This window comes from Panthera pardus, unplaced genomic scaffold, assembly GCF_024362965.1.
Source record: "Panthera pardus isolate Hobbes unplaced genomic scaffold, ASM2436296v1 HiC_scaffold_15, whole genome shotgun sequence".
NCBI classification, from domain to species: domain Eukaryota; kingdom Metazoa; phylum Chordata; class Mammalia; order Carnivora; family Felidae; genus Panthera; species Panthera pardus.
The window spans coordinates 6,388,604-6,530,661 of NW_026526710.1; the positions used below are offsets into that span (position 1 = coordinate 6,388,604).

Consider the following 142,058-nt stretch of genomic DNA (forward strand, 5'->3'; position numbering starts at 1 on the left):
AACAGACCCTCTGCGTTTAAATTTTTTTTAGGTTTATTTATTTATTTTGAGAGAGACAGAGACAGCGCGAGTGGTGGAGGGGCAGAGAGGGGTAGGGAGAGAGAATCCCAAGCAGGTTCCCCACTGTCAGCGCAGAGCCTGACGCGGGGCTCGAACTCACGAACCGTGAGATCATGACCTGAGCCGAAACCAAGTGTCAGACGCTCAACCATCAGAGTCACCCAGGTGCCCCGACTCTCTGGGTTTAAATCCCGCATCCTTGGGGCACCTGGGTGGCTCGGTCGGTGAAGCATCCGACTTGGGCTCAGGTAGTGATCTCAGTTTGTGAGCTCGAGCCCCACATCGGGCTCTGTGCTGACAGCTCAGAGCCTGGATCCTGTTTGGGATTCTGTGTCTCCTTCTCTCTCTGCCCCTCCTTCGCTCACCCTCTGTCTCTCTGTCTCTCAGAAATGAATAAATGTTAAAAAAAATTTTAGGGGTGCCTGGGTGGCTCAGTCGGTTGAACATCCGACTTCGGCTCAGGTCATGATCTCGCGGTTCGTGGGTTCGGGCCCCACGTCGGGCTCTGTGCTGACAGCTCAGAGCCTGGAACCTGTTTCAGATTCTGTGTCTCCCTCTCTCTCTGCCCGTCCCCCGCTCATGCTCTGTCTCACTCTGTCCCTCCAAAGTACATAAATGTAAAAAAAAAAAAAAACTTTTTTAATTTTTAATATAAATTTAAAAAAACCTCGTCCTCGTGTGTGATTTCAGACAATTCACTTGTGTCCTCTGAACCTCAGCTTCCTCATCAGTAAACATGAATTATAACAGAACTTTCTTCATAGAACAGTGCGAGGATTAAATGAGACAGCTGTGCCTGGTCTAGGCAAAGCCTGACAATTATAATACGAATTATTATTACCGCCAAACGTTTTAACATCTTAAATGTATTATCACTAAGTGTCTTAATATGTACAAAGATTATGCAAATGCTTTAAATATATTATTTGGAAACGTTTGAATGTTCTAGATGTATTATTCTTACAGTTAAGTATTTTAATGCTTTAAAGATATTGTCGTGGATGGCTTTCGTGTTGAAAACGTATGGCTGGGAACTTTCAATTTTAAACGTATTGTTCTCAAAGATTTGCTGAATAAATACATCGTTCAAAATGGACGCTTTTCTCTCTGTCTGTCTCGTTCTCACCGCTCCCCATCTACCCCTGAAGACGGAGGACTTGAACTCTGGAACTTGAACTCTAGTGGCTCTATTTCTGTTTCTATTCTCAAACACGCTCCTTTCCTTGTAGGCGGGTCTACAGTGAGCATCCATACGACAGGGCAGCACCGACAAGCCCTTTGAAGTCAGACAGACCGGGGTTCGAATCCTGACCCCCCGCTACCTGCCTCTCTAAGTCTCTGTTTGCAAAACGAGACCCGGCCAACCCAGCCCCCTCACAGGTCCATGAGGAGAGCTAAACGCGAGAGGGTATAGGAGGTTTATCAAGGAGGCATCTATTTCTTTGCCTGTTTTAAAAAGGAAGAATTCTTTGTTTGGTAACTTTGTTTTTAATTCCAGTGTAACGGGCATACGGTGTGACATCAGTTTCAGGAAGGCAGCACATATTTCTTGAGCACCTACTATGTGCCAGGGACCAGGGACAGCTCAGTGAGCCGAGGAACAGAGTCTTGCCCTCGTGGGGCCTCTCCGCGGCCAGCTGTACCTTTTCCTGCCTGAGAACTTGACTCCATTCCCCCCGCAAGCCCTCTGCCTTCTCCCACGTGCTTCGACTCCCAGCGGCAGACATTTACAGAGCGTGCGAAGCCGAGGGTGCCGGGCACGTCCCCTGAGAAAGGCACAACCTGGGATGCTGAGTGGTTGACAGTGGAGTCTGTGTTCCAGTGGATGCTGTGCTGGTATGTCCAGACTCCCCCTTAGGACAGAAGGCTACGTGCCCTCGCCTGCCGGGAGCGCGGCCGGCTGACGGCCCGTAGCTGCCAGCCTCGTCGGGACGGCCCCTGTCGCGACCCCCTGGAATTCTCTCCTGGACCGTTCCAGAAGATCACTTTTGGATCACTCACTTCAAGGTTACCTCAGCCTTGCCCCCCCCCGCCAGGTGTCCTTATCACACTATGTTTTCCTCTCTTGGTTTAGTTAAATGTCTCCCCCGCTGACCTATGAAGATCTACACGATGGAGCTTTCCGGAAGAATGTCCTTCAGACAGCAGAAACTGCCTACGAATGTATTCAGCCTCGTTCTCCGACTGGCTGAAAGAAGCTTGGCCAAGGCTTGCGAAATCGGCTAAAGGAAGCATGACAGAGGTCGGAGGGGATTCCAGAACTCTCCTTGACAGGACTGGGCAGGGTTACCCGGTGGGTAATCAATGGTAACAATGGCTGATGTTTGTAAACACTTTCTCGTGCATGCTTTCTATCCGTCCTCAATATTATTACGGTCAGTAGTCATTGTTGGGCATCTCGCTTGTGGGTTCATGCTGTGCACCAGCCCCCCAGGCTGGCAGTTGACCTACAGGATCACAGGGATCGCCCATGACATTGGGAGGCAGCCGTTGTTTATTTTATTTCATAGGTGAGCGCCCTGAGTCTCTCTCCGAGAGTGACTGGCTTAAGGTTCCACGGCCAGCAGGGGTGGGGCCGGGACTCCAACCCACTGGGGTTTAGAGTCCGCTTGGCTCGAAAACCCTCGATCGGAAGCATCAGAGTAGAATTACGCTTGCATTCTGACAAGCCCGGCCAAGAAAGGAGACCAACTTATGCCCACTTCACGGCGTGGAAGCCGGAGGTGCAGACGGTACATAGACTAGTAGCAGGAAGTCACTAGGATGTCCACACGGAGGGCACAAAGACCCGCTGAGCTCCCGAAAGAGGGGGGTTCCTGCTAACGCAGAAAAAGGGAGCGAGGTTCCGAAAGCAGCAGGCCCGAGGGACGCTCGCTCTCCCCGCGATGTCTGGCTGTGTCCGGGCGAAGCGCTTGGCACTGAGCAGGCGCCGGATGGCCGGGAGCCGAAGCAGACTCCACGGACGCCCGCAAGGAGGGCTGCTGACTCGTGTGATGTTTCACGCGGGACCCCTCGTCCGCGCGATGGACGTGAGGCAGCGAGGCTGAGCCCTGGGTCCCAGCGAAACCGGCACCCCTGGGAGACGCACCCCGCGTCCCACAGCCCCCTCCGCGCCCGGATTTTGGAGCCAGCTCTCCCGAGCCCCCCAACCCCGTCCGTCTGGCCCTTCCCCCCTCCTCCCCCAGCAACTGAGCTGTAAGTACCTCTAACACCGCCTGCACTCACCCTGCCCGCCCGCCCCCCGGCCCCGTGCACCTTGGCTACAATATCTCCTCCTCATAAATCACACAGCCATATTAACTGTCTCTCAATCAATCTCTTCCAGGTGTTGGCTTAGACAGTCTCTCAAGGAGAAAACGTCTCTCCCCTCGAGGCTTAGGCGCTAAGAGCCCCGTCGTCTGGGAACGGTTTAAAGCCAGATAGCTTCCCTTCCTTCTCAGGGTCTCCAGGCTCAGGCTGGAGACCCCCAGGATGCACAGACTGCAGACGGCTTCAAGAAACCCAGGAGAGGGTCAGATGTACCCCGGAGCGTGAGGCTGGTCTTTCTCAACGCGCGAAGGCTGGGTAAATCTGGACCATTTGAGGTTTTTCCGCCAGCAAATATTCCCCGTGGGGGATCTGAACCCCGAAGCCCCGGGCTCGAAGCCGAAAGCGTGGTCTTCCCAGGACAGTTGTTAATATTGGCGGGGCGCCTGGGCGGCTCAGCCGGTTGAGCGTCGGCCTTCGGCTCGGGTCATGATCTCGCGGTCGGTGGGTTCGAGCCCCGCGTCGGGCTCTGTGCTGACGGCTCGGAGCCCGGAGCCTGGTTCGGATGCCGTGTCTCCCTCTCTCTCTCTGCCCCCCTCTCACTCGTGCTCTGTCTCTCAAAAATAAACATTAAAAAACCCACAACTGTTAACATCGGTTCGTTTTAGAGACTTGTCATCCCACACTGCCTGCCCACCCCCCCACCCTTGGGCACACTGGTGGGCGTGGCAGAGATAATGCTGGATGTTCGTAAGATTCCCCGTCGACCCCATTATAAACCCTGGTTATTTCGGCTGTCGAAGACATACGGCCCGATCCTGGCCCGGGAGAGATGGACAGAAATATACCCACAATTTCCAGGTTCAGCCATGAGACTCCCTGTACATCTAGAATCTTCTGCTCTTTCCACGATGATCTAGGGTGCCCCGTGCATAAGACGGAAGGAGCCCGGAGCCCTGAGTCACCACCTGGAGAACGGTCCAAACAGCTGCCCAGCGCACACGAGCCTGTGATGACAGCAAATGTGACAAGTGACTGAGTTTCAAGGATGTGTCACTCCAGCAGCGCCTGGCCTACCCTGACTAATGCAACTAGGTTCCAAAAAGTCTACCGGCTTGCGAGATACGACGGCGGCCTGCTTACGTGTCACCTTCTGTGACCGACTTCGCTTGTAAATGCCGCAGAGGCCGTGCTGAACAGCAAATCTGGTGGCAGGGACCATCCGCCGTGGGGATCATACCTAGGGCCTCATACAGCCACGATGAAGCACGTGGCTGCCGAAGTCAGGCCAACGGGGGTCGGACTTTGGCTTAATCCCGTCCTGCTGTGTGGACTTGGTCGAGGTTAAACGTCACCGCCTCATCTGTAAATAGGGATAAGATTTGTAGCAGACGCTGGTGGCCGCGTTGCGGTCACTGTGGCTCCTCGGCCGCCAGATGTGGCCTCGTCAATAGAGAGCCGTCTCACCCAAGGTCACAACCCGCATCCAATGATGGGTGGATGACGAGGCGTAAAGACCTGATGCCCGTGACACGGCTCGAGACAACTCCGAAGGGTCATCCCGGCTTCGGATGTTGTGGGGGGGGCAGAGACTCCTAGGTGACCCCCCGATGACCCCCGCCTCTTGTGTCTTGCACCCTTGTATAGTGCCGTCCCCGGGAACGTGGGTAGAAGCCGTAACTCGCCTCTAACAAATGAACACGGCAAAGGTGAGGGAGCGTCGCTTCTGCGGCTCTGTCGTGTAAGACTTCACTGTCGGTCTTGCCGTCAGACTCTGTCCCTTGCTGACTGTGATGAAGCCAGGGGCCAGCCGCGGGGCCAAGAACCAGAGTGGCTTCCTGCCAACAGCCAACAAGAAACCACTGTCATCCGTCCCACAACCTGTAAGAAACGGAATTCTGCCAACAGCCATACGGGCTTAGAAATAGACCCTTTGGGGCGGCACCTGGGTGGCTCAGTGAGTTCAACATCTGACTCTTGGTGTCGGCTCAGGTCATGATCTCGCAGCTCATGGGCTCAAGCCCCATGGTGGGCTGTGTGCTGACAGGTCAGAGCCTGGAGCCCCCTTCAGATCCTGTGTCTCCCCCTCTCTCTGCCCCTCCCCCACTCGTGCACTGTCTCTCTCTCTCTCTCTCTCTCTCTCTCTCTGCCAAAAATAAATAAACATATAAAAACATTTTTATTTTAAGAGGCTTCATCTCTGCCCATTTTGCTGCCTTTCCTTCCCTTCCGCAAGTGTCGATCCCAAGAGCACTCCCTAAAAAACCCCCAGCCCCCTAAATTCCGTCCCAGGATCTGCTTCTCGGAGAACCCAACCTGGGACGCTCATCGGATACTCATTGCTCTTCTCCACTTTGCTGGCAAAGCTCTGATCCTGCTGACTCGATCCCCCCTCGAAGTGACTCTGTGCTTCGACAGAGGCAGGCGTCAGCCCCTTGGCTGGCTGAGTCCTACTTAGACTAAGCCTGCCGGGAAAATCCCATTCTTCTTGCGTGGAGCTTTTTAGGAAGAAGCCCCTGGGCCAGTTGTGACCAAGGAGCTTCGAGAAGGGGAGTCTGTCAGGGGCTTCGAGGAAATAGACCCGGGAGGGGCAGTCCCTCCACTGCCCCTGAGCGCTGCTAGACCTGATCGTAGGAGCTGGGAACGCGGAAGTCAGCTGACACCCACGGCCAGAAGGCTCGGGACCGGGACGGCAGCGCGAGAAGTTGGAAGGGGGCTGCGTCTTTCATTAGATTGGCGTCATGGAAGTAATCGGCCCTGCTGTTGCGCTGCCTGGAGACTCTACCACGGGACACAACTTCTGTCTAGGGCAGCTGAATGCATTTTGATGGAATCAGTTTAGGTGGCCGCTTACAAAGGGTGGACTGGAGAACCGAATCCAACGATGCTGTCGTCGCCATAAAGCACACCTTGCGGGACCCCCCCCCCCCCCAGCCACGGGAGGGGTAATTGACCGAGAGCTCCAGTGGCTGGTCCATCACCAAGTTTCGGCCACACTTCCCTTGGGCCGCTTCTAGCTAAGGACTCGGCACAGCAGGGATACTAAGATGGGCGTGTTCCCGGGAGACCTGGGATTTCTCTGATGGATGACCTTGGCACAAGGACTTGCCATTGGCCTTGCTGAACCTTCCTTAGAACTGCACTGCAGTCTGGGACTCTTCCTACCAAACCAAGTAGCCTCCCTCCCTTCCTTTCTTCCTTCCTTCCCTCCCTCCCTCCTTCCTCCCTCCATTCTCCTCCCTTGCTCCATTCCCTTCTTCCTTCCTTCCCTCCCTCCTTCCTTCCTGCTTCCTTCCCTCCCTCCCTCCTTCTTTCCTTCCTTCCTTCCTTCCTGCTTCCTTCCTTCCTTCCCTCTTCCCTCCTTCCTCCCCTCCCTCCCTTCCTCCCTTCTTTCCTCCCTCCCTCCTTTCTGTCCCTCCCTTCCCCCCTCCCTTCCTCCCTCCCCTCCTTCCCTCCCTCCCCCTACTCCCTCACAGGGGACAGACCTGAATCAGATCCATTGACCCTTCAGCTCCTCCATCTCCCTCCCCATTTGCCCTCCAAGATGTTTCCCTCAATAAGCCTCTCGAAGGTTCTGTCTCATCTTAGTGTCTTCCCAAAGGATCCAGACAAGTACAGATGAGCTTAGTGTAGAATTTGCATTCAACAAATAGTGGTCATAGCAGTTGCTGTTGTGTCCCACTCAACATTTACTCTTCGTGTCTAGCACAGTGCCTGGCACAAAGTAATACTTCATAAATATTTTTTAATGAATGACTGGATGGATGGATGGATGGATGGATGGATGGATGGATGGATAAGTGGATGGATATGTGGATGGATGAATGTGTGGATGGATAGGTGGATAGATGGATAGATGGTTGGGTGGATGGATGGATGGGTGGATGGATGGATGGGTGGATGGATGGATGGGTGGATGGATGGATGATGGATGGATGGATGATGATGGATGGATGGATGGATGTGTGGATGGATAGGTGGATGGATAGGTGGATAGATGGATAGATGGATGGGTGGATGATGGATGGTTGGGTGGATGGATGGATGGATGGATGATGGATGAATGGATGGATGGATGGATAGATGATGTGTGGATGGATAGGTGGATGGATAGGTGGATGGATGGATGGGTGGGTGGATGATGGATGGATGGATGGATGGATGGATAAGTGGATGGATATGTGGATGGATGAATGTGTGGATGGATAGGTGGATAGATGGATAGATGGATGGGTGGATGATGGATGGATGGGTGGGTGGATGGATGATGGATGGATGGATGGATGGATGATGATGATGGATGGATGGATGGATGTGTGGATGGATAGGTGGATGGATAGGTGGATGGATAGGTGGATGAATGGATGGATGGATGGATAGATGATGTGTGGATGGATAGGTGGATGGATAGGTGGATGGATGGATGGGTGGGTGGATGATGGATGGATGGATGGATGGATGGATGGATGGATAAGTGGATGGATATGTGGATGGATGAATGTGTGGATGGATAGGTGGATAGATGGATGGGTGGATGATGGATAGATGGGTGGGTGGATGGATGATGGATGGATGGATGGATGGATGATGATGATGGATGGATGGATGTGTGGATGGATAGGTGGATGGATAGGTGGATGGATAGGTGGATGGATGGATGGATGGATGGATAGATGGATGCATGGATGGATTGATGGGTAGATGAATGGATAGATAGGTGGATGGATGGATGGATGACAGAAGGATTGGTGGACAGGTAGGTGGATGGACAGACGGACGGATGAATCAATGTATGACAACACTTCTTTCTTTGCCAACTTATGCCTTTAAAGCCAGGTCTGAAGTTTCTCAAACCGTAGCCCACAGGCCTAAGCTAATATACTTGCTTGTTTTAGGACTTTTTATTTCCTTTATGTCCATAGCAACAAGAAATCTGAGGCCTCCCTGACTTCTTCCCTAACGTGCCTGACATCTCTGTAAATGGGAAGTGGAGTGAAAACGTCCATTTCATGAATGTTCCTGCCATCCACTGAGACCTCCCTATGGAATCACACACAGGAGTGCCAGACTGGGAGATTCTAGGTTCCCATTTGGACCAGTGAGGCAGAAACTCCTGCCTTCAGCTCTGCCAGTGACTTGCTGTGTGACCTTGCACCAGCCCCTTCCCTCTCTGAGCTTCAGTTTCATCATCTGTCCAAGACGGGGATTGAATGAGATGGTCTCTGGACCTCCCATCCTCCTTGTCATGTTCTGTCATTTAGGATGTGCTCAGTTACAAGTGAGAGTCAAGTGAACCATAACAATATTGAAAAATATCCTACATTAATATGTCACTTAACCAAAGGGATGCTTTGTACAGCTGCTCAACCAGTTTATCCATGTGCAGACTTTTTCAATCCTTTCTCCTCACTATATTTAACAGGCTGGCTTCCAATCTTGTCCTTGTTGTCTCATGGTCCCCTTAGAGCTGCCAGAGCACTGAATATTGCACTTCATTCCAGTGTCCAAACCCAGGAGAAAGGGGCCGACAGAAAGGTATTCCCTTTTCACAAAAAGGAGAACTTTTCCTAGAAACCGCCCCCCTCCAACGTGATTCCTCCTGATTTTCTGGCCATGAATCACAGGGACCCTTCTGGCTGCAAGCAAGTACTTGACCCAAAAAAAAAAAAAAAAAGAACACGATCGCCATGGGCATATTGCTGCCTTGATCAGGTCAAGGCGGAAAGGATACGTCTTTGAGGGAAGGGACTGATGAGATCTGTCCCAGAGGCCTCAAAGGTGGGCACCCGATCTCAGAGAGACACGACAGCCGTGCATGAAACAATTCGTGGCCACCTGTCTTTGCACGTATCAAAAACAACAACAACAACAACAACAGGGCAAAAACAGAGCTCCCGAGCGCTGACGGGGTCCGGATATTTGGGCTGCAGCTAGAGGAGTGCAGAGGCCAGAGGAATCAGAGGTGGGAAGGGAACGAGCATGAAGAGAAAGGAGATCCTGACCCCTTGCTTTCTCCGGCTGGGGCTGCGTGCCCTCTGTCTGTGCCCACCTTCGCATGTACCCTACCGAAACCCCCCACGTCCCTCCTCGCTGCAGCCGGAGTGAGCTTGTCACCGCTCGACACAGGACCTGGCGTGTGATAGGTGTGCAACAAATGGGAAATAACGGAGAGTGTGCAGGTAGGAGGGCTCCCCGGGGAGTCCCCCGCCCGCCCGGCCCTCCTGCTCCAAGCCCTTCCCCTCTCCCTGCTCCAGTGCAGGTGGGGACCTCCAGCCCCTCGTGGTGGGACAGCCTCCAGGGCCGGCCCCTTCATTCTCCCCCAGGCCGCCCGGAGACACGGAATGGCTTTGATCACTAACAGGAGACTTCTGGGAAGAAAGAGAGAGGGAGCGAGAAATCTGGCGCTTTAAGCTCCCTGGACAGGACCCTTATTAATGAAACGAGCGGCTGTCAGCCTCCCCTCCAATCAGCTGTCCATTGCTGGGGGGGCACACGTGGAGGCTCGGGGCAGCCCCAAAGCTGGGGGGGTGGGTAGCTGTGGCAGGGGAGGGCGCAAGAAGCCGCTGCCTCCAGATATTAAATGCATAAAAAAGCCCAAGCCTCGGCTGAGAAAGGTCTGGTGCCCCGAGCCATGTCCGACCCCACTGATTTTCACTGACTGTATTCCCAGTGTTCTCCTGTTTGCCTACAGCAGTTAGGGTTTACTTATAAAATCATGAATAAGTTCCCCTTGCTCAAAAAAAATTAACCTTGCAGATAAAGGCACAAGGACCCCCTTCCCCTGTCTTGGCCCCTTCAGCGTCTCCCAGGAACTAACCACTGACAGCATTGTGGGGGGGTGGGTGTATCTTTCCAGAACCCGTTTCATGCTTGACACGCACATGTACCTCCCGCATTAGGTAGTCGTATTTTGCGTAGCTATTGGTACGTAGACTTTTCCCGGGGGGAAGGGGGGGGGGTGGTTGGTTTTGTTTCCAAATGGCATCTCCTCGAATCTCTGATTCGGCAAGTGGCTTCTTCCATTCGATGATGTGTCTGGGGGGTCTTGCCGTGTAGGTGCACACAGATCAACCTGGTTTTTTTCATAACGACATAGCATTCCTAAAAGTAGATACAACCGAGTTTATTCCGCTCTGGCTGCATATTAAAACGCCAAAGTGGGGGGCACCTGGGTGGCTCAGTCGGTTAAGCGTCCGACTTCGGCTCAGGTCATGATCTCGCGGTCCGTGGGTTCGAGCCCCGCGTCGGGCTCTGTGCTGACACATCAGAGCCTGGAGCCTGCTTCCGATTCTGTGTCTCCCTCTCTGCTCCTCCCCTACTCGCACTCTCTCTCTCTCTCAAAAATAAAATAATAAACACTAAAAAAAATAAAAAACAAACAAACAAAACACCAAAGTATAGGTGTGTAGGAAGGTCCCTTTTAAAATAGCGATGCCTGGGTCCCCCCCCACCAAACAAACCTAGTGAGAACTCTGAGGGCAGGGTCTAGGCAGCAGATGTTACAACTCTGAATGATTATAGCTTGCAGCCAGGGTCAAGCCTTATTCATGGAGTCAGTCTCCTATTAATGCATATTGTTTCCAAGTCTGTTCTGTTAAAGAAAAAAAAAAAACAAAAAAAGGTTGCCAAGCACTCCTTTGTACATTTCTTCTTTGTGCCTCTGCCCTGATATTTCTCTAGGGTGGGGGTCTACCTCCGACATTTGGGGCTTCATAATTCCTTTTTTGTGGAGGGCTGTCCTGGGCACTATAGGATGTCCAGCAACATACACACACACACACACACACACACACACACACACACACGTCAGGACAACCAGAAATGTCTCCAGAGGCAGGTAAAGGGGATTAAGTGATACAAACTTCCGAGTGTAAAGTAACTAAATCCTGGGGCTGTAGCTTACAGCACAGGGGATACAGTCCACGATAATGTAACGACTGACTCCGCGCGGTGACAGATGGTTCCTACGCTTCCCGTGGGGGTCGCTCTGAGATGTATAAAAATATTGAGTCACTACGTTGCATGCCTCAAACTGATAGGATATTGTGTATCAGCTACACTTCAATTAAAAAAAAATGTCTCCGGACACGGCTGAATTCTGGGGAGCAAAATCACCCCAGGTTAAGAACAACTGCTTTGGGATAGGAACCCAGAAGGAGAGTGGTTGGATTATAGGGGGCACACCCTTTGGGGACTGATCCACAACCTCTAATTTTCTGGGACTATCCTTCCGGCAAACATTCTACCCCTTTGTCCCTGTGTCTGGATCCAGAAGTGGGGCCACAGCCCTGAGCACCTCCAATTTTCACGCTGCCACCTGTAGCCCCAAAGCTCAGGAACGCTGTCATGCCTGGGAATGCAATTCGAGCTTCTAGAATCTAGACTCGAGAGCCTAAAGGTCCGGAGTAGAAATAAGGGTGAGGACGAACAAGAGTTTTGTTGTTTTTTCGTTTGGGGGTTTTATTTCTTTTTTTTTTTTTTTTTTTTTCTTTCCTTTCCTTTTAGTTAATTCTGCTGAGGGGAGGGGAGGATACTCCATCCTGCCCCCCCCCACCTCAAATTTCCAGAGTCCTCTCGGTCTCCTTAAGGGCACAACCGGCGTCCTGGTGGCTGCCTGAGTTTCACAAGCAATGAGCGCAGTGAACAAGAGGGAGAAAGACCAGGTTAGCTGAAGAAGCTTCCCCGGGTCTGGGTGCAGGCGTGCTTGCGGATGTGCCTCTGAAAGAAAATTAAATTCACAGGCTGGGAAGGAAGAGAAGGGGTGGGGGGGGAGGCCACAGGCCCAGCCAGTCATGTCTCTTTAAGCGAGATAAGCTGCCTGTCTCATCCATCTCATTGACACTATCAGCCTGTTGTCTAAAGTACTTACAGTTCCCTCCTCGAGAGAGGAGAAGCTTGACGTGGGGGTGTAGGGGGGAGGGGAACGGGAGGCACTTAGGACGGGGCGCCCTGGCTGGCCTGCTTCCCCAGAGAGCAGGGAGGGTGCGCAGAGGGAGGAGGTCTTCCCTCCCCTGGCCTGTTTTTAGATCGGCCCTGAGTGCCGGGGGGGATGGTCCTGCCCCGGCCCCCGACCTGGGGCCCCATTCCCAGGGGAGCCACTTGAAACCCAAGCTTGTTCTTCTCAAGTGGCTGGGGGAGAGTGTGAAGCTCAGGAAAGAGAGAGTGAGAGGAAAAGGGAAAGGTCTGCGGCTCCAACTGGCCTCAGCCCTGCCCCGGGATCCTTTCAAAATCACCGTGGTTCTCGCTGCACCGTGAAAACGCCGCGGGGAGTCTCCCTGTCTCCGGAGAGCAGGCAAGCAGACCCAGAGACGTTGACTAACTCACCTAGGGTCACACAGCCAGTCAGAGGCATCGATGGGACTTGAACCTAGATGTCTCTCAAGTTCCCAAGCTGACTTGTTACCTCTTTAAACCAGGGTGTTCCTTCTTTTGTTACGAGAGAGCCTGTTGATGGAGGACCTGTTGGAATGACTGTACAGCCATTTATTCTTTATTCATTCAACACTTAAAAATTTTTTTTTAATGTTTCTTTATTTTTGAAAGAGAGAGAGAGAGAGAGCGTGAGCAGGGGAGGGGCAGAGAGAGAGGGAGACACCGACTCCGAAGCTGGCTCCGGGCTCTGAGCCGTCAGCAAAGAGCCCGACGCTTGGCTCGAACTCACAAACCCTGAGATCGTGACCTGAGCCGAAGTCGGACGCTTCACCGACTGAGCCACCGAGGCGCCCCCACTACGTCCTCTTTCCAGGAACCCAAGAGAAAACTCTCTCCCGGTCTTTAGCAAACATGGCGATTTGTTGGTCTCTTACAACCTCTCGGACTATTGTCACAAACTATTCATTCTCTCCTCGTTTGGGCAGCTGGGAAGTTCAGAGCCAAGTACGTTTCTACCAACTACACAGGCTGTTCCAGCTCTGAGGGCTGAGATGCAAACCATCCCCAAAGGTGGTGGTGCAGGACGACGCTTCCTTACGTGATCCAGACGGTGCGTGGCCGGAACCCTGAGCCTCTGCACCTACCGGGTCAAGGGCAGGGTGGGAGGGGGTTGGGAGGGGGGTAAGGGGGTTGCAGGATGAACTGAAGGCTCTTCATTCACGTGTCTGGGGGTAGTGCTGGCAGGCTGGGGCTTCTACGTCTCTCCACGCGGACCTCCCCTTGGGGGCTCTCCCGGCAGGCGGCTGTCCCTTCACAGAAGGCCGGCTGGGTTTCGAGAGTGAGTCTCCCGGGGGCAGGGGCAAGTAAGACAGAAACGGCACCCGCTTTTCATGACCTCGCCTTGGGAGGTTTTCCGACTGAGGAGGTCACTCCCCGTCCCCCACCCTTGGCCTGACCCGCTTTCAACTCGGCCCTTGGTGCTGGGGACCGTCACCCCCTCTCACACGGCGTTTGCCAGAAGGAAGCCACCACGAGGTCCAGCTCGCACCCAAGGGGGAGAATCAGACTCCACCTCTTGATGGGAGAAGCGCGAAGGTTCTAGAAGCCACCGGGGGACGCAGTTACTGCCGTGGCCACTTTGGGAAAACACAGCCTGCACACACGGGACCAGATAGAGCTCACTGATGTGTGCTTGGGATTCCAGCCTCTGTCCCCTCATTGATCGTCCTCCGCGGACCACGCGGAGGTTTGCAGTCCCAGATTCTTTGCACGACGGTAGCTGAAACGGCTCTGCTCTCTGAGTGTTTTTCACATGCCTGGCACCATGCACATAGGTCCTTCCTTCCCGCCCCCCCCCCCCCGGTTTTCACTCACAGACAATCCTCCCATCTTTCTTTACTGCAGGAGTAAAGACACAGGAAGCGGACGAAGGTCACCAGACCCGGCATCTTGGAGAAGTGGCAAAGGTGGGACTCCATCCTGGGCCGTCGGATTCAGCTCTGCCCCCGGTGGAGACCCACGCCCCTGCCCCCCACCCCGCCACCCCGCACCTTCGTTCCCGGCCTTTGAGCCCCACTCAGCACCAAGCTCCTGCCCTTGAGGTTGTAACCTACAGGCTACGCCAGATTTAGCCCTCCCTTCCCCCCGAATGTCTCCCCTGACCCCCCGAGCGTTCTTACGCACAACTCTCTCTGAGAAATAAGAAAGTACTCCCTGACCCCTGCGTATACATCAAGATTAACATTCCCTCCAACTTAGATCAGCCAGCCTGTGGGAAGTCGGGGGATTTGGCAGAAAGTTTCTGAGCACCCACTTCCTGCCGGGCCCTGAGCTGACGCTCAGGAATCCAGACGCAAGGCCTGGAACGTCACACCGGACTGAGATCCGTTCGAGGGCGGGGACCACGCCGCCGCGGCTGTGTCGCTGGGCACCCTGCGAGCGCCTAGCGCCCCGAAGGGAGAAGGGGGAAGCGCTTGTCTGGCTGCGGTAGCAACGGAGCCTGGGGCGAGTGACCCCCTCTCTGAGCCTCCATTCGCTCACCTGTAAAATGGGGATGAGACTGGTCCCGGCACTCCCCACAGGGCTGTGTCAGAAACCTCGTAACAAAGTAGGTTCTCCGTTTTTTTGTGGGTTTTTTTGCTGGCTTCTAAGGGGCTCAAAGGCGAGTCTGGGGCCTGTGCCCCGTCATCCCATAGAAATGCCCAGCAGACAACCAGCCCTCAGTACCCAGGGCTGGGGGTCGGGGGATGCTCTCTGGAGCTTGATCTAACCTCAACCTCAGGGTGATGGCAAGCGGGAGGAGGAGCGTGGGTAAAAGTCATCGGGCCTCTGGTTCTCCCACCTCTGGAAACGGCAGCCTTGAGAGAATGGGATGCAAGCCGGGGACCTGATGCTTCGGGAATGAACAGAAATCTCCCACATTCTTTTCTTTTTTCTTTTTCTTTTTTTCCCCCTAAACCCCTGATCCTTTAAGCCAAGCTCTTTGGCCAGTGCCTGCGTCAATGGATCTGAACAGATGCAGCCAATGACCTTCTGAGGCTGCAGCCTCGCGGGCGGGTGCCTGCCTGGTCAGGGGGCGCCGGGTGGGAAGGAGGGCTGGCGGCCTTTTCGGCTCCGCAGACCCGGTTGCTGCCCTCTCTCTGTCGGCCCGATCAGCGCCCACCTCCACTTTTCTCTTCCGCGGAGAATGTGGCTGGGGCGTCAGGAAGAAAGGAGAGCTTCACCATTCACTTCTTTTGCTAGCTCTTGGAAATATCAAGAATGCCTGGCCCTCAAGACAAACCCCAGCTCCCGGCCTAAAAAGCTAAGTCCAGATATGTTATATATTTATTCAAGGCAGCAATTGGCCAGGAAACGACTATAAAACACACATTTTGAATAAAAGAGGGAGATTTATGGTGCATTTGTGAATCTGAGTCATATCTCTCTGCCTCCCCCAGGCCAGGATCCCTTAATCACTAACATACCCCCAGCTTGTATACTCGGTGGGCACAGAATTGCTTCCTTCTGGTCCCGTCCCAGTTAAAGATGTGGTGGGGATTGTGCTACTTGGACTGACAGTCAGTAAATGAATTGCCAATTCATTCTGAGCTGGGATGGGGGCTGGTTTCTGCGTTGGGAAGAAAAAAAGTGGGGTCCTTTCATACGTATCTTTGATCAGTCGGGACTTGACAAATTATTTTCATAGGAATTTCTCTGTCCTTAATGCCACAGGGAAAAAATGGATTTACTCTAAAAGAATAGCTTTTATGTTTCAGAAATTAGAGCAATGTAAAAGCTTTCCTGGGGTTTCTCTCTCTCTCCTTCTCTCTCTCTCTCTCTCTCCCTCCTCCTTTTTTCCCTTCCACTGCATTTTTCTCCAGGGAAAGAAGGCAGGTAGCAGAGAGAGCTGGGCAAGGCCACTGCCAATGGCTAGACTTCCAGCTTACGTGACTTCAAGCAGGTAAACAGAACAGGAAAATAAGACTCACCTCCTACACACAACTGATATTGAGAAAGCCAAGTCAGCTTTTCTACCTCAAGCGTCCCTTGCGACGGCTGATTTCTTTTCTCCTCTGGATTTTTGTCGTAGGGACAAAATTCAACCCGCAGAATACCTGAATTGGGTTTGAGCAGGATTCAACCCTACGGCAACTATCTTATGCCCGTGGTTTTTAGACGTTGACGTCTCCGGAGGCAGAGGGCTGGGACAGAAGATCTCTACGCGATTTCCACATCAAGATTTTTATCAGCTAGGGTACAACCTTAAAGAAAAGAATGTAACGACAGGATTCGTGGTGCAGAGCTGCCAGGGACAGCTGGGCAGGCTGTGCACTGCACCACTCCAAGAGGCACCACTCAGGTAGACTACCCCTGTGAAAGCTGCCTTCCGAGGGTTGTGCCACGTTCAACCCATACAAGTGTGGGTGACAGCTCTGAAAGGGAACTCACAGAGGTGAAGGGAAGATTGGAGAACCACAATTATAAGAAAGGGACAATCTTGGGGATCTAGGTGGAAGGAACTCGAAGAGAGTTTGGTTAGGGACCAGAGTGAGCGAGTGAGTACGAGCAGCGTCAGTCCGTTCATTTCTCTACTCCAGATTCCGACGCTGGGAGAGACAGAGGCAGAGACCGGGAGCCTTTCTCGGGTCAAGCACTCCTACCCCCTGTCTGAGGGGCTGGGGAGCTGTTGAATGAGCAGCTTTACTCTCTTACTCTAGGGCTCCCTCAAAGCAGCCCCTGACACCAGCATTTGGGAGCAGCGGTCTGTGTGGGCGAGACCAGGAAGGCAAGGAGGCTTGCTCAAGGCCACGGGGCTATGTAGTGGGATGAACACTTGGGCAAATCCGTATTTGTGCCGGATTCCTCGTGTGATGGGTATTCGGCTTTTTTCGACCTCCTTGCCTCCATTTCTCCTTTTCTGGAGGGTGCACCCCAGTCTTTTGATGGGGTTCCTCTCTCCTTCATCAACAGGCAGAAGAATGCAGTTGTGAGGTCAGAAGAGAGAAGGCATGGGGTTGTCGGCCTTCTGGGGCGTAGAGAGTTCTGGTCACTCGTGGTTGCCGCAGGGGACCCGGGGTTGAGGTGGGGCCTGGGTGGAAGACCTGTGTTTGAATTCTCGTCCTAAGTGACGACAGTGGCGATGGCGAGGATAGTATCGTTTTCCCAACCCTCACCGAGCTGAGGTGCCCTGTAAAACTCCTAGCGCATTGCAAGGGGCGAATTTCCCAACCAGCGAAGGAGGGGGAGGGGGCGGGGGGGGGGGGAGGACGGGGAGGAGAGGGGCTAATAGCAATGAGGATAATCAATACTAATTCATCTATTTATCAGCTGACAGCCATTGCCTTACACGGGGCTCTTTGCCCAGCACCCTCGATACCCACTGTCCCACCGAATGCTGGCTCGAACGTGCCGGGTGGGGCGGGGGGGACGTACCCTTATCCTCATGCCGCAGATGATTAAATGGAGAGTCAAAGAGGTTGAGTGACTTGCGCAAGGTCACGGAAGCAGTAAGTGGCAAGGTGACTTTTACGAGCCAGGTCAGGTAGGGAACAAAGGTGAGATTCTCACAACGGCCTGCATGTGTTCGTATGTATATGTTGCACACGTGTTTGTGTATGTGTATATTGTGTGCGTGTGTGTGCGCGTGTGCGTGTGTGTGCTGTATTTGTTAAGCGAATAATAATTCGGGCCAGGACAACATCCTACCCCACCAAGAGGAACAAGCCAGCAAGGGCCAACCCCAGAAAGTGGCAACAGAGAAGCACCCAGGTGTCTCCTTGTTTCGGAAGTAGAATGTCCCGTGATTAGCAGTCGGCCGACTGGGACCAGCGTCCAGCTCTGTCACCGACCGGGCCAAGGGCACTCCTCGACGGGTCTCCAGCCCCTTCGCCCTCGAAGCACACAGACACCAGGTGCCCCGCCTTCCTCACAAACTCGATTGGACAATGCGCCTCCAAAGAAACTAGATTTTATTTCACTAGTTCTGTTCCCAGTTGCAAAGATAATTCGTCTTCGTCACACAGGAGAATGGAGACGTATCCGAAAACACAAAGAAAACGTAAGCACTCACAATCCTGCCGCTGTTATTGTTGTGTCGTGCACACGAACAGTGGTTGTCGTGCCCCTCTATGCTCGAATGAAGGCCGTTGCATTCAAGACGACCGAGAAGCTGCTGGGCACGGCGGTTGTCATCAGCGTCTTTGACTTACAATGTATCTTAAATACCCCTTGGGGCAGAGAGAGGGAGACACAGAATCCGAAGCAGGCTCCTGGCTCTGAGCTGTGAGCACAGAGCCTGATGCAGGGCTCGAACTCACAAACCGTGAGATCATGACCTGAACCGAAGTCAGACCTCAACCTACTGAGCCACCCAGATGCCCCTCCAGTTTTGCAGAATTTTAAAAAATCATGACGAATGTCCCAGAAAATAAGTACGATGCACATTCCCAATTACTTCCTTAGGACCAAATTCCTCAAAGTCGAATCATCAGATTAACTGATTGGCACAATTTTAGGGCTTCTGATATAGTTTGCCAAGTTCCCCTCTTAAAAGGTGTATCTATTTTTTTTGGGGGGGGGGGTGCCTGGGTGGCTCAGTTAAGCATCCGACTTCGGCTCAGGTCATGATCTCATGGTTTGTGAGTTCGAGCCCCGCGTCCGGCTCTGTGCTGTCAGCTCTGAGCCTGCTTCAGCTCCTCGGTCTCCCCGTCTCTCTCTGCCCCTTCCCCACTGGTTCTTTCTCTCTCTAAATAAATAAATTAATTAATTAACTTAAAAAAAAAGATGTATCCATGTTCATTCCAGCCAACAGTTTCTGGGATTTCTTATCTTCTCATTAGAAAATCGGTATCATTATTCGTTAAATATACATTTGCTAACTCAATGAATAAAAGTTACGTCTCACTTGCATTTCATTGAGGGAAGTCTGTCTTTCCAGGCATTTATTTAGCATCTACTACAGTAAGCACTTTACTGGACATTTCCATAGATCCCACCCACTTAAAGTTCACAACAGTCCTTTGAGGCAGGTGCCCTTATCCCCTTTCAGTGAACGAGGAAGCTGAGGCTCGGGTAAACTGAGGGTCCCTGCTGAGCTCGGCCACACACCAGCAGTGAGGCTGGGGGGTGTTCCCAACCTCTCTGAGCTCAAGAACACTAACGATCTGAATCTCTGCGAGTCCTGGCGATCCTTCCGGTGATCCCAGAACTTTTGAGTCTCACGCTCACATACCCCGTGTTGGACCAGAAAGCCAGGAGGACGCTGTCCCACTCCTCTCTCAAGTGCAAGGAAGCCCCACCAGCTCACAGATCGAGACTGTCCTCTGGGAACTAGCTGGAAAAGAGCCTAACACCATGAGTAGGCGCTCAACGAGGAAGGGTGTTTACCACATAGGGTGGGACCTTAGCAAATGCTCGTTGAATTAATGAATATAAAGAAGGTCATCACTACCCACTCATGAACCCACGGCTCCTTCCTTCATCGCCATTTCTGCCTCAGGACCTTTGCACAGGCCGGAAGTCCCCTCTGCCTGAAATGCTCCTCCTCCCAACTTTTTACCTGGTTAATTCCTACTCAGCGTTCAGGGCTCTGCTCAGAAGTCACCTCCTCCAGACCGAGTTAGGACCCCTCATCGTACCGTTTTGTGACCTCACGCATGCTGCCTTCATCGGTCTTCCTGCCTCTGCAATCCACTGATTTTGCAGATGATCACCTAAGGGCTGTTTCTCTCACTAGACCGGAAGTTCCAGAAGGATACAACCTCCATCGTCTTGTTCACTACTGGGAACATATTGCACATGTCCAGTCCAGAGCAAGTATCCACCAAATACATTATGGGAACAGAGCAATTTACATCGTGTCTCCTGACATCTACATAATGATAAAACTACACGAATATTTAGATAGGACGACCTTAACCCTACCAATTCGGTGAGAAGATCCTCGGTAACCATTGTTTGGAACCCAAAGCAGTTCACTTGCATCCGTTACGGAATGAGATGTCCCTTCTCTGATTTATGAAACTTGCCCCGAACATGTTTTTAGTGATTTTCCAACGCCAGCAACTATTTGAGTGCTGTGCCCAGAGAGGGGGCTGGTGGTGTGAATTCAGTACTCTTGTGACGTTCTTGGGAAGAAGTAAGACTGACTGCCTGCCTTGTACAGTTGGGGAATTCGTTTGGGAGGCTAATTTTTCCAAAGGCAACCTTTTTTTTTCTTTCTTTCTTTCTTTCTTCAGAAGAAATACCTATTTAGAGCACAATCAGAATTTATTCGGCGAAACTTCACTAATTCATTCTCTGCAGGGACACGAAGGCCACGGACCTAGTTTGTCCACTGTACCTAAAAGAAGCTGAATTGTCATTTCTGTACAATTAATTCACGCTTCTTGGGAGTTCTCTGCCTAGGAAAGGTTGGGGGGGGGTATGATTAAATGAATAATTTGTAATCAACAACCTAATCGTTCCTGTTTCAAGGGGATGTGATCTCTTTGATGGTTCTTGATCATTTGAAAGGCGCAGGCACGGAAATTATAAACGTTTTTAAACATTGCGCCGTGAATTCACTCGTGAGTCTGTAGCTCTGTTCTGCCTTATAGGTATTCTACAGGAAGAACTCACAAATCCTCAATGTGTGCGTTTTAAATAAATATCCGTGGAAGCCCCACAAGGTCGCTTGCATCAGGACCTCCGGAACACTCGCTTCCAACAATTAAGGTCAAAGAAAGGGATCCTTCCGAAAACTCCAGCACGGGGTGTTCTATGCGGTACGACCGATACTTTTGATCAGCTGGGATTCCTGACGATTTTTCTTGTCCGACGTCGGCACGAATTCAGTGCAAATCAATTAACTCCATTCCAGGGACACAGGCCAGTGGATAAATATATTCACAGCTCCACCACACTCACGTACGAGATCCCACACAGTTCCTGAGAGCAGGAGGACAAAGAAAACGGGACGAAAAACACACCTGCAAGAGAATTTCTTCCTATTTCCTCCACCTAACTTCCCCTCTATTCAATCAGCAGAGAGAACAAGGAAAATAAAAGGGGGGATCCAAGTCCCTTATACTTTTTTAAGCACATGGTATTTATTAGGCATTAATTGGCGCACAAATACACGAAATGGTTACTTAATTCTCACCCCACCCCCGTAGCAACATGAAAAGACGTAATCGCATGAAGACACTCACGTACAAACATACACACTCGCTCATACTTGGACATACTTAGCCTCACATATTACCCTGTTCTCTTTATTAGGGTCAGTTTAAAAAAAAAAAAAAACTTTTTTTTTTTAATCAAGAAAGCAAAGCACATTCGAAAGAGAAAAAAAAACGCAAACTTGGTTTTGAGTATTCATAAAATTAAAAGCTCTTGGCCAGCTCCCATGCTGGATTTCATTTCATGTTATTACTTAATTAGAATTCCTATTTATAAATAAATAGTACCAGTAAAATATTACATCTGAAGAACCCTGCAATAACATTTTACTTACACGCTTATTTTTTTTTTTTAATACTGTTTTCTGCTTTCAATAACCACAGTTTGGTGTCGGCATCTGGCGTTGGTATGATCGCTTTGGAGAAAACCAATCGGCGAGCACGTCTCGCCCTTTCTCTAGGAACGGCGGGCCTCGCGTGGCGTCCGGGCCGGGTCGACGGTGACGGACATTTGGAAGCTTGGGGCTGGCTTTGTGTTTTATCAGGACGAATATTTGCTTTGGCCTTTTTGCAACGCTTGTCGGCACAGAGCTTGCTCCTGGCTTATCACAGTTCTGCCCGCGTGTAACCCAAGGCTTTTTAAGTTTTTCAAAGCAAGCTTTCCGGTCGGGAAGCTATAGGCCACGTCTTAGCGACAGACGGCTGGAAAGACAGAGCTGGGACGACGGGAGGGCTGAGTAAGATAGGAGGCCAGACGGAGTGCCACGCTATGCTGACCCCGCTGGTAAAGAAGAAGGGCCAAGCGGGGCTCCGCGAGGCCCGGCAAGGTGGGAAAAGTCGGACAAAGGCCAGGACGTAGGGAACTTTCTCGAGAACATCACGTGGCAGAGGTAGGTAATTTCTTAGTCAAGGGCAGGGTGGCGAATCTCCGGTTCCGGCCGTGGTGTACGTGAGGGGAACCCCCACAAGTACATATAGGAAACACACTTGCCTCAGACCTCCCCCCCTCCCCCCCCCATAAGGGACTGGGTCCCATTAAGAAAATTGAAAGAAAAAATATATTATTATTTATTATATAACAACGTCAACATTAACACTGAGACAGGAAAGACTCCAGCCACACCTTTAGGCTAAAACCCTCGATAAGGCAAAGGCCTTTTGGAGGCCAAAAGAAGGAATCACGGAGGACTCCCAGAGGTGGCGTGAACATGGCCGGTCGACGAGTGGAGTGGTCGTGGCAGGTGGGGCGCATCTTGGTTTTGTTTTTTTGTTTTTTTTTTTTTTGTCTTTTTTTTTTTTTTAAGTGTTGAAACAACAAAGTCACCTTTTCTGAATTGTGGTTTCGAGCTACTGATTAGATCAGCGTCCAGGGCTCTCGAGGGCAGACGTGAACACTGCAGAGGAGAAACGCCTCCCGCGGGGGTCCTCTCTGCTTCCGTCTGTCTCCCGCTCTCTCGCTCGCTCTCTCTCTCTCTCTCTCTCCCCGGCCAACGTCCGTGACGAAGCAGCCCTCCCTTTAGCTGTTCTCGCTCCACTCTGGCACCATGCCGACCCCGTGCACAGGGTGGTACTGATGTGGGGACAGGGTCCTCGGCACGCCGTGAGGATACAGGAACTCGGACGGCTGAAGGCCGCCGGGGGACTGGAGGCCGGTCTGAGGCCCGCACTGCCTGACCGCGGGCTGGTGGGCCGCGGAGGGCTGGTGCTGGAACATTCCCTCTCCGAGCTGCGGGGAGCCGTGGTTGGCCACGCCAGCCAGCCGGGGGACCAGGGGCCCCGAGGTGAAGTGAGCGGAGAAGGGCTGGTAGGGTAGCCGGTCCATGGGCTGCACCGTGGTGACCGTGCAGCTGCTGTAGGAAGGCATGCCGGACCACGTGTTGCAGCTGATGTCCTCCAGGCTGGGCACCGGCTCGCTGGGGGGCACGGAACTCGCGTACATGCAGGCGTGCCGCTGGGCCGACTCTGTCCTGTAGGAGGCACTCAGGGCCTGCTGCTGGGGGTAGCCGGAGCGGTAGAAAGGGTCCTCGGGGCTGGGCGACGTCTCCATGTAGGGCTTCTTGTACGGGTGGTCCGTGGTAGAACATTCGTCATCTGCTAAGACAGGAGGAGAGAGACCAGTGAGGCCCCGGGACCAGCCACCCCTCATTCTGAAGGCGGAGGGGGAACCTCGGGCCCAAGGAGCGAAGAATCAAGTCCGGGAGAGTCAGCGCCAACCTCCTCTCTGATTAAAAAAAAAAAAGAAGAAAGGAGGCGCCCGGGTGGCTCAGTCGGTTAAGCGTCCGACTTCGGCTCGGGTCACGATCTCGTGGTATGGGAGTTCGAGCCCCGCGTCGGGCTCTGGGCTGATGGCTCAGAGCCTGGAGCCTGCTTCAGATTCTGTGTCTCCCTGTCTCTCTGACCCTTCCCCGTTCATGCTCTATCTCTCTCTGTCTCAAAAATAAATAAACGTTAAAAAAAAAATTTTTTTTAAAAAAGAAAGAAAGAAAAGAAAAGAAAAGAAAAGGAAAGGAAAGGAAAGGAAAGGAAAGGAAAGGAAAGAAAAGAAAAAAGAAAAGAGGGAGGGGAGGCGCCTGGGTGGCTCAGTCGGTTAAGCGTCCGACTTCGGCTCGGGTCACGATCTCACGGTCTGTGAGTTCGAGCCCCGCGTCGGGCTCTGGGCTGACAGCTCGGAGCCTGGAGCCTGCTTCGGAGTCCGTCTCTCTCTCTCTCTCTCCCTCTCAAAAATAAATAAACATTAAATAATTTGTTTTAAGTAAATAAGAATGATAAAATAAAATAAAATAAAATAAAATGAAACAAAATAAAACAAAACAAAACAAAACAAAACAAAACAAAACAAAATAAAGAGGGTAGAGACCTCGAGCAAACAGGCTGACCTTTCTGAGCTCAGTTTCATCTATAACATGGAAAGGACAGTAACGACATGCTTCTACTTTTCCACTTTTCATGGTGAAGGGAGGTGTTGAGAAGGAGACGGAAAAATACAGATTAAGCAACTTAGTCCAGAGCTTGGTACAAGAAAGAAAAAAGAAAAAAAAACACCGAATAAGTAACAACTATCACTATTTCCTTCCCTCCGCTCCGGCGTGTATGTTCCATGAAGGCGGGACAGTGTCCTACCCATCGCGATATTCCCAGATTCCGGGACATTCTGCGTGCGCAAAGAAGTAATAACACCGTCAACAACAACAGTAAAAACAAACGCCAGCAGCGTTTCCCCTGCCTGGTGCTGTTCCAAGCTGTCTCCGGAAGGTACCCCGTGACGTGGGTTCTGGGATTATCCTCACGCTGCAGATGGCAAAAAGGAAGCACACAGAGGTTCGGAAACTCGCCCGAGGCCTCACGCGCGTGGCTGATCAACAGGGGAGCGAGGGTTGCAATTCAAGGGAGCGAATTGCAAGTATCTGCCCTGCGGTACTACGCTACCCAAAAAGCCACGCGCTAAAATACCCGTGCGACAGATGGGAAGGACAGACGGACACGTCGTGCACACACAAGGCTGGGCGCTCGGACGCCTCCCCAGCTCCTCTCCCGATGCCTCCGTGAGCAAGGCTCAGTTAACATCTGCAGAGCTGGTACAACGTAATGTCAGTCCACTCCCTTCCCCAGACACCAGTCCCCGGCGTAGGGCAGTGGAGGTACTTCGGTCCCTGGAAGAGGGTCTCCCTTCGTGACTCTGGGGTCACTGCCTCGTTTGGGAACAAAAGTGCGGGGCTGTGTCCCGGAAAAATCCACTGAAATACAAAGTTTGGAAAATGGCACGTGCCTGGCACAGCTTCGCGTGCAGTTTGCAGAGCTCCCGGATCCCCTAAAATCCAGACCCCGAGTTAAGGAGCGGAGACGTATCTGAGTTTCGATCTCGTTCTTCTGCTTAATGCCTGTGTGACACCAGCAGGGCGTCTGCCCTCTCGGAGACTCGTTTTTAGCGTCTCTGAATCCGAGTTAATGCTACTTACCTCACCAGGCAGCTAAGAATTAAATAAAATCAAGCATGTAAATCTCCCGATAGCTTTCGTCAAGAGCAGCTCTTGTTGCAACGGTAACACCACCAGTTGGTCCCTCGGCAGACCTGAGGTAGATTAACACGCCTCCAGGTGTTTCCTTTAGGGAGGCAATATTTGAGAATTTCTACCAAGGTGTAAACCCCAACACAGATTCATTCATTCCTTAGCTGGAATTTCAGCCCCCAGCCCGGAGATTTTCCGTCCTCATCTTCCAATCTTTTTCAAATCAGTAAATGTTAAGAAATCTGTCTGTCGTGGGGCGCCTGGGCGGCTCAGTCGGTTGAGCGTCCGACTTCGGCTCAGGTCGTGACCTCACGGTTCGTGGGTTCGAGCCCCGCGTCGGGCTCTGTGCTGACAGCTCAGAGCCTGGAGCCTGTTTTGGATTCTGTGTCTCCCTCTCTCTCTCTGTCCTTCCTTGCTCGTGTTCTGTCTCTCTCTCTCTCTCAAAAATAAATGTTAAAAAAAGAAAGAAAGAAAGAAAGAAAGAAAGAAAGAAAGAAAGAAAGGGAAAGGAAGGAAGGAAGGAAGGAAGGAAGGAAGGAAGGAAGAAATATGTCTGTCGTTGGGGGGTGTGAAGAAGAAAGAAATACTGGAACATTCCTCCCCCTCACTGTGATGGCCGACGGCCTGGCGGGGAGGGCGAAGAACAAAATGGGAGGAGATACGAGTTATTATTTATGTAGCACGTCCTAAGTGACCTTACCCTAATCTCCCAGTAATTCTTCAGGGTGGCTGCTCTCCAGCCTGTCTCAGCGGCAGAAACCGAAGCTTGGTGAAGCGACCTTCCCGAGGTCACGCAGGGAAGGGGCAGAGGCTGGACTCGAGGTCAGGTCTGGCTTCCTTGGCCAACCACACCTTGCTTCCAGTGCTCCAGATTTCTCATATCCAAGGCCACTCACCCAGTCATCCAACAGAGATGTACTGAGCCCCTACCAAGTGCCAGGCGGTGGGTGGATAGAGAGGTCCATAAACAGTCATGGTCCTGCTCAGTGCACAGGGCGGGGGTCGGGGGGGGGGGCCCTCTCCAGCCCACCCTGAACAGTGAAGGTGGGAGGCTAACAGCCTGTGAGCCCGTGCACGGGGGGTGGTCCTTGCTAGAAAGCTCCAAGTGACTCATTCACCCCACAGGGAGTCCTTTGGTTTTCCACTGGATTTTAAAACAGCTCCCCAACTCGGAAGGATGGCCTGAGTTTAGGTTCCACCAAACACTTGCCCTGGTATCAAGCTGGGGAGTGACCCTCACAGGTAAGTAAAAAAAAAAAAAAAAAAAAATCTCCCCAATCAAAACACATCTACGCTGGGATCGTACCCGCCTCACAGCAAGCGCGTTAATTGTTAGCTAGACTCTTTCTGGGACACATCTGGGCCCCAGAGGACGCCCACGCCTGTGTCCAAAAGAAAGGGAAAAAATGCGGCCGCTCTTCCAGGTGCTTTATCTACATCATGCCAACCGTCCGAATGTTCGAAGCCATCCGGATGAGCCGGTGGCCCCATTTCTCACCTTTCCACGGGGCATCTCTCTGGCATCTTGAAGACATTATTAACACGCAACCTTTTCTGTCCTCCCCACCTCCTCCCTTGGTCCCATCGTGCCTCCATGCTTCCTTCCAACCCCACCCCCACCCCCGCCGCCGGATCCATAAATCTGAATGTTTCCATTGTTGCTAGAATCATAACCTTTGGGTTTTCCATTTAACCAGGGCGTTCCCGTTTTCAATAATAAAAAGTACAGCTGCAGGGTACCCTTGGCAAGAGAAAAAAAAACAAGGCAAACTAACCATTCCCGAGTTTCTGATCCCCTTCCAGATTTGTTACAAGTAAAAAAAAGGAAGAATAATATGAAAAAGGCCGAGGCGCATTTTGGAAAATCGTAAAATTACACATTCCAGTCTTTAATAACCCAAAGATCTGATGCAGAGTCCTAAGGAAAAGCAAAACGCTGGCTTGTTCATGAAAGCGGGTCCTGAACATTCTCACATTCCTCTCGGACCTCATCACATTGTCGAGAAATTCCGAAGCACGGATCCAGATTTCAAGTGGGTCGCGACAAATGGTTTGGATGTGATCCCTGTGTCCTTTTGGGTTACGGCTCGATTTCCTTCTCTTTCTTGGGAGCCTGATAACCAACCGGTCAACTGCAAAGACCTCTTTCCCAGCCAAGCCTACTTTCCACGGCCCGGGAACGCGCTGTAGGCAGGCATCAAGTCTTCCGTGAGACGGGTCCTACAGCTCAGGTTCAGGAAGTTGAAGAACAAGAATGCTCAGTTGTAGTCCACCTGTCCTGAGCCCCGCTGTGTCTCCTGAATTACGGGAAAGCTCTTACGGGATGCTGAGCACCCGTCACCTCACTGCCCCGTGAAAATCCCCGGCCCCTTGCGTCTTTCTAGCGGCTTTTGATGCTGGACCACGTGGCTTTGATGATAAATCCAGACCACAGATTTTAGGGCGCGGTCACATCTCTGACTCTCCCTCAGCTATGTGACCTTGGGCAAACCACTTTACCATCCCAATCTCAGTTTTTGACTATATAGGAGGCTGATACTTAACTTTCTTGTAGGAATGCACGTAAGAAGCGTGCTTTAGTTTCTATCCTCCTTGCCCATCATGTGTTCAAATCTTAGCTGTCCAGGGACGACGGGTCTACTCTCCTTTCCCTCTGGAAGATGGGACAGATGGCCCTGGGAAGGCTGTCCCATGCTGCAGGGTGTCTGGGTGGATTCGAGCCGGAAAACCCACAAGCCTGCTTTGAAATCGCTATTCCCGTTAAGGACATTTGTCACTGTTCCCAAACAGGTCACTTCCCTCGCTGACTGGGTTCACTCGGATGAAAGACCATGGTGACCAGCCACTCCTCGGCGGAGTGACCTTTAGCAAGTCAGAAGTGGAACTATAGTTCAGTCCCTCCGGGTCACAAAACCGTGCTCTTTCAGACAGAGGGCCTAGCCTTTCAGCTTTCACGAAACCCACTGTGTTCAGAAAATACGAAAGGGTGGTAACCTTGACCTGGATGGATGGGTGGGTGGATGGATGGGTATAGATGGGTGGGTGGTTGGACGGATGGATGGACAGATGGATGGATGAAGAATGGTGTGTGTACCCATAATGTTAGCTCTTAGCCCAACGTGGAAAGGACTGGAATGGTACTGTAGGGAGATCCTCAACTGGGAACCAAAAGACCCCAGTCTGCCCCTCACTTAACCACCACCTGAAAATCATAAGTTCATCCACTTGATTACTATCTGTCTCCCCAATGAGAGTACAGGTTTCGGGAGAGCAGGGACCCCGGTCACCTTGCCCCCCCCCACCGGCTTATCCCCCATATTCAGCACAGTGCCCCGGACAAGTAAGTGCTCAACCGATATTTCTTTCACGAATGCGTCCCCGATCTGCCACTCGCCAGCCCCGTGACCTTGGGAAGCGAACCCAACCTCTTGGTCCCCTGTTGACCCTGCAAAATGTTGAGCCCCCTCCCCGCTCAGGGGCGACAGCGCGGGTCCAAGGAAGGAAGCGATGTGAAATTCCTCGAAAAAGCACACAGCACCGACAAAATGCACCCTGCAGAACTATATTCCCCGCCCTTCCTCCCACCTCTGACTTGCCTTTGAACAGCCAAGGCAGTATATGGCTTTGCTTTAAATCTTTATTTGGGTTGCCTCTGATATCTAAATGTGGGAAGGCGGGGGGTGGGGGGGGGCTGTCAGGGTGGGAGGAGGAACAAGAGACAGACAAGTGTTCTCCCAGGCCCCGGGGTCCTGGATTTGATTGAGTGGCATTGATAAAAGACCTTCCCAGCTCTTTTGGTTCCATCCATCGGGAGAGATAGTTGGGAGACAGCTGGGTCCAAACACAAGAAGCCCTCTGGCCGGCCTGGCCCTTTGACATTTCATTGGGCCTGCCTCCTGGGCTCCTTGGAAAGGAGACAGACAATGAAGGGAAGTCAGATAGTGGGGCAGGCAGGGGGCCGGGGGGGGGGGGGGGGGGGCGGGGAAAGCCACCCATGGAGTCACCACTTCGCGGGACTCCCAAACTGGAAGGAAACCTGGCTGATTCCTTATCACCTTACAATGGAGGCTGATGATGAATTGCTTTTTGTCGTCTCCGAGGCACGCAGGACAGACAGAGCTTGGCTGGAATGCTGTCCCTGGGAGCTCCCCTTTGGGGGGGGGGTGGCGGGGGGTGAGAAGGGCAGAGGTTTCCCGCCCCCCCCCCGCCCCCCCACCCCCGCGTCACAGGCACCAGCACTTTGCACATCTCCTCTGCAGCATTAGCCCACCGTGGTCATCAGTTATGTCACCACGCGGGACGACATCCGACCCCCTCGCCACCGTGAGCTTCAGAAGCACAGAGCGGCGGCCAGCTAACAGGCACTGCGCCCTTAGACCATCTCGTTCCATCTCACCGCAACCCTACGGGGGAGGTGCTGTTATCACACTTGTCGTTTTGCAGAAGAGGGAGTTAGGGCTGAGAAAGCGGGGGGCTTGCCCGCAGCCGGAAAGCGTCAGCTGCTGTGACCTCCTACCACAGACTGGTCGCCACCCCACTGGCTTCGCCCGTGGCCATCTCAAGCTGACCCTGGGCTCACCCGAGGGCCCCACCGAGTGCCCTGTGCGGGTCACCTGCTCCCATCACGGGAGGGGGTCCATTCCCCCCCGCATTCAAAGCCTTCCGACTCCCCCCGCCGCCTCCAGGCGAAAAAGCATTGACACGGATGCTGCTGTAAATATCGAGCCTTAAAAAAGTGCCTTGATTCTTTTTCACTTCTTCCTCCCCTTCTTCTGGTCTGGCATTAATTTAATCGACCGAACTCCCTAATTCAAACCCAGTGAGCTCTTCATCCGTGTGTCTGACCCAGTCTCGGTCTCGAGACGGGTCTCTAGCGGAGGATGGCGTTTTGAGATCGTCGCTGATACTGCTGACCAGGCATGGGTTCAACTTCTGCCCCCCGGGAGCCTTCGGCACGTGCGTTTACCTTTCTGGGCCTCAGTTTCCCCACCTGTAAAGCGGGTGAATAACCGCACCTACCTAGCAGCGTTGTTGAAAGGTCGCGGTGGAGAGCCTGGGCGGGGCACCCTTACACAGAACAGAGAACAGGATCTCCGTGCAGGGTCCTGCGCCCCAGGTGACATCCTCAACCCCTGCTGGGGCCTGAAGAGGCAGACATTTTTGCACGCATCTGGTCTCCAGGCCACGCAACAGCGGACACGCTGGGAGCCGGGCCAGGGGGTCTGTTGGGGTGATATCATTGTCCCACCCTTTGGGATCCAAGGAGCGTGGATGGGCTTCAGGTTCAGCCTGGAAAACAGCCTCACCCGGATCAGCACCCCAGCCCCGGGCTTGAACCAACGACGGCCTTTCTCTCCGTCAAACTGCGAGATCGGTACACGTCGCATAGTCAAACCGTGCGACTTTCCGCAAGTAACCTCAGCTCAGAGAACACTGCCAAAGCATCTGTTTCCATCAGTTCTCGTTAGTGAGTTGATACATTTTTGTTTTTAAAGATGTTCCAGACACTGGGCTCTGGAATTCCAAAGGCATTGAGTTGGCTACAGAGTCTGGGAGACACATCAGGCCACACTGGGCCCGCCGGAGCAAACCAGTGACTGCTTATTGGGTCCACCTTGTGCTAAATATGACAAGCACGAGGGGCGCCCGGGTGTCTCAGTCGGTTGAGCGTCCGACTTCGGCTCGGGTCACGATCTCGAAGTCCGTGAGTTCGAGCCCCGCGTCGGGCTCTGTGCTGACAGCCCGGAGCCTGGAGCCTGCTTCCGATTCTGTGTCTCCCTCTCTCTCTGCCCCACCTCCACTTGCACGGTCTCTGTCTCTCTCAAATAAATAAAATAAAACTTAAACAATATATATATATACAACAAGCCCAATTTCATGACATCTTCACACCAAGCCTAAGGGACAGGTCTAATCGTGAGCCCAAATCTATAGATTAGAAAAAATAAGGCTCAGAACAGTTAAGTAACTTGCCCCTAATCATAAAAATTTGCAACTGGCAAAGGCAGGATTCATCCCAATTGTATGCAGTCCCCTCCGTCCCGTATCTTTCTCGAAGCTTCACTGGGACGGGAGCCTTACCACCTCCCCCTCCACAGACACACTTCCTAGAGCGACAGCCGTAACCAGAGCCAACACCTGCCGGGTGCTCACCGAGTATCAGGTGCTCTCGGGAACTCGGCACCATTTACAAAGCGAGAAACTGAGGCACAGAGACGCCAGGACACCTGGCTAAGGCCACACAAGAAGCTGGCGGCAGAGCTGAGACTCGAGCCTGGGTCCTCCAGCCCCATTGCCCACGCTGTCCCCACCGTGCCTGTCTGCCACTCACATAAGCAACGGTTCCAGTAAAGCTGAACTCAGCCGCACACCCCCCACCCCATGTCAACCACTTTGATTCTGGCTCGAAAAATATGCCACCAGAAATTCCCTTCAGTATGATAGCCCTAGACTCAGATGACTCAGGAAAAGTCCCCATTTCTCATTCGGCCAAGAACACTACGCAGCGTCTCAGACAGAGTTCAAACCAGATTTAAAGACAAAACGCAAAGGAGAGAAAAACACCCCGTTGTGATTTTTCTTTTCTTTCTTTCTTTTTTCGGTGTTGGTTTTGATCTAGAAAGGCAAGAAGACGAGCTCAGAATCCACCCACCCAAGAGAAACCGTAGCACATAAACCAAAGCACATCCAACTGTAAGAAAGCTCCCTGCAGCATGGCTCGCGGGAGACAACGAAAATGCTGGAAACAACCACCGTGTCTGCCAGTGGGGGGTGGAAAAGCAGACGCGGCTTCACCCGTTGGGGGCAACGCTCTCCCTTCGGCAACTAAAAAGCACGAGGCAGCTGTAGGCTCGTGAAAAGATCCTCCGCGGCACAGCCTCAAGTTTAAGAAATGCACGTTGCGATATTCAGACGGCATAACATCAGCCGTTAAAAGCAAAAACAAAACCGTTTTCGTGTGCTTGCGCGTGCGGGTGCAAACGAATCAAATAAGGCTGGACGTTTCAAACACGTTTTCCCCAAGGAAAGGGGCCAGAACTGGAGGAGACATGTCAAGTTCTACAGATAATGGTTTGAGTTTCTTACAACCTCTGTTGAGTTTTTATATTGCTTACGTTTTTTAAATAAACAAATGCAGTTGTGTGTACTTTTCTTCCCCCAAGGAAAGGAAGGGAGAAACAGAAAGGCAAGGTGGGCAGGCAGGGAGTATCACACTCACCTTTCCTCTTGGTGCAGTGATAAATCTGGCTGTGCTCCTGGGGCAGTGGGTATGGGTTGGGCGGGGGCAGGAGATCCTGGGAGGGGCCGGATACACCATTCTCGCACTGGTACTGGGACCCCAAGTTGGACGAGGAGGACAGAGCTCGAGGCTCACTGCTGAAAGGACTGTGGTTGGAGGCTACTTTCTGTCTTACTGTGCTCCTGGGAACCACGGGATACTCTTTACTGAAAGAGAGAAGGTGAGAAATACTGTGGATCAGTGCCCCCGATGCAGATCCCCCCCCCCCCCCCCCGCTGGCTGAGCCACGGGATCCAAGAATCCACCAGAAATGTGTCACAGCATAAGAAACAAAGGCGTCTTTGATGAGTGAAGCGGTCCACTTGTACTCAAGTGCATCAAATAAACAGACCTATATATTTAGGCACTAACTTTTCATGCCTTATACGTTAGGCAAGTGGGTTTACGTACAGTTCTGTATGTATACCGAAAGTTACATGAGCTCCACCGCTGAGGAACCCTCTTCATGATCAATGAACACACAGCGTCTTGAAATACTTCAATCTGCTGCGTATGTCTTTGAATTCCCTAATTCAAAAGCTAAAAGAGCTGAGTAGTCGGGGTCACTTAGGCTTAACTCCTGGGTTTCCATCTTTAAAACGGCGCTCAGGTCTTTGGTCAACATTAGGAAAAAGGTAGTTGACCCTCTAGAATAGTCAGGAACGATCCCCGGCTACCCTAATCTGAGCCTTACAATTTCCTTTTGAGCTGTTCTACTGGTCACCACTGACATCATATTTAACTTCTCCTCCGTGCCTGGGTTGTCCCATCTGTGAAACAAGGAGAGTAAAAATCCCCAGTTCAAAGGGTCGTTGAGGGAAAAAAAAGAAATTCATACGTGTGAAAGAGGGAACAGTAGCTGGCACAGAGCGAGCGTTCAACAAACGACGGCCGTCATCATTACTGTGGTCGTTTTGAGAGAGTAAGGAGAGAGAAAGAGAGGAGGGAAGGCAGAACAGGGCCAAAGGAAACAGAGAACAGAGCACAGGATCTAGGACTGGGCAGGCTCAGGTTCAGGCCCCCCCTCCAACACTTATAGACCGTGTGCCCCTCTGAGCCTCAGGCGTCACATGGGGAAACCGAGCAGAAGAAAATCCAGTGACATCCTACGAAGAGCATCCTCCCAGGTGCTCAGAATCTGGTTTCTCACACTCGTCTGGCTCACACGCGCCACATTCCCTTGCCTTCAGCTTTCACACCAGGAATTCCCACTCCTTTCCTCATAAGAGCTTGGGAATTTCACCAGGAACCTCCCCCCCGGGAAGGAGGGAGCCCCACAGGAAGCTGGGTGGGTGAGGAGGGTCCGAAGAAGAGTCTGCAGAGGAGTCGGGAGGTGGGGTGGCTCTACGATAAAAGCGAGAATTGAGGGGCACCTGGGCGGCTCAGTCGGTTAAGCGTCCGACCCTTGATTTCAGCTCAGCTCACGATCTCAAGGTCCGTGAGTTCGAGCCCCACCCCGGGGTCCATGCTGACCGCACCGAGCCTGCTTGGGATTCTCTCTCTCCCTCTCTCTGCCCCTCCCGTGCTCATGCTCTCTCTGTCTCTCAAAATGAATAAATAAAACTGTTTTTTTTAATTTTAATAAATAAATAATTTTAATTTTTTAATGTTGATTTATTTTTGAGAGAGAGAGAGAGACAAAGCATGAGCAAGGGAGGGGCAGAGAGAGGGGGAAACACAAAATTCAAAGCAGGCTCCAGGCTCCGAGCTGTCAGCACAGAGCCGGACGCGGGGCTCGAACTCACCAACTGCGAGATCGTGACCCGAGCCGAAGTCGGACGTTTAACCGACTGAGCCACCCAGGCGCCCCGATAATTACTTTCAAAACAGGGAGAACTGAGAGGAGCATCCGTGCTCATAAGAAGATTATAGTCTGACCCCCAACGTGTGCTCATCCATGCAGGGAAGGGGGCTGCTGACATCTGGAGTGGGGAGAGGAAATCGGGGACAGGAAAACCACAATCAGTGTGCAGGCTGATGGAGGGGTGACCCATCCCATCCTTACTGGAAGGCGACTGGATGGCATCCCTTTTTTTTCTTTTTTTTTTAATATACAATAATGCAGATCCCGCAATCCAATTACGACGAATTTCCCTAAGAAGTTGACCAGGTCAGTGCGCAAAGACATAAGCCTGAGGCTTTTCCCTGCAGCCCAGGGAAAAACTAGAAATGGCTGAAATGCCCTCATTAATGGCTAAGTAAACTTTGACAGAGCCAAGCAATGGAATATTACACAGAATTGAAAAAGAATGAGGAGGGGCACCTGGGTGGCTCGGTCGGTTAAGCGTCCGGCTTTGGCTTTCGGCTCAGGTCATGATCTGTCGGTCCGTGAGTTTGGGCCCTGCTTCAGCTGAGCTCAAGCCCCACTTCGGGATTCTCTCTCTCTCTCCCCCCCCCCCCGCCCCTCGCTCACTCACGCTCTCTCTTAAAGAATTAATAAATAATAAAAATACTTCCATCACTGTATTTTAACACAACTGGTTTTCTTCTGCAATCCACACAACTGCTACGATGCATCGAATCGTGTTACTCTGAGAAGTGACACGTCAGTTTCACGAGGCCACCAGAGAGGCCCATGCCACCAAACAGGCTACGACCGCCTCCCGAGAAGAAATACGTATCAGTAAATCCCAAACTCAGCTGTGATTTTTGCCATAAACCAAAACTCTTCTTTTACGAATCAGGTTTTTCAATCCGTTTTTCGCCGAGTGCGTTTAGCCTCACTCTGAGCGACGAGATCTGCAAAGCGACGGCAACTGTAGAGGAACTGAAATAAGTACTCATTGAACTCAAAGAGGGGCGCCTGGGTGGCTCAGTCGGTTAAGAGGCCGACTTCGGCCGACTTCTGTGCTGACAGCTCGGAGCCTGGAGCCTGCTTCCGACTCTGCGTCTCCCGCTCTCTCTCCCCCTCCCCCACTGACACTGTCTCTCTGAAATATGGACAAACATTTAAAACAAATTAAAGGGGCGCCTGGGTGGCTCAGTCGGTTGAGCGTCCGACTTTGGCTCAGGTCACGATCTCACAGTCTGTGAGTTCGAGCCCCGCATCAGGCTCTGTGCTGATGGCTCAGAGCCTGGAGCCTGCTTCCGGTTCTGCGTCTCCCTCTCTCTCTGCCCCTTCCCTGCTCATGCTCTGTCTCTCTCTGTCTCAAAAATAAATAAAAACATTAAGAAAAAAAATTTTTTTTAATAAAATAAAAACAAATTAAAAAAATTTTTTTTAGAACTTAAAAAAAAAATAAATCTACGTTTGAAAAGAGCGCACGTGAAATCATGTCATGTCCAAAGAGTGCTGCATCTAGCACATTCTGAAGGGTGGGCTGCATTGGCCCTCTCCATCCTTTCTGTGACCCTTAGGAAGTAGGGACTGGTTTTGTCCCCACTTTACAGATTAGGAAACCAAGGCCCTGGGAGAAGAAGCAACTTGCCGCCCCTGGTCACAGAGCTAGAAAGACCCACCACCAGGACTCTACCCCAGGCGTCCCCTAACGACTTCTCCGCAGGCTCCTGATGGTGTCTTTCCATTCTCAGAACACAGTATACTTTTAGGAGAGCAGGGACCGGGGCCCAAGATTCCTCTCCCGCTTCTCCCACCCTTCGGGCGCTGGAATGATCTCCACCCTGGCCCCGGACTTTGTTTGTCACGCGAAAGCACGTCAGAGTAGCCAGGCAGGGGACGCAGAGCATCCGCCAAGTTTCCATGAGGGCACAGAACCCTCACGACACCCGGGGGTCCCCTGGCAGAGCTTTCCCGTGCTATGGGCCATCTCAGAACCCAAGCTGGAGCCGTCCTGAGCAGCCACAACACTCAGAACTCCCCCCTGGGGCCAGAGGCCTGAAAGGAATAAAATTAGCTTTACGGTCCTCTCTTTGAGGTTCCAGCTACGTAATGGAAAAAAAAAAAAAAAGAAGAAGAAGAAGAAGAAGAAGAAGAAAAATTAGAATAATAATAAAACATTATAAAAGTTGTCAACTCTTGCTGGCAATTCTGTTCGGGTCTGCTTAGTTCCAGAGCTGGGCTGCCAGAGCTCCGACAGGAAGGGGGAAATCTCTTTGGGTCGTATGTTCTTAATGGGGAAGGTTATTTTTTTTTTAATTAAAGAAAACAACTCCCAAAAAATGTTGGCCGCGGGATTTTACAAGAGAATGTATCAATGGACTCCATGGAATTCTCCCCTCCAGTGCTGCCAACTTGCAAAACAACTCTCTGCAAAGGCCAAACCCTGCTTTTGATTACTAACACTCCCAGAAGTGGGAGAGCCACATTATCCCAACAGCCGCTTGTCCCTCACAGCTTGTTTCTCTGCAAGGCGCTTGAGACATCATCCCCACCGTCAGTCAGGAACACCTCCCTCCAAGTCCATCTGACAGGTGTCAAAACAGGAGCGTGCAACGGCGAAGCGTCCCCTCCATCGGTACGGGGTCGACACAAAGGGGGGAAAGCGCCGGCAATCGACCAACACGGGGGGGATTTTCCCCGGGCTCCCCAATGCACCAAAGGAACGCCGTCAGTAGCCACAAGACAGCGTCTAACGTCCTTGCAGTGGGGAAGACAAACTGTCTTCCTCTACAGCTCGAGAGCGGCAGTGAGGAATCCAGCGCGCTTGGGGCGCCTGGGTTAGCCTCCGACTGCGGCTCAGGTCACGATCTCGCCGTTCGTGGGTTCGAGCCCCGCGTCGGGCTCTGGGCCGACAGCTCGGAGCCTGGAGCCCGCTTTGGATTCTGCGTCTCCCTCTCTCCCCGCCCCACCCCCACTTGTGCTCTGTCTCTCTCTCTCTCTGTATGTCAAAAATAAATAAAATATCAAAAAAAAATTAGAAAAAAAATCAGGATCAGGAGGGGCGCCTGGGCGGCTCAGTCCATTGAGTGTCTGACTTCAGCTCAGGTCACGATCCCATGGGTTCGAGCCCCGCGTCGGGCTCTGGGCCGACAGCTCGGAGCCTGGAGCCCGCTTCGGATTCCGCGTCTCCCTCTCTCCCCGCCCCACCCCCGCTCACGCTCTGTCTCTGTCTCTCAAAAACCGAATAAACGTTAAAAAAACAAAAAGAAAGAATCCAGGGCACAAAGGGGGTAAAAGTAAAACGGTGAAAAGCCCTTGTGCATCTAGGAAGAGGGCAGCAACACAGTGCTGGGGGTTTTGTTTTGTTTTGTTTTGTTTTGTTTTTTTCCAGCCTTACCCTCATCTTCTGGGCGATGAACTGAAGCTTTACCCTCATTTGATCCGGGCGATATGCCCACCTCACTGGTAGGATTACATGCACTTCAGAGGTGAAGAAGCTGAGGCTCAGAGAGGTCAAGCAACTTTCCCCAGATGGCACAGCACAGGATAAAGCCGAGCTTCGTCCCGGCTCAGTGCTATTCCAAAGCACTTGCCAGCTCACTTACACTCGATCGCAGGGAACTGTTGCCTTCACAACAACAGCCTGGGCAACACAGCCGCCCTGTTGCATAAGGCATCCTGGTGGCAGCAGCTGGAGATGGGCTGCATCGGGCAACATCAAGTTCTACTGGTCAACCTGTCAATCCTACCATTTGAGCGGCCTTGAGTTTACCGAAGGGCACCCCCCGCCCCCACCCCTGCTCTCTGCCGGCCGCGGCCACATCCTCAAGGACGGGCTGTGCTCAGTCCGGGCTCGCCCGACACAAGCCGGGGTCCTCAGCCCCTCCGCTCGCCCTGGGTGCCGGCGCCCCGCAGAGCAGCTTCTCCCCGGCTCGGGCCCCCGCTCACATTCTGTTCCACGTGAGCGAGTGCAGTGAATGACGCCATTGTCGCCGGGTCTGGGCTGTAAAACGTTACAAGGGAATACTGCGATCCGCGGCCAAACTGCCCGCCGCCAGCTAATGAACGCCCCCGAGAAGGTCTTCCACTGCAGCCAACTGAATCGGCCTTTTCACGGGAGCAGGTGGCAGGGGTGCTGGGTGCTGGGGGGGAGGGGTGTTGTCGCTCCCCCCCGCCCCCCGCCCCCAACCCCCACCAAGCCCGGCGAGCCCTTCTCAAACAACCGAAGCGGCTTGCTGGGGCAAGACTGGGATTGCAAAATCCCTGTCCCCGAGGAGCAAATCCCTCCTCTGCTGGTACCTTAATCTGTGATTAAAATTCCCACCATCCCACAAGGGCCTTGGCGATTTATTCACTCTCTAGTACGCTCAGGGACGCTCTTCTGATCTCACGTGCGTGGACGCTTGGGGGGACCAGGGACAGCTCAGCCCAGGCAGGACGGAGCTCAGCGCACAGAGGGCTTTGCCATTATTCTTATGACTCAGTTCATGCCGCACCAGCACGCTGCAGGAGGCGCGGTGAGAACCGGGCGCGCTAAGAAGTTGGACACCCTCTCCCACCGCTGGTTCGACAACCAGGGCTGCAGGATTCGAGGGGGCACCAAGAAGTTCAAAGGCGCCTCTCCCTCTGTGGCTGTGAGCCCCCACCTTACGGCCCTTCGGTTTGAAAACTCGGGGCTCCCCGGCTGAATCTCTGGGTAACTGAATATCAGGGTGGTCGTGTGGAGTCGGGGCTCTCAAGTCAGGCCTCGCGGATGTGCCTCACCAGCCACAAACGTGGCCACGGTGGAGCTGGCTAGCTTCCACCTTTCTCTGAGCCTCAGTTTTCTGTCTGTAAAACGGGAACAGTAAAATCCACTGCCTCGTGGGATTGTAAAACAATACGATGCGTGGAAAGGCTGAGCCCGTCGGCGGGACACACAGCTCGATGAGCACCAGCTTACAAATCGCCCGTTACTCGATTCTGAAGCAGAGATACCTCCCTTGCCCGGGCTCTGATTGGTCTAGGAATCCCCCCTACTCTGCCCAAACATCAGATATTTAGAATTTGTCAATGTTTCCAGGGAGAGGGTCATTCTTGTTATCACCTCCTCAAAAGCGGTCCAGAGACAGCTCTGGGATCACAGAGAAAGCGCGAATAGTTTCATGGACCGCTGAGGACATCAATCTTCGCCTCAGTTTCTCCACTCGCAGAATGGGACTACCAAGGCCCACGTCGCATAGCATAGCTGTGAGCCCCCAAAGTAAGGGCTAGGATGTGAGGCTACAGACAGGAAAGGTCAGTGCAAACGAAACTTTCGATGGGGCTCACGGTAAGGGTACAATCCGCCTCGGTTCAGTCTCCTAAAACTATCAGTTTCAACAAGTTTAACCATGTCTTTGCTTTACTAGCTTTTTTTTTTTTTAATGATTTTAGACGGAGGATGGGAAGGTGGAGGGGACTTTCTGAGGTCCGGCCGTGGTCTTTCTGGAAGCCGGAAGACTGGGAGGGCCCGGACTAACAGATCTTCCTCAAACTGCTTCCTCTACCAGAGGGGATTGTTTTGAGGCTTTTGTTCCGAGGGGACGCACGCGGGGGCCCCTCGGTCATGCAGAAAGAAGTAAGTCAAGGAGCTGCTGGTGACCTTCAGTTCGAACAACGACCTTGGCAAAGCCACCCCAAAGCAACCACTTCTGCAAGAATGCTAAATGGCCTGTGTACTAATATAAAAATCTGTCTCTCCCCCTAAAAACAGACACAAACACCTAGGAGGGAACGGGTCTCCAGGGAGACAAACTTCTAATGTGAGAACATGACTGGGATGGGGCAGCTGAGATACAGGGCTTAGAGTGAGGATGGCTAGAGATTGGAGTGGGTTTCAAGCTTGGCTGCATAGTACTACCACCTGGGAGAATTAAAGGGAAACAAATGTTCACTCCGGGTGAAATAGTTAAAGGAGATTAAGAATGCATTCATTGTGGGGGCGCCTGGGTGGCTCAGTCGGTTGAGCGTCCGACTTCGGCTCAGGTCATGATCTCGCAGCTCGTGGGTTCGAGCCCCGCATCGGGCTCTGTGCTGACAGCTCAGAGCCCGGAGCCTGCTTTGGATTCTGTGTCTCCCTCTCTCTCTGCCCCTCACCCACTCGCATTCTGTCTCTGTCTCTCTCAAACATAAAAATAAACATTAAAAAAAAATGAATGCACTTATTTTGATGAGCACTGAACAATATATCGAATTGTTGAATCACTATCCTGTACACCTGAAACTAATAGAACACCATGTATTAATTATGCTTCAATTTAAAAAAAAATATTTCAGCGAAGAAAAGAAATATTGACTCCTGAGTCCACCCCACCCCCCACCCCCGCAAGAGTCTGATGTCATTGTTCCGTGGTGCAGCCTGGACTTGGCGATCTTAAAAAGCTCCCCAGGAGAAAGAAGCCTTATGCAAAAAGAGTGCACGCTGTAAGCATCCATTTATACCAAATTCTGTAACAGAAAAAACCCACAGTAGAAAGGAAATAAAAGTCGAATTGCTTCTGGTGGGGACGTGGGGGCAGGAATTAATTGGGATGGGGCATGAGGGAAGTTTCTGGGGTGGGGGAATGTTCTATATTACGACGGGGGCTTGGGTTTCACAGGAATGTGCGTTTGTCAAAAAGCGAACGGTGCCCTTATGGTTTGTGCGTTTCACTGTATGTAACTTTACCTAAAATAGAGATTTGTGAGCAAAAACGGAGTCTTAGTTAATGATATGCATAAAATATAGAGGAGTGGAATATACTCGTGTCTGCCACTGCCACTCAGTACGAAATGCATAAAAAAATAAAATGGATGGATGGATGGGGTGGTGGATTGATGGACAGATAGATTGGTGGGTGGATGGATGGATGGATGGATGGATGAAAAGACGGACTGGTCAATGAATGGATGGGTGGATGGATGGATGGATGGATGGATAGATGGACTGGTGGATGGTGGGTGGATGGATGGATGGATGGATGGAAGACGGACTGGTCAATGAATGGATGAGTGGATGGATGGATGGATGGATGGATAGATGGACTGGTGGATGGTGGATGGATGGATGGATGGATGGATGGATGGATGGAAAGACGGACTGGTCAATGAATGGATGGGTGGATGGATGGATGGATGGATGGATAGATGGACTGGTGGATGGTAGATGGATGGATGAGTGGATGGATGGATGGATGGATGGATAGATGGACTGGTGGATGGTGGATGGATGGATGGATGGATGGATGGATGGATGGAAAGATGGACTGGTCAATGGATTGATGGGAGGATGGGTGGATGGATGGATGGATGGGTGGTCAGATGGCTGATAGGGCAAATATGTAACAAAATATTAACTGTAGAATGTAAGCAGTAGATTTGTGGGTGCTCACTGTACCCTTCTTCCACGTTTTCTGTATGTTTTACAGTTTTCATAACAAAACACTGGGGAAGCACTGCGGGTACTTCTCACGTTCAGCCAAAGTTGAGCACTTACAGCAAAGGGTTAGGTTTTACACAACAGCCCAGCACACGGGATCTATTTCCAGATCTATTTCACACATTTACCTGAACACCCTTGCCCGTTCTGTAGAGCCAGGGGATTACCCAGGTGCGAGCAGGGCACCCCTCCATCAGAAAACGTGCCAAAGGGCCGTTTCTGAGCCCTCCCTAGAGCCACCGATTCAGAACCTCCGAGGAGGAAACCCAGAAATCTGCTTTTCTTAACAAGCCCCCCACCCCCAGGTAATTTTGATGTCTGCCAAAAGTCTGAGAAGCGCTACTCGCACGTGAATGAGTGATGTGCCCACAGACACTGTCCCTGAAGAGAAGGTATGCCGGAGGGGGGGGGTGGGGACAGTGCTGCAGATGAGCAAGAAAAGGTCGGGGGGGGGGGGGTGTTCTCAGCATCCATATCCCTGCCGGTCAACCAGGAGCCAACATGGGACCCCCTTGGGACAAACCTCAATTTCACAACTTAGGCCGGCTTGGCTTCCCAAACACAACCCCCTCTTATTTTCCGTAAGTTCACACTTCTCTGGGGGAAGCCGTGTCCAAAAGTACAGCAAGGAGTGGGGAGTTCATGCCGTCTCTGGAATGTTGTCTTGCAAATCATTCCTCATTAACCGGGCATTCCGATTACCTTTAACCACGAGCATGGGGTTCCAAGAGCACTAAGCCGTTTGAAAGTGACCATTTGAGGTTAAGGGCTCAACATTCATTTAAAATCAGGAAGCCGGGGCTGGAGAAGGAGGGAAGGTGCCAACGGAAGGGCTTTAGCCTTTTAGGGCGGCGGTGGGGGGGGGGGTGGACCCCTGAATCCTTCGAAATCGTTTGCAAATGTTTTTTGTTTTTTTTTTCTATTTGTATCTTGTGAGTTGTTCAGAGAGTCCCTGGCTTTCATCGGATTTTCAAAAGGGACCCTGATTAAGAAGCCCAGCCCTGGAGAAAAAGATGAAGGGGACTCTAAGGAGCGCAGAGGCCGGTGACAAGGGTTTCCAGCGTGGGTGGGCGGAGACGGCCTGGGAGAGACAACAGGAACCTACTGGGTGGAGCTGGGACATCCTGGGCCCTAAGCTTTCCTAGCCGCTGGCTGGCTGGGGGGCGGGGGGCTCCAAATCCAGGCCAGCAAAGCAGAGCCTCAGGGTGTCCCGGCTCCAGACCGGCTCGGAAGCCACCACCGTCCATCGAGTGTGACAGACCCCAATGACGCTGCATAAATGGCCCTCTGTGCAAGGTGACCCAAGAAGCGTGGGGGAAGCGGTGGGGAGCAAGGGGGAGTCTCTCCACCCTCAAGGGGCCGAGCTCACAGCCAGGCCTCTGCGCCCTGACTCGCCGTGGGGCCCTGGGCTGGTCAAGCCGGCGTCTGGCTTCACGAGGGCACGGACCCCGTCGCAACGTCGGCCTGACATCAATCCAGCCTCAGTCTGGGCCCCATCCCCTGCCAGATGCCTCCGTGCATGTTGGGGTGGGCTTAAAACACGCGGACACCCTCTTCGACTCTCCTCCCTAGAGGGGGGATCCCTGCGCCTCAGATCGGGCCCCACCCCAGTGAGTCCCGTGCAAGCCACAGAATGCGGCAGGAGTAACACTACGTGTTTTCAAGACCCGGTAAGCAAGAGTCTCACGGCTCCCTCCTGGTCCTCTTGGGAGCAGCCGGCAGCCCCGGGAGGAGTCTGACTCCGCGGAGTCTGCCACGCGGGGCGGGCCGCACGCACCGGCTGAGGTCCCAGCCGAAAGGCAGCACCAGCTGGCGATCACAGCTGCGTGCCATCCCGGACGCCCGGACGCGTGACTTCAGCTACCTGCCGCCCCAGCCAACACCTGGCTGCAGGCGAGAAGTGCCCAGACGAGCCCTTTCCAAGTTCCCGACCCGCAAATCACGAACGAGATGAGCGGGGTGACTTCCTGCTTCGCCTGGCACACGTGGCCGCCAGCAACGCCTGGTCTTTTCAGCATCAGTGCTACTGACGAGCAACACCGAGCGGGGGCCAGCAGATGGGCACTCTGAGGTCGCCTACACTTCCTTGGCCGTTTAGCGGGCCGTGGTGGCACAGAGCAAGCGGTGTCTAGCGCTCCAGCTGTCCCAGATTTAGTCACACACACGGAACAGAAGGCATAGCCTTCCAGCCCGTCCCAGCGAAGCCTGGGCGTCACCTGTTACCTTGCAATAGCAATCAGGATGCGCCCATTATCTCATTCACCCAGGCAACAGCCCCGGAGGTGGGTTCTACAGTCACCCCTCATTTCACAGAGGAGGCGGCCAAGGCTCAGTGGAGTTGGGGAGCCCTGGAGCCACTCCATGCGGTGGCCCCGATCCCACCTCCAGAACTTTCCCCCAGTGGACCCCGTCCCCCGGGAGATTCACCTTTGCATCCTCAGGACCCGGCGTCGAGCGAGCCCTTCACAAATGTGTGTTCGCTGAATAACGGATCGACAGATCAGAAACTGCATGGATTAATGAGTCTCTGGTCCTCAGTTTCCCCTTCTGCAAAAGGGAGAACACTGGGGGACAGGCTGTCTCCTGTGGTCCCTTCTGTGTGGAGCATCCTATGCTTCTTGGAGCAGCTGTGCCCCCTAATGCCACCATGTCACCGGGCCACCCCGGCTGGCTTTCAGAGAGCTTCAGAATGTGACCCCTACTCTAGACCCCAAGACTTGTAGATCACTGCCCACTTCTACCCTGATCCAACCCAGAAAACCCTTGTTCCCAACAGGGCAAACGCCACTCTTCCCACAAAGCCTGACTCCCACCCGCTCCTTCCCCCATCTCCCCTCCCCCCAGGGCCCCCACCTCCTGCCCCAGCGGCCTTGGCCTTGGTCCCCAGCACCTGCTGACTCTTAGGAAGTTCACAACTTGCCTGAACACATCTTAAAGACTGGAGCAAAGTTCAAAGAAAGCCATGTTCTATGGGAAACCAGGCTCTAGATCATTTCAAACAGCAGTGAAGCTCCCACACCTTTCTTGTTAGGATGCGCATTTAGGGGTATTTCCCAAATTTCGGCCATTTGCATAGGACCTTGACAAGTTCGACAAACGTTTACTCCAGCTCTACTGCTATGTAGTTAATACTTTCCCTTAAATAGGGGCGCCTGGGTGGCTCAGTCGGTTAAGCGTCCGACTTCAGCTCGGGTCACGATCTCGCGGTCTGTGAGTTCGAGCCCGGCATCAGGCTCTGGGCTGATGGCTCAGAGCCTGGAACCTGCTTCCGATTCTGTGTCTCCCTCTCTCTCTGCCCCTCCCCCGTTCATGCTCTGTCTCTCTCTGTCTCAAAAATGAATAAACGTTAAAAAAAAAAATTAAAAAAAAAATACTTTCCCTTAAATAATCAGCCTTCGCCATCCCCCTTCCCTCCCCCCTTCCTCCTTCTTTAGAAGCAGCCTCATTCTAAGCAACAGCAACTATAAAATCAGCCTGATGTGCTTGCGTCCGTAGACCTTCTAAAATTTAGACCTTCTAAAATCATCCATCTGTCACCAGGGGAGGGGTCCTGCAATTGGGGAAATATTGGTTTTTAGGGGAAGATGTTGTTTAAGCCGCAGATTAACCTTGCAGAATAACCTTGGCATTATTTTAATCAGCCTGCTAAAAGGCAGGATTTTAAAATAATTGTATCGTCCTCTTTGTGCTTTTCCCACAGCTCTCCCATTTTTTTTATAGTAAGCGGTCTTCTTTCTGGAATTAGAAATCGTACACGGACGTCGCAAAACAACTAAGACCATCTGCGTTTTCAAAAAACACCGAGAGCTGGGTGAGAAGAGACAGCGGGGTGAGTGCCCAGACATTTGCCAAGCGGACGCGGACAATATTTATGCGGGCTAACTGTGAGTCAAGGTCCGGCCCTCTCCCTTCTTCCAACTGCTGGAATTAGAGGAAATGTCATTCCTCCTGCTTCCCCCCCCCCCCCACCCCAAGCCAGCTGTCACCGGGTGTGCAGGGGACAGGAAACAGGATTACAAGACGAACAGGGAGCCTGCCGTTCCGGCCTGGCTATTATCACAGCCGACTCCGGACAGCCATCTTCCCCACTTGTCACTGGGAGATGGGACCACAGCCCAGAATAACTGCTTAACGAGGGCAAAACTGGGAGTAACGGAGAGTCTTCCCCCAAATCAGATACGTTATATCGAGCGTGGACTAAGAACCAAGTACCCTGTTGACAGCCTCTCATATGGCACTTACAAGAACCCTGGAAAATGGAAGCTGTATTTATTTACACCCATTTTACAGATGAAGACACTGAGGCTCTGCGAGGTTAAGTCACTTGCCTGAGGTCACATGCTGATAAATGCAGAGCGAGGATCGAACCCGGGTTCGTCCGACTCCCAAAGCCTTCTGTTGGACCCGCCCTGCCCTACTCTGTCTCCTTCTCAGGGACCACGTCCACAGTACTGGGCCCATGACCGTGTCCACTCTCCCAGCCTGGTTCCCCGGTGCGGCTCCTAACACGCCCACAAAGACGCACGCGGTTCTTGGGCTGAGAGTTCCGATCCAACATGTCAGTTACTGAGTGCCTACTGACTACGGGCCACCCTTTCCCACCTCTTCTGCAAGTGCTTCCCCAAAAAGGACCCTGGGACGACCCCTCGGCGAATCTGCAGTACCCGGGGGATGAAAGGGACAGCCAACCCAGACCAAAGTAGAGTCATCTGCCTAAATATCTAACCAGCTGTGTTTAGAACTTCAGGACAGAGTCCCCTGGGGTCACTGACAGTGAAGCTCTCAGACACCTGTGCTTCCCCACCTGTCTCTCCTTTCACGTCTATCATCCAGCCCATCAGCTTCCAAAGCGCAGGGCCCTGGCCCGACGCAGGAAAGCGGTGAGGGGTCCTGGGGACAGACATACACGGTCTGTGGCCAGGGGACACCTCTTGGAGGAAGGGGCAGCTCCAAGGAGACCTAGTGATGGGCGGGAGAGGGTCAAGTGGGGAGGAAGGGAGAAAGCCTGAGGCAGACCAGACGTGCTGTTCGAGGGGCCAAAAATAATGGGAAGAATACAGGTGTCGAGCATCCCCTTCCGCATGACTGAGACAGAGCGAGGGCACTGGAGGGGGACAGAGCTAGGGAGGAGTGGCCAGGTCGGACAGGAAGGGCGTGGCCCTCCACGAGGAGTCTGGACGACCTCATCCTGAGGGCATCAGGAAGCCTGGGAGTGTTCTAGGCTGTGGAGTAACCTCGTCTGATTCGCGTTTTACACAGATGTCTTTGGCAGCTGCCTGGAGAATGTCCTAGAAGGGTCTAAACAACTCAGGAGGCTGTGGCTGCTGGAACCGACAGCCTGGCAGGAGAAAGGGGGGGTGAATTCGGACACATGTTAAGAAGGCTGCATCGACGGGACCCGGTGACTGGGTGCGTGTGAGGGGGTGATTTGCAACACCTTCAGTCCATCATCCCGTCTGCTCTTGACTTTGTGGGAAGGAGGGAAGATGTGAGGGAAAAACCCCTGGTGTGCAGGCCGGAGCGGGGTGGCTCGCATCCAGTCCCTACCTGCACGGCCTAGAGCCTCACCCGCAGGCCTGAGGTGAGACTCCATCAAAGGCTACAACGCCGTAAAGGAAGCCAACAGGGTGGCGAGGGCGTGTGGTCGCCGTGTAAACGACAGCTTGGTGCTGTGAGCCCAGGGCCACAAACAGGTTGACCCCTCCCGGCCTTATGCGGTGCTTACTGTCAACTTTTCCGCTGACCGTGGACTTGACCCAACTCCAATTTCCAAAATGCAGACACTCGACGCCAACGTTTTCTAACAATTTAAGAACTGGGTTCTCTTAGCCACAACCACAAAAAAAATCTCACTACCCCCCGCGATCGTGAAGGACCCCAATGATAAAGCGGGGTGGACGTGTGCGCATCTGAAGGTATCGGTGTTATTCACTTTCTAAAAGCGTGCAAAATCACAGCAGGCGACCCCACCAGCTAAACACGGTTTCCGTGGCACATATTTCCAAACGCATGTGAAAACCCCAGCGCTGCGGGTTCTCCCTCTCCCTTTCTTAGATCCCTTCTGTGTCTTTGAATGGGTTTGTCTGTCCATCTGCCTGACTCACCCTTCTCGTGTCTTCCAGAAAGAATAAGGAAAAACTTCCTAAATGACCTCATTTTATTTTGAAACACTAAACCCACCAGAAGGGGTGCGGCGGGTGGGGGGGGGGGGCGGGGACAGAAACCCCTTCCTGGTCAAAGGAATCAAGATGTATTTCTAATTCTCTCGCCATATGGTAAGTTATTTTGGAAGCGTATCATGAGGTAAGAGAACGTTTGAGAAACTTGGCAAGGCTTGTACAACCCTTTCAAATCAGACCAAATTCCCACTATGTACATTTGCTATAGCCCCTTCTATTCATCATATCAGCGACCGTGACCACAGGATATGTAAAAATACCGAGCAATTTTTATCACCAGCTTCCAATCCCCCCAGTGCCCCGGACCACCACATGGTGTCAGGTTTGTCTGTATTTCACCCCCAGGAAATCAAGTCATTAACTTCCCTTTCATTTACGGAGAGCTGTTGCCAAAAAGAAAATCATTCATCGGCTGTGACTTATGGGAAGAAAGAGAAAGGACTGACTTCATGGGAAGGTGGGCGACAGCAAAGAAAGAGGGGAGAGAAAGTTCTTGCTTTTGTCCCCCCCCCCCCCCAGGGCAGATGGAGAACATCAAGTTCCCTCGTGCCTCCTCCCCGTCCTGCCCCCCCGAGGGGGCACACGCCCCTCCCCCCAGGCTGTCCCATCCTTTAAGGTTTAAGCCGTGGGTGGCCGCTTCTCCCTTTTCTGGGTGGGGACAAAGGAGCCCAGAATTCCAGCTTCTTACCTTTGCATTCTTGACATTCTGTGTAGGTCCATGTCGTCACTGCCCCGGAATCCTTTGGCGAAGGGATTATTCTCAATCTTTAATTGGGTGATCTGAAGGAAGGAGAGAGAGAGAGGGAGGGAGAAACTTGGGTTTTCACTTGATGGCTGGAAACGCAGCCTCTGGCAACCAAAGGCGGCAAATTAAGCCAGTCACGTCAACGGAACCCACCGCTTCATTCGAGAGGAGGCTTTGAAAAATGTCCTAGATCAGACCGCTTGGAAAAGGGGAAAAAACCTGGTTTCGGTTTGCCCATTAAGTGGAGTCATACCCCGCATCACTCCAGCTGTGTTTGTTTTTTAATCCTGCCATGTTGTGCCCCAAACACGATCTAGGCCCCCGACACTCGGTGCGCCGACCCCCCCCCCCGACCCCGCCTGGAAAGTTGTGCGCGTTGACACGGTGTCGCTCCCCCCGCAGCGTGGCGGCGATCGCCGTTTGGAAAAAGTCGGCTGCTTCCAAAATTCTGCTCTGCCTCATGCCGGGTTCATTCAGCTTCACAGACAAGGGTTATAGCCAGCCCAGGTAGAAGACGGTGTCTAATTAAATCAATACCAAAATACAGAACGGTAACATACATGATACCTGTCAGACCGCTCCAAACCCCTTCAATCTTCTAGACAAAGAAGCACGATCCCTGTTCTTGGAAATTTCGGTTGTAACGTACAATACTCAGTAACAGAACAGGGGAAACAGTCCCACCGTATGGACTTTGCTAGAAGTACTTCTTAAAAGCTGTGTATGAATCGCATGTTTATGCATCAAATCCCTTTTTTTTTTAAAGGAGACTTTTTTTATGTTTATGTGTTTACTTTTTAAAAAATGTTTTGATTTGTTTTTGAGATAGAGAGACAGAGTGCGAGCGGGAGAGGGAGACACAGAATCCGAAGCAGGCTCCGGGCTCTGAGCTGTCAGCGCAGAGCCCAAAGCGGGGTTCGAACCCAAGAACCGCGAGATCATGACCTGAGCCAAAATCAGATGCTTAACTGAGGCACCCATGCGCCCCTATGTTTATCTTTGAGAGAGAGAGCGAGCAGGAGCGGGGAGGGGCAGAGAGAGAGGGAGACACAGAATCTGAAACAGGCTCCAGGCTCCGAGCTGTCAGCACAGAGCCCGACGCGGGGCTCGAACTCAGGAACTGCGAGATCATGACCTGAGCTGAAGTCGGCCGCTCAACCGACTGAGCCACCCAGGCGCCCTCATCAAATCACCGTTACAGCCAGCAGGGCAGATTCAGGGACACTAGCTTCACCTTCGTTATCATGATTGTACCCTATCTATACGGCACGCGGGTCTGCTTAGTATCGTGATCTCAGTCAAAGCACTTCTTGTTTACGTTTATTTTATACATGTAACCTCTACGCGTCAAACCGGAATCACCAGCTATTCAATAAAAGGAAAACTATTGTATCAAATTCTCTCTGCTGGCACCCACAGAAAGTTCTAAATCCAAGGCCCGCCCTCACTTTGTTGCGAGGGGAGACGAGGCACTTTTCGAGACGAACTTACACAAATTGGTTCTGTACTCTCTCCCTGATAGATGAACGGAAAGATCATCAAAGCGAGAACACTTTTCTCTTTGTGGTCACATCATATGCCAAGTGCACACGAAAAACACCTCATCTACCCCTCCGTAGCAGAGCTGCAGAGAAACTGAGAAACTGTTTGAGAAACTGAGCAAGTTTCTTTGAGAAACCAGAAGTAATTAGTGAATGCACCCATAATTCATCCGTGGCACATCCGGGGGGGGGGGGGCGGGCAGGCATTCTGGTATGTTCTGTTTTCCAGAAGAGATGGCTTTATAAGGTTTCCTTCCCACCCCAAGACTCTATAATGAGCGTGAAATCACTATATTGTGTATGTGTACATGTGTGTGCGTTTGCGATGAAAAAACAAACATATAAAATTAACGTTTTTAAGATCTGGTATATGAATCCAACCATAGGACATTTTAGAAAGGCAAAGGTCAATGGTGGCCAGAAGTTGTGTGGGGAGGGACGGATGAAAAGGCAGAGCCCAGAGGACATTTAGTGAAACTATTCTGTGTGATACTTAACGGTGGACACACGTCCTCACATGTTTGTCCAAACCCACAGGATGTACGACACCACAAGTGAACCCTAAATTAGACTCCGGGTGATTACGATGTGTCAATGTGCATTCATCGATTGTAATAATGTCTCACTCTGGTGGGGGATGTTGATGGTGAGGGAGCCTTTGGGAAGGGTCGGGGGCAAGGGGTCTATGGGAACTCTCTGTACTTTCCACTTAACTTTGCTGTAAACCTAAAACTTCTCTTATAAAAACAAAATCTATTTTAAAACTTTTAAAGTAGGTGTGGGTATTTATGTGTATACACATTCCTTCTCCCCTCATTTTTTTTTTTTAAACCATGCCCATTCCTACAACTTCCTGATCTTGACTTGACTCTTCAGAACGAGTAGAAAAGTCTATAAAATCTCTTAGGAAAACAGTCTTTAACATGTGCACTCCCGAAGCCACTTCTGTTTTGGAGTCCAAAGACCCATCCCCTCCTGGAGCTTTTTTTTTTCCCACTCAGGCTTTGTCACAATAAAATGCAACCCAACTGACCATAAATCACGTTTTTGTTTTTGTTTTTTAAAGGAGGGGGAGAGGGGCGCCTGGGTGGCTCAGTCGGTTAAGCGGCCGACTTCGGCTCAAGTCATGATCTCGCGGTCCGTGAGTTCGAGCCCCGCGTCGGGCTCTGTGCTGACAGCTCAGAGCCTGGAGCCTGTTTCGGATTCTGTGTCTCCCTCTCTCTCTGCCTCTCCCCCGTTCATGTTCTGTCTCTCTCTGTCTCAAAAATAAATAAACGTTAAAAAAAATTTTTTTTAAATAAATAAAAATAAATAAAAAAATAAAAGGAGGGGGAGAGATTCTCGATATGCTAAGTAAATATTCCATCATTTAAGAAGGGAGGGAGGGAATCCTTGCTGCACTCCACGCCCCCAATCCGCCCCCCGCCTTCAAGTGACTGAAGCCAGTCTCTGGAAATATTGAAGACAGTCAGGGTGTGGTATCGGGGCTGAATTAATGCCTGGTCCATGATGTCATGATGTCACTGTTCCTCCAAGCGCTCAGGACAAACAATTATTATGCGGGGGGCGGGAGGGGGGGGCAAGGGGCGGAGGAAGTCTTTTATCAGCAAAAATCTTTTTCCCTGACACCACTCCTCACCAAAAGGTTTACTGCTTCCAAAAACCAAAAGGTTTTTGAGCTTCCAAAAGTATGATCGCATAGGACAAACACAATCTGCTACACGTACCCCTAGGTAGGTTGATCTTACACACATCTGGCTTTGTAGACTGAGTCCAGACGCCCGTAGGTTATTAAGAATTATCACCCTGGAGAAACGTGAACCTACAAGCTTGGCTGAAGGTGGCAAAGTCCGCCTTGTTCTGTACAACCGCCTCTAGGATACGTCCTTCCTGACACACCGCCGCGTGCTGTGGCTCGCTCACTCACGGGCACACAGGCTGATAGAGTCAGACGTCTGAGTTCCACTAAAAGGCTCCACTGAAACTGACTTCCCTCCAAAGTCAGCATATAACCGGACATCCGGGGGAGGGGGGGTGGCGGTGGGGAAAAAAAAAAACAAATATAAATGCCAGCTCGGACCAGTGAGACAGAGGTTGTAAAAATTAATGAGAATAATTGTTGGGAATTCTTGCTTTTGAAAAAAAAAAAAAAAAAAACACCCTCGCGAGGGCCAAAAATCTTAATTATGTCTCTCTATTAGGGGTTCATTTCCTGGTCCCAACCAGAAAGCTCATACCTCATAAATACAGGCTCCTTACACAATGATTTAAGCAGGAAGAAAAAATGCCTCTTAATGGCGAGGTAAGTTAATATCGGGGGGACGGCCGCTTGCAAACACAGCCATTGTTGCGCGAGCAGAGAAATGAAATGCCCACGTGACCTTTTTTTAACACCTAAATATTTCTAGGGATCGCTCTGGACGCTGCTGACAGCTTCAGTGAAAACCTTACAAAAACGTGTTTCACAGAGCAAACGTCGTTCTGGACGAGTCGAGTTTTTAAATATCTTTTCCAAGCTGTCAACCATCTGGGGAAATAACTCCCAAATCCAGCTTGGGGATCACAGCTGGGCTGAGGGAATACGTCGTGTCATTAGGAGCCCGGCGGCGTGCGGGTGCGTGACTGCAGCCCAACGCGTGAACCCTGCCACGCACCTGCCTCCGCCTGGTACCCGCATCCAAGCAGAGAGAGGGCATCGTGAAGGCACCGGGCCGTTGACATCAAAAATCAGCGGCTCGTCAGTGTCCCGAACTGTCCTGGCGATTTAATCACGCGGACGGCTTTTCTGTCCTTGTTCATTTTTCCAAAGCATAATGCGGGGCAAAGAGCCCTTGAATGGATGGCATGTTCGGGGAATGAACCGACTCAACCACAAAGACAAATGTTTGTAGCTGTTGTGCAACCACAGTAAGAGGAACTTCTTTAAAATCTCAGTTTTTCGGAACCTAACGTGGCCAGGGCAGGGCAAAGGGTTTCCGAGCGTGTGTTCTGGAAGGAGCTGCCCTGTTGCAAACAGATCGGTTGGGCAGTAAGTCAGTGACTTCATCACTAATCGTGCTTACTCTTTGCCAGGCTCAGCGCTACGAATTTTCCGAGGATTATCTCGTTTGGTCCTCACAGTGATGAAAACAATGCTTGTGTTCTCCCCATTGTACAGAGGAGGAAAACTGAGTCCAGTAACTATGCCCAATCAAAGGGACTTCAACCCAGGCAGCCCGCCTCCAGAGTCCCCCCTTAACCTTATGCAACGATGAGTGGCAGCTCAGGTGGCTTCTGCCCAAGAAGTCAGGGGGTCTCAACACCTCGCCCAGGTGGGACCCTAAGGGAGCAAGACAGAGTCCACAAACCGCACGCAGGTTGGCCCTCTTAGTCAAGTCACACGTCATACATCCATGCAGGGAACGTCCGGAGGGGCCCTGGACTGGACTGGACTGGACTGGAAAAATGTACTGCTTTAGACTATCTCCTGATAAAAATGAGTGCCTTTGGTACCTTACCACTAAAAAGTGGGGGAAACCTCATATGGGAGAGAGTGACTGCAAGTTCTCTCCGATGGAATCCCTCTTCTGGGTGTCAGGTGGGCTCAAAAACCTTTATGGCCCAACCAATTAAAAAAAAAACAAAACCCAGGGGCACCTGAGTGGCTCAGCCGGTTAACTGTCCAGCTCTTGATCTCGGTTCAGGTCATGATCTCACGGTTTCTCGAGTTCCAGCCCCACATCGGGCTCTGTACTGACAGGGTGGGGCCTGCCTGGGATTCTCTCTCCTCTCTCTCTGCCCCTCTCCCACTCATGCTGTGCCCCCCGCTCCCAAAATAAATAAACATTTAAAAAAAAATTTTTTTTTAAATTCCCACACGGGAACCCTATCCATCCAGATTCACATTTGGAGACACACATTTTTAAACCCATGAGCATTTAGATACACAATCCCCTAGACTGTGCTCAAACCTCACAAAGTACACACCCTGTTGGGCACACACTCCTTCAAGCGCACGGATCACTAAATATATTCACCGGGGAAGATACCTTTTTAAAAACAGAAATCTGGAAAAAAAAAAATTGGAGGGGGGGGCGCCTGGGTGGCTCAGTCGGTTCAGCATCCAACTCTTGGTTTCGGCTTGGGTCATCATCTCAGTTGGTGAGTTCGAGCCCTGCATCGCACTGTCAGCACAGTGCATGCTTGGGATTCTCTCTCTCTCTCCCTCTCTCTCTCTGCCCCTCCCCTCCTCATGCTCTCTCTCCCTCCCTCAATATAAATGAACAGACTTAAAAAAAAAGAAAAGAAAAGAAAGAAAGAAATAACAGAAACCTGAGCGTGTCAGGTAGATTCACAAGAGGTCGTGATGATAGTCTTGTGGGTATAACATACCTGTCAAATTGGCCAAACTGTATGCTTCATATATCGCAGTTTATTGTTGGGCGGTTATGCCTCAATAAAGCAAAGAAAGAGACGGAAAGAAGGACAGAGACAAGAGTGTGCTCATGTTCCCCAGATCTAGCCAGGCTGGATGGGCCCTAAGATCCTAACTACGCAGAGCTTAGGGATCTCCCCCCCAGGACCTACTCTCCAGCAGGGTGAGTCTAACACTTCCTGTCCTTTCTGTAGGAGCCTGGGCTTTCTTAGAGGAAAAGAAAGAAAGAAAAGAAAAGAAGATCTGATATATCTTTGGACCCTCTGTCAGGTGTGTGTGTGTGTGTGTGTGTGTGTGTGTGTGTGTGGATACGTATGTGTAATACATGGCTGTATGTGCATATGTATGAGAGAGAGGGAGGGAGGGAGGGAGGGAGACTGAACGTCCTTGCTACTATTTTTTCCAATTTTTTTCCCCTGTGACTGTCACCGCAAAGTTAAACATAGATTGACAGCAGCCATAGAGGAAACAGGTTTCTAACAGCCAGACTCAAATTAGCCTGAAACAGTTTTGCAATTTTCAGGGTATTTGGCCTTAATGTTTTTTGCTCTTGCTGGTTTGACGAGTCAGGGCTTGGATCCCAGGAAAAAAATCCTTCTTCCCCTTTAAAAAGTCATTGCACTTTGGGGAGAGTGAGTTTTCTTTCTGGAGGGAAGCTCTCTCAAGACCTGGGGCCCCGAGGCAGGCCTTGTGGTCTAGAAGGGACCATCCATCACAGCTTGGCCTGGTGACTAACAATCTGAATTTGGAGATTACTATCTTGTAAGTGCCCTGGCTTCACTGGGGCGAGTGGGGGGTCACTTTCTGACACCCGGCACGTACTGGACTGACCTTCCCGGGGTGACCGGAGGCTTTAGGGTGCTAAACCCACCCTTCACCCTGCCCTGTCCTCTCCCACCTCTTCCCAGTCCCTGTAACTTCCTGCCACCCTTCCTGGCAAGTGGGGACAGGAGCTGTGGAGAGGGAGGACATTACCATGCCCCCATCTACTATATCCTCGTGTTGCCCCAGGGACCTGCCCTCACTGATCCCCTATGGGACCTGCTAATTTCCCCTTTGCCAGTCCTCCAATTAAACCACTACTTAATGCTAACAACCTGCACCCCCACGGTGCCTCCCCCTCCCCCCAGATTCTATGTCTTTTCATAAGTAGGTTTAAGAATCATTCAGTCCTGCCCTCCGGCCAATAAAACGAATCCAGAGGCACTCAAGTGTCTAAAGAACAGAAATGACCCAAGACAAGTCAAGACGAGCCCTTTCCCCTGGGAAAGAATAAAAGATACTCCCCCAACCTGCGGTTATGGGGTGCCCTGTTCACATATCATCGTCCAGCTTGGAAACACCCGAATCGGGGCCTGGATTTTGAACAGCGTGGGGTCTGTCGTTGACAGGACCCATGTGCACCCTTCCCTGTCTACACCACACTGCAGCTGGCTTCCTGAAAACAAGGTATCCCTCCCCTTCCCAAGCGGTGGTTGTGCAGGGTCTTGTCTAACTAGAGAAGGCATCTTGCAAACCCAAGCCCAAGGCTTCTGGCAACTTTGTCCCAATTCAAGTTGAAATGCACCCAAAAGACAGACTGGAGGAGAGACCCCCAACCCTCCCCCACCACCAAAAAAAAAAGCTCCATGAAGGGTACCACCGGGCCCCCACCCAAGAGCAGGGAGCCACGTACAAAAGTGACCTTTCTCCTTGGTGATCACTTCATGAGTCCAGAGAGATGCTTTCTTGTTGCATTTGGACGCATGGGCACCTGCAGTTTGATAAACTTGTGTCTGACTGGTGTGTGTGTGGGGGGGGGGGGGGGGGGGGGACACAGAGACAGAGACAGACACAGTGATACAAAACATGTGAACATAGTACAAACAGCTGCAGTCCTCGATCTGTAGCTTTGTCCCGCCTCAGCCCGCAGCGAGGGAACGAAGAATCCCTTTAAAGTCTAAAGGTTCCAGCACGAGACCCCTGCACAATTGTTTTCATGCAAACGAACAGACAGTCCCAGAGCTAGCTCCCAGGTTTCAGCTTACCTTGTGGTTCTGGTAGGAAGTCACCGCAATAAAGGCAGTCTCAGGAAAGACGTGGGTGCAGAACGCAGTATTCTTTGAGCCAAATCCATTATTTTCATCTGCTTTCACGATGTGTAATCTGGGCTGGTATTTGTGCATGGAATTTAGAATAATCTAAAAATCATAAAGAAAACGAAATGGTAAGAACAATCAAAACCCCTTTGTTTCCAGATAAAACCCCACTTTCCACCCCTAAAATTCGCCTCCTTGTACAGGCTCTCAAAAAAAAAAAAAAAAAATGTCTGATTTTTTCCCTCCTGTTTTGAAAAGGGGCCAGTGATTTCATTAAAAAGAAACATTTCAAAAATGACAATTTCCAACCAAAAAAGCCCGGGTAATATTCCAGGAATCTACCCAAAGCACACACGGCAGTAAATCAGAATTCTTAATAAAGTTTGCTTAATAAATTAACTCCTGCATAAGGTACTTCCCCCCCCCCCCACCCAAATGGGAGGAAAGCAAGTCAGGAGCAGGGAACTTGTGCCTGGAGTTGGGGCGGGGGTGGGGGGAGATGTCTAAGCATCAATTTTGGAGTGAAAACAAACAAACAAACATCCTCCGCCCTGCCCCACCCCCCATAAACCTGCGAGAGATGGAAAAAGAAGAGACCAAGCAGTTTGCAGAACTGGAATAAAAATCACCTTTTGTTTGCAGACTGTGCAAAGGAGCATCAATGAAAAAAAAAAAAAAGAGGATAATGGAACTGGGGGTGGGGGACCTCCACGGATGGCGAGATTGGGGGGAGGAAGCATCTCCTTGTCACCCCCCTCCCATCTCACCCCCCAGCAGAGGAGGGCCTGCTTCCTTCCAGGTTCCCTTTCTATAAGGTCAGCAACATTTCAGGATCCACGAGAGCCTGATCTCCAGATTTGGCGGGACACAGAACGGCTGCATCTGCTTTTTGGGGGGAATGCGTTCTTTCTCCTTCCTTTCTACCTTCTTCGTGTTTGGGGAACGCCCCCGGGGAGGGGAGGCACACAGGGTCTTACCGCGGTAGCTGTACCGAGAATCCAGCTACTATATAGTCAGTATGGGGGGGGGGGGGGGCTCTGCTGGAACAGGGCTATTCCTAGGAGATGAGCATCTTTACTTGGAAAACCGGCCTGGCTGCTTTGAGGACGCCGGGTTTTTGATGATTTCGGGAGGCTGTGAAAGCCAACACGCACCAGGGCGATCGCTGCGCTCCACGGGCTGGATGGAACTCGGGCCTGCTTTCTCCCCAGGACAGCCAACTGGAGCGGCCCGAGGCTGTCCCGGTGTCTTGGATTATTTGCGTTGATGACCCTGGGGCAGGGTCCTTGGGCCAACCCTTGAGACCCGCCCGGAAGAGGGGGAGGGGAAGCGGAGAAGGGGCGCGAACCCGGGGCCCCGCGGCTCCCCGACCCCGGGCCGCGCGGCTCTAATCTCCGGCCCGCCGCGGTCCGGCCGCCTCCCTGGCCGATAGCGACGCCGGGCTGGGGCGGCGTGGCGACAGAGAGACGCAGCGGGGCCCCGCGCGCCGCCGCAGCCCCCGGCCGGCGCGGCCATCGTCCCGGCTTAGCCAAATTGCTTTGACGGCCGGGGACAGTGTCGAGACATCAGCGCGAGGGCGATCTAATGACTCCTAATTTCATTAGGGCGGCTCTGGACCCCAAGTCCGGAGTTGGGGGGTGGGGGAGGGCTGCGAAGGGCAGTCCAGGGCAGCCCCCAGCACCCTCCCTCTTCGGTGCCCTCGGGAGGACCAGAAACGCTCCACGGTGCGGGAGCCTGGCTGCGGGGCTGCGAGCCTTCCCCGGGCGCCCAGCCCATCGCGACCACAGAAGGCACCGCAGGGGAAAAGCTAGGCGCCCACGTGGGGCCGGAGCACGGTCCCGCAGCCGCGCACCAAGGTTCCACGGAGACCCCCCACAAAAGGGTCCCCCGCACCCAGCCCGCGGGAGGCCGCCAGCCAGGCGGGAGTAGCACGCGGGATGCTTACAAAACCGTCCCGCTTCTCCCCAGCGCTTAAGCTAAAGTCTCGGTCCGGTGCCCGCAGGTGCGCGTCACCCTGGCCGGCTGACCGCCCACGCACGCTCCACGGCATTTCTGTGCAGTGCACGCTCCGGCCTACGGGCCGCTGCGGGCAAACTGCCTGGTTGAAACGGAAAGGAGGCCGGGCGTTTTGTCTAGAGACGCCCCTCTGCACCCCCTGCTCCTTCCCACCGCACAGGAAGGGAATGGGCCTGCCTTCTCTCTTCCCCAGCGGCCAGCAGCCAGAGGTGCAAGCACTCAATGTCCCCTCCCCACCCCAGACCCTGGGGGCTCAGTGTTTTAGCCCTAAGGCCCCACGGGACCAGAGTCTCCCATTTGGACCTTCCCAAACCGTCTCCCCTCTGGATCAAATCCTTGCAAACCCAGCTCCCTCAACTGGGTACCATGTGTTTGTTGATTTTCCCTAAAGAGACAACATGGCAGGACAGAGACCACCCTTGGAATTAGATCAAGCCTCAGATCTCTGCTCCCACATACAAGCTGCATGACCTTGGGCAACTCCCCTCCCCTCCCACATTTCTGTCCTCATTTCTAGGCTGCCATGAGGGTCAAGTGTCCTAAGACCAACCAGCCCATTTTATGGTGGAATCAGCAAGCTAAGGGTTTTGAACACTGAATCCGGAGACCGTGTTCTGTCTTAGTGATTAATTATTGCCAATGAAAAGACCTAGAGACATTTCCCCCCAAATCGGCGTTTTGTTCTTCATTTGCTTTTCGTTGGTGAAGAGAAATCTACTCAAAGCTAGAGAACCCACTAAAAGCTACACAATTCTCTTGGAAGGTGGGGAGGGGGGGCAGCACATGCAACGTCCTGCATGCAGATTCAGGGGGTTCACCAAGGCTGCTCTCTCCAACCAGACTCCAGGTTTAGAACCCTGGTCTAGGTGTGCCTGCTGTGGGAATTGGTGCCCAGCCCATCCTGGGAACTGGGGGTGAGGAAGGCTAGAAGTCGGGGGGGGGGGGGGGGGGGATAAACATAAACCCTAAAGTATCAGCTAAAAGGGATATCAGGGTTGGTCTCTGGCAGCTTGGCTTCCCCATCCGTAAAAGAGGGAGCAGGTGGCCTGGGGTCTCCCTCTCAGCCAGAAGGTCTCAATAATAAGGCAAGATCTGGAAGCGAGTAGGGAAGGTATCTATGGCTCCCACCACGGTCCAGCCTTTGGGCAGCGGGTGCTGCGTACCCACTGGGCTAGAGGGACCGTGTTTTCGGAAGATCTGAAACGCAGCCGCCACCCCTAATCACAGATGGGACTGGGGGCCAGGCCAGGGGTGCGCGCTCCCCTCTCCCCAAGAGCCCGGTTCTCCAGTTCCCCGGGAAAGGTGGCCCCAGAGCAAGGAACAGCAGACCACAGAGAAGACCGCACAGGAGAGAGGTGGAGCCAGAGGGGAAGAAGGTGAGAGAAATCAGAGGAAAAGGAAGAGAAGGGAAGGCCGGAGCCTGGAGGAAAAGACTCAGGCGGGTGGAGTGGAGCAAGGGAAGGAGAGGCTGGAAGTGTGACGAGGCAAGAAGAGAGAGAAACCCTGGGAGGAGAGAAGCGGGGACAAGAGAGACACACAGACGGACAGAGAGAGACTGGGAGCAGGGGCGGACCGGAGGAGCCCTCCTGGTACTTACGTGCCCGAATGGGTCCAGGTGGTTGTTGGTGAGCTTGAGTTTCTGGAAGGAGACCAGCTGCCGCATCCAGTGTGCCCCAGTGGCCGGCGAGTCTGGGTGCACGTAAAGGCGGCCCGGCATAGCTGGCTCTGCTTTGCCCGTCACAGACCTAGACGGAGATGGGGCGGAAACCCACCCAGACTTAGCGGCCCCGTGGTGCTGGCGAGGGCAGCTGACTAAGAGAACGATCTGGAAATGTCCTGACCCTCCCCTGGCATCGACAAGCCCAGGCGCCCAGAACGCCTGCAGCCAGGCGAGCCCCCACCCGGCTCTCTTTTCTTCCACCTCGCTCCTTCCCCTGCACCAGGGGCACCGCAGCCTGGCGGCCCTCAAACAATCGGTGGGTTCTGGAAGCCTCTGGACAAAAAAAAAAAAAAAAAAGTCTAAGAAAAATCCTTGAGGGCTTTCAAACGGGCCTTCCTCTTGGAGCCTCCGTTCGCTGGGCAGCCACGGGGAGCAATCCACCCAAGGAATGGACCTCTCCTCTCTTGCCTGTTTGACTCAAATACCACGGCCCGACTTTGCAATTTCATAAAAAGGCATGTTCAAAGCAGGTAACTCATAAAAAATGACTGTAAATGGTTTTATGCCCCCAGAAATACCTCCAGCGCTTGGAAACAATACCCTTTTGAAAAATCCACAACCCGCGGCTGCAGCAACAGATAACAAGCCCTTTACCTCCCGTGAGCCTCAGTTTTCTTGTCTATAAAATGGGGGCTAAGGGCTGCTGTTTCTTTCTCTCGGGGTGGTCCGGAGGATGCGTGGGGATAGCAGCAAGAGCCTCGAAGGCACAGTAGGAGTTCAGAAGATGTTGCTTCGTTCGGTGCGGGGGAGGGGAGGAGGTTTTTTTCCCCCCACTTTCCTCCCTGCTCCCCCGCAACTGCCCACGCCGGGGCCTACCATTTATTGTCTGCGAACTTGTATCTGTGGTCATCCGCGGGAACGATGTCCATGAGGAGGATGTATTTCGTTTTGGGGTTAAGGCCCGTCACCTTCACTTTGTAACTGGGAAACATCCGCCTAGGGGAGACAAGGAGGGAGACCCAGAAAGTCAGAGACAGAGACAGAGAGAGAAAGAGAGAATTAATGCCAACGTTTTAAAGAGCGCGTCCCCACATTTTAATGGAAGAAGCTACAGTTTGAGAAGCGCTCAGGAGAGAAGTGACCCCCGCTCCGCTCCTGCCAAAATCCACTCCGGGTTTCCCTGCGAGTTCTGGGGAGGAGAAAGGCCCAGAGGTGAGCTGGAGGCTGGTGATTATTTGTAACCGGGAGGAAAATAGAAACCTGGAGGCGAGGGCTTCTAGAGAGAACCAGGGCCTCCATTTCTGCTCTTTGTAAATGCTCTTTTCAGAGCCAGAGACCTGGTTTTTTATCTAGGGGCAGAAGGAGCCTTCTTAGGCGAAAAGCTGGCCTCCTCCGTGCAGGCAGGTGCGTTGGCCGCTATGCACCCACATGCGGGCACCGAAGTGTGTGCACACCCGTGGGCACCCGTGTACCTTCCGTCCGGGCTTTGGTCCTCCACCCCCAGCATAGAGCTCAACTGGTGACCTTGCCACGAGCCCCCAGCCGACATTTATTCCTCAATCCCACCCCTCCCCCGCCCCCCAACTTCTCCAAGGCACCTGGTGCTCTTCCTGGGAGAGTCTAAGCCCTCCGGCCCCCGGCAAAGAAACTCAAAACCCATCCGGGTTTGGTTTTGGAGACACCGGGGCCTGAACCAGGATGGGCTCAGGGGCAGGCGGGTGCTTCGGGGGTCTGCAAGGCGCTGTGCCCCCGCTCCCCTCAGCGCGCACGGGCGGGCTCCAGTTTCCCAGCCCTCCCGCGGAGGGGGATGGAGCGCTCCCCAGAAAGCCAGAAGGCGGGTTCGAGGCTGGCCGGGGCAGAAGGACGGGCTGCTGGATCCTGGCTCACCCAGGGATGGCAGGAAGGGGTGAGTGAAGGGAGGCCTTGGAGCCGAAGCCTGGTGGTGTTTATCTGCCTGAGCTCCGCGCCTGCAGGCAAGCTCGAGGGAGGCTTCCCAGGCCTTTTATAGTTAAATCCCCTCAGCTCAGGCTGAGGGGGAGAGGGGGCCCGGCCGTGTCTTTCCTTCCAGAACAGATTGGGAAGAAGAACTCAGTTCTTCAGTGTAAACAGAACGCGCCTCCTGGTTCACTCAGGCCGAGCGGGGGAGCAAACGTTGTTTAATTTCAAATAATAATAAATGTCACTGTTGTCAGTTTATTGCGGGAGGCTCGGGCTGGAGAACCGGGGGCGTCTGGTGAGGCGGCTCCCCCCTCCCCCCCTTCACACACTCGGTGGCCGGCTTCACGAGCCTGTCCGGGGCTGACTCCGGACTTTCTGCCCTTGGGACACGGAGGGCCCCTGCGGCACCGGGAGGCCTGTGGTGAGGACGTCCCCAGGCCCGGGCTCGTGCACACACAGTCGCCCCTGGGATACAGAGTTGCATGACCCTCCAAATAGCTTCCCCCAGAAGTTTAGCATTTCTAGCAAAAAAAAAAAAAAACAAAAAAACAAAAAACCCTGTGAGCTTTTAAGAGGAACTCTGGGGTGAGTGTCTTGGCCAAACTGCCGTGTTTATCGGTGTCTGTATATATAGAGCCCGGCCGAGCCCCGGTTCAGTTTCAAAGGCTTCTCCCGCTTTCTATAAACAATGAAAGAGGTAGCGAATACATTCAGCGATTCGGAGTTTGGCAATCGGGTGGGACTCTGGAGCCGCTCCAAGGTCAGGGAGGGTGGGACGGACGGTGGGGGCCAGGAGTCAAGGCTGAGAGCGGGTCTCATCTCCGTGCCGACTCCGCACCTCCCCGGTTCCCCGTTCTCTCTCCCTGCCCGTCCCACTTTCTCCCACGACCAACCCGTCCACTTGGTATGGCCCCCAAAGCTCTGGATTCTTCTCCTATACGAGGTGGGAGAAATGCCCTGTTTCGGAGGTGAATCCAACAGGCGTTTCCTCCACCAGCCATGCAGGTCAATGGAGGAATTCTCCAAGCATCTTTATCCAAAATCGGGTCAAACAAAACACATTCGTTCTCTCTCTCTCTCTCTGCTCTGCTCTGCTCTGGTCTCTCTTTTCTCTGCCCCCGTCTCTGTCTCTCGCATCTCCGAGACCTTCCCTCCTTTGTCTCCCCCACAAGTTGCCCAGGCGCCCCCCACCCCACCCACCCCAGCAGAGGTGGCCAGCTCACCTTCCGGCCTTGGTTATGATCATTTCTGTGCCGACTTCGTGAAATTTCAGCCACAGTTCTCTTTCGTGGAGAAACACCTTGATCCCTTCCATGCCCTAGAGAGAGGAGAGAAAAGTCACACGGACCGGCCCCAGGAGCAGTGGGCCTTCCCTTCCCCCCAGCTGCCCCCCAAACACAGACTTCTCCTTCCCTCCGGAGCCTCTGGGCTCTGAGGCTGAGAACTGCCCCCAGCCAGCTCTGGAGCACCAGCAGCCCTGCCCAGGAATCCCTGTACAAGCTCCGTGTACCTCCCCACGATGCCCTGTTGTCTCCTAACGCCACCAACACAAGGCTAGAGAAAAGCCCCCAACCATCAGGGTCCGCTAGTGCGTCCATGAGAACAGACTTTAAAAAACCAAAACAAAAAAAACAAAAAAACTGGGGCCAATCGCAAACCCTTTTAGCCAAGAGGCAACTAAAAGACAAAAGCAAAAACAAAAACACTCCGCCTCAAAAGGCCCACTCAGAACATTCTCACGTGGGCACCCCCATGGGCACCCACAAACACACAGACGTGCAAACAACGCATTTATGCGTGTTGAGTCTCGCGGTGGTGCAAATATGGCCGTAAGAGAAAATGTAAACTGAAAAATGTGTAGATCGTATAAGAGGTTCCCACGGTCCAAAAAGTTAATCCTCTGACGCCTCTATTAACAAACCTCCTAGGTTCTCACACCCAACTTCATTCGCTTCGAGCTGTTTTTTGATGACGGGAGCAGCCGAAACCGTTTAACGTTTCCGCTATGCAGCTCGAAGTTATTTTACCGAACCGACGCAGAAAAATTTCTAGACGAAACCTTCGTTTTGCAATCAGCCGCAAGTGTCTTAATAAGCAGATTTGCTTTTCCGGAAAGAAAATCGAAGTCCCCCAAACCGTGTACCCACTGTGCTCTACAGCTATTCACGCATTTTCCTGAGCCGGGAAGGGGAAAAAGGAGAGTCAATGAGGTAGGCAGGAAGGACGTCCATGGAAATCCCAAAGAAGGGCTTTAGCTACGTGCAAATATCTCTTCGGACCAAGTCACCCCGCTTTGCACCAACTGACACCTTATTTAAAATTATGGGAGGGCTCCAGGGGCCGCCTGGAGCACCCAGAGCGCTGGGGGGAACAGGGCACAGAGCACGCGGCCTAGGAGGCCTCTCACCCTCTAACTGGATGGCCCAGCTTCCATCCAGGGGAGCCTGCGGCTCCCTGCAATCTCTTGGCATGGCCCGGCGCTCCCCTCCACCGGCCAGAGCGAGCCAGCCCTCCAGAGCCCGGCCCAAGACAAATAGTGCAACTCGAGGGTCTGGGCGGCGGCTAGGGGAAGGCGGGCGGAGGCGAAGGCTAAGGAAGATCTGAAGAAGGGTCAAGCCATCGCTCACGCCGGCCTGAAGCAGCCGCTGACCCAGCCCTTAATGAGGTGCTCAGGGCTGAGCCTATACCTAGTGCAGCAGCAAAGGAATGATCTGGGCTATTGTTAGCTGGCCCCAAATAGCCAGATAATGAAGGCTTCTCTATAACAACTTCAATGTATTTCCAAAATCCTCTGGCCATAAAGATTATCGTCACAATAAAGTGGATTGGAATATACTGGTATGGGGGGGGGGGATGCAGGGCATAGGAAAGTGGAATGAGTGGAGATAAAAAGGAAAAGGGGACAATTATGAGCAACGGGCAATCCACCCTCCTCCCCTCCCCCACAGGAGGGCCTTTGGTTTTTGCAAAGGGCTTCCAGGCTAGCTGTCTTCTTACCTGCTGGGTGAAGGCTGCCTGCGGGGATGACGGAGACTTGTTGGGGGCCCCTAGCGTGCTCTCGGGCTTGGAGTCACAGGGTAGATCCTTCGAATCAGGTTCCAGGGGAGTGTGTGCCAGGCCAAAGCCCTCGTCTGCGTCGGCCATGGTGTGCCTGGCGCCCTGTGCCCGAGCAGGGTCCTGCTCTGAGGCCAGGAAACACAGAGAGAGAGAGAGAGAGAGAGAATGAGAGAGAGAGAGAGAGAGAGAGAGAGAGGTTGGAGGTACAATTCTAGTGACAGGAGGGCACAGCTGGGCCCCAGTGTCCAGCTACCAGCACCTCCGTTCTCAGCTGAAGGAGGCTGTGGAAAGTCCTGTTATTATTATCGTTGTTATTACTCTATGACCACGCACAACCTCTTGCAAAAGACCCGGGTCAGGCTGAGAGGAGGCGGCAAGGCTCGCATCTCCCCTGCGCAGGCTCCCCCACGATAAGCCAGCTGCCCGTCAAATTTGTCTGGACTTCTGGAAGGGCCAATAAAGATAAGGCCTGGGTATTTTTGGAAGCCATTGGGCACGAACCAAAAACAAAACAAAAACCTAGTGTCCTTTGGAGAACTGTTTTTCTCCGTCAGACTTACAGAAGGACATCACGGCTCTGTGTATTAAAAGTCACAGGAGGCATATTCTCCTGCAGCAGGCAAAACGTCTACAGTAACCCGCCTCTTGCAAAACCAAGAACCTAGAGGGGGAAAGATACGCAGATCAAGAGACCCAGCCCCAAGGAGAATTCGCGTTCATCCTTTATCAGTTACAGGCCTTAAAATGAAAAGTCCCTTAACAGTAAGAGTCCTCCCCTTTCCCCCCACCTTCAGCAACGGTAAAAATTAAAAGTAGCCAAACGGAAAAGGCAGGAGAGCGGCCGCGCAGCAGTGGGGAGGGAGGCGCGCTGCTGGGCGCGGCAGGCCAGCGCTCTGCAGGCCGCCGGGGCTGCGCGATCTCCAGGCTTTCTCGGCTCTCCAGCCCCGGACGGGCATTTTGACGAGCGGCCAGGCCGAGGGGAGTTTCTCCGAGCTTCAGCCGGGCCTGGCTCGCTGAAAGTGCAGGCCCAAGCTCCGGCCGAGGAGGACAAAACGGGTCCCGGACAAATTCTGCGCGGCAGGCGCTGGATCCAACTCGGAGGTCCGACGCAACGGGGAGAATGGGCCGGGGTTGCAAGCACGTAAAGGAACAGCTGCAGAACTGTTCAAGCCCGGATGAGCCTGCCTCCCCGCTCTGATCGCTTTCCAATCTCCTCCACGTTTCCAAGTAGGGATCTCCTCCCCCCACACCCGGCTGCACTGGGAAGGGGGCGCCAAGGATGCCCCCCCCCAAAGCTTCGCAGCCGCTGAAGCGAAAGGCTGGGTCCCACCCAGGTCTGCGGTGGCCGGAGACCCGGAGTGGGGCCGACGAGGACGGCTCGCGAGGCCCGACTCCCCGGCAGCTCCCCTCACCACACCCTTGGGGCTTGGGCGAGGCGGTGATGGGAGCCCCGCGGCCGGCTGGCAACAAAAGAACGCGGGGCTGGCGTCGCCCACGTGCGCTGCCTTCCGCCGGGGGCCGCGGGGACCGTCCCCTCGCGCGCCCCGGTCGCGGTCGGCGGCAGCTCGGGGCTGGCGGAGGCAAGCTAGATGCGCTGTGACAGAACCAGGCCGCGCGTCCTGCAAACCTCCCCGCCGCTCGCCGGGCCGCGCGCCTCCCCGCCTGGCTCCACGCGCCGGGGAGCTCCGGGCCGCGCCACATCCCCCGCAACGCCCGGCTCGGCGCAGTCCCGGGCGGGGCCGGAGTCCCGCCGCCGTTTCGCGCCTCCCGGAGCCCGCTCGGCCGGCGGGCTCCCTCCCGAGCCTCCCGGGCCATCTGCAGGGACGGTTACCTCGCTCGCTGAAGCCGGTGCATTCACCACATCCCTTCTTGCTCCTAGCAGGGAAGCTGGCGGCGAGGCGGGGGCGCGGGCATGGTGGCTCCGGGTGGGGGGTGGGGGGTGGGGGTCTGTGCCGGGGACGGCTCGCCCAGACTAGCGGCTACCGCTGCCTACAAAGGATCGGCCACCGCTGGAGCCTGCCCACCTCCAACACACACCTCCTCCGCTTTGCGCTCGCTCGCTCTCCCTAAAGACTTCCAAGTTGTCCGGCGCCAGAAGGGCTCCAGGGAACGCAAGCGGCAGCCTCCGGGAGCACCCCCGAGGGTAGAACCTCAGGGCCCCCTGCTCACTTGCACCCCTCGGGAGGGAGAGTTGGGAGACCGGAGGGAACTGGGAAGTTGGGAATGGCCAAGGTCCTTTCTGAGCGCCGCTTTCAGGGTTAAAGTTCTGGAATCCAAAGAAAAAGGGCCTCTCTCCCTCTCTCTCTCTCTCAGAAATACAAGCCGACTCAGCTGAGCTCAGTGACGTTGGGCTGCCTTGATGCTTACAAAGTACTGAAATTGCCTCTCCAACTAGCTCCCATTGCATGCAGCCTGCCTCTGCCTCTTTCCCGCCCCCCCCACCCTCTCTCTCTCTCCCTCCCTCCCTCCCTCTCTCTTCCCACTCCCTCCCCCAACCACCTTTTCCACTAGATTTCCCGAACACTCAAATCACAGCACTAGTCTCAAACCCAGACCTCGAGATCACCCCTCCTCTCCACCCCCTTCCCAACCTCCATCCATCTCTGCTTCTCTGAGCTCGGCTCGGTGGCTGCAAAAAAATCCTGCACAAATCATCGCAAACCCGGTCGGCTTCTGCCCGGGAAGTAATCTCGGTGACACGGCTGTGCAGAGAACGGAGTCTGAACGCGCTACGCTGCACACACACACACACACACACACACACGCCTTGCGCCTCCTCTGAAGCCTGGCCCGCGTTCTCCCTCCAACGCTGACCTCAAGACAGAGCTGCGTGACCCCGCCTGGCCCGGCTGGCCGCCGACGGCCGCCCTGACATCTCTCCCCCTCCCCACTCACCACCCGGGCTCTCAGCGACTCCAGGGTGAAGGCAGGGTGAAGGTGCATTGGGGATGGGGACTGAGATCAAAGATGCCAAGAAATTGCCTGGGGCTCCCACCCCCGGGGCCACCAGACCTCCCGGGCTGGAGATGTACGCGGCAGTACCCAGTTTTATTAAAATAATCAAACAGTCATTGGAGACTGGCTGGGGTTTTCATCTCCACTGGGCCCCTCTCCCTGCCCTCCCCGTCTCTGAAATGTATTATTTTGAGGGTTGAAGAGGTCAATAGAAGCGTAAACACAGCGAGCAGGTCTTAGCCTGAGCAGACCCAGTCTGGAGCACCAACCATTGAGGCTCCGAATAAATGTCAGGGTTCCCTTAGTTTCCCACCCTCGTCTCCTGTACCCCCTCGCCTTATTCTTTTCTGGGGCTCTGGTTCGAGACTTGGGCCTGCAGGCCACGGTCTGGGAAGAGGCACCGAGAGGGGAGAAATGCCCTGGAGAGATCAGCGGCCATCTGGGTGTAACACATCGTTGCCAAATTACAAAGTGGACTGTCCATCCCTAAAAGTGGGGCTACAAGGGGTTGGGTGGGGGGGAGAGAAGGACCAAGCCCAGCATTTGCTACGGTTCTCACTCCGCCTTCCAGGTTTGTTTGCAAACAACCTTTCACCAAGGCGGTTTATTTATTTATGAACACACCCTCACCCTTCCAAAATGTCAGCTCAGAGGACTTTGGGCTTGCTAAGGAGGGGACCCCTGGCCAAAGATGGAAAACAAACGTGGTTTCAGGATGAGCCTAAATCTCCGCATCTCTGGCAAAAGGAAGGGGAAATATAGAAAGACCTCTCCAATCCCTTTAAATTCTCAGAGATTTGCGGATAAAAGAATTTCCCATAAATAATTCGGAGGCCCCTCCCGGGAGGGCAAATCTGAACTCCCCCAAGTAACTGCCTAGCCAGATTCACTTAGTCCGTGGAGTGCAGTTTGCGCTGGCCACCAAGAGAAACTGGGATTTTGAGACCTCCAAAGGGATCTGTTCTTGCCAGGTGACACTCCAAGGCAAAATGCAAAGAGTGCATTCTCATTTCCACGGTGAAAAACAGCATCTCTGGGAGGGGGGTTCAGCAGGGCTGAGTTGGGGCGAGAAGGCAGGGGGCCGGAGGCAGGTCAGGTGCTGAGAGAAAACTACCCCCCCCCATAGCTGTCCAAGGGGACACTCACCTCCAAAAATCCCACCTCTTCTTTCCAGCGCAGAAGCCAGCAGTGGCGCCTTGCTGGGGAGTGGGGGGGTCCAGGTGAAGACTTTGCAAAGGACCCCCAAAAGAGACCCCTTTTAGGCCAAGCCTTCTTCCAGCGTCTGTCAAGAGTACTAGGTACCTCCCAGCTCGAGGCTGGTTTGTGGTCTTCGACAAATTAAATATTACTATTTATTACCAGGCATACCCCAATAAAATAAAGAGGCAACCAGGCGATACGGACTATCTCACCAGCCGCTGCACCTATAGGACTTGGAGACGTCACGAGTCACGCAACCGGCCCGCGCGCGCTGTCACGCTCGACTGGGGGGCAGCGGCGGGAGGTTAATTTCTGTCCGTCTTCGCCTATCAGCCCCGGGTCTGAGCAGCCACAAGTCCCAGACGCCTGGGCCGCGGGAATAAATAAAGAAATAAACAAACCCAGCGCTCTCTGGGGGAAATGGGGGTGGCGAACATCAGGCACAAATAGAGCCGAGATCGATTTTCTTAGGGAGGGGGAGGGGGGCTCTTGGCGAAGGGAGGTGGGAGCCAATCTCAGCCCACGATTGGGAAGAAATCAAATTGTTCCGAGGTGGAACGAAGTCCCTTGGAGGAGGCACGAGAGTCCTCTTATTATTTAAAAATTATTTTTTTCCGAGGAGGAGCTCTAGGCAAACGAATATCCAGGCGCCGCTCTAGCTGGTTGTGTTTGGGACGCGATAACTCAGTGCCTGCTCGCAGACCTGCATACAAGTAATTACCGGGTTATCGCGCAGGGGAAATGAGACCAGGGCGTTGGAGGGAAGAAAGAGGGTCGTCCGCAATGTATCTTACTGAGAAAAAAGTCCATTCTGCGGGAGCACCTCTAGCCGGGTCCGGGGACGCAACTCGTCCCAGCGCGGCCCGGCGGGGGCGGGGTGCGAGTAGGTGCAGGGGTCGGGGTAGAGGGGGTGATTCGTGCACAGAAAAAGTACAGCGACCGGGCCTGCAAAGGGTGAGGCGCTCTGTCTTGTTCTGGAATAACGATTATCATTATTCTTGGTCTCCTCAATGGGCATAACGCCTAAGCGCCCCGTGGAGGATATGCGCTCGAGCTTTCGCGCGCAGCTGGAAACGCGCTGGGTGCAGTTGGGAAACGTACTGCGTAGACGCCCCCGGCGGCGCCGAGGGAAGAGCTAGGCCTGCCCGGGAGCGAGCGAGCGAGCGTCGGGCCTTCCGCAAGGGTAAGCTCCCCGCCGCCAAGGGGCCCAGAGGGAAGCGGATGTCGGGATCTGGCCTTGCCCCCAGCTTCGGGGGTTCCATCCCACGTTTCGCTGGCCCCTAGCCCCCCTGGCTTTCCGAAGCGCGGCCTGTCTCCAGCTCCGGTCCGTCTGGGGCTGGAGCGGCAGCGAAAAGTCAAGAACGCAGCTGACCGAGCGGCCCCGGGAGCTAAGGTCAGGCCCGCGGGGAGAACGGGCAGTGGTTTCCAGCGCTGGGCGCGGGCGCCCGGGGCCGGCCGGGCCGCAGACTCTGCTGTATCCAGCAAGCAGGACCCGCGTCTCTCCTCTGGGCCAGGCCGCAGTGACTTCCCCCAGATTCTCTTTCGTTTCCCAGATTATTAGCTATTATCTTTTCCCCAGTCCGAGGCCCTTGGGGGCGAAGCGTTTGCTCCCAGTTGCCCAGAGTGCAAGCCGAAACCCTCCGCCCGAGGCCTGCGGATGGGTTCCCATTTGATCTCCAGGCTTAGATGGGCCGGAAACGGAGGCCTGGGCCCCGCTGGAGCTGGAAGGAGAAGGCGAAGCTCTGAGCGGGCGAGAGTTCCTTTCCTTGTGGCTCCCTTCCCCCGCGCTCCCGGCGCGGGTCCCCGCAGCCCCTCGGACGCGCTCGCAAAGGATCCCGCAGCCGCGGCTTCCGGGACCCGCTGTCCCAGACACTGGGGAGGCCGGGAGCGCGGACCGCATACACTAAAGACCTCCCCCAGTTTTGAGCGTCTCCATTCTTTCCCCCGGTCGTTGGGCGGTTAAGTTCCAAAGAGCAGCCGCCCCAAGCAGCCTCCCTTCCCTCTTCGGGAGGATCCGCGCTTTCCTCGACCTGCTCCCAGCACGGTCTCCACCGCCCCCCCCCCCCCCCCCGCCCACCCCGCCCAATGCATTTGCCTCAATTTTGCAAAATTCTGGCCCTGTTTTTAATATCACCGTGGGTAGAGGAGTAGAGGGTCCCACTTAAAAAAAAAAAAAAAAAGCCTGAAACAAAACCAAAAAGGGGAGACCGCTGTTGCTCTTTTCTCGATACTGCCTCTCTGTTTTAGGAAAGTTGAGTGTTTCTGAAGGAAAGACAGACCACCGTCTCTTTCCTCTCAAAAAAATGACCTGGCTTACGAAGACACCATCTTTTCCGCTTTTTTTTCCCAACGCGTCCCTGCCTGACTCGGGTCTCGTCTCTACCGGAGTCAAAACAGGAGGGAGAAAGAGCAGAAAAGGCTGGGAAAATGAGGAAGGATTCCAGCAACGACAGATAACGACAAACCAAAGTTGGGCCGACTCATTTTGCAAGAAAGGGAGTCGGTCTACAGGGGAGAAATTCCCTCGTTTTCTCAGGGGGTCATTTCCCCTCTCGCCTAGTTAAATCTGGCTCTGCTGTATTTTTTCCAGGACCTCGCGGTATCTCCCTTCCCCGTGTTTTAGCCCATTCCTGCCTTTCTTCCCTTCTGACCGGAAGCATCTGGGGAGCATACTGGCTATGGCTATTATTTTAATATCCCATATTCTCCTCCAATATTTTCACCGAGAATTATTACTGCCACTGCTCTTATCCAGGTTGTTCTTCCCTGTGCTTTGGAAACATTCCCCCCCCCCGCTCCCCCAAATTTGGCGGATGAAGCCCCCCGCCCCACCCCATCAGGGCAATAAAATGAGATCTGGAAGGTGAGATCTTGATGCTAGAGATGTGCACGCTCCCAAGGAGCAGAGAAGGTGATTGGGGTGTAAACGGGGCATCTTGTTCTGGCCCCTCCAATTTAAGCAGTCTTCAGTGGAGGAGAAGGGTGAGTCTCGAACTGAGGGGGGCCTGGAACCCCCTCTTACCCCAACGGGCTGCACTGCGCCTGAGAACTCCATCTGTACCTGCAGCCTAGAACCTGTAGAAAGCCCCCCACCCCACCCCGTGCAGTCAGCATGTGCCCACAGCCCCAAAAGCCATGGGGGAAATATATACTAAATTCCAGGGCTCTGACCCAGTAAGATAGAGACTCGGGCTAATACCTCCAGGTCTGGCGGGGAGCCTGTCTGGATACCCCCCTCCCTCAACTGGAGGGTGCTGTGGAAACTTGGGAACCCGCTGCTCTCCAGGGCTCTGGAAAGACAAATTTTCTTTGGCAAAGGGAACGGTGTCGTGCTGTCGACAAGGCAGACTATTTTTCTTGTTCCCTCACAAGGGGTGGGGGGAGAAAAGAAAGCGAGAAAGAAAGGGAAATTAAATCCACACGTGTTAAGCTTGCTCAAAGGGCCGGATTCAAAACCAGAGACGAAACCACGACTCCAGTGCTGGCTGCCCGTGGGCCTCCTTCCAGCCAGCCCGGGCCTCACAGAGCAAGACGTCCACGCCGGAGAGGACTCAGTCTGATGTTTCATAAAGCGCTTTCTTTAAGGGGGAAGGGGCATGGTTCCTGTCTACGCTGCAGAGGCAGAACTCGGGAGCCGCAAAGCAAACAAAGGAGATAGTACTTGGGACACTAACACCACCCCCCCCCCCCACACACACACACCCCTTTAAGAAAGTTCAGCTGGATACCTCCTAGTCAAGCCAGTGATTCAGGCAACATTGACTTTAGAGCCAAAATGAGCCAGGCCGGTGATTTTGGAAATCCCTGAGGTCTGACCCGGCTTTCAGACTTGGACCTACCTGGGTCAAGAGAACCTAAACCGTTGTTTTACTGACCCTGGAACAGCCAGTTTGATCATCTGCATGGCGACACCTCACATCCCTTGCTTCTCTCTTTGGCCGAGAAACTTGCCAGGGCAGCGGCCACAGGCCCCAGCCCCGGGAGGAGCTCGGCACCCGGTGCAGGGGAGGTGGGGGTGAAGGACAGAGCGGCCATGCCGCCGGGGAGCTGCGAGTGAAAACTCTAGTAATGACCTTGAGGAGGTGAAGGGACGCGTGTGGGGGTGTGGGGTGACAAGGGGGGCCAGACCCCAAACTGGAAGGATCCGTCACCAAAACGATTGCTTGGTCAAGACCTCTAATTTTTCTTCCCTTTCAGCCCCGGGCCTTGAGTGCCGCAGCGGGTCCCCCCTGGCCTCCTGGTGCTGGGTTTCTGGTCTTTGGGGGCAGCCTCGACAGAAGGATCCGGAAGCAGGGGCCTCCAGACGCCTAGCTGCTGCCGCGCCATCACACCCGGAAAACCCTGGGGTGAAACTGACCACGGCTTGTCGTGGGGTGCAACAGACAGAGGTTGGTGGCAAAAAAAAAGTTCCTGGCGACCGTTTTGGGGGGGGGGGGGATGGGCTTGTTCCTGGTCGCCATGGCGATCCAGGAGTCCTGTCCAACACTCTCAACAATGGGGCACCCGCAGGACCATCGGACGTTCCGAGGTCTTCGAGGTTCTTCTCCCACCCATCACTCTGGGGCTCTTGGCTTTCCGGAGCCTCCTCCACAGATTCAACACGGCAGGGATTGAAAAACCACCCCCTTTTGGAAACGGAGGAGAAAATCGAGATTTAGTGCCGTCTCTGCGGGTGGGCTCAGGTCTGGAGCAAAAGCCCCCACTTGGAGTTGACGACCGTGACCTCCGAGGGGTGCGTACAGGGATGCTTTCGCCCAAGCCCGCAACCCCGGATTTTCAGCCAGCGGCCTGGGACCGGGTCAGCGACCAGGAGTGCTGAGTCTCTGTCTCCTCACATATACTATTCACCCCGAACTCTGCTTTCGAGGCTCCCCGCATACATGCACGCCACCCTTTCGCCTGCCTGGATTAACGTCTCAGTGCAAGGAGGAAAGTCAGGAACTAGAAATTTGTGGCTTTCGTGTGGGCAAGGCCTTACTGAGAGAAAGAATACATTATACTCCTTTTAGAGGGAACATTTTCCATTGTGGGTGTAATATAAACAACATTAAAATAGCACGTTGGCCTGCATTGCTTTCTGCTTGAACCTGCAGCGGGAAATACCCATCTTTCTTCTGGGGGTGGGCAGTGCACGATACAGGCGACTTTTCCGGCTCCATTTTTCAGGCAGCAAGCTCCGAGAAAGATCCAGGGCACTGACCGGCTTGGAGGCCATGGAGGGAGCTAGAGGGAGAGAGAAGGCCTCAAGGAGAAGGGGGGGGGGCTGAGACCTAGGGCCTTGGGTTTGGGTCTCAGTGACTCCTCCTCTGGGGTCCTCCCTTCTTGGTTCGCTCTCTGCAGGGGACGCCACCCGTCTCCAGGCTGGTCAGGAAAGACAAAACTTAACTCCTGTCTCTCAGCTTCCACGGGGGGGGGCATCTGATGTCCCCCAAAGCTCCCGGCTGGCTCGTCAGTGCCCCCATCCACCCCTTTCCAGGCTGAGCCCCAGGCAGCTGCCTCTCTTTCCTCTCCAGCATCTTGTGTTAATATTTTCAGAAAAGTCCTGCTCGAGTCCCCCAACCCCCGCCCCTGTCCCGTAGCCACGATGAGAAAAATGTGGGTATTTGAGGCTCAAAAATCTAGCATCTGAGGTGTTGACAGTAGCTAACATTTACAGCAGGCCAGGAGCTGTCGTAAGGTGGTTTCACTCACACATTATCTCTAAAAAGCTCAGTGAGGAGGTGACTCCTGGGGGTCTGGCCACAGCGTCCCTCTGGTGGGATTTGAACCCAGGCAGTGTGACTCCAGAAGCCGGGAGCAACTCTCTTACGAGACAGGAGGAAGGGAGGAGGCCCGTTGTGGGAGCATTTTGACGCATCTGAAAACACATTCAGTCAAACTAAGGCGGCTGCGGAAGACTTAGCCTTTGGGGTAATGGCGCTGATCTCCGGCACGTCTCCACCCTCTCTCCTCCCTCCCTCGGAGGAAGCAGAAGAGGGTCTGTGTGGGCATCAGACCCAGATTCCCCAGAACTGAGCAGGGTGGAAGAGAGAGCACGTAGAGGTGCGGACAGTCTCCTCCTTAAACCTCAGCGTTCTGTTCTCCGTCCTGTTCTGTCCCCAGACCGTGGCCCCGTAGCCTCAAGCCAGGACCCACTGGAGGGAAATAGGGGTGCGCGGGATATGGGGGAGTGGGGAGGGGAAGAGATGAGCACGACTCCGTTTAAAAAAAAAAAAAAACGAAAACGAAGAATTAGGTTCAGAGAGGGTGAAGGCTTGCTCGGGTCACACAGCCTTTGCCGAAATGCACTCAGCTCCTCGCCAGTGTCTAGGCTCTGTGCTTTCAGCTGGAGCCCGAAAGGGAACCCCAGTCGCTTCCCCAGTGCACACGAAGCGAAGCGGCGCCCGCGAGTGCGGGGCGGCCAAGGGCGCCCCTCGAAGGCAAGGGCGCGGGGACTGCAGGTGCCTGGGTTCCCCTCCCAGGCGCTCAGCCCTCCCTTCCCTCTGTGCGTCTTCCCCGCTGCACCTCCGGGGTCCCACCGGCGGGTCTCAGGAAGGTCCCAAGCCCTCTCAGGGGCTCCAGATCCCAGACCCCGAGACCTGATGTCAGTCCTGAGGCCTCCCCAGAGGTGGCCTTTCGCTTTTCCTTCTTCTTCTTGCCACCCTGCTTGCCCCTGTGCCCACTCCTCCCAGGCAAGCCCCTGGTGCAGCGCTGGCTGCCCCAAGTTAGGAAGGGAAGGACTTCTCTAGAAGGTAGGGACTCGGAGAGCCAAAGCCTGAGAGGAGCGCCCCAAAGGGAGGCTCAAGGGGTCCCCACTCTCGAGCTGTCACTCTTCAGTTTCCTCCACCTGGCACCTGCCGGCCCCTTGGCCGTCCAGGGACTGAGTCTTCCCGCCCCCCTGCACAATTTGCTGTCTGGGAGATTGCCACCTCTCCAGACCCCCATCTCCCCCACCCCAGGATGCTGGCAGACAGACTGGGTCATCCCCAGTTCCTCCCAGACCACTCGGAGGCCAGGTCCTCGCCACCAACAGCTTTCCCAGGGGCCCCATTTGCGGGCTCCTGGTGCATCTTGGTGAGTGCCCAGGACCCAGGAGTGAGGGCCTGACCCCAGAGCACCTGAATCTGAGCACCAGCCAGGACGGCCAGGACCCAGGACGGATCCTCCTGAATTCCCGACCCCCTTCCAGGCTCCACCTCCTGGAGCAAAGCTGGAGGTTCGGGGGTCCACCTAGGGGCACGGGCTGTGTGTCTCCCTCCGTGTGACTGAATAGGACGTCACCCTCCAGTCTCTCTGCACGACCGTGTGTCACCTGAGGGGAAAGCGTGTGCATCTCTCTGCTGTTGTGTCAAACATCACGACGGGTCAAGTGGTGTCCTGGGCTCATAACCCAGGCGATGTTCAGCTCCCCTCCATTTTTATTGACCACTTTTATGATTATTATTTTTACCAACAGCTCTAAGTGGAGGCCTGCGGGCCTGGGCCCCCTGGAAGGCAGCTGAAGTTCCGCCATTCAGCCAGGAGGCCAGAGGGGCCCGGCCACAAGGTGGCTGGGCCACCAGAGTCTATATTTGGAAGCAAATCCCACAGGCGTTTCCTGGGAACCGGGCATAGCCCTGCGGACACCGGGGCAGACTGGAAAGGGTGGCAGGGTGGCTTGCCCAAACCCTCCCGGGCCTGGGGGCCTGGGGGCCTGGGGGCCTGGGGGCCTAGGGGCCTGGGGCGGGAGCACAGCGCTCAGCTCACCGGGGCTGCTGAGCCAGGCCTTCTAACGGCCCCATCCCCCTCCAGCCCTAAACGTAGTTTCTGGCCCTAAAAGCCACTTCTGCTCCATGGTGCCCGGGGGGGATTCAGCTTTCCCCCGAGCCCAGTGGCCTGGCCCCTCAGTGATGCCACTTACTGGCAGGGTATGCCGTCTTCAAGAGGTCACGCGTAAGGTGTCCCAGGCCGGGCCACTTGGGAGTCACTCACAGCACACACACACACACACACACACACACACACACACACACACGGCCTTGCACGGCCAGTTACTGCGGGTATAGGTAAGGCCGTTCTCTCCCGCGCGCACACACACACCCACACGATCACGGCGGGCAGAGCCATCCGCCTCGCACCTGGGGCCAGTGACTGTCGCACACATGGCCCTTGTCATATCTGCCATCACACATTCACGTGCACATCCTCACCGGTTCTATCTCACACGCACACACACACGCCTGTTCCGTCACACGGGCCCAGTCTCCCGCTCGTTGCCACGCACAGACACACGCTCGTGGTTGGTCACCCACCACCCCCCGCGAGCGCACGTCTGCCCCTGCGCGGACGTGAACTCAGCCGCACGTACGACGGCAAACGGGGCCCACGGTCGCGCCCAGAAAGCCACACACGCGATGGCAGTCCTTCCCCCCTGAGTCACACACACCAGCCCGCGGGGCCGGGGCGCGCCCGCTCTCACCCACAGACGCATTTTACCTCCGCTCGCCCAGGATTCGCACCCGGTCCCCACGTCCACAGCCCACCCCGCTTTCCCCGCCCCGCAGCCTGGACCCTCGTCTCCTCTACTGCGGTCGGTCTCAGTCTCCAAAACGGGAGCGCTCAGAGGCTGCCCCCCACCCCCGCCCCCCACCTCCAGCCGGAAGACATACTTGGGTGGGCACCACCATGGATCATTCTCCGAGGCCTGGGGAGGCTCCACTGGAGGGAGCCCTTGATGCAACAGCCCCACCCAAGCTGCGGTCACCAGTTCCGGAGGAGGAAGGACGGGCAGGTCTTGAAGCAGGTGGGGGGGGGGGGGAGAAAGGAGAAACCCATCTGCAACCCCCTCTTTCCCAGCCACCCTCCGCAGAGCCCCCAAGGGCTCTGCCACAGACCCATCACGGTCCCGCCCTCTGGACCCTCTCTAGTGGGCCCTTCCTGCTAACTAGTCCAGCGCTAACTTTACACGTGGGGAAACCGAGGATCGGGGCTCCCGGGTGGCTCAGTCAGTTAAGCGTCCGACTTCGGCTCAGGTCACGATCTCAAGGTTTGCGAGTCCGAGCCCCGCGTCGGGCTCTCTGCCGGCAGCTTGGAGCCCACTTCAGATCCTCTGTCCGCCCCCCCTCTTTCTCTCTGCCCCTCTCCACTTGCACACGGACGCTCTCGCTCTCTCTCTCAAAAACAAATAAACATTAAAAGAAAGTCTGAGAATAAAACACCAACTCCTCATATATTTAAGGCCTTGCACGAGCCTACCCCTGCCTGCCCCTCTCACCTCACCTCCTGGCCCCCTTTCTTCCTCCACATTCCATCCCCCTTCTTCTTTGTTCTTCATTTGTACCAACCTTTGTTTCCACCACAGGGCCTTTGCACACACTATTCCCTCTGCCCCCAGCTGGCTCAAGGTTATGCCTCCTATCATTTTTGTTATGTGCCTGTTCATTATCTGTCTTCACCTTAGACTCTAAGCTGCTGAGGACAGAGATCATGGCGCCCACCCCATTCACATAGTCGATGCTAGATAAATACTTGCTGAATAAAGTATATGAAGGTATTAAAGACCCAGAGTCAAAGATGTGGAGGCATAGACAGAAAATATACAAGGTATCAGTGAAGGGCACAGGACTTTCTGCTCCGTGCCATAAAATAAGGATGGGGCGCCTGAGTGGCTCAGTGGGTTGAGCGTCCGACTTCGGCTCGGGTCACGATCTCGCGATCTGTGAGTTCGAGCCCCGCGTCGGGCTCTGGACTGACAGCTCAGAGCCTGGAGCCTGCTTGGGATTCTGTGTCTCCCGCTCTCTCTGCCCCTCCCCCACTTGCGCTCTGTCTCTCTCTCTCTATCAAAAAACGAATAAACGTTAAAAAATTTTTTCAAATAAGGATAGATGTCTGAAGGGTGGTAAGTTTACAGGTGGAATAAAGCCTGCAACATATTCTTGGCTTTTTCTGAGCCTTGAAGCCCCGAAATGCTTCTCCCCCCCGCTCCAAGTGCCCCCCACACCGACCCATCCCTCCCTTGTCCTCTGGGCCTTCCTTTTGTCCACCCTTCTATCTGTTCCCAGGAGCCTGGAGAAGGAGCCAGTAGAGTGAAAGTGGTCTTTTTATAGGCTGATAAAAACCAGGCTTATCTAGAAAGCTTTGTCCTGTCTCCCCAAGTGTCCCTAATTGGTCCCCAATGCCCTCCCCACTGGGGCTGCAGACACCCTCCCTGCCTTCTGGCCTCTGCCTCGCTCCCCACTGCCCTTCCCTTCAGTGAGGGATGCCTCACAGGAGACCTCTGTCAGGAGGACTTTTGTGGGATCAGGGGGTGGGCGAGAGGAGATGGGGACCAGGGATGCTGTCGGGGGAGGGGTCCAGACTTCTCCAAGTGGGTTTGCTATGCCACTATTTAATGATGCCAAATATATTAAATCCTATACTCTAGCAGCCTCTTAAATCCGTTTACGGCCCATGCTAGACCCTGGGCTATAATAATAATAAAAATAAAAGAAAGGATTTATGTAGCCAGGGTGCGGGGCCGTCACCGACAGAAAAGAAAGAACCGTTTCTAGCTGATCTTGCTGGCCGGTCGCCCACCCTCTGACCTCCTGTTTTTCAGGGCAGGGCGGTGACAGGGGTGGGGAGGCTCCCAGGGGCAGGGAGGAGGAGAGCCGGGGTCCTCGTGGGACAGCGTGAGGAAGCCGAGGGAAATGTCCACTTAAAAGAAACATATGCCGGGCTTCTCTCAGACCCATGTTTCCAGACCCATCTCTCCATTTCTCTCTTGGGCTCCTGGAGAAGGACTTTCTCGTGTTATAGAACAAGGAGGAACAGGGACTGGAGTTGAGGAGACAGCAAAGATCTGGGGTGGAAAAGGCCTCCAGAGGTCCCGACCCTGCCTCTTTGGAGTCGTGTGAACTGAGCAAGCCCCTTCGCCTCCCCCAGCCTCAGTGTCTCCGACTGTGCAATGGGTCTCATAAGAATACCAGCCTCGGTGGTTGTTAGGAGGGAAAAAGAAATGATATAGAGAAACGTCTGGAGGACACTGAGGTTTCTGGGGCACAGGACGCAGGGCCAGGGCAGGGGAACGAGGTAAGGACGGCTCAGGGCCTGGTCTGAAGGGCCCAGAGAGCCCTGGCCTCATTCCCCGGGGGGAGGGGAGGGGAAAGACAGCAGTCGTTCTTTGGTGACTTGAGTATTCGTGAGGCGGGGGCCCTCCCTGTGCTACTCCAGCACCCCCTGTAACTCTGCTAAGGACCCCCGTCGTAACCATTGACTTCCAGGCCCGGTTCCCCTAGGAGACAGCCTTTCTGTTCATCCCCCAGCTCCCAGAACAGGAAGAAACGTCCACTGTGAACGGCCGAGGGACTGGATGCAGCCGGACCCTCTGGCTTTGTGGTCCTAGTTTGGGTGTCGATGAAGACCAGGGCCCTGGGGCTGGGATTGAGGGCGTCCCGCTTCTCGGATAGCTGGGGTACAATGCTTGCTTCCTGGGAGCCCCCTCATCAGGAAACTAGAAGAGATTGGGAGCTTATGGAAGCTTGATTGCTTTAATGACCCAACGTATTTTTATTTTTTTTAATGTTTATTTTGCAGAGAGCGCAAGGGAGGGAGGGGCAGAGAGAGAGGGAGACGCAGAATCCGAAGCAGGCTCCAGGCTCCGGGCTGTCAGCCCAGAGCCCGACGCAGGGCTCGAACCCACGAACTATGAGATCATGACCCGAGCTGCAGTCAGACGCCCAACCCACTGAGCCACCCAGGCGCCCCAATCACCCAATTTAGCGCACCGTCCTGTATTCACACCTTTGCATGGCTGCCTCCCGCACCGGCTCCGGGCGTGGCCTCTGCAACCTGCTGAGGCCAATGGCACAGCAACACAACGGACACCTTGTGGGTTTCTGCTCTCTTGCCCCCCTGCCATCTCCGTGCAAAGGCAGGGCTCGCCTGATGGAGGATGAGACGCACCGCTAAGTTAGCCAGCTGTCCCAGCCGGGGCCCTACATGAGTAAGACAACCCAGCCCAGACCAGGAAAGCCACCTCGTCGGCTGCCACTGACCACAAACACCTGCACGAGCCCCACCCGGCAGACCACCCAGAGTCACAGCTAACCCAGAGTCACAGAAGCCTCCGGCGTGGTGCTCCCCTGTTACGTGGCATTATCGTGGCAATAGGTACCTGATACACAGCCCCGATCTGAATCCAGCCCCGACTATCCCCACCTTCCCGTTTTTGCCCAGGAAAGGAGTTTTAAGGTTTCGGCGGCACGGTTTCAGGTCCCGGGTTCAACGCCCAGGGGTGGTTATTTAAAGCATCAGAAATAGATTGGCGCTTCTGGCTTCAAACCAGGGAGACTGGTGTGGACAAAGAGTGAGGGAGAATTGCTTAAGGCCAGGTGGAGATCGAACCAACTTCCTGGTTCATCAAAAACACACAGACCTGGGGCGCCTGGGTGGCTCGGTCGGTTAAGCGTCCGACTTCAGTCAGGTCATGCTCTCACGGTCCGTGAGTTCGAGCCCCGCGTCGGGCTCTGTGCTGACAGTTCAGAGCCTGGAGCCTGTTTCAGATTCTGTGTCTCCCTCTCTCTCTGCCCCTCCCCTGTTCATGCTCTGTCTCTCTCTGTCTCAAAAATAAATAAACGTTTAAAATAAATAAATAAACACACAGACCTGGGCTGAGTGAGGCAGCAGCCGTGAGCTGCTTCGGAGAAAAACAACGGCAGGTGCTCCCTACCACAGCTTGCTGGGCCACAGAGAGCGGCAACCCCCTCCTCTGGCTCCAGGCCCCTGGATTTCTCTGGGAAATAACCCCCTTCTTCACGCCTCTTAACCCAGAGGCGGCCGATCAGCATCTTCCATCCGTCAACCACAATGATTGGTTCAGCAACAGGCACGTGTCCAAATTCTATCCAATCAGAGGGCTTTTGCCGGAAAGACAGGGAAGAGGCCTTTTTCTACCCACCGGCAGGTGCGAGGGTGGAACCCTACTGGCCGCGATCACCACCAGACAAGAGCCTGCCCAGAGGGGCAAGTGCCCTGACATCTCCGGGCCCCCGTTTTCTCGCGTGTGAAAAGCGGATAATTATTGCGTCCCCTCATGGAATTGTTGCGAGGGGTTAGGGAGATCCTCGATGAAAAGCACCAGGCGAGGGATCTGGAAACGTTAGCTGTTGTGATTACTTTGGTGCAGTCACTGGGCCCGATCAGGGTCTGATATTTAACCAGTAACGAAAAATGAGCAGATACCTAGACGCGTCTCTATGATGCTTTCCATGCGCACGCGGATGCCGGTAACCGTCTTGTACAGCGTTTCCTCCCAGAAGCGCCAGTAAAAACGCAAGGCGGTCTTTCCAAGCCAAGAGAACCCCGACCCTCATCAGGCGTGTTCTTTGGCTGGCTCTCGGGACGGGAGTTTGAAATGAGTCACCCTGAACTCTCCCTGGCCACCAAAGGCACACATGTGCTCCCTGAAGGAGTCACTGCCCTTGACCCTTCTCCAAGGCTGGATTAGTTTCCTACGGCTCCTGTAACAAAGCACCACAGGCTGAGTGGCTCAAACAACCGAAATTTATCATTTCCCAGTTCTGGAGGCTTCTCTGAAATCAAGGTGCCAGCAATGGTGTTTGCCTTCTGTGGTGTTTCTGTGTCCAAATTTCCCCTTTTTGTATGGATATCAGTCATATTGCATTAGGGCCCGCCCTAATGACCTCTTTTAACTTAATTACCACCATAAAGACCTCCCTCCAGGGCCTCCTGGGTGGCTGCCAGTTAAACATCCGAATGGGGGTTGGGGAACCAAGGTCACAATCTCAGGGTTTGTGGGTTCGGGTCCCCCCCCCCCCCCCCCACGGGCTCTGTGCTGACAAGCTCAGAACCCGGAGCCTGCTTCGGAGTCTGTGTCTCCCTCTCTCTCTGCCCCTCCCCTGCTCACGCTCGCTCTCTCTCTCTCTCTCAAAAATAAATAAACATTTAAAAAATTTTAGAAAAAAAGTAATTTCAGGATTCCCCTTATCATATTAAGGAGATAGTTAAATGACTATCTAAATAATATGTGTCACCTACAGGGGCACCAGGGTGCCTCGGTCAGTTAAGCATCTGACTCTTGATTTCAGCTCAGGTCATGATCTCACAGTTTGTGAGATCAAGCCCCACCTAGGGCTCTGCACTGACAGCATGGAGCCATCTTGGGATTCTCTCTCTCTCTCTCTCTCTCTCTCTCTCTCTCTTCCTGCCCCTCCCCCCCAAACAATAATTTTTAAAAATATGTGTCACCTGCTCACAGCTAAGTAATACATATCACCCACATTCCCTGAACCCACTGAATGCCCAATAATCGTGATTCCTGTCGCCCCATCTTTCCCCCTTCAGGCTTCCTTCAATCTCAGTTTTGCACAACAGCTTATGTACGCGTCCACTATGGCATCGGTGCTCAGAGCCCCGTTGCGCAGGGCAAATTACCCAAAATTTGCTGCAGGCCGCTCGACTCCAGTCTCGAGGGAACCGTTGGACACACTTCTTTGGAAGGCGGCGACTTCCAGACGAGACGAGACATCAGCTCGTGCAGCATTCCCAAAGGAAGTGTCTGTAAAGGGGCGGTGAACCAAGCTGAGAGTGTAAAATGTCAAAGCCCAAAAGCGAGGGTGTGGGTTCAGCAAACACCCGGAGGTACCTAGGTGCCGTTTAATGACACCACAGCTACGTGCTGCCCCGGTTGAGCTGTTCTATCACCCCCCCCACCCCCACTCCCGTGCCTCGATTTATATGAGGAGACAGTGAGTGAATCTGTGCTGACCCATCTCCCGTGAGACATCCGTAATGCGCTGGGAGCAACTTACATTTTAACGAAAGAAGATGTTTGTGCAGCCTGCATAGGTCACAAGGACAACATCCTCTTTTCCCCAGATATTAAATGTCTCTGTTTATTTCTATCAAAGCGCTCTATCCTCTTCCACACCCCTAAAAAGAAAGCAAACGGTAGAGGGGTCCAGTAGACCAAGAGGCCCCCAGGAGGCTAATGAGCAGGAAGGGGGCAGCCTTGCTCGGAGCTGACTTCACGGTTCTTCTCCCGCCGGATTATGAAGGCAGATCAAAGCGTGGCCCGAGAGCCAAAGCGGCTCGCTTCACGGTGGGGAAATCTGACATGGGGCTGGGTGGCCAGAGGGTCGAGCTGGGAGCCAGTCGCTCACACCAGCCACAGCCCGATTTCCACATCTCAGTAGCCCTGGACAGTTGCCTGGAAGGCGCATTCACGTGACCACTCATGGATTCAGCGGACATTTCTTCAGACTCCAATATGGCAACGCTTCCACGCGCTACCTAATGTCTCCTTTCATGGACATTAAGGAAGAGGGATAGCAAGAGGTTGATGTGAAAACAACCCAAGGACCTCCTGGCCAAGGGCTCGTTGAGGGACGGCAGGGGCGGGAAAAAGACTCTTAATGCCAAAGCATGTTTGCAAGAGAGCTCAGTAGTCAGATCCCCTGTGAAAGGCATTCGTGTGCCGTGGTCCAGGGCATAGACAGGCCGACTTGGGTGACCACGGGTAAGTTACTAAACTTCTCTGTGCCTCAGTTTCCTCTTCTGCAAAATAGACACGCTAATACCTCCCTTCCAGGACTGCCAAGTGGGTTAAATAAGATATTCATGTATAACACTTAACACACCATTGACAGAGGGTTACCAGATGTAACAAAATTACCGTCCTTCCTCTCTGTGGTCCATGTGTAGAATTGAGAAAACCTGCTTCCCTTAACCCACAACAACGTGGTCTGGCCTCGAAGAGGAAAAGAAAACCGATACTGAATAGGTTGTTCCTCAGCCTCCACGACTTTATCTGAGATGAAGCAGGGAATATCCCGCTTGCAGGGCTAATGCAGGGGTTACACGTAAGGCTGTGTGAGTGCCTGGCATCGCGGATGAGCACGATCGCTACAAAATTGGGTATAATCGAAATCCCAAGTGGCGAATCAGACCGAGGAGTCTATGGGACTGAATTTACCAAGCCTTACTTCATGGCTGTTCTTTAACACCCGCCCCCCCCCCCCATTTTTAATTAGTTAACTTATTTTCCATAACACCTCCCCACCTTTAGCTCAAAGGTTGGCACTCAGTTGTTGTCCCACAGGTGTAAGGCTGAGTTTTCTTTTCCATCCATTTCTCTGGACCCACCAAAAGACATTTCATAGATGTACATCTGAGCTGTACTTGGAACTCATTTAAAGTTCTAACCCCACATTATTCTAAACTCAACCTCCAAGGCCACCCAACAGGGGCTTGTAAGTTTTTTTTTAATGTTTATTTATTTATTGGGGGGGGGCAGGGGCAGAGAGAGGGATAGAGAATCCCAAGCAGACTCTGCGCTGCCAGCTCAGAGCCCGACGTGGGACTCGATCTCACGAACTGTGAGATCATGACCTGGACCGGAATCCAGAGTGGGACGCTTAACCAACTGAGCCCCCCAGGGCCCCCCAGGGGCTTGTGATTTAAATAAATATCGGCTGAGTGCCTACTGTGTGCCCAGCACTATTCTTGGAGCTGATGTTACAGCAGTGACCCAAATCCCTAAGCATCTCTGTCCTCAAGAAGCTCATTGTCATGCCGATCTGCCACAAACGACTGGGGGGCTTGCACAACTCCGTGTCAACCACATCATCGCCAGCTCTCTCTCACTTGATCTTAGCAAAAAGGCCGAGAAGTGATACCAGCTCTCTCTCAAATGCCGGTCTGGAAAGGAACCTTCAGGTCCTTCTTTTCAAAGGAAAGGGTGGAATCTACCCACATGGAGAGGTGAATAGAGGTACATACGAATACAGCGTTGGGGATACCAAAACCTATTTGAGCACGGACGCATTACTGAGGTCCTTGATCCACATCTGCCTGAAACCGACATGCCCTCGAACTTCCCAGTTTAATGGGCCAATGAAATACGCCCCTTTTAAATGTGTTTGCTTATGCCAGCCATTAAGCGAAGTGAGTGGCAAATCACACGGGTCCCGACAATTATTGCTACGTCATAGCGTATGACCACTCTGTTGCGGGCTCCATGCTGGGCAACAGGTATACAGCAGGGGGTGAGACCCAGCCCCCAGTCTTAATGGTCTCACGATGGTCTAATAAAACGGACAGGTGACAGTCACGATACAATGCCGTCTGATTTTCCCCAACCTCTCCTCCCATCCAAATTCTCATCTCACCGTGGCCCGAAGGGGCCAAGTGCACCCTCCTTCATTGGCGACGGTTTCCATGGGGATCATGCCCAGACGCACCCACCTGGGTGAGGAAAGGTATACGCCAACTGCATACCCTAGCTCGCCAGCTGCATACCCTAGCTCGCCAGCTGCATACCCTAGCTTGCCAACTGCATACCCTAGCTTGTGGGGGCTGGGGTGTGTTAACACTGGTACGTGATAATCATCAGTAAACATTTCGGGACTTCATTAAATCATATAAGTAGTCTCGTCGGCGACGGGAAGGGCATATGGTGGTGAGCGGGGGGCTGAGTGACGCGCACCAAGACAGAATAGCTGGAAAGACATTCTTAGATGAGCATCCCTTCCGCGGGCCTGTGAGGCCATTGGAAACATCTGACAACACACACGGAGTCTCGAACCGCCATAAGCTCCTTAGCACGCATCACCCTGATGAAAAATGATTGCGGTTCACCGAGGCCTAGGATCTATACCTAGAGATCACAGGGGGTTCGAATCCCTGGAGCTTAGTCACCCTCCTCGTGCGATAACCACATTCCTGGATGACAGCATTCCGAAGAAAGTGCCAAGAAGGCGCAGCCTCACTCTAGTTCCCGCTATTATTTCTTGTGGTTTGCGTCATCACCTTGAATCGAAATTGAGCCATGCGTGTAGATGACTAACCGCCGGGACCATTTGTATTCTGTGCGTTTGTATTCTGTCTGCTTGAGACTCGTAGGCCAGAGCCACCCTAACGACCTACTGTAGGGCTGAAACGGCAGAAGTTTATTTTCCCACAGCTCTGGAGGCTGGAAGGCCAAGGCCAAGGTGCTGGCAAGCTTTGGTTCGTTCTGAGTCCTCTCTCCTTGGCTTGTGGATGGTCTCCCTCTCCCTGGTCGTCGTGGGGTCGCCCCTGTCCGTGTGTTTGTGCCTATGTCCTAACCTCTTCTTCCGGGGCACCAGGCATCACGCCCTGGGCCCACCTGAACAATCTCATTTTACCTGAATTACCTCCTTGAAAGACTTATCTCTGGGGCACCCGGGGCGGTGCAGTCGGTTAAGCCTCCGACTTTGGCTCAGGTCATGAGCTCACCGGCTCATGAGTTCGAGCCCTGCGTCAGGCTCTATGCTGACGGCTCAGAGCCTGGAGCCTGTTTCAGATTCTGTGTCTCCCTCTCTCTCTGCCCCTCCCCCACTTGCTCTCTCTCTCTCTCAAAAATAAATACAACGTTTTTAAAAAATGATTATTATTGGGGCGCCTGGGTGGCGCAGTCGGTTAAGCGTCCGACTTCAGCCAGGTCACGATCTCGCGGTCCATGAGTTCGAGCCCCGCGTCAGGCTCTGGGCTGATGGCTCGGAGCCTGGAGCCTGTTTCCGATTCTGTGTCTCCCTCTCTCTCTCTGCCCCTCCCCCGTTCATGCTCTGTCTCTCTCTGTCCCAAAAATAAATTAAAAAAAAAGTTGAAAAAAAAAAAAATTAAAAAAAAAAAAAAATGATTATTATTGAAAAAAAAATAGACCAACCCACCAAACTCGTGATTGCTTAGGATGAGACCAAAGTGGAGAAGAAAGAAAGAAAGAAAGAAAGAAAGAAAGAAAGAAAGAAAGAAAGAAAGAAAATTGAATGGACGGTGCTTGAAAATGGCAAAAATCCCGAGTGAGTTTGACAATGACCGAACTTTGGGAAGGAGTGACTTCCATGATCTGCAAATTCATACAAGCACATCACAGAGCCACCCCCTGTCAGCTGGACACCCATACACGCATCTCCGTAAAACACATCTTAAAACCGCTCTGAGCCTCAGTTGCCTCATCAGTGCCTGGCCCGTGAGGTTCTTGACAAGTAAGCAAAAGCCTGTTCTGGGCGAAATTGTATCCTCCAAAAATACCCACCACAATAACAATAACAATAACAATAACAATAACAATAACAATAACCTATGTAGTGCCCCACCCCCCGCCCCGCCCCGCCCCGCCCCCCGCCCAGAGTCATTTGTGTTTCAAGGACACCCATTCTCCATTCTTCTCCCAGCTGATTTACGCAAGCAAAACACTTGTATTCCCTCGTCCTCCTTGCTTTCGATCTCTCTCTCTCTCTCTCTCTCTCTGTCTCTCACCCACCCCCTGTCTCTTTGCAGCCCTGTTTTTCCCACACCATCCTCCTGGAGGAGTAAGGTAGCCAGCACGCGACTCGCCCTTGGCTGGGAGAGCACCTCTGGCTCTCTGGGTGAGTTTCCTTCTGACCCTCTCCCTTCCCCGGGGGGGTGCGCTGTACCGTTTCCCAGCAACCAGCAGCAGCCAGGATCTTTCATCCGCTTCTTCACCGTGGTTTCTGGGGCTTTATTAGCAAATGAAAATGGCCCCACTCCAACCAACGTCAATGCCGTCCCAGCTAGGAACAGGGCCGGAGCGTTTCCTGTGGCTCGAAGACTCAGACAAACCAGTTTGAAGAGGTGCCAGTTGGCTTTACTCAAGCTACCAGTGAGCTATTTTTGACATAAAAAAGAAGCTGAATTTAGCTGATAACCGATTGAAGAAATCTTAAACACGACGAGGTTGGGGGGGGGGGCCGGGTAACGTCCTCGCCGAGGGGGCGGGAAGACAAGGGACTCAATCTCAATTCCATCAGCCACCTGGTTTGGAAAACTAATTGAATTCCATCAATTGTTGGCAAAACAACCGACTGAGCTGCGGTCTGGGTACCTTCTCCTCCCCAGCATCTTTCCGCCACCTCAGTGTAAGTGGGGAGACAAAGCCTTAACGTTTTCCTGAGCCAGAGGTTGGTACGGCATTGAGAAAAAACTCCATAGCACACGAATCTAACGTGTTCTCTCTATCTCCTAAGGAAAACGAATTTCAGAAGTGAAGATAACATTTTCTGAAACGTTTTAGATACGTACGCAACAGGAAAATGGCTTCTGGAGGCCCGGCCAAACCTAAGGTACAGAAAATAATGTCTTTAAATATACTCCAGGGATGCCTGGTTGGCTTAGTCGTTTAGCATCCGACTCTTGATTTCAGCTCAGTTTGTGATCCCAGGGTCATGGGATCGGGGCCTGCATGGGGCTCTGTGCTGGACGTGGAACCTGCTTAAGATCCTCTCTCTCTCTCTCTCTCTCTCTCTCTCTCTCAGATCATAATCTCACAGTTCATGGGTTCAAACCCCGTATCGGGCTCTGTGCTGACAGCCCAGAGCCTGGAGCCTGCTTCATATCCTGTGTCTCCCTCTCTCTCTGCCCTTTTCCCGCTTGTGCTCTCTCTCTCTCTCTCTCAAAAATAAATAAGTATATTTTTTAAAAAAAGATTCTCTCTCTTTCTCTCTCTCTCTCCCTCTCCCCCTTCTTCTGCCCCTCCCTCTCTCTCTCTCTAAAGTAAATAAGTAAATAAAATCAAATATACCCCCGATCTTTTATTTTCAATAATCCAAAAAGGATTCATTCAATCCACCACCCCCGCCTGCCCATCTATGTTTGCTCATAGCAGCCTTAAGTTGCAAGGCAAGAAAGCAGAATTATTTTTTCCTGAGATGTGGAGAAGTAGACAAACAGAAAGGTGGAGTGGTCTGCCTAAGGTCACACAGCAGCCATCCGCTGGCCCGGGATGGCCCAGTTCTGTACTTTGAGTCTCTGCTTCATTGTGCCCCCTCTGGGTTGTTTGGTGTGGTTTGATATAAACATTTGGGGCGCCCTTGGGTGGCTCAATCAGTGAAGCCTCCGACTTCGTCTCAGGTCATGACCTCACAGTTGGTGAGTTCGAGCCCCGCGTCAGGCTCTGCTGCTGACAGCTCAGCGCCTGGAACCTGCTTCGGATTTTGTGTCTCCCTCACTCTCTCTCTCTTTCTCTCTCTCTCTGCCCCTCCCTTGCTCGCAGTCTGTCTCTCTTTCTCAAAAATGAATAAATGTTCAAAATAAATAAATGGATAAATAAATAAATAAATAAATAAATAAATAAAACATTTAACAGACGTTCCTGTTCCTTATTTTCAATCCTTTAAAATGAGACCGCAACCACGAAGAGTTTTCCAGTTCGGTCCTAAAGATCACTGTTCAACTTTGGCAAATGTACCCTGGGTTAGAACCTGGCCAACATATAGCCCACAGCCCGATGCGACAGCAACGTTCTTATTAGTGACTGTAACAGTTACCAGTCTGCCACCTGCTGAACCCTGGACATCCCTTTTCATCTCTGCCTCAGCCTTTATAAGCCAGCCCTGAGGAAACCCATTTTACAGAGGAAGAAACCAAGGATCAGCAAGGTGAAGGTTGCCCAAGATCACACAGGCCAATGTGACATCGCAAATGTTTAGTGAAAACCCACAACGTATTTACTCTCAGGGTCAGCAATTCCTTAGGGTATCTGCTTGCTGAAAACTCTTGCCCAGAGAGTACTAACTGGCATCCGTGACGAAGCAGGCACAAAGATGTTCACTGTATTGTTGTTTATCATGGTGAAAAAAAGCAGGGAAAAATCTAGATGTCCGTCAACAGAGAAAGTGACCTTGGGCTGGTTACTTAATTCCGTATGCCTGTTTTTTGTTTTGTTTTGGTTTGGTTTTTTTGGAGATTTTTTTTAAAGTGATCTCTACACCCAATGTGAGGCTTGAACTCATGACCCTGAGATCGAGGGTCATGCTTTACCAACTGAGTCAGCCAAGGCACTCCATCTGGATGCCTCAGTTTTCTTCTCTAAGTCATGAGGCAACCATAGCACCTATGTCATAGGTGGGAGAATTCATTAAATAAATTCACTTAATGAAAACAGAGAGGGAAACAAATCATAGGAGACTCTTAACAAGAGAGAACAAACAGGGTTAATGGAGGGAAATGGGTGGGGGATGGGCTAGACGGGTGATGGGCATTAAGGAGGGCACTTGTGATGAGCACTGGGTGTTATATGTAACTGATAAGACGCAGAATTCTACTCCTGAAACCACCATATGTTAACTAAAGAATTTAAATAAAAATTTGAAAAGAAAAAAAAATTCATTGGAGCGCCTGGCTGGCTCAGTTGGTTGATCTCCCACTTGAGCTCAGGTCGTGATCTCACGGTGTGTGAGTTCGAGCCCCGCGTCGGGCTCTGTGATGACAGCACAGAGCCCACTTCGGACCTTCTGTTCCCCCCCCCCCCCCCACCGTCTGCCCCTTCCCTGCTTGCTCTCTCTCTCTAAAATAAATACATCTTAAGAGAAAATTTCATTTACTGAGTTCATTAAATAGACTGCTTGGCACCTGGAAATTGCTATGCATGCATTAGCTACAATTATTATTATATAATAAACTGCTGTGTAGCAATCAGGATGAGTGAAATATATTTATAATATTTGCAATTATAGATTATATCTATGTGTCAAAACAAATTGAACACAACTGTCAGAAAGGTGATGTTGAGGGGAAAAAAGCAAATCGTAGAACTATATACACAGTATAAGATTCATGCAAGTTAAAAAACAAAAAAGCCACAGGGGCGCCTGGGTGGTTCAGTCTTTTAAGTGTCCCACTCTTGATTTCAGCTCAGGTCGTGAGATCTCACAGTGCGTGAGATCGAGCCCTGTTGTCAGGCTCTGCCATGACAGTGCAGAGCCTGCTTGGGATTCTCTCTCTCCCTCTCCCCCTCCGCCACCTGTGTGTGTGTGTGTGTGTGTGTGTGTGTGTGTGTGCGTGTGTGTGCGTGCTCCCTCTCTCCCCCCCAAAATAAAGAAGCATAAAAAAAGTTTTAAACCCCCACAAACTCATATTTTTTTTTAAAGAATTTTTTTTTTTTCAACATTTTATTATTTATTTTTGGGACAGAGAGAGACAGAGCATGAACGGGGGAGGGGCAGAGAGAGAGGGAGACACAGAATCGGAAACAGGCTCCAGGCTCTGAGCCATCAGCCCAGAGCCTGACGCGGGGCTCGAACTCACGGACCGCGAGATCGTGACCTGGCTGAAGTTGGACGCCCAACCGACTGCGCCACCCAGGCGCCCCACAAACTCATATTTTGTATCACTTCTAGAGAAGTGTGTTTTTCATAAAAGTATAAAACTGTGGGCGGCAGATATTTGCCAAAATTCTGATAGTGGTTATATTTGAGGAGAGGAAGAGACAGGAGGTATGGTATCAGAAAAGGAGAAACCACTTTACCTTTATAATATTTTGCTTCTGCTATTTAAAAAAAGCTTTGCAGCACGTATGACCACAGGTTAATCTGTGTTGTTGTTTTTTTTCTGTGTGTTAAGCACACAGGCACTTGATATAATCAGTGTACTTTCATGTATGTGAGAATTTTTTTTCCAAGCATGAAGAAAAGGCCCACAAAGTCTTTGTTCCTGTTGCTATGAAAAGCTCAGACTCAGCATATTTATGATTTTGCTTGCTTCCCTCTTATTTTTTTGGCTTCTTTCCTGGCAGGGGAGAGGGATAGATTTTACTTGCTAATGATGAAAGAAGGAAAGAAAGAAAGAAAGAAAGAAAGAAAGAAAGAAAGAAAGAAAGAAAAGCATCATTTACCATCCAACTGTATAATGATCTTTGCAAAGAATTATAAGGTCGTTTTCAAAAAAACACACCTCCAGGGAAGAACCCAACCTTTGCGGTTGTCTCCATAAGGTACAGAGACCTTCCGCCACTCCCTAAACCACAGCCGCCCCTCCTTGGCCAACCAGCAAGTTCTCTCCAAGGAATGCAGAGGAAACCCTTGCTTCCAAGGCCACGCCAATATGTTGTGCAAAGATAGGATTAATTTAAGTAAACAGTGCTCCAACACACTTAGGAAAGGGAATGCATTTTTATCCAGAAGAATTCATTTCAAAAGTCCACAGATCTTTTCTATTTGTGCGGCAGCCTTAAATTTGTAAATGCCACCCTACTTTTTAATATGACCACAAACATTTTCAAGTTTAATGCAAACTTCCTTCCTTACTGAGGTCTGCCCACATTCAAAGTGGCCAGATTCTGGGTTCAGGCATTTGCCTCAGCTGCTGATATCACACACACACACACACACACACACACACACACACACACGGAGTAGTAACAGAAATCCGAATTCTACTTTGTACACCACTGCCAAGGACTCTCCATTTGGAGGAAGTCAGGATTCCAGAATTTTAGCATCCTCCTCCTTTTTCAAATGTTGCAGCTTGTAACATTTGTAACTTACATAGAAATTTTTTTCCTCAGTTAGTTTTCTGGCAATGGGCTAAGAGACCATGACCTCCATCCGAAAGGAACTGGTAAAGGAGGAAGGGACAGCAACACAGAGGGAACAGAGCATAATTATTTATTATTTAGCTATGAATAATTAACGTTAAAAGCTAATATTCATTGTATGGTGGGGTTTTTGTTGCCTTTTTTTTTTTTTTTTTTTTTGGTGGCAGGCAAAATCCTAGATGCTTAACATGTTTTGTCACATTTGATCCTCATAGGAAACCTTTAAGGCAGGTAATAGTATCAATCCCATTTTAAAGATGGGAAAACCAAGAGGCGCCTGGGTGGCTCAGTCAGTTAAGCCTCTGACTTCAACTCAGGTCATGATCTCACAGTTTGTGGGTTTGAGCCCCATGTTGGGCTCTGTGCTGACAGCTCAGCGCCTGGAGGCTGCTTCAGATTCTGTGTCTGTGTGTGTGTGTGTCTCTCTCTCTCTCTCTCTCTCTCTGCCCCTCCCCCACTCACACTCTGTCTCTCAAAAATAAATAAACATTAAAAAAAAAAAAAAATTTAAAGGTGGGAACACCAAGCCAGAGAAGTTAAGGAAGTTGCCCAAGGACACAGAGCTAAAAAGTCACGGCTCCAGATGTGGATCAGGCACCCGGGCTCTCACCCACCGGGCCGCGGCTATATGTTGAATATCAAAGGTAACCATTCAAATCAGAAGAAATTAATTGTGCATAGATTGTGTCCAGGAAATATACAAGAAAGGGGCCACAGCTGGAACTGCCTGGGAGCAAGGGAAAGGACTGTGGCAGGAGGGGCCGAGAAGGAAACATGGGTTCATTATGCAACTTTTTAGACAGAGCTGAAATGTATTCTGTACAATATACAAGCGCACGTGGCTGGAACACGCATTTCAGCATCTCTGACGGTCGCGCAGCGCCTTAGACATCTTCGGTTCTCAAGAGCGATTCGCTGGCCTGGCCGTGCCTCAGTCCCATCCGCCAAAAAAATAGGATTCCTCGTACCTTCCTGGGGCGTTGCTCTGGTAGCCAAGGAATGCATTTGAAGTCTGAAGGCATTACTTGCAGAAGCCCAATCCTCAGATAAGAGGAATTTCGGTAACAGCCCTAGCTCCTATGTTTAAGGGATCCCCACAGGAATCCTAGCCCCACATCCGGATCTTAACCGAGCAATTTTCGAAGCTGTATTCTCACACCCCATTACCTTTCAGGGCTTAGCGCCGGCTCCGGGAAGGGAGGCCTGCTAGGATTTATGGGAACTGCAGGGGAGAAGGGCAGGCTTGGGACCAAATCCTTTGGAAGCACGGAGACCACGGGTGAGTTTCCTGTGAACGGCCAAGGGGCACGCCTGGCTCACTTGGGTCTCTGTCAGGCCCACCTCGGTGCCATCTGCCACCGTGTGTCCTGGCCAACTGTCTTTGGATGTGTAGCAGAACCTGTTGACTCACTTTGGTCTGGACTTAGCTGTCCCCTTGCAAGCACTTCTTCCATTTACTCGTTGTGAATGGTGGTGGGGAGGTAGGGTGGAAATTAAGGGTGGGAGAGGGGCTCCCGCGGTTGGGAAAAGGAAAAAAAATGTAGAAGAGAAGGAGGAAGCTGAAATAGGGGTCAATTCAATGGCAGCTATTAGGCTGCAGAAACAGATGATCTGGGTTGGAGAGCATCCTACTAAGTATAGGACTCTGGGCAGGAAGTTTCTTCCTAGGGCCTCCGTTTAACCACCTGTAAAATGGGGCCTCTCTGGCACAGCGACGTGGGGATAAAATGAGATATTTTTGAAAGGGCTTGGCCCAACCTCTGCCCACAGTGAGCGTTCGTCAGGTGGTGATCCCTACGCTGAAGCTGGGGGAGAGAAGGGGGTAATGGGGGGGACATGGGGGGGGCGGGCAGGGGAGGGGGGAGTCCTAAGAAAAGAACCACGAGGACAACAACCATTTTTCTAGTATTTTACCAGTTCACTTAAAAATGAATTCCGGCGTGCCTGGTTGGAGCTCAGTGGGTGAAGCGTGTGACTCTTGAATTCGGGGTGGTGCGTTTGAGCCCCAGATTGGCTGGAGGGATGACTTAAAAATACAACCTGAAAAAAAGGTGCTTCTAAGAAAACTACTTCTGGCCGCTGAGAAAGCGCGATGAAAGGAAATCCCCTTGTCTTGCCCATTATCCAGCTGGCCTCTGGAAGTGACTACGGTGGTACCCAATTGTATTTCCTCTCGCAAAGGGTAACACACTAGACACAGGTTTTAAGGAACCTTTACTCTGAAGTTTACAGTTTTTACAATTTTTTCCCTGAAATCTCAGGGATCTCTTCTCGGGAAGAAACCACGCGCCCCCCCCCCCCCCAAGGCTTCTCTACAGCTGCATAGTATTTCCCTGTTCCTTTCCCCACAGTTAATTTAACCAGAACCCCATTAAAACGGACCAAGCTATCAATTTGTTTTCCTATCAAAGAAGTGCCACATTGAAGATCTGTACACATTTGCAATTGGCAGGTTGTAGGATCACATCTGCAGGGGCAACATCTGGGGTGGGGGGAGGAGTCGCTGAGTCAAAGGGTAGTGCTCTCCCGGTTTTGGCGGGTACATCAAATCCCCCCCTCCCCGTATTGGCTGTAACCATCTATCTTCTCTGTGCTCATGGCTTCTGGGATTTCCTGTTCCCCACGCCCTCGCCAGCACCGTGTGCTAATTACATATGTCCATCTTTACCCATCTTCTTCGTGGTGTCTGAGCTTTAAGAGAGCCAGGCAGTAACGACTGAAAGAAATAGGGCTCATCAGCCAGCTGCTTGGGTCATTCCAGAAAGCCAGACATAAAGAGCATGTGCTCCGGGAAAATGAACTGTGAAGCGGCTACCAGTGTTTCTGTCCCTGAAGTCCCCTCGGTGATCTCCACACAGGAGCACCTGTTTCTCTGCTTCCAGACGCCCCCAGCATGGGTCCCCAGCCAGCCTCTCCCCGAAGGACACTATGATCACCCCGGCATTGCCACAGGGCGGAGAGATGTCAACATTTTCTCCCCGTCTGGTCCGCACTGCAGGCTGAGTTTAAGGCCTGGGGAGGAAATGACCTCTTATTAATAAGGAAGCTTTGGAAAGGTAGATGGGGTAGAGGCTACTTACGGGGGCAGCGTGGTCAGATGTTAATATTCTCATCACTTAGCAAAAGGGGCCAGAGTGTGGACCCTCCTTGTCAAACCGAAGACGGGGACTGGCGGGAAGATGGATGTTGGTGGCTCTGAACAGCAAATTATGGAACATGACGCTTTTCATGCAGGTGTATTTATGGGATTTATATTTACCTAATAAATATAACAATGGATGAACAGCTGTGGAGAAGGGGGAGGCGTGGGCCGGGTGGTGGGGCTGGGAAATAGACATCTGTCATCCTGGAAGGCAGCTAGGTGGTCTGAGAAGGATTTTAACATCGGATGGGTTTTTTGCCTTCTTGAAATTCTCCCCAACCATTGGCAAGGCGGTCGCCTGGGCTCTCAGAACGGAGGTGGGAATCAAATGGGCCTCAGAGGGGGACAGAGCCTGGTACGCACAGGCAGGCAGTAGTAACACATAGGAGGGACAGCTGGCAGCTGGGTATGTCACCCGTCCCAATGGGCAGTCCCACTGACTATGGAACATCTGAGCTCTTAGTAACCTTCCAGCCCCTCCGCCTCTCCAACACACCCGGTCCTGGAAGGGCTGGTGCTAACCCAACGCAGGACTTCTGGAAGGTTCTTAAAATGCTCTCCTCCCCTTTCTGGTTTTCTTCGGGCCAGTGTGACCGGCTGCAGTTGGTTTTCCTTAACGGGAGAACGTTGACGTACAATGGCAACACATCCTAGGCCAAGAAGTGGAGAGAGTCAAAGTAGAAAGGGACAAGGGAGCGTGGAGGGATGCAAAATGGTGTAAATAAGGGGAAAGACGCCCGAAGGAAGGGGGTTTTGAAATCCCGCAACTGTGAGGAGAAAAAGGAGAGAAAGAAGCAAGAAAATCGAACATGTAAGGGGAAAGACGGGATCCAGGAGGGAGGGAAGGAAGGCAGGCAGGCAGGCAGGAGGCCAGCCCGGAGGGGGAGAGGGGAAAGGAAGCGAAGGTAAGGGGAAATTTTTTTTTTTTTTTTGAAAGGGGGGAAAAGAAGAGATAAGACGGCGAAGGGAATGCAGAAGAAACCCAAGAAAAGCCAAATAATTTAAAATTAAGTCAGGAGAGCTTGAACGGCGATGTTTCTGAAATTCTTTCCAACGCGCTCCGGCGACCCGCCAAGGCACACGCGTCTAAACTCTTCAACGAGCTTTCGCTCCGCTCGCGGCTGGGCACCTAAAGGCATTTCCGACGAAACCTAATTGGCGAGCTGCGGCTAAAAGGCCAGCGCGGCGGGGACGGCAGGAGGGCGACAGCGCCCCGGCTCCCGCGGTCCTGACTGCTGGTCGTCGAGCCTGGCGCGCCGGAGGCCGGGAGTCGGCCTGCTGCCTCTCTCTCCGGCCGGCCGGGGAGGCCACGCGGTGCGGGCCGGAGCCCGGGGGCCTGCGTGGCGGCCCTGTGTCCCCGCGCCCCGGGGTCCAGGCTCCCCGCGCCTGGGGGTGGAACCGGCAAAAGCTCAGCGCGCAGAGGCGCGCGCGGCGCTGGCTCGGGTCCGCCGGGAACCCACAACCGCCTTTCTCCAGCGGGCGCGCTCAGGCCTCTTTACAACACAAACCTATAATTTACACATTTTGATTCCGCCTGTAATTTCGCCCTCCGAGCTCCGGCGCCATAAAACTCGTGGGGCCTGGCAAAGGGACCCCCACCCCACCCCCCAAGGCCCCAGCTCTCCCCGAAGGTCCCTGCGCTGCTCCAAATAATCGCGTGGACGGCGGCCAAGAATAACGGGAAAATAAACACAACTCCCCGGCCTCTGAGCGCAGGCCCTGGGTCTCCCTCCCGGCCCCACCTGGCTCGGGGGCTCGGGGGAGGCGCGGAGGCCGTGCCGAGAGCTCTGCGCTCCGAGCGCTGCCTGGAACCCCGGAACCGTATCTGGACTACTCAAACCTGGGGACCCACCGGCTGGCCTTTGTCCCGCTGTGTCTCCTAGCGGGAAAATTGTCTGGCTTCCGACCTCTGTCCGGAAAAAAAAAAAAAAAAAAAAACGAACAACGAAGAAAAAGACCCAACATGGACTGGAGGGAGAGTTTTCCCCTCTAAACTCCGAACCTTTCCCGATTAGATGGGCGATCTCAATCTCGTGCCCCTCGTTAACACCCCGAGGTCCGAGCGTGTGGGTGCGTGTCTAGGGCCGTGCGAAAGTGCAATGGCGGCGGTGTACGCTCGCTAGCGCGTGCAGATAACTGGGCGCGCAAAGACGATTCGGTCTGCAGACGGTTATGCGCAAATTAAGCGTGGCTCGGGATCTCCCAACAGCATATGCAAGCGATGATCGGTGTGCAAATAATGCCGACGTGCCAGCGACTTGGGGTGCAGCTAGTACCCCTCCGTGCCTATGTTTCTGTGGGCAAGTTGTTCCGCGTGCAAGTGAGCTGGGGTTCTCGCCAATGATTTCCACCGCTGCACACGATCGTGCTGATGTGTGGTGCCTTTACAGAGCCAAAGAAAGGGCTCCAAAAAAATCGTTTCTGGGCGGTTAGGTAGACGTCGCATCTTCCGGACCGCCTAAGTCCTGAGAAGCAGCGCGTAAAGGAAAACCTGCCCTGCTTCCCACCGTGCCCTCTCCCTGCCGGCTCTGCCTTCTGGTGCGGAAGGGAAAGAAGAGAGGGTAGATGTTTGCAGGTCCTCCCTTTGCCTGCCCCAAACTTCCAGCTCCGCGGGGTCGACGCTCTCCAGAAGCGGCGCGCCTTTGCACTCGCCCCGCGCTGCGCTGTCACGAGTTTCCTCGGACGCACGGTCTCCTAGGTGTCCGCGGGTTAACTGGCTGCCGCCACGGAGTCGCCGGAGCCTGCCTGGGCTTTTTAGTGCCCGGGAGCCTCCTAAAACCTTCCCCGGGCCGGGTGCAACCCGCCCGGGGCAGCGCCACCGGGAGAAAGCGAAAGTCCTCGCGTTTTGCCAGCGGCTCGTGCGCGCTGCGAAACCCCAGTCGGCCACCACTGGGGAAACAGTGGGTTAGCAAGCCCCTGTGTCCCCCACGGGCACTGCAGTGGCGAAGCACGTCCTGGCTAAGGCAGTCAGTCCCTCCCAGTGCGCACACGTGTGCCCAGAATTATAATACAATATAACACATCGTAATATCGGATATTATACCGCGTTTACCTTCCATTAGGATGTGTATATTGTGTTAGGCTGTGCTTATGTGTTTGTTACGACGTGCTGTGATATTGTATCTTTCAATCTCACTCCCATGTGCCGCGCACCTACAGGCTTATTTGATCCCCACAAAGACCCCGGAGGCCAGACTCCTTTCTCCCTCTGCGCCCTAGAGGTACAGAGAGGGAAAACATTTGCCCAGCGTTACCCAGCTAGAAAGGGGGCAGGGCTTGGACTGGAACCCAGAGCCTGAAAACTCGCAGTAGGGGTGAGAAGGGGACACCTAGCCACACCGCTGCACGGGAAGGTATCCTACATGCACACTGCCCTTTCTGGACTAGACCCACGACGCATGGATGTACATGTATTGTGTTAGCACCCCGTGGCTGCCTGCGCTCCACAACCCTCTGGCTGAGAACTCGTGCCGACGTGCCTCTCTTCCCCTAACAACCCTATGAGGGAAGGATTGTTATCATCACGGTTCACCGAGGAGGAGGAGGGGGTTCAGAGAGGTTAGATCCTTTGCCCAATGCCACTGGGCAAGTGAGGGGAGAGTTTCAGCTCAGGCATTCGGACTCCAGAACGATTCTGATTTTGATAACGACATTCCCAACCCCCTTCCCTCCCCAGGCATCCCCGTTTAATCGGAGTCCAAAGGTAGGTGGGGGACCAACGGTAGAGAACAGGTTTTAGTGAGAGGATTGTTCGAGGTAATAAAAACTCTGGATGTCCTCTCCAAGAGGAAGGAGGTCTATGAGCTAAGGAAAGTTTTGGGGAACGTGAGTGGGGTCCAGGACCTTGCCGGTGACTCAGGTACAGTTTCACAGTCGTCCTTGGGAGACCAAAGAGCAGAGGATGGGTCCTTCACAAATCCTAACCTCCTTTTTGCACGAAGTTGCGGGGGCCCTCACGGGAATACAGCCACAGGACCCCGATTCATCCCCTCCCTCCAATTGCAAAAGCCGAGGGGTCACTGCGCCCTCCAGAATGTCCCCCAAGACCAGAGGGCAATAGCCAAGCGAGGTCTCCCAGCAGCTCCTGGAGGAAGGGACTTTTCCATCTCGCTTTTCAGACTTTTCTGCTCCCAGGCAGAGCTCTACACCCCGGGAAATGAAAGCCAGGGAAAGAATCCAGACCCAGCCCGCCTGGATTAATCCAACCCCCGGCCCCTCCGCCGCCAGTCTTTCTTTCCAAACACCCAGATACCCAAATTGCTGGGGAAGCTTTGTCACCGGCGTTTGGACGTGTAGCCTGAACCCCCACCCTCGGGCTCTGCCAGAAGCACAAGATGCCAGAGGGACCCTCTCTCCTGGAGCGGCCCTACAGGAAACGCGAGGGTCAGAAATTGGAGCCCGGGCACAGAGCGGTATCCGCTAGAGGGTGAGATCTGACGGACATTTCCGAAGCTGAAAAAGTCAACAGAATTGTCCCCAACCCAGGCCAACGGACCGTCCCGGCTGTCCCCTGCCCCCGCTGGGTTTGAGGGGTGTGCAGCTGCTAAGTGCAGGGAGAGGGCTGCTCAAACCGAACACACAAATACAGGATTTTTTGTTTCATCGTGTTGTGTTTGCCTTTCGAGATAAAACGTGTATCTACACTTTCCTGGAGAATATGCGGATGAAAAAACCTGGAAAATGATCCAGAAATTTGGGGCTTAGCTTCCCCTCTCCCATGTATACTTAATTATCTGGATCTTTGGCGGGGGGGGGGGGGGGGGGGGAGTTTAGAGATCGAGCATCTGGATGATTGGAAGTGCTTTAATTTTCTATTTCTGTGGGTATGTGGGTGAGTAGGAGGGATGTGTGTGCCTCCAGGTGGGAAACCTGGGGATGAATTTGAGGCCCTTCCCTAGGCTATGAAAGTGAGAACATCTCCTCGGAGAGGAGGCCAAGGTGACAGTCCCCCGCACCACCTGCATCACCAAACCCCACTCTTCTCCCTCCATCCCAAGCCCGGGGGCATGGGGACATTTGGCAAAGGAAAAACCACCAGAAGTATCTGGAAATTTCAGGAGACGGTATATCCTTCAGAGTCAAGGCTGGAGGGTGGAACATTTCACCCTTGCTAATACAACCTGGACAGTTGTCCCCATTGGAGCAGATGTGGGCCGGCTGGCAAATTCAGGAAATTTTGAACGATTCCATATAACGTCCGGAGAATGTGACAATTCCACTCGGATAAGGCGAGCGACATCCGATGGGGGGGATTTATAACAAGGTGGCATTTTTGGTAAAAAGTCTAGCGGAGTTTCTCCGTTTTGTTTTATTTGAAGATGCGCGCTGGGGCTGGAATTTCTACCTCGGCCACGGCCACACTCGCCAGGCACCGAGAGCAGCATCGCCCCGGCGGCACGGCCTCTGCCCCCGCCCCCGCCCCCAAGCAAATCCCTGGCTGTCGGCGCGGGGGCGGGGGGACAGCCGGCGTGGGGGCCACTCAGAGCGGAGGGTCGCCGGGTGCGCTCACAGCAGATTTCCCCGCGCAGACCCAGAAAAGATGACCTAAGAGGCGCTGCCCGGCTGAAACGCGCCTAAATAAAGGGTCCGCCGGCAGCGTGGGCCAGAGGGATTGCCTCACCCTCCGGAATCGGGCCCAGACACGTTTGGAAACGTTTTGCTGGCCGTCCGCCCCGCAAGGGCGACAGCCGCAGCCGGCGGCCTGGACGAGGCCGCGTCGCTGGTCGTAGGCTGGCGCTGAGCGGCGGCCACTGTGGCGTCCTCCGTGGTTGCCCCCCCCCCTTTTTTTTTTTTACCCTTGTCCTCCGCATTTGTGTGCCCCCCTGGGGGCAGGGGTCCGTCTGCAACGCCCCAGCTGTGACCAGAAAGGCGTTAAGGAATCGCGCAGGCAAGAGTTTGGCACCAGAACGAGGCGCTGTTAGTTTCAACCTCGGCCTCTCCCCAGTGATGGGCGGGCTGCACGGGGCAGAGGGCCGTCCTGGTCACCGCTGGGTCCCCAGGGTGCAGAACGGACCCTGACAACAACGGAGTATTTATCGAACCAATGAATGGATCCAGAAATCAGGATTTCAATCTTCACTGTATCCTTATCCCCTCTGGGACACTGAATGTCTCTCTGTGGCCTGCGTCCCCTCTGTAGAGGAACAGGGCCGTCTTGTGGCCCCTGCTAGGCTCTCACAACTCGGTCATAATAAGTGATAACCATAAAAACATCTGGAACTCATGGACCACCTATGCTTTTCATCAAGCTTTATATTCTTCTACTCGACCAACAATCGGTAGGGGTAGGTACCGTTATATCCCCATTTTACAGATGAGCAACCAGGCGCACCACGACGCTAATTAACTCGACCACCCGGTTCACACGGGGATGAACAGTCATCCTGACTGTGTGAGTCCTGCTCTAGATGCCACATCTAGGGTACGATGAGCGCTCGGCCCGGGGCTCCCCATTTCTCCAGACTTTTAAGACAACTCTACGCGCGTCCTCCCAAGCCCGGGGAGTCCAGCCAGCCTAAACCCAAGCCCAGACGTTTGAAGGAGGCTGTAACCAGCTCTAAACTTACAGATCAGGGCCGGGGCCCCTGACGTCTTGGGCTAGTGTGTTCTCGAGCCCTAACTCTTGGGGCAGAAGAAAAGGGCTTTCCGCCATCCTCCCCAAGGCCGCGCATAATTCCTGCCCAAGGCTTGGAATTTCTAAAGCCCGGAAGAGCCTAGAGAGCAACGAAAAGGGCTCTGAGAAAGGTCACCCAGAGGCAGATGTGACCCATCTAAGCCCCTGCGCCTTTGCCTTTGCGCCGTGCGCCCCACCCGCGTCTTTACGCACTGGTGCAATTGCGCCGGGACGCGTTGGCTCAAACCAAGATCCTGCCCGCTGGGCTCCAGTCCCGCCAGGCTTCGGCCCCTGCACGCTAGTCAACGTAATGAATGGAGAGAGAAAAGAAGGAGTGGGGAGGGAGGGGACACTGTGACGGGGGGGGGGGGGGGGGGTGAAATATCTTGGAAATAATACACCGAGAGAAGGAAATATGGACAACAGTTTATCAGCGCCCCCGCCCCCATTGCCCGCATGTTTAAAACCCCTAAGTAATTTTAGATTGTGTCTTCAGTTAATATATCTCTCTCCCTTTCCCGCGGGCTGACAGGGAAGCGTCGTTGCTGCAAGATGTCTGCAGAAAAAGGGTCTTTAAGAGTTTCCACATTGTTTAGCTACACAAATGTGTTTGTGGTTCCCGAGGTCCTCCCCCTCCCCCACCCGCCTCCGAATCTCATTTCACTTTATGACTCCAATTGTTTGAGGATGCCCGCGCCACATAAATCCTGCTTTGAGATTAATCTCTCTGCTCGCTTGCGCGGGGCACAGTGATTTTTTTTTTTTTTTTTGAGTTCTTTAAAAGAGGGCGCCGGGCGGAGATTTATTAACAAGGAAAAATAGTTTATTTTTATAGTCGACCTCGGAAAAGTGGGGGTGGGAGTGGGCCGGGGAAGGGGAGTCGTTCAGATGGATAAACAATGAGGCCGAAGGGGCTGGGGCGTTAAGGACCATTTCAGCGGAGCCTGGGCTGGAGACTTGAACTTTTCTCCCGGCTACCCCGCAGCCTGGCTGCGGATGCGAGGCCACGCCAATGATGGCGGAGGTGTGTTTGTGCCGCAGGAGAATCGCCCACACTCCTGGGGACAAGCCTCTTCGTGGTACCCCGGGGGCGTTCCCCAAACCAGCCTCTGCCCGGGTTTTGGATCTTCCCTTCCAAGGGAAGTGACTTTCACGTGATTGCTGTGGATGGCCCTCCAGGGCCTGCAGAGCACTGGATGCTGTTTGCAAAACTGGGGACGCTGGTGCATTTTTGTGGAGAAAAGCCATAGTTTTCATCAGCTTCTCCGAGGACACCTTGTCATCCAAAAGGCCAAAACCCCACTAACTTAGCAAAGAGCCAAGCGAGGCCCTTTACCTTCCCACGTTGGCAGGTCCACACTCCATACAAGTGTTTGTCCTTCAGACCGGCTCAGGGTGTGTCACTAAAGGGTAACAATGGCCGGAAGCCACCACCTTAACCTAGGGCATTTGGGAGGTTGCCTCGGGCCCCGTTTTGGACTCATGATATTTGGGAATTCTCACCAGCGTTAGATTCAGAGCCCAGGGACCCGAGCTTTGCCCTCAGCCTCTAACTGGCTGTCTCGGCCTCTGGGCCTCAGTTTCCCCTGAAGCTTTTGGAAGGAACCTTTTTGAGATGTGTACGCCCTGACGTGCTGTCTTGCACAGTCAACCACCTCGAGGTAGATGTAGGAGAAGAACACACAACCCGGAACGTTCCACCCTGCACCAAGGATAAGGCCCCCGAGGACCTGGTGGGGAAGAGGGCTTGGTAGCCTTTGGGGCAATGCAGATCTTACGGAGACGATGATAACAAGAAGGCTCTTCTCTGCACCAAAGAAGGGAAAACGCACTTCGATAGTCGATTTTGCATATAATTTTCCGGAGTCCCTGCTGGATAGGTGGAGGCCCCCTGCTTAAAGCGAGGAGATGGGGCGTAAACCCTGACGGGTGCCTGAGAAAGGGGCTAGGGCCACCAGAGCTGACTAGTTCGAGACCCGCTAGGCGCTCCCGGGTGAGCGGAGCAGGGGGAGAGGGTGACCGGAGGAGGCTCCTCCTTTGATTCGCAGACCCGGGCGCACCCGGAGACCGGCCGGCACCCGGAGGCGTCTGTCTGTCTGCGCGTCTGCCCGCGGGTCCCGGCTGTCCCAGTGAGCTGTAAGAGCGCTGGGAGCGCGGCTGGACCAGCTTGAGGGCGCGCCCTGGAGAGGCCCCGCTGGGGGCGGTGGGGGGGGCAGGATCTGGCCGCGATCTCCCAGGGCCCAGTGAGCACCTCATTGGGGGCCCTGCAGTTAAAGGCCTTGGAAACACTCTTGGCTTGGGCTCTGCAACCCTGTCTGCAGGTCACTGCCTCGGGTGTTCTTCCTCCCAAACGTCTTTCCCTGGGACCGGGGACACCTGCTCAGGGCAGACGCAGGCCATGCTTCAACCTGTTTGATCCCACGCCGGTCCCCTTCCAGGGGAAACGCACATCCCAGTCGGCTGCTGGTCGACTCTCTCTAGACGGTGCCAGAACTTTCTCATAATAGACCACCCAAAATAAGGCTCTATTTTAAAACGATCTTTCAAATTATCACCTTACTGAAGCCCGACAGCCCGCCGAGTTGTTATTAGGATTCGTCCCTGCAAGATGAGGAGGCTGGGCCCAGAGATGTTAAGCTACTGGCCCAAGAGTGCACAGTAAAACCTGGAAAGCCTGGAGTCAAACTCAGGGCTTTGGGCTCCAAATCCCCCTCATGTTCTAACGTATACAACGACCTTCTGACTACGGGCCCTCAACCCCAACACGCTCGCCCCCCTCCCAATACGCCCCAATATGCATGCTGGCGTCTCAGAGGAACGGAGGGCACCCACGCGTGGCCAGAGGCGGGGCGTGTCGAGCCCCGCTGTGGGAAGGTGACAAGGCGCATCAGGGGTCAGACATACCTCTCGCAGGCGCACCCCCTCACCGACAACTTGGGGTGCGCCCCCACCGCATCCCTGCCCTGAAGCCCTGACCCCTGCCTTCCCTGCTTTCCTCCCCTCCTCCCCCCCCCACCCCTCCCCACCCCTCTGGTTCTTATAAAATACCAGCCTTCGCCAGGCCCGTAGGGAACATCGCTCCCCACCCACCTGCCGCCTTACCTGGTCGCGCAGGGACGCAGGTCTGCACCGGGAGCCTAAGCGCGGGCTTGCGCGCACCCTGGCGCAAACCTCTCCATCAGGCATCCACTGGCCTTGAGCCGCGTTTCCGGTTGTAGCGCTGGGCGCCCCCCCCCCACCCCCCCCCCGAGTGCGCCCGATAAGCTATCACCCGGGCCGGGCCCCGGAGGGGCGGTGAGCGGCCAGCCGGGGCACCTCTGGCCGGCTCCCGGCTCCGGGGGCCCGGCTGCCTGCCAGCAGCACTCAGGACAGCAGCGAGATGCCTGCCGAGGTGTTTCTGGTTACAATCACCTCACACACAGGCCTGCATTCCGCCCCCGCCCCCCCCCCCCCCCATCCTTACCATTATGTCTGAAATCACACCTTCTCCGGGCCTGGGGAAGCTTGGCCGGGCTGGGGGCCTCGAGTGCCTTGAGCGCCCCGCCCGGAGTTGTTAATCCGCAGAACTCCAGCAGGTCCGTAAAAAGGAATCTTTTGGTGGTCGGAAAATCAACATCGAGTGGGCATATCGCCTGTGTCTACGCACCAGGAGTTTCCCACCCGTTTATCCACGGTCGCCGCGTGTTCCTGATGATTTTCTGGGAGGGCCGAGGCAAACCGTTTAATGGATCGGTTTGTTTTCTCTTGCGGATAACGGAGGGCTTAAGAGATACGCAAAGATTCTCAGGAGAAGGCTAATCTTGGCTCTTACGTGGTCTGAAAAATTAATCATCATCCTCACCGAGGAGCTGGCCTTGATTTCAGGACCAGCTTTTTTAGCGTGGCTAGCAGTTATGGTGTGCTTTTGTGCTCGAATCCCTCAGAAAGGCCTGTGAGGTAGGAGCCGCTCCTTTCCTCGTCGTGCCCGTGGATAGCTGGAGGTTTGAAGAGGTGAGGCGACATCCCCGAGTCACACGGCCGTAGGAGAACCAGCCCCAGACGGCCTTCCAGCTACCACAGCCAGGCGCACAGTAGGTCTGGGATAAAAAGTGTGGGAAGTCTGAACGTTGGCAATGGAAGGCAGAGATGCCCTCACTGCTCTGTCTTGGGGAGCCGTCCCCATACCATTTCTCCCCCCAGCCCTCTGAGCTATTCAGGCCGGAAAAGAATTCCAGAAGGAACGGCCCTCGCCTTGTCCTGGCAGGGCGGCTCAGGAGTCCCGCCTGACCCGCTCCGGGTGGGAGAAAGCCTGGCGCTTTCCCACGCTTTGGTGACAAACTGCGGCCAGACCATTCGGGGGGTCCTGCTAGCCGCGTGTCCCAGGGGTGAAAGCTTAGATCCCGGCCACCCTGCTCCAGGCTGGCTCCGGTTCCTGCTCGGTCAGGCCTAGGGGCTGGGGCCTGAGCCAGGCCTCCGGGGTCACTCGAGGCTCTGCTGAGCCTCCCCCCATCTGGAGAACACAGAGCCATTAACCTCACGCACCCTCTGCCTACCAGTTTCCTCAAAATAAATGTGACAAACGTGAGCCTAATGATCTGCGGAGGAAGACGTATATGCTTCAGGCCCTTAACACATGGCTCCTTCCCTCCCCCACGGACGACGCGGCCCTACTTCAAAGAACGGCCAGTTGGTGATATTGGAGAGGCTCCCTGACTTTCCGGAGACAAACAAACCGTCAGCCAGGTTCTTTGGGGGCCGGATAACAGCCGGCGACACTAACACTAAGGATAATGATGATGATGATGGTGATGGCGAACGTTTATTGGCTACACGCGCCGCACAGCGCTAAGAGTTTGGCGCCCTGACTCATCCTGCTGTCCTTTGCAGCAACTCCCGCCGGGCGGTCAGTACAATCGCCCCATTTCACAGCCAAGGACTACCGAGGTCACGTACCCCATACCCTCACAGCTGGTGGGCAGGGCAGGATTGGGACCAGATCCCCCAGGCTTTTAAAATAATAACTAGGATAACAATAATAACACTAAATGGATTTTTATTTTGTTTTTTTAAGGTTATTGATCCGGAGAGAGAGAAAGAGCGTAAGCAGGGGAGGGGCAGGGAGAGAGGGAGAGAGGGAGAGAGAGAATCCCAAGCAGGCCCCGCACCACCAGCACAGAGCCCCATGTGGGGCTCGAACCCACGAACCTTGAGATCATGACCTGAGCCGAGATCGAGAGTTGGGTGCTTCACTGACTGTACCCCCCAGGCACCCCCGTAATTGGGTTTTAAGAGATAAATGCACGTGAGGCAAAAATCAACGACTAATACACCCGTTCCCACCTGCTGACACCCACGTGTGTGTTTTTGCCTTTTTCTATTCTGCCTCCTTTTCGTAAACTGCGAACGGACCTCGCGGCATAAACTTTCGTTCCCGTCGTATTTTTATTATCTGGTTAACTTGAGGGTGCGTTTTTTTGTTTTTTGTTTTTTGTTTTTAAAGTAGGGGCTTCCGATCGCTAATCACTGCACATCAAAGGAGAATGTTCCAAACAAGCAGACGGGAAAAGGGCACTGGTGGGGCTGGTTTCCTGGGGGGACAGAGCAGGGTCAAGTTCTGCTCAGGGTCATTTCAGCTGCTTAGGGACAGAAATGGAGGGAGGGAGAGAGGAGGAGAGAGGGAGGGAGACAATGGAGAGACCGGAGGGAGGTTCTGGAACGCTCTGACATCTCTGACATTCCAGTGGGAGATAGCAGATGTCCCAGGAACAAAATATGCTCATCCGCTCTTGGCACGGGGGTGTCACTGGACTCGCATCTCAGAGCGGGAGATTTTCAAAGCCTTAAATGGTCTCTGAGAGACAGGGCAGAGCCATATCCACTGTCTGTTTTGGGTGGAGGGACTAAGGGCCCTCAGACCAGCAGGGCGACAGGCGCAAGGCAGGGGGATAAGGCTTGCCTATTTGGGTCTGGCTTCCCATGTGACCTTCCCGCCTGGGAACAGGCAAGTTTAAGGCATCCTTAACGCATGTTCATTCCATTCCTCCAGCCCATCCCCAGCACGCTCACCACCTCCTTTTTTTTTTTTTTTTTTATAAATCCCCCTTGTCTGCATCTTGGCTCAGATCGCCCGTGCAAAGCCATTTTCCCAAACAGTGTTTGTGTCTTCATTCTTCCGGGTGTGTAAACACAGAGCATCTTCCTGACAAACCCGTGCAGCCCCAGCCGCCCGCCTCCAGGCTGTCCTCCAGGCGGCAGGCGGGCAGGAAGGGCCGGTGCCTTCCTGGAACCCATTCGGAGAAGCTGGAGTGGCCAGAAGGGTGCAAAGGGTGACACCGTGGTGAAGAGTTGCTGGACCCTCAATATCTGTAAATTTGTTTTTTAATGTTTGTTTATTTTTGAAGGAGACAGAGACAGAGCGTGAGCAGGGGAGGGGCGGAGAGAGAGGGAGACACAGAATCCGAAGCAGGCTCCAGGCTCTGAGCCGTCAGCACAGAGCCCAACGCGGGGCTCGAACCCACGAACCACGAGATCGTGACCTGAGCCGAAGTCGGACGCTCAACCGACTGAGCCACCCCCGGGCGCCCCGTCCCTTTAGTAATGAGCTGTGCTTTTGTCTGCCCATCCCTGTCTCCTGCCCCACAGTTTGTAGCTCGCTAGTCAAGCATAGTGACATCCTGGGGGCGCCTGGGTGGCTCAGTTGGTTGAGCATCTGACTCGGGACTTCGGCTCAGGTCATGATCCCAGGGTTGTGAGATCGAGCCCTGCATCGGGCTCTGTGCACTTAGCGTGGAACCTGCTTAAGATTCTCTCTCCCTCTCTCTCTCTGCCCCTGCACCCTGCTCATGCTCTCTCTATCTCTCTCTCTCTCTCTCTCTCTCTCTAAAAGAAAAAAGAAAAAAAGAATAGTGATGTCCCCTTTCTCCTGGCCTTCTTCTGCCCCCTACCGCCTCTTATTCATACTGTCTCTTTCTCTGCCCCTCTGTGATCCTTTCTCCCTCCTTCCTTCCTTCCTCCCTCCCTTCCTACCTTCCTGCCTCCACCTACCTGCCATCCAGTCTTCCCTGTCCAGCCATCCCCTTTCTCATTCCCTCTTTCCTTCCGTCCTCAGAGCTCCCTTTTGGGGGGAGGGAGAATTATAATGAGAAATGCGTGCCAAGCTTCTGGGGCCTTCCAACGCAGGGGCTTTGGGGAGCTGATCCTAACTGAAACAGTGAGTCTCTTTCACCATGTGAGGGGGACTGTAAATCGAAACAGCCCTACTGGAGGGGCGTGGGCAGCTTGTCGTTTACCTGAAAAGTGCATGCATAGCTGTTTCATTTCTAGAACCGTTTTCTAAAGAAATAACCAGAAATGTGAGCAACTATCTGCAAGAATGTCTGTAGCAGGGGCCCCTGAGTGGCTCAGTCGGTTGAACGTCCGACTTCGGCTCAGGTCATGATCTCCTGGTTCATGGGTTCGAGCCCCGCGTTGGGCTCTGTGCTGACGGCTCAGAGCCTGGAGCCTGCTTCGGATTCAGAGTCTCCCTCTCTTTCTCTGTTCCTCCCCTGCTCGCTCACTCTCTCTCTCTCTCTCTCTCAAAAATAAAGCTTGAAAACAATAAAAAAAAAAAAAAAAAAAAAGACTGTCCATAGCAATGCAATAGGTCACGACAAAAATAGTTAGGAACTTAGATGCGCAAAGGCAGGAGTTGGGTAAAATCATGTTGTATCTATAGATAGAATACCACATAGTCACTAAAAATCCAAGTTTCAGTGAGAAAAACAGACGTAGGGTCGTACGTATCTTTACGATCCCATCTTCTTTATCTGTGTGCATCTGCGTGTGTGAATTACATGGGCGTTAAGAAGATGGCGTATGGACCATTGCACTTACACGTGCGATCGAAGAACAGAACAAGCGAACAAAACAAGACTCATAAGTACGGAGAACAGATTGGTGGCTACCAGAGGGTCAGGGAGTGGAGTGTGGGTAAAATGGATGACCGGGTCAAGGGGTACAAACTTCCAGTTGCATATATGTAAAAAAATTAGGTCACAGGGATGTTCTGTGCAGCGCGGCGAATACAGTCGATAGCAATTGTTTTGCGTGTCGGCAAACTGTTGCAGGAGGAGATCTTGAACTTCTTGCCCTGGGAACAAAACGTTTGTGACTCCGTGTGGTGACGGATGGTAACTAGATTCACCAGGGCTGATCATCTGATGGTGTGTAGGTAGATTTCAAGTCGTTACATTGTACACCTGACAAAGAATGTTCGGCATGTGTCAGTTACCCTTCGATTTCACAAAGGTGGTGTGTGTTCCTCAAGATGTTTAACAGTGAGGGGTAGGATTACAGAGTTTGGGAGGGTTTGTGCCTCCAAATGGCTGCCTGAAGCTGCCTGATGCAATTATGGTGGTTTATATAATGCTGTCTTTTCTACTTCTGCATACGTTTGAAGCTGTTCCGTAATAAGATACTTTCTGTGTTGATAGGGATGCAATGTTTTCCCTAAGTGTGGCCAAGCGAGAAAGAGACGTAGTTCGAGTTCAGTTTTCCTCTGGGGCTCTTGTTTGAGGACTTCCCCAGAACTTCCTTTCCCGTGGCAGCAGCCGGGACTCCGGATTCGGGGGGTTCGTAAACCCAATTACGCCCTGCTAACCTTGAGCGGGGCGATGGCTGGAGCAGGAGGCAGCCGCCTACTCAGACTTGCACTTCGGTAATGAGTGGGCCGGGACGACCCAGCAGGGACTGGAGAAGGGGCAGAGTCTGGCAAAGTCAATTAGGTGGGTTTGCACTAAGAGGTTATTCTGAGAGGCCGGGAGTTAACCTAGGAGAGGCTCGTGGCAAGGAGAGTGTCGAGGGCCTTTTAGGCCCGGGGGACATTTGGTTGCTATTATGAATGAACAAACCCAGTAAAGCTGAAACAGGAAAATGGCAAAGTCGGACATCTCAGTGGGCTGGAGAGAGGCCCAATGACCCTGGGGCTAAGTAATTCCAAATGGTCTTTGAAAGCTCTGACAGTCGGGCCACTGAGCCCCGGGGGCAATGGGAGAGGAGGGGGGGCAGAGGTCCCATTACAAAGGGGCTGAGGTTCTAGGCACTGAGCCATTTTAAAGCGAGTTAATTATTGCCCTCTCTTGCCGGCATCCTTAAAGGAACCACCAGACCCAGACGTTCGCACCCATTAGCTGCAGGAACCTGCATGCTGGCGTTCGAGAGAAGGGGGAAATTTTCACAGCTAGAAACAGAGCCCGTTCGCTCAGCAGCCAGAACGGCAGCCTGTAAGCCCCCCGTACTACGTGGCTACTCAGTGCCTAGAACATGTGGCCGCCCGTTAACTACTCGAGGTACAAACATACTGATCCCTATTCTTTGTCTTTGTGCAAAACGGCCCCACCTTTATTGCCACATGGCTCCAAGTGTGCATCTGGCATCCCGTCACCTGATGGGTGGGCCACAGTGATTCCTAGGGCCCGCCCCAAACTTCCGAATCAGGACACCGCCGTAGGCATCACTGTTGCTCGCTTCTAGAAGATCCGGACGCATGCAGAGAGACGCAAGCTGCCCAAAGCCGTGTCGCCATAAACGTTATTCCCACCGTTTATTTTGTGTTTATTATAATCGCTTCTCGGCCTTTTGGCTAAGGTCAAGTGTATTTTGTGTTTAGTATAGGAGATGTCCTAGGTAAATATTACACTTACCATTTATTTCAGCTTTGTTAGGTGTCAGACACAGTGTCGAGAAGTGTGTGTGTGTTAAGTCATTTCATTCTCAAACAGTCCCTTCAAGGAGGCAGTAGACCTGACCAGGGAACGGAGAGTTGTGACTTGTCCAAAGGCATACACCTTTCGACAACAATGACAACCACAGCCTCCCTAACGGTAACAGGTCCCATTTACTCAGGGCACCCCGGGAGCCAAACACCGTGCGAAGCATCGATTTTTAACATTTTTTCAATCGAATCCATGTAATTTAACTTGACGTGGGTTATTTAACTTCATTCCCACAACTTGATAAGGTAAGCACCATTATTAGGCCCCTTTTATGGATGAGGAAACTGAGGTCCGGGGAGATTCGTTTCCCATGGCCACAGAGCCAAGAAGCCGGGACAGCAGGATGGGACCCCAAGTCACGGCTCCTACCGCCTCCGGGATGTGATGTGGGATTCAGGCCACTCTCCAGCCATAGCCCAGAACTCTCTCTTATGTAGCTAGAAAGTTGCAAACCCTAGACTGACCTTTGGTCTGGTGGAATATGGAAATAGGCTGCAAGGTTTCTGAGGAGCAGAGGTGATACAGAGCAAAGATCGGGCATTCTCGATGCTTGCCTGGAATTTTTATGAGGTTATCTCTTCCTCCGTTAATCCATCTGTGAAATGGGCCCCTGATGGAACCGCCAAGGGCCAGAACAATGGGCCAAGAGTGAAGAAACCAGGTCTCGATTCTAGAGCTGACCCCAACTCACGGGCCCCGCCTGGGCCTCAGTTTCCACGACCCTACGCCACTCTGAGACCCTGTGTTCCTGAACCCTACCTCTCCTAATCTTCCAGTTCAGACGGTCTATGAGCCCCTTCTGCGAGCTCAGAGGCTCCGTTCTTGTCATAAGAAGGGAATAACAACAGATTAACAAAATCTAGGGCGCTGGTGACAACAGTTCCCCAAAGTGCAAGTGGCCTCGGGCATTTTCTCAGCCATTGAAAAGGGAAAATCAGCCTCCTTAAAAAAAAAAAACAAAAAAACAAAAAACAAAAAAACAAAAAAAAAAAAGAAAAAGAAAAACACACACACACACACAAAACCCCCAAATTCTCCTCTCGCTGTAAGTGCGGGTTATCAATCGGAATTCTGATGACTTTGGGGCTGACAATTTTAACAACCACTTAAGTCTCACCCTGCGCCTTTTATCTGAGCACTACACAAACATTGTTAAACGCACAAGCCGAGGCCAGCGACAACGGTGTCATCTTCGAGGGGAGAACACCCAGAGAACCGAACTGACCACGGGCCGCTCTCTCCCACTCTTCCCTCAACAGAGCTAATCAATGGCCTGGCTCGGCTTAGAATTAATAAGTCTGGACTCTTGCACTTTTGACCTGGCTGTTAGATAACAATTCCTTTAGCTAGGCCACGGGTTATTAGGCATGAAGAGTCAATTTGATAAATAGATGACGTTTTATTTATCTAAATTTCTGGAGGAGCGGTGTTTATTTTTGAAAGCGGGGGATGTAATTTATAAATAATTTATTTGCACGGTGTGAGCTAAAGCAGGGGGTCCTTACTGGAAAAACAAGAACTAGAAAGCGGCTCTCATACTTTAGTGATTTAAAAATAAACAAAAATAAAACCTCAAGTCCCTGTACGTGGGATTTTCTCCTCCTGTTCGGTCTCCGTAATGCCGGATTTAGAGGCATTCTGATTCATTGTTCTATTTCCAACTGAATCTCGTGAATGGAAATGGCTTTCTCACTTGCCACAAGGCAGTTTTAATTCCCTGATGATTTTTATTTATTTGTTCTTAATTTTTAAAATGTCTTATGTTTGTTTCTTTTTGAGAGAGAGAGAGAGAGAGAGCATGAGCGGGGAAGGGCAGAGAGAGAGGGAGACACAGAACCTCAAACAGGCTCCAGTCTCTGAGCTGTCAGCACAGAGCCCGACAAGGGACTCGAACTTGTGAACCGCAAGATCATGACCTGAGCTGAAGTCAGATGCTTAACCGACTGAGCCAACCAGGCGCCCCGATTCCCTGGTGATTTTTAATTCTGTAAAAGTTGGAAGCAGGCTTACCGTTCCCAAAACGAAGGCGGCTTAAATAAACAATGATACATCTGCAAAGTGGGGCATGCCTAACACCCCTGATGTTGTAAAACATCATCCATATTCTCTCTCTGTCTCTCTCTCTCCTTCTCTCTCTCCTTCTCTCTCTCTCTCTCTCTCTCTCCCTCTCTCTCATATACATACATACATACACAAGTATCCTAAAGGGAATACAAACAGGTTTTACAAAATAGTTTGATTGTATTTTCTTCAAAGTATCCAAATGTTCTAGCACAATAAGCACACATGATCTCTGACCCAGCAATTCCCTATCCAGATCTGCCTGCAAACTTGCACAAGGATGTATCTACACCCAGAGTGACTGCAGCATTCATTGTTTAGAATAAGATAAAATTGGAAACATTTTAAATAACCAACTGTAGGGACCTGGTCAGATAGATCAGGGTTTAATCCCTGTGGAGGAATGCTATGTAGCCATTCAAAGGAGAAAGGGGGAAACGGATGAGACATGTTCTAAAGAAAAAGCTAAGACCCTTAACGGTGGGTCTAGTATGTGTGAATATGTGTTTAAAAAAAAAAAAAAAAGGAGAAAACGGGCGCCTGGGTGGCTCAGTTGGTGAAGCGTCTGACTTTGGCTCAGGTCATGATCTCGCGGTTTGTGAGTTCGAGCCCCAAGTCGGGCTCTGTGCTGACAGCTCGGAGCCTGGAGCCTGCTTGGGATTCTGTGTCTCCGTCTCTCTCTGCCTCTCCCCCATTTGTGCTCTCTCTGTCTATCAAAAATAAATTTAAAAACTGTAAAAAAAATTTTTTTAAATTAAAATAAATTTTTTTTTAATTAAAAAAAATTTTTTTTTTTTAATTAAAAAAAAAAAAGGAGAAAAAATGTCCAAGGAAGTGAAGACAATGTTGCTCTGGGCTGGGGAACGGTGCTGCAGGAGACAAAGGTCAATTTCTTTCCTTCTTTCTTTTTTTAAATGTTTATTTTTGAGAGAGAGAGAGAGTGCGAGCAGAGGAGGGGGTGGGGAGGGGAGACAGAGAGAGGATCCGAAGCAGGCTCCACGCTGACAGCAGCGATCCCGATGTGGGGTTCGAGCTCATTAACCTCGAGACCGTGACCTGAGCCGAAGTCGGACTCTGAACCGACTGAGCCACCCGGGAGCCCCCAAAGGTCGATTTTTTTTACTCTCTGTGCCTTTGTAGCAACGGATATGGGAGCCATGTGAACGTTTTCTTATTGAAAGTACATGAAAATATATACGGTCAAAGACCACCTGTGAATCTGCTTAGAACACTGCTTTAAAAACATGCAGAAATTGGCTCTTTCTGGGTCCCTGGGTCTGTGGATGCTTTTGCAGTTTTTCTCTTTGGTTTGTTCCTGTTTTCTGACGTTTCTGAAAGGCACGTAGAAGGGGTTCTTGTGTAGCTATTTGAGAAAAGAAGGAAGGAAGAAAATGATTTTCCCTACTTCGCTCTCCATGGAATGGATTCCTTCAGCTCCCCACTGTCAGCGTAGAGCCTGACGCAGGGCTCGATCTCACGAACTGGGAGATCGTGAGCTGAGCCGAAATCAAGAGTTGGATGCTCAACCAACTGAGCCACCCAGGCGCCCCCGGATGCACTTCTGAATTTTGTGGTTGCGCTGGACCTCCTTCCCAAGGGACCCCAAAGGCCCAGCGCTCATGACAATAGCTCAGTGAGAAAAGGGAGAGAGGAGAGAAGCAGTCAGGATCCCCTTTCAAGGATGAAGAAGGTCAGATGTTGAATGAGGCCCCTCAAGGGTTACCTATGAGCAGGGAGGAGAGAGTCTGAGTTTCCCCACTCACGGGAAACGAAGGTGAGAGCTCCTTCGTTTGCAGTGATCGTGACGACAAGAAGAATATCTAATCGCATTTAAACGCTTATCCCATGCCATACCCTGGGCAAAACACTCTCTGCACATTATCTTGTTTAACCTCGCAGGTTGTTGTGAGGATAAAACGAGATAACACCCCTTGAGCAGTAGACAACCCTTGGAACTGACCATGGCTACATTCTCTATACCGTCTTGCCAGTAGGGTAGATCTTAGAGGCCGCTGTGGTCATCTATGTACAGAGGCACTCTTCGTATGTGTTCCCGTGTCCGTTTTCAGCTTGCTGGTTGAATTTCCAAGTACCAGGACCTGAAATTCTTGGCTGAAGGATTTCTCTTGCCTCCAGAGTCTGCTCTGGCTGCTCAGAGGCAAACTGGAATCGCCAGGGAATTCATGCCCCAACCGCACCCCCAGGGCGCTCTTAATCAAGTACCAAGGGAACACAGTATATAATACCGTAGCTTTCTTGCCCCCGGGGCGGGCTCCCCTGTGGAGTATTGTCTACACTGATTCCCACAAGCTCCAGAGCTCATAGGAGTAACCCGCTGGACTCCGAACCCCGCACTGACTTCCTCCCCTCCCCGCCACGCTCTCCTCCCCTCCCTGCAACTTGTCCTGGGATCGCCTCCCAGATCAACGACTTGCACTTAAAGCCTTGTCTCAGGCTCCGCGTCTGGGGACCCAGCCTAAGACATCTGCCGCAACCCCATCGCACGCCCTTGTAAAAACAGCTCTGCTTCTCTCTTGCGCTTCCTCTTGCGGGACAACTGCCATCAGCAGAGGATTTGATGGGCTTCTAATCTCCTTCACATCTCTTATCTCATCGGCACTCCCCCCAGGTCTGTGAGACAGATCCGAACATCATACACCGCCCCTTCCTTTTACAGATAAGGCAACTGAGAATGAGCGGGGTGGTGTCATTTGCCCGAGAACACACACAGCGAAGAAGGGGCAGAGCCCAAATCCTGGGCTGCTGATTCTACCGCCCGCCCTCAGACCGTGAGACTATCTGCTATCTCTCTGAAGAGTGGCTCCCGGTTATATATCATCGCATATTTTTCTGGATAATAGCTCGTTCAGACTTCTCAACGACTGTGTATTCGATTGCCCTCATCATTATTGTTTATGAAGACAGGGCCACTTGGCTAAGATCACATGGCTAAGAAGGGGTCTTCTGACTTCTGGTCCAGGGACCAAACAAATTATTAAATAGTCCTTGCCAGGGGTGCCTGGGTGGCTCAGGAAGCTGAGTGTCCAGCTTCGGCTCAGGTCACGATCTCACAGTTCGGGGGTTCCAGCCCCACGTCGGGCTCTGTGCTGACAGCTCGGAGCCTGGAGCCTGCTTCAGATTCTGTCTCTCTCTCTCTCTCTGCCCCTCCCCTGCTCACACTCAGTCTCTCCCTCTCTCAAAAATAAATAAACATTAAAAAAATTTCTTTAAATGGTCCTTGACGGTCAGCTGGCCCATGCCACTTAGAGGACACCTTGCACTTTAAAAAAGCACCGAAGAGAACCTCGCTGTAGCCTTCACGTGATTTACAGCAGGGGATTGACAACAGTCCGGAACTGGGCTAAGCTCTTGATTCTCTCTGCTCCGTCTTGGGGAAGATAAGGAGGTGTTTGGACCTTGGGGGAAGGGATCATTGTAAGAACTAACCACAACGAATTCACAACAATGAGGGGTAGTAAGCGAGGGTCAGCCTGCCCTGGTGATTTCTCCTAATACAATGATGTTGACCCCTCATCGTGGTGCTTCCCTCAAATCCATTGTCCTTGCCACTGATGGGTGGTCGTAGGATGGATCTGTGGCACAATTGTGGCCAATGACATATAAGCAGAAGTTTTCTGGGGAGAGAGGGGGCTAGTTTCCAAAGATGCCTCCCCCACCAATAAACCAGACCTTCCAATCTGGAAGGTCTGGCTTATTGCCCTTGTGTTGTCTTCTTTCCTTGAACCTGGACTGGCCCTGGGACTTAATTTTGACTGACAGGATACAGCAACAGTGATGCTGTGTGACTTGAGGGGACGGCCTAGGTCATAAGCAACCTTGTAGCTCCCAACCACGTCTCTTATTCCGGGGGAAGCCAGCTGCCGCGTGAAGTCTGATTTCCCTGGGACCGCCATGCGGTGGGGAAGCCCAAGTGAGCCATATGGAGAGGCTGTGCAGAGAGAGAGAGAGAGAGAGCTGCCTGACCAACCTCCAGCTCTTCCCCGATCCTGACCGGAGCACTAGGCAAGAAACTATCTTGGACACTGAGGGCAAGTGGCACTCAAATGATACTGCCCCAATGGTCCTCTGACTGCAATTTCCATGAGAGACCCCAAGTGAGAACTGGCCCGTTGAACCCAGCCAACTCAAGGAACCATGAAAGAGAAACTTCTCGAAAATTCTCCTTACTTCTAAGAAAGAGATATAGAGAAGGATGCCTCCAACACCTTCTTTCCTCTGGACACATCAGGTCTCAACGACTTGAGAACTTGGGAATACAAAAGATCTAGTTGTTGAAGGCAAGTTCCACACACTGGGAATGGCGGAACAAAGAGAAGGAAAGAATTTGAGTCACTGATGGCCTTGGAGCACTGCTGGATCAACCAGCCCTGAAACCCACCCTACCTTGGACTTCTCACTGGGTGAAATAACACCTTCATTGTTGGCACCAGTCTGGGCTTTTGTACTTGTGCTGAAAGCTTCCTAATTCATCCCTAGACTAGGGAAGCTGATCTGGGTTTGCAGGCAGTAGAATAGAGGGGTTAGGTAAAGTCAAGTTGGGTTTCAACATGGGCTCTGCCACCTTCCAGCCCATGGAGTCAGGGTAAACTATGCCCCACAGAGTCATCCCACCAAAAGGATGACACGGCTGGAGTATTTACATAGCAATTCCTGTAAGTCCTTGGTTACAGGCTATTCCTGAGGGTGGGGGCTTGAACCTCCAGCACTTCTAGCCACTGGACTCTGGTAGCTGAGAGAGCCTCCAGGCACAGAAATGCCAGCACTCCCAGTTCATGCTAAAGTGATATGGGCAAGAGGACAGGAATAGGGCCAAGGCAGTATCCACTACAAGTCTCTAGAGCTCATATTTACTAGGAACACAAGGGACTGGAGAACAAATTAAATAGCACCACAGGAGCATCACATAATGATAAAGGGGTCAATTCTCCAAAAAGTCATAGCAATCCTCAACATGTATGCACCTAACAACAGAGACTCCAAATACATAAGGCAAACAATGATAGAACTGCAGGAAGAAATAGACAAATCCACTGTTGCAGTTGGAGAATTCAGCGCCCTCGATCAGATCCAGCAGGCAGAAAATCTTAAAGGACTTAGCTGAACTCAACAACACCATCAACCAAGTGGATATAATTGACATCTATAGGCTATTTTATCCAGCAGCAGTGAAATACACATTCTTCTCAAGCTTACATGGAACATTCATGAAGACAAATCACATTCTGGGCCATAAAGCACGCCTCAGCATGCATGAAAGAATAGAAACCATACGATCGATGTTCTTACACCACAATGGAATCAATAATAGAAAGATAGCTAGAAAAATCCCCAAATACGTGGAGATTAAATAACACATTCTAAATAGCACATTAATAGATCAATAGATTAATCTAAGAGTCTATTAAACAGCACCTCTAAATAACACATGAGTCAAAGGAGTCTCAAGAGGAATTAAGAAATATTTCAACTAAATGAAAATCTAAGCAGAATTTATCAAACTGTGTGGGATGCAATGGAAGCAGGCTAAGAGGGAAATTTGTAGCATTGAATGCATATATTAAAACAGAAGAAAGATCTAATATCAACAATCTAAGCTTCCACCTGAGGAAACTAGAAGAATAAAATGATTCCAAAGTCGTTAGAGCGAAAGAAAAAATAAACCTGAAAGCAATACTCAGTGAAATGCACAACAGGAGATCAACAGAGAAAGTAAATGAAACCAAATGATGCACAGGAAAAAACCAGACAAATCAGGAATGTGGGACCTTGTCTATCTTGTCTGACTTATTATCGCAACGAGTCAATGACTTGGGCGCAGAGTACTCTAGGTATATATATCTAGGAAAGATATCTAGGTATCTAGGAAAGATACCCAAGGTATATATCAACCAAGGGTAAATGTGTGCTTTGTTTGGACCCTAATCAGAACAAAACTCCAAAAGACTTCTTTTAAGACAACCAGGCAAATTTGATTCTCAAATTTGTATTAGATGATAGTAAAGAATTTTTGTTAAATTTGTTAACGTGGGGGTGCCTGTCTGGCTTACTCAGTAGGCATGTGACTCTTGATCTTAGGGTTGTGAGTATGAGCCCCACATTGGGGGTAGAGATTACTCAAAAAAAAATAAAATCTTAAAAAAAAGTTTTTTAACGTTTATTTATTTTTGAGGGAGAGAGACAGAGCATGAGCGGGGGAGGAGCACAGACAGAGAGGGAGACACAGAATCCGAAGCAGGCTTCAGGCTCGGAGCCGTGGGCACAGAGCCCAACGCGAGGCTAGAACTCACGGAGTGTGAGATCATGACCTGAGCCGAAGTCCGACGCTTAGCCGACTGAGCCACGCGGGCACCCCTAAAAAAATAAAATCTGAAAAAACAAAATCTGTTAATGTGATAATAACGTCGAAGTTATGTAAGAAAAACGTCCACGTTCTTTAGAGATGCCCACAGAAGTATGTAAGGATAACATAGCACGATGGCTGGGATTTCTTTTAAACTCTTCAGCAATGATTTTAAACAAAATCAGGGTCTGGCCCTGCCCTTACTTCTCACCTTAATCCTGGACCTGTCAGATCTTGTTTTCATTTGCAATTCAAATAAAATATAAAATCATAGATTATTTTCCATTAATTTTGATTTTTTTAAAAAAAGATGGCATTAAACGACTCTTTATCTCGATGACTGAAGTTTTTTCTGGTGCCTCCCCTCCAAATCTGCGGTAGTGAAATGTTAGTCCTGGCACCACATCCAAATCCAGTCATCTTACTGCTTTGCCTTGGGGTCACCCTGCCTCAGGATAACCAGAGCTGGTCACGATTTTCCAGGTTAATAACCCACTGAAGGCTTTCCCACCATCCGCTCTCACCACACCGACATATTTAACACCCTCTTCCACCCTTCAAGGAGCCACCGGAGAAGACATGGTCCAAATTTAGGAGATGGTGGCTTGTGGTTAATTAGGAGTCTCGCCAACAGGGAACACACTATTTACAATCCTGGCCTTAATTTACAGGTTCACACTTCGAGGCTGCCTTGAGTTTTGCTAGTGTTTTTAAAGCAGCTTTAAAATATCCATAGCCGTTCCAAATGCTCATCTCCACTGTTTACTCTTTGAGTTCCTTCCCCACCTCCTTCTAACCTGATAGAAGCTGCCTTCCTCGGTTACCACCGCCAGCTCCAGGCGGGCACCTTAGGGACCCCCCGGGATTGTTTCTCTGCCCGGTTCCTAGCAGGAAAGAGACAAGATTTGCATCTTTTTCTGACCGTGCACACACTGATAGTCCCTACCTCCTAAGTGTGATGATTCCGCGTGTTTCTAAGACCGCCTTGGAAAAGAATAAAATGTCACATTGGGAAGAGCCCTAAGGAATAACTGAATCCTGTGCTTAACTCTTTTTTTAAAAAATTTTTAATGTTTATTTATTTTTGAGAGAGAGAGAGAGAGAGAACAAGCAGGGGAGGGGCAGAGAGAGACGGAGACACAGAATCCGAAGCAGGTTCCAGGCTCTGAGCTGTCAGCACAGAGCTTGACGCGGGGCTTGAACGCATGAGCCGTGAGATCAGGACCTGAGCCAAAGTCGGTCGCTTAACCAACTGAGCCACCCATGGCTCCCTGCTTCTTGACTTAACGAGGTGCATGAATAAAGCTCTAAGAGTCAGGTGGATCTGGGTTCAAAATCTGCCTCGGCTGCTGTGGATCTTAGAGAAGTGACTTACCCTCTCTGAGCCTCTATCTCTTATCTGTCAAATAGGGATAAAAATAGTATGGACCTCATAGGGTTGTTGAGACAGTAAGTGAGCTAATGTCTGTGAAGCATGTGGCATAATTCTTGGAACAAAGTAAGTGCTTAATACTCTCTGGGTGCAGTAATTATTTGGGTGGTCAGCGTCTTCGAGATTTTCTTTGAGAATCTATAAAAAGCTATGAAGACCCATCAGGAAAACAGACATTCTTTTATGTTAAAAAATACTTAGGGGCTCCTGGGTGGCTCAGTAGGTTAAGCATCTGAGTTTGGCTCAGGTCATGATCTCAGGGTTTGTGGGTTTGAGCCCCGCGTTGGGTTCTGTGCTGACAGCTCGGAGCCTGGAACCTGCTTCAGATTCTGTGGCTCCCTCTCTCTCTGCCCCTTCCCGGCTCCTGCTCCGTCCCTCTGTCTCAAAACTAAATAAACGCTTAAAACCCCCTATGGGACTAGAGTACCATTTAACAGACAATGTGGACAAGAGGGGGAAACGTTTGTTTCCTAGCTCACGCCAGAGATGCGGTTTCCAGCTCCAAAATTTCCTCCATCAGCGTGGATAGGCTCATATCCCCAGCTCACATTCTCCCAAAGCCAAGAGTAGCCATTGGTGGATACATTTTGTTATTCTGTTTGTTCCATTTACCAAATGGTAGTAGATTCTCTCCCACGCAGCTACCCAGACTTCACGCATAGTAGTTTTGAACGTCACCGTTCGGTTCCGATCATGGAATTGATACAGGCAGCGTATATGAATAAAGCGAAAAATAAAGTCTCCCGTCCTCTCTTCCGAACCTAGAGAGAAGCACTGATAGACGGGGGTACGTCCTTCCGGGATCTGCTCAGTGCACGGGCTACACGTGTAAACGCACATACCGGGTTTGGTGGGACCCGGGCCGGCAGGTGGTTTATCACATGGCCGGAGGTAAGTGTCCTGAGTTTGCCTCTCGGTTCCAGCAAGTCCTTGAGCGACCTTGGATGGCCCTTGGAAGGTCTCCAAACCCCATTTCCCCATCTGTAAACGGAGCACACTTGGGCCTGATTAGAATTGTCGCCAATATTAAATGGGTTCAGACCCCCGGAGCCCCTAGCAAACTGCTTCCCCACCTCGGCGCCGCTCACGTCCTGGCTGGATAACTCTCTGCTGTGGGGAGTCGTCCTGTGTGTTGCAGGATTCTTAGCGGCCTCCTGGTCTCAACCCACTAGACGCCGGTAGGACCCCCGCCCCCAGGCAAAAGTCCCAAACACAACCACATCCTCCCCCGAAGGATGCCGAGTGAACTCGCCTTCATATTATCATCATTATAACAGGGTAGCACCTTTACTGAACATAAAGCATTCAATGGCTCAATTCATACAAAAATACACACCCGCTGGTATTTTAACTGTCCACGAAGGAGTCCGATTTCTTTGTCTGTTCAGAGGCTTTTCAGACCCAATACTCCCGGTCCACCTCAGATGGAAACTTCCCCCCACAAGAGCATTTCATGTGTGTCATGTTGAAATGGATTTGGCCATTTTTATTGGCTCTGTGCCTCCTGAGTCTCTCCTCTCTCTCCCCCTTCCCCCGTGCAGGTGAGAGACAAGACTGAGCCCACAATGAACAAGCTGCTTTTCTCACTGTCTCTACCCCGTTTGCATCGAGGTGTTTTTCCACGGAGCCCTAGGACGATGGGATTATGTGTGTGCATGCGTTCATTCACGGGCTCGTTGGGATCGAAACCCCCCCCGGGGGGACAAACTTGGAAAACGACCGAATTAATCACTTATGATCTGCGTTCTGTGCACATTATCATAATATTGATATAATGCACACACTGTTCTTTGCTTATTTCTGTATCGAGTGAGGCCGTGCGGTAGTTTTGAGGAAATCTGAGACTTGTGCACCTGGCTAAATGCTCTCTCTCTCTCTGTAAATAACCCAAGGTCTCCTGGTTTGCGAGGACTGGCCTAAAATGAGTTACAGTTGCCAGAACGTTTTTAAGTAGGGAAATAAATTAGAGTGGTAATAATCATAACAATTATATAATAAATGTTAAAAATTGTTAAGTTCCCCAGCGTCCTCCATAACGTCTTTTCGGTGGGGAGAGGGCCGGGGTGGGGGGGGGGGGGTGTGTGTGTGTGTGGAAATTCCATCGTCTGCATCTGGTGACATCATCAGGCTGGAGAGGACAGGCTTCTAAATTCCAAATGTCACCGAGGTGCTGAATGAGGTGGCGTTAGACTTTCTCAGCTGAGGTTGCAGGGCTTGGATTATTAAAGTCCTTGCTTGCAAAATAAATTTAGGGGTTCAGGGAAGTTTCTGGATTGACCATCTCTCTCTTCCACCTTCCCTCTCTCCTCCCTTCCCCTCCCCCCATCTTCTCCCCCCATAAGGGAGCCCAAGGCAACCACAGCTGCACAAATTATCTCAGTGCCCCCTCCCCCAATAATTCCTCCACGTCCAGCTGCTGACGGAAGAGAAAGGGGGCTGGGAAGAAAAAAAAAAAAGGAATGACAGCATGTCCCCAACCAAGAGACCCTTCCAGGAAGCCCCGACGACTCAGAAAGCATGTTAAAGCGCCCCAAATGGGCAAACCTGGGTGCGGGACTGTAGGGTCTGGTCTGAGATCCATGCGACATATAGATCGAAACGAAGGATCCAGGCCAACGTTTGTACGTGGGATATGGAGCTGTGCGCCTCACTCGTATTATCCCGCTTTTCCTGTGGTAGGGACTGTTATCGCTCCCATTTTACAGATGTGGAAACGGAGGCTCAGAGGGGGCATAAAGCGCTCGCTCAAGGCGACGACAGCTTTACGCAGAAGTTAGGTCCAGCCCGGATCTGGATGCCTCTGGAGCCCGTTCCCTTAACCGCGATGCTATATGACCCAGATGGGCTGCGTCCCTCGGTTTGCAAAGATTTTCAAATCCGGGAGGCAGGCCTGCGAATCTGACACAGGGATGCATGATGAGAGCTCATCCCTGCACAACATGGTTGACACGAAGTGTAGCCCAAAGAAGCACCTAAGTGAGTTTTTGGAAGATCTCTTATGGGGGGAGTTGGTGCTGCCTCTGGTATCAGGCTTGTAGACCCAAAGTAGAGTTTACCCTTTGGCCAGGCTTCCATTCCTTTCCAGAAGACGACCAGAAGACTGTCCCAGGAAGTAACTCCCCATCTTGTTGGGTTGCCTGTTTCCCAACCTCCCAAATGCAGTGGTTGATGCCCAGACTATAGCTGGTCCTATGTTTAAGTTGACTTTACCTCCCTCTGTGGCCGAGCCGGGGACCCTACCCCTCTGAACCTCAGTGTACCCACCTGCGAGGGGAAGGGCTGATCACAGCCGGGGCCACTCTGGCTCATACTGTGCCTCTACAAAATTAGAAAAAGGCACACCTTCCTCAAGCGACCGTACTTCCTTGTTGGAAATTTGTCATAATATACCGATTTCAGTAAAACAAGACGCTTTACTGCCACCTGCTGGAAAGCTGTTGTAATAAATACAAATGGGTAAAGGCCTGGCTGCGAACGGCGTCTCTTTTGTGCAGTGCATGACCTACACAACTGTGCATAGCAGCCCGATAATTCTTCCCTGTATTGCTGGGAAGCGAAAATTTGAGACGGCCTGCCAAGTGTTTTCTTAGCACATTGATACGGACGTGGCTCGCAGATTCCCCAGCAAATGTTGGCTGCTCTGTTAAGTTCTGGCTCCAACAAGTTATTGAATGAGCGTGTCTCTTCTGGCCATGTATCTCATACAGCATCTGGTTTGGGGGACAGTATCTCTCAGGCAGTCTCAGTCCACCCCTCAGCACTTGCTCGGGTCCATGCTTCAGAACAGCCCAACTTTCAACTCCCCGAACATGCCTCCTCTCTTGCCTCCCGTCCAGGAAAAGGGACAGAGAGAACTTTCTCAGTCTGGTTCCAAAAGCTCTGTCTGGCATTTCTTTGGTGTTTGGAATCTCTGAGGCTCCCAGGACAGTCTTGCAAAATGTTTGGTATGTTCCCTCAGCTTTGCCCCGGGGCCGAAAGGTTCCTGGCACGGATCTTAACACGGCGTCTGGGGTTCAACAAAAAGTCTGATTGAATCTAAGCTTTTCCATGGACTGGCTGTGTGACCTTGAGCGAGTCACTTAACCTTGCTGTGCTTTGGTTTCTTCCCAGGTGAAAGGACCCACTAATCCATCACAGAGAGCTACGCGGCGAAGACAAGGGGAAAACGTGTTTAAAAGTGCTTAAGAGCGAGCGCTCTATGAATCAAAGTTATTACTATCATTAGCAACAGGGGAAAATGTTTCAGATTTTTTTTTTAATAGGTCATCCATTTCCAGCTGCCCGTCTGATCGCTGATGACCTTGTCTTTTGAACCGAAAATTGGAACCCCCGAATCTAGGACCTTCCCCCCGAATGCCTTCCCTTCGTGGTTTATATGAAAAGCTGAAAGTCTAATCGCTTTCTTGGCTTCTGCTCTGCAGACGTTCCATGAAACGAGATGTGTCCCAGCTTCTGTGGGACACAGAGTTGCTTCACTCATAATGTCACAGCTGTTTCCTCTTCAGCAACAAATAGTCTAGAGACACGAGTGGCTATTAAGAAGTAATCATTCGTTCCCTCTCTAGGGAACGCTGCTTATAACCACTGCTTTAATCACTGGGTCCCCTTTTCCTGGAACTTGAGGCGGAATCAGGATGTTCTCTCTTCCTCGCCTCTCCTTTCATGTTTTCTGTCTGCTTCGTCCCCCATCCCTGGCTCCGGACTTCCAGAGCCTTCTCTGTCAGCCTGAGGATCTGTGGCTTAATTGAAATGACTCTGGTACATAGAGTACATGCCTAGGTTGTTCCTGGCTACAAAGCAACTGGGTTTGGATCACGGTTTAGTTCATTCTGGGGGACAAGGGCAGGGCAGGCGAGGATCGGCTTTGAAGGCCAATCTGCGGACGGAGGGTCCAGCAACACAGAGCGAGACAGCCCCAGCAGAGTCTCTTGGCTTTGTGACTTTCAGCAAGTGGCCCCACCTCTCTGAATCTATTCTTGCTCCTTTTGTCCTTAAATGTCCTCAGATGCAAATGCAGCTAAGTGCAGTGCGTGAGAACTGGGTCTTTTGGAAGCGACTCACCTGGTCTCTGAAGCCCACTAATCAGCTGCTGTGTGACCCGAGGCAACTTACTTCCCCTCTCTGATCCTACGCTTCTTCATTCATCAAGTGGAGCTGAAAGATTGATCCTATCTCCTTGGGCTTGGAAGGAGGGTTGGAAGAGATAATGCTTCGAAAGTGCTGGCAAAGTGTCTGACCTGGGGTGAACACCCCGTAAATCCTAGCCTTTATTATAAGCCTTTTAATAAAATAGAGGCTTTCTGGGGATTTAAAACAAAAAAGAAAGGCACACACTCATGAGCCAAGAAGCATTTTGGAAAACTGTTTTATTTCACATGTTCTGGATGTATCTGGCTGGTCTTTTCCATCAAAGAAAAAAAAAAAAATTCCCCAAGGAGGCCACAGTCTCCACACCAGCCAGGCCGAGGCCACACAGTAAGTTGGATCTGGGCTCGAAACGAAACCCAGGCCTCTGACCCCACATCGGACGGTTGAGGCTCCCCGTTCTCCACCAGAGTCAGTGATGTTACAGGGGACTGTGCCGCGTCCCAGGGGAGGAAAATGGCATTTCTCTCTTGCCTCCGTGTGACTGGGGGGGTGGGGGGGTGGGGGGGAAGGGAGATGTTTGCTCCAGTCGGGGAAGCAAGTTCAGCACCCTGGAACCCTTCTCTGCCCCCCACTCTCTCCTCCCATCCCCAAAGCCTATGCCTCCCTGCAGTGGCCCAACCCCCAAGACTGGACCTTCCGGACCCCTTTCAGCTGCCCTGCCACCAAGGCTGGGACTACAACCAGGCTTCAGGTACAACGTGCGAGGTGCCCCCCTCCCCCCCAAAAAAACCTCAGGGATCAAGATTTAAATATATATATATATACACACACACACACATATATATATATATATATATATATATTTTTAATGCGATATATTTAAAAACTCAAAATTCATGCAAAAAGAAGTCCACAAGGCAGCATTTGAAACAGAAGAGAGTCTGGGTACTCAGGATGGCCCCTCTCACCTGCAGCCCACACTGTAAGAAAAGGGCGAGAGATTAACTCCTCCCCCCCACCCCCTGAATTTCCTGTAAGGGCCACAGCCATAAATTTCCACCTTCCAGGCCTGCAGCACCCCCTTCCCGGGCAGAGGTGAGCCGGGGTGAGAACACAGAGGCTGTTTGGACCGCTGCAGGCCCGCGGGAGGGTTCGGGTGGGACGATCCAGCTTTTTCCATCTTGTTTTGAAACTATGTAGGCTCCTCTCCTTAACCAGAAAACAAGAATTAGGTCCCAGCTCCAAGAATCGCTTCCTGTCTTCCAGTTTATGACCTTGGCCACCTCGCAGCCTTTTAAAGACGCCGGGCTGGCTTCCTCAAATACCTGAGGTCGCAGGGACAGGTAGTAAACAGATGGGGGGGTGGGGGGGGCGGGGGGGGGGATGCTTCCCGCGGCCAAGCGGGCGGGGGCATGTTGCACCGACCCCCGGAGCGCCGCGGGTGCGCGGGGCTGGTGCGTCCAGAACTTTAAACCTTTTTCTTTGATCGCTTTCTTTTTTTAAGAAGGGGGGTGGGGTGGGGAGACAAGCCGGGGAAGGGGGGACGCGGCGGGGAAATGAGGTGCCGAGGCGAAGTTTTGATGCTCTCCTGCCTCTGGCTCCAGCTCCGCCCTCGCCCGAGGCGGGGAGCTTGGAATTCCAGACCCGGCCTCCTTCCCCTTTTTGAAATTGATCGATTTTATCCGGGAGCTTCAAATCGAAACCAGGAGAGGGGGCTTTGAAATGTCAGAGCAAAGTTGCAAAAGGGAAAAGGGGGTGGGGTGAGGAGGGGAGGGAGGGGAGTTAAAAATAAGCGGGAGGGGGTCTTTCCGACGACCCGGCGCGCAGCGCTGGCCACCTTTGTGAGGATCCTTAACCTTTTCACCCTTCAGCGGTGCTGGTGGGCTCCGCGAGGCTCTTTGAAAAAAGCTGACGAGCTCCTTGGACCCTCTTCCCCCCCCCCCCCCCCCCCCCCCCCCCCCCGGGAGCGGTGCTTCTTAGGGGCGTGCCACGTTTGCATTCACTTTGGGTGGAGGGCGGGCGGGTGGCACCGGTTGTGAGCAATCTGGGGAAGTTTTTGCAAAACCTTCTGCAGGGCCATTTGCATTGGAGCTCGACCCTTTCCCCGAGTGACAATCTGGACGAGTCTGGTTTGCCCGGAGTAATCTCTACCTAACTGTTACAAAGTGTTATTTGGAATTAAAAAAAAAAAAAATGCAGCCTTGTTCTGGGGGAGGCAGGAGCTGGCAGGCATGACTTCTAGCTGGGGAAAGCCCGGGGCGCGCTGGAAACTCCTCCCGCGTCCGTGCTTCCGGCGAGGCCCCCTCCTGGCGCTCCTGGCGCCTCCTAGTCCTTTCCTTTAGGGCCCCGAGACCTTCACTCCCGACGCGGGGTGCTGAGGCAGCGGGGCTTCTAATCTGGCCCATCTCCCTCCCTTTGCCTTTAAATAAGGCATCAAATGGGAAAGACTCTGGCTGACGCACAAAGGTATCTCTTTAGGGGACTGGCCCCTGGAAAGGCCTGGGAAATGCACCTTAAGTTGATAGCGGGACCTTCCAGCCTTCTGCAGGCTGCACCAAGACCAAAAGGATTGAAATACACAGGGTAGGAGTCGTGGAAAGCCTAGTTCGAATTGCTTTGAATTGTCTTGATCTCCTGATGGCAAGGGACCCTGGGGCCGGGCAGTAGAAGGTGGCTGCTGGGTCCAGCCCGTGCGCGGCTGAGCTCCCTCTGTCCCTTCCTCTCCAGCGGCCCGGTGCTGACGCTGCAGGAGGGGGGGTAGGCAAAGCGGGTCCAGGGGCTCTGGGGTCCCTGAGGACGGCTGCCCCCAGGGGCCGGCTTTGGGAAAGGCACTAGAGGTTTATCAGCTCGGGACTGGTGGAGTGTGCAAGGCAGAGATGTCGAGAGAGAAACAGAGAGAGAGGAGCATCAGGGAAAGAGACAGAGACAAAGAAAACGAAGACACGGTGAATAGTGAACCAGAAGCTGATAAAGCAGAGAGAGAGGGCGCGCGCGACAATGAGAGACACCCACAGAGGACTGCAGAAACAGGTGGAGAACCCAGCAACCTGAGTCCAGAGCGTGCACCCCCCACAGCCTGGTGATCCTGGGGGGCTGAGCTGCCATATGGTGGCCCCCAAAGCCTGTGCCCGCCTGTCCAGCTCCCGGGTCCTGGTCCCGCTGGGCACTTAACCTTGTGCGATGAGCCCACGTCCCCCGGGGGGGACCTGGGACAGCTGGCCACGACTCAGCGGGTTCTTGGCTCCTGGGATCTGAGCCCGCGAGGGCCACCCGCACACCTGATGAGAAGGTTCTACTGAAGAATGATGGATTGGTAGCAAGGATCGAGGGGTTGCCCACCTTCTCCATGGGGAGACCCCTTAACTCTGTCCCTCTCTCAACCCGCTGGCGAGAGAGACTCCTTCTCTCTCTGGAAGGCAGGGCTAATGGCGTTCCCATGAGGGATATGAAGAATTTCCCAATAAAAGGTGGGACCGTCGGGCCCCTGGGACATGGGGGATGGCCCCTGAATGTCTGCTGAAGAGTGAGGGTAACCTGTCAAGTGCCCGCTGGGAGCCAGGCACCACGCTGAGTGCCTACGCAGGGCTCGCGATGGCCCAATGAAGAGATCGCGTTATTCTGTCCCCAAGAGGACACCAAAGTTCACAGGGGTTAAGCCGTTTGTGCCACATCACACAGCGGGCAAGTCTGTGCCCGAAATCACCCGATTGTTATGCTAGACTCGTGGTGGAAAGCCTGTTCTCTGTGCAGCCCCAGTCGGGTGACATTCGCAGCAGAGGGGAGGCCAGACTTGAAGCCGGTCACATAGTCCGCAGCTTTGACTTTGGCTTTCCGGGCGGGCCGCAGGGGTCCACGTGCGGGTTCGGGTACTTTCTGAACTCTTCCTGGTTTCCCCACCCCGTTCCTCTCTGGGCTCAGGTTCTCAACAGCAAAATACTCAGAGGTACTATTTGAAGAGATCTTACTAGATATAAAACTATATTCCATCCGCATATTAGCCCTTCCAGGCATTATTATCTCCGCTACGGATGAAGAAACTGAGGTTTCAAGGAAGTCAGGAACTTATACAAGGTCACCAGCTCATAAAAAGAGGAAGCTGAGGGCTGCCTGGGTTCAGTCGGTTGAGCGTCGACTCTTGATTCGGCTCAGGTCATGATCCCAGGGTCGTGGGATCGAGCCCTGAGTGGGCTCTGTGCCCACTGTGTTTCTCTGTCTTTCTCCCTTGCTGACACTAGTGCGCTCTCTCTCGCTCTCTCTCTCTCTCTCAAATAAAAAAAGGGGTGCCTGGGTGGCTCAGTCGGTTAAGCATCAGACTCTTGGTTTCAGCTCTCAGGTCATGATCTCACAGTTTGTGAGTTCAAGCCCCGAGTCGGGCTCCACACTGACAGCACGAAGGCTGTTTGGAATTCTCTCTCTCTCCCTCTCTCTCTGCCCCTCTCCCATTCACTCTCTCTATCTCTTTCTCAAAATAAATAAATAAAACTTATGGAAGGAGTCCAAATGTCCATCGACTGATAAATGGATAAAGAAGATGTGATTGATATATACAATGGAATACTACGCTGCAATAAAAAAGAATGAAACTTGGCCATTTGCAGCAACGTGGATGGAACTGGAGGGTGTTGTGCTAAGCGAAATACATCAGTCAGGGACGGATACCATCTGATTTCACTCCTGTTGAGAAAGCAAACAGACGAACACAGGGGAAGGGAAGGGAAAGTAAGATAAACACGGAGAGGGAGACAAACCATAAGAGACTCTTAAATACAGAGAACACACAGGGTGGCTGGAGAGGGTGCGGGGATGGGCTAAATGGGTGGGGGGCACTAAGGAGGGCACCTGTTGGGGATGAGCACTGGGTGTCCTATGTAAGGGATGGATCCCTGGCTTCTATTCCAGAAGCCATGGCAACACTGTGTGTTAACTAACTTGAATTTCAATACGTAAACGAACGTTAAAGCAAATGAAAATAACATGAAAAGGAGGCTGAGATCTGATCACCCATCTATCAGATTGCAGAGCCTTTCTGGGACCCCTGTCACCTCACCTGCAAACTGGACGGGAAGCCCCCGAAAGCGGAGTGGCTTCTGGAAGAGGCACCTCTGGACACTTACGTCCTTCTAGAACGAGATCCCGAGGTCCAGTAGAGACAGGAGAACGGTTCTCAGAGGTGGCCTCCTCGGAAGAAGTGGTCCTGGGAAGACCACCTCCATTTTCCAGAAGAGAAAACTCACTCGGACAGTATTTGACCACATCTGTGACCCCTTGCGCAGGGGAGCCGAGCGAGGCTCTAACGGGGGGGTCTGATGGACCTGCCTTCTAATCCAGGCAGATGGCAAGGGGGTGAGGACTCCAACGGACTTCTTGCCCAGGGGTCCTCGGAGAGTTCACAACTGGGATACGGGTCTCCTTGAATGGGCTGGTGTGCCCATCCCCCGTCACCCCCTAACACAGCAACACGTGAGCCCCTCGCCTTCCCGGCTGCCCCTTTCTCCAATGAGTTACTCTTGGCCAACATCAGCTGTCTCCCCTGGGAGGTTTAACCACCTCCTTGCCAGCAGCCCCTCAAAATGACTGACTAATGCAGAGAGACCAGCTGGTCCCCTTGCCCCCGGGGCAGGATCTTTGCCTGAGACCCACGTTTGCAGCTGCTCTCAGCCTTGGCTCTCTCTGTCCCGCTTCACTCCTTCCCATGTGAGTTTCTCCAGAGAGCGCCCCCTCAGGAAACGCATGTGCATGAATCCTTGCCTCAGGCTCTGCTTTCTTGGGACCCTGACCTCAGAGAGGGGCTAAGCTGGAGCCAAGAGTTGGATCTCTCTGGGGCAGACGCCTCCCATGTCCCTTCCAGGTCTTTGGAGATGGGAGAGCTAATTCCACCCCCACCCAGGAGAGCTACAGGAAGCAAGTTCAATAGGGTGGGAACAGGAAGGCCACTTGTTCCCTGGGGGCTCCTCCATAGGGTGGGCATTTGCCTCCGAGCTCCTGACCCCCAACATCCGTCTCTGCCTCTAAGCTCAAACTGCCAGGCAAGCGGAGAAAGAACCCACCGGGTTGTAGCACGCTGGCTGACCCATCCCTAACGTTGTGGCGCCCCAGGGCAAGGGGACAAACTGAGGTCCACACACTATACCTGAGAACTTCGGAGTTATACATCGACCTGGCAGCGTGCTAAATAAAATGTGTTCTATCGTCAAAGAAGGCGACGAGCAAACCTTTCTAATAACCTAAAAGGCCGAAAAGGACTTGAGAATTCTTAGTTTCTTAGAGTTCCGGCCCAGAATGGGGCGACACGGGGCATCCCAGCTGGCAAGCCCAAGCTTGTCCACATCCCCTCTGGCAAAGGACCGCCTCTTGGCCATCCCTTAGGCCTAGGGGTGAGCACAAGGGTGGGGAGATTTACCCAGAGGCTAGGGTCTGGATGCAGGCTGGGGATACATTTGGGCCCCAGAAGCCTCAGTTTCTGGGGACCTTGGATAGGTAAGTACCCGTGATGGAGGGATATGGCCTCTGTCCCACTGACTCCCTGCCCCCGGAGAGGGGCTCAGTCAGCAAAGAGGCAGAGTAGAGCCCGCTGGAGAAGCACAGAGACACTTTGTTCAGGACCAAACACAGCGCCGCGCTGGCACAGCTGGACCCCACGGTGAATCCCCCAGAGCCCCTCGTGGTCTGCAAACCCGGCCGTGGGTGCTTTCAGACACGTGGCTTATCCACTCTCTGAGCCCCAGCCACGCTCAACTCCTGCCAGCTCTGGTGTTTCCTCTGGGAGCAAATTCTGCAAGAAACTCAATCTGCTGTGTGCAGAATTATGGGTTGTTCTTGGCTCCGGCCTCGCCCTCGCCCTCGGTGCAAACACAGACGTCCACACAGAGCGGGGCAGGCTTGGCAGGATTGCCAAGGGGTTTGGGGCTATGTCGGGGAAACTGACCTCCCTTTTCTCCCTCTCCGGGGCTGGAACCCTCCCAGCACCAAGGATGAGAAACCAAAAGCATTCAGGAGCAGACTTGGAGGGAAACTCCCAATCCCGTCCCCGGTTTTGTCCAAAGAGAGCTAGTCCGGCCAGGCTCAGAAGGCCTCTCTGCCTCCCTTCCCTGCTCAGGGCTCCAGGAGGACCTCGAGGAGGTCCCAGCGTGCCCGCATACGCAAATCGTATGCAAATCATACCCCATACCGTGCAATACTCGTATGCATACAGTATGCAATACTAGGTACGTTTATGCCTCTGCCTTTCTCTGTATCTGTGTATGTCTCTGTCTCTCTGTGTCTGCGCGTGCGTGTGCCTACCTGTGCATCTTGCATGAGAGGCCCAGCTTTCACCGAATGACCCAAGGTGTCCGTGACCCCGAAATGTATGAGCACCTCCCCTGCGATATAGTTGCAAAGAGCCCCAGCCTACCTGTCAAGAGCCGATGGATGAATGCATCGTGAGAAACTCATCACAAAAGGGATACTATTTGGCAGTGAGAGCGAAAGAACCACAACCTCCCTGCAGAAAATGTTGCTGGAATTTGTCAAGATCACAGGGAGCCTAGGAAGCTCCCGCAAATGAACCTACGAACCTACCGTTCAGGTTCCTTTCCCTGCCTCATGCACACCCGGGGGCCCCGCTGAACTTGAGCCACAGTTTGTCACACTCGCAACCTCTTGAGGACTGAACTCTTTAAACTAGTCTGTGAGCCTCCAAAGGATCCCCAGGGGTTCACCATGGGCGACCTGCCCCCTGCATAAGGCTGACAGGGGCAGAGGCCAAGAACAGTTAAATGGGACAGCACGCCCTGTGTGCGGGGACTTAACTAGTGGGGGACAGTGCCGAGAGGGGGCACGGGAGCTCTGGAGCTTGGAAAATAATTATTTTCGAGCCGGTATTATGGTCCCTTGGAGCACATTAAGGTTTGAAACTCAACTCTGACCATTCCAAGAAGCGTATTTAAAAGTTTAGCTCTACCCCTCACCACACTCGTCCTTCGAAAAGTAATTTAAAAAAAACAAAAACAAAAATCTTACAATCCCCCACCCGCCTCCGAATCCTTTAAATAGCCCACAGTATGACGATCCGGGCGGCATTACTGATTATAACTTGCCCAGAGAGGTTACCCTAATAATCCTTTGAAGTGAAACTTCGCTTTCAACCTTCCCAAATATACCAAATAGCTATATGTATATATTTCCCTCTGTTTTCTCCCCTCGTTAAATTTCTCAGATGCAGGAGCCAAAGGAAGCCTCGTGCAGAACCAAATTATCTGTGTCCCACATGTTTCGTTTTTAATAATAAAATAAAATGAAATGAAACCCAAAGGGTGCAGGCCCCCTGACCAAGTTTTTATTACCTGATCAGAACACATGTCACAGGCACACCGGGGGAGGGGGGGGGAGGGGGGTGGCCCAGGAGCCACACTTGGGGGCAGGGACCTTTCTTCTCCCGCCAGAGCCATCCCCCGGAGAGCTGAGAGCTGCCGTCCTGTCCCCTGACCCCAGGCCACGCCGGAATCCCGGTCACCGCGCTTTTGCCCTCCTGCAAGGGCCGTGGGTTCTACTGGCAAAGGGAGAGAAGCGGCCGAGGCCAGAAGTCATTCAGTTCATGATTCAAAACTAGGTTTCCCGACAGCTTGGGCCGCTGCATCTGTTGGCCTAAGCGCCTTTGTTTTTCCATGGATTGATTCAAGAAATATCGATTTTGAGCAGCTATTATGTGCACTCAGTGTGCCAGAGCTAAGGGTGAAATAGGGAACACGAGGGATAGAATCCCTGTCTTGGGAAGCTAGCCATTCTAGAGGAATAGAAGGATAAAAAGTAAGTTAAAAAATATATATGTATATTTAATACAGATAACATGTATCTATAAATAAATACATCATGTAATAATTATATAAAAACAAATACATTGTTTAATAATTTTGTGTGTAAATATATTATTTAATAATTATTATACATAAAGAAATTCATTGCTTCATAATTATATGTAAATAAATACATTATTCAATAATAATTATAAATGAATAAATACATTATTTAATAACTATTATAAATAAATACATTATTTAATAATTATATATAAAGAAGTTCATTATTGTATAACTATCATATATAAACACATTATGTTTAATAATTATTATATATAAAGAAATTCATTATTTCATAATTAGTATATGTAAATACATTATTTAATAATTACTATACATAAAGAAATTCATTGTTTCATAATTATTATATGTAAATAAATGCATTATTCAATCATTATAAATGGATAAATACATTATTTAATAATTATTATAAATAAATACATTATTTAATAATTATATATAAAGAAATTCATTATTGTATAACTATCATATATAAATACATTATGTTTAATAATTATTATATATAATAAATACATTATTTTATATATAATTAATACTTCATATATATAATTTTCTGTATGTGTATAGGCCGTTATGATTTCTAAAATTTTATATATAATTATATATTTTATTATATATATGCAACAAATATACACACATACAACCCTCCCTCCACCATAATTCTCTCGGGATTTGATTTGATTTTCTGCACAGTACTTCATATTTCTAAATATACATAAATTTCTACAAAAATACAACCTGTAAATCTATATTTTAGAAGCATTAAGTATATGTATATAATATTTACATATGATTTTGTTTAGAGGTTTCGAAATATTCAGGATTATGCTATTTATACATTTCGGTGTAGTATGTCGTCGGTAGAGTATGCTTTATATGTAGTTAGGATACAATACCTACCATTTTATGTATCTGTAGTTAGTGGAGTGTGCTTTTTACGGGTATATAATCAGTATATACTATAGCATTATGCTGTTTTATATATCTATGCTTTTAGAAGCTATTAAGTACTCTGCAGAAAATAAAATCATGTGAGAGAGAATTATAGTGGATGAGGAGTCTGTTATATAAAACATGACCAGACAGCTCCTCTCCAGAGAAGTGATTTAAAAAAAAAAAAAAAAAAAAAAGACAGTTTTATGGATTTATAATTTACACGTATTGAGATGCACCCTTGGTCATGGCCAGCTCCGTGAGTTCTGAGAGGTGCACAGAGCTGTGTCGCTACCACCTGAGGTCAAGGTGGGGCGCATTCCCTCACCCTTGCTCCCCCAGGACACCTTTGGGTCTTTTTTTTTTAAATAATTTTGTAAATGATTATTTATTTTTGAGAGAGAGCAAGGTGGGGCAAGGGGGCAGAGAGAGAGGGAGACACAGAATCTGAAACAGGTTCCAGGCTCCAAGCTGTCGGCACAGAGCCCGACGCGGGGCTCGAACTCACAGACCACGAGATCGTGACCTGAGCCGAAGTCGGACGCCTCACCGACTGAGCCACCCAGGCGCCCCTCCTTAGGGTCTCAATTACAGGCAGTCTTCTCTGGCCTCAGTGCCCCATCCCCACTCCCCGGGCGACCACTGCTCTGATGTCTGCCCTACGGTGGTGCTTCATCTAGAATGTCATATACATGGAGTCACGCACTAAGCGGTCTTTGGCACCTGCCTTCTTTCCCTTACCCTGGCGGTCTCGAGATTCACCCCGTGCAACTGTCATCCGTCTGTTCCTTTTGATTGCCGAGCAGTATCCCGGCGGCATGGATGTGCCGCAGTGTGTTGTGTCCGGCCCACGGTTGACGGACACACGCGTGGCTTCAGTCTTGGGCTACTGTGAACCCAACAGCGGCAAACGTGTAGGCACGTGTCTTTGTGTGGACATACGTTTTCATTCCTCTCCCAAATACCGAGGAGTGTACTTCCCGACTCGTAGGGCAACTCTCTGTATAACTGTGCAAGAGGCAGCCAAGCTGTTTTTGCAAAGTGCCTCTTCCACGTTTGCATTCCTGCCAGCGATGCGCGCTCACTCCCCTTGTTCCGTGTCCTCGTCCGCTACTTGGCGTCATCGGCCTTTTTACTCTTAGCTATTTCGGTGTGCATGTAGCATTTCTCTGATGGCCGACGACGTTGAGCGTCTTTTCGAGAGCTTGTTGGCCGTTACTATATGAGACCAAGGCCAGTGCAGGTGCACGACAGTGAGAGAGGACGGTAGGCAGGAGTCAGATGCAGGGCTGCGTATTTTACAAGGGACAAAGAAAGAGTCCTTTGGGTACTATTTTTGCATAACAAACTATCCCAAGACTTTAGAGCTTTGAATAACAACTCTTTGCGCTCACAGATTCCAAGAGTCTGGCATTCAGACTGGGCGGAGTTGGGGCGCCTGGGTGGCTCAGTCGGTGAAGCGTCCGGCTTCGGCTCAGGTCATGATCTCACACTCCGTGAGTTCGAGCCCCGCGTCGGGCTCTGTGCTGACAGCTCAGAGCTTGGAGCTTGCTTTGGATTCTGTGTCTCCCTCTCTCTCTGCCCCTCCCCTGCTCATGCTCCGTCTCTCTCTGTCTCAAAAATAAATAAAACCATTTTAAAAAATTAAAAAAAAAAAAGACTGGGCGGAGTAAAGATGGCTTATGACCGCCCTACGGTGTCTGAGATCTGAGCTGGAAAGATCCAAATGGCTGGAGGTGACTCAATGGCTACGGCTATAATCTTCTGGAAGCTTCTTTACTCCTACGTCTGGCCCCGGATTGGGACCACTGGGAGGCTGCACTCAGCTGTCAACAGAGCCCCCATGCTTGGCCTCCTCGTGTAGCATGACTTCCTCCCAACATGGCGGCCTCAGGGATCCAAGCAGAAGTGTTCCAGGAAACAGAGCCCGGACAGCCTCTACGTTCGTGTCTGGGCCTTGGAACTCACAGAGCAGCCCGTCTCCCCATCTCACTGGTAGAAGTAGTCACGAGCCTGCCTAAATCCAAGAGAAGGGAAACAAGCCTCCTGACGGCGGGTGCAGAGTCCTACCAGAGAAGAAGATGGAGGACGGACAAGATTGTCGTGGCAGTCTTCGGAGAGCGGAATCTGCCAGAGAGTGAAACCTGGTAGTGATACAGCTTGTTCCGTTCAACAAATGCTTCTGAGGGGGTGATGAATAAGCATGCGAATGAATAAGACCTAGTCCTTGAACTTGAAGAATTCCCAAGGCAAATGGGGGAGATGGATATTTAAATAAGAACCATACCGTACAGGCTTCTACAGCGTGGATCACATTAGGCCATAAAGTCCCCAGGAAGCCATCCATATTGCCTGGGAGGCGGATGGGGGCTCGGACTCAAGGGGACGTGCGGGAGTTTACCAGTGAGGCAAGGACAGGGAAAGCGTTAGGAAGAAGAACATGAGCAAACAGCGGATGTTCAGGCAGGAGAGGAGGTTGAAGGCGGAAGTCAGAAAGGCAGGCTGTGTCCGGGCAGGAGGGGCAAGTCTGACTCAATCATACGGGTAACGGGAAACCACTGGGGGATTAAGTGTTAGGACCCGGTGCATGTTCCGGAAGGAATGTTCCGGGGTCTGGAATGGCGGATGGGTTGGAGATTGACGGGGGATACGCCGAAAGCCCAGAAGCAGCGGGGAAGTTTATGCAGGTACCCACGTGAGAAGTGCCAGGTGTGCAGACTGGGGCCAGGGACGGGGAGAACGGGGCCCTAGTTAAGAAGTCTAAGTCTGGGGAGCGGGTTCAGCATGGTTCCAGAGGAAGGAGTCAGGGCCAGGGGCGTGTTCCTCCCCTGGGGAGCGGGGACCTCGTCCATCCTCGGCCTGGGCCACCGGTTTGGGCCGAGCAAGGCAAGGGAGAAATGGCTTTGATCTGGGTCATGTTGGGTTCAAGATGACGAGGGCTCGATTCCTGCTCCAGGAGGCACAGCGTAGTTTAATAGAAGTTGGCGAATCCATGGAAAGGGGTCAAAGTGCTTCCCCAGAGGAACCTTACAAAGGGGGTGCCCTGGGCCGGCAAGCCACAGAGATCGGGTATCGTCCTAACCGTGCAGGCACAGTGCCGTGCGCTTGAGGTCAGTCCCACGACAGCTGTCAACACCAAGCCCATTTTGCAGATGGCGACACTGAGGCTCAGGAAGGTCAAATAAGCTCAAACCCAGGGAGGAAGTAAGTGGTGTGTCCGGAGCCCAAGGCAGGTGGTCCGGTGTCGGGTAGGGCTGCGGGGCCGGGCCCGGTGGCTCGGCCTCAGCTCACCCCACACGCTTGCCTACCATTAACGCCGCTCAAATGACCACCCTCCTTAATCCCGGTCCTGGGATTCCCGTGCCACCACGTCCCCACGGCTCCCACAGCCACGCCTGGCCATCGCTGGTGCTTTTCCGCTCACCGTGTCGTCCTCCCTCCAGGCCCGAAGGCCCCAGAGAATTCCACAGAGCCTCCCCGGCATATCATAAAACAAAACCAAATGCTTTCTCCGCCCACCCCCTTCCCCGAGTGTCTGTCAAAGCCAGCGGAGAAATAAAAACCAGAATCTCCAAACAATACGCTTCCCCACAGATAATAAATAAAATCTCCAAAGAGTGGGGGGGGGGGGGGGAGAGAAAAAGAGCAAAGAGTCCCCCCCAGGGCCCCGGGGGCTCGGGCACACCCGCGGACCATGTGCCTCGCGCGGGCTGCACGGCTACCAGCAGCCCCGGGGTAAGGAACCAATTGAGATAAAAAATGGACGTGCACATTACACATGCCGCGTGCACGCAAGTGTGCAGACGCCGGCCGGGAACGCGGTCCCCATCGGTCCTTCTTGCGCACAGATAAATACCCGTGTCGCCCGGCATGCAACAAGCGCTCAATAAATTCTTAAGCAATGCATCAAAGTACCAACGCT

General features: G+C 52.5%; 1 protein-coding gene and 1 long non-coding RNA gene across 8 annotated transcripts; one reads left to right on the forward strand and one right to left on the reverse strand.

Annotated features, from left to right (window-relative positions):
- Positions 1-21,223: 21,223 nt before the first annotated feature.
- TBX5 (T-box transcription factor 5) lies at positions 21,224-106,822 on the reverse strand. Of its 7 annotated transcripts, XM_053902074.1 has the most exons (10): positions 68,044-68,204; positions 67,284-67,441; positions 65,393-65,577; positions 63,619-63,713; positions 61,334-61,453; positions 60,395-60,542; positions 56,731-56,883; positions 48,692-48,783; positions 32,547-32,773; positions 21,224-23,414 (listed from the first exon to the last, which is right to left on the reverse strand). In XM_053902074.1, exons 3-10 carry the CDS (start codon positions 65,537-65,539, stop codon positions 22,837-22,839), a joined length of 1,560 nt encoding a protein of 519 aa, XP_053758049.1. In that variant the 5' UTR covers positions 65,540-65,577; positions 67,284-67,441; positions 68,044-68,204; the 3' UTR covers positions 21,224-22,836. The 7 variants fall into 7 exon arrangements, with proteins under 7 accessions (XP_053758049.1, XP_053758053.1, XP_053758051.1 ...); XM_053902078.1 differs by lacking the exons at positions 67,284-67,441; positions 68,044-68,204 and adding an exon at positions 106,775-106,822; XM_053902076.1 differs by lacking the exons at positions 67,284-67,441; positions 68,044-68,204 and adding an exon at positions 69,554-69,857.
- LOC109277793 (uncharacterized) lies at positions 70,604-74,677 on the forward strand. Its single transcript, XR_008422125.1, has 2 exons — positions 70,604-70,790; positions 73,805-74,677. It is a non-coding gene; the product is annotated as an uncharacterized LOC109277793 (long non-coding RNA).
- Positions 106,823-142,058: the final 35,236 nt, after the last annotated feature.

Coding starts and splice junctions, on each gene's coding strand:
- TBX5 (XM_053902078.1), bottom strand. CDS start 65,539: ATGGCCGACGCAGACGAGGGCTTTGGCCTGGCACACACTCCCCTGGAA. Junction 63,714..65,392: donor AGGCAGCCTTCACCCAGCAG/GTAAGAAGACAG, acceptor TCCTCTCTCTAG/GGCATGGAAGGGATCAAGGT. Junction 60,543..61,333: donor AAGTTCGCAGACAATAAATG/GTAGGCCCCGGC, acceptor ATCTCCGTCTAG/GTCTGTGACGGGCAAAGCAG.